Source organism: Thalassophryne amazonica, chromosome 10 (assembly GCF_902500255.1).
Source record: "Thalassophryne amazonica chromosome 10, fThaAma1.1, whole genome shotgun sequence".
Taxonomy (NCBI): domain Eukaryota; kingdom Metazoa; phylum Chordata; class Actinopteri; order Batrachoidiformes; family Batrachoididae; genus Thalassophryne; species Thalassophryne amazonica.
This window is the reverse complement of record NC_047112.1, coordinates 99,416,867-99,529,262: the sequence shown is the minus strand read 5'-3', so window position 1 is coordinate 99,529,262 and position 112,396 is coordinate 99,416,867. Positions and strand designations below refer to the sequence as shown.

At 40.5% G+C, this 112,396-nt stretch overlaps 2 protein-coding genes across 3 annotated transcripts; both read left to right on the top strand.

Annotated features, from left to right (window-relative positions):
* The first annotated feature begins 9,074 nt into the window (after positions 1-9,074).
* On the top strand, positions 9,075-58,438 carry jade3 (jade family PHD finger 3). Of its 2 annotated transcripts, none has more exons than XM_034180612.1 (12): positions 9,075-9,267; positions 16,498-16,564; positions 16,676-16,735; positions 16,821-16,903; positions 16,978-17,135; positions 19,745-19,923; positions 20,005-20,216; positions 26,668-26,835; positions 26,940-27,056; positions 38,374-38,832; positions 48,670-48,792; positions 56,744-56,884. In XM_034180612.1, the coding sequence occupies exons 3-12, from the start codon at positions 16,687-16,689 to the stop codon at positions 56,798-56,800; spliced, it is 1,605 nt and encodes a 534-aa protein (XP_034036503.1). In that variant the 5' UTR covers positions 9,075-9,267; positions 16,498-16,564; positions 16,676-16,686; the 3' UTR covers positions 56,801-56,884. The 2 variants fall into 2 exon arrangements, with proteins under 2 accessions (XP_034036503.1, XP_034036502.1); XM_034180611.1 differs by having other exon boundaries at positions 9,076-9,267; positions 48,670-48,787; positions 56,744-58,438.
* Positions 58,439-65,187: 6,749 nt separating this feature from the next.
* LOC117519277 (radial spoke head protein 4 homolog A-like) lies at positions 65,188-94,713 on the top strand. Its single transcript, XM_034180610.1, has 9 exons — positions 65,188-65,263; positions 67,882-67,954; positions 67,985-68,054; positions 74,584-74,806; positions 87,661-87,948; positions 92,305-92,745; positions 92,842-92,971; positions 94,265-94,382; positions 94,466-94,713. Exons 2-9 carry the CDS (start codon positions 67,927-67,929, stop codon positions 94,683-94,685), a joined length of 1,518 nt encoding a protein of 505 aa, XP_034036501.1. The 5' UTR covers positions 65,188-65,263; positions 67,882-67,926; the 3' UTR covers positions 94,686-94,713.
* The last annotated feature ends 17,683 nt before the right edge of the window (positions 94,714-112,396 follow it).

Sequence of the window (112,396 nt, the reverse complement as noted above, 5' to 3'; positions counted from 1 at the left end):
GGCCTGACACGCATGTCCTGTGAGCGGTGCACCGCAGCACTATATGACAAGCCAACATTGCATCAAATACACCACTTTCAGTCATGTATCAGCAGAAATACGCTGTAACAAACGCCATTTAGTCAGTTATCACGGCGGTTATCACAGTTATCACAGTCAGTTATCACAGTTATCATAATATCAAATGACAAGCATCTATTTTAGCGGTTATATAAAACAAATAATGAATGTTTTTACATTCTTTCAATGGTACGAATATTTCATGAGATGAACTTTAGAATGTTCCATTCAACGAACCATTGAACTCATAAACATTCATTATTTGTTAATTATTTAGCAAGTTTTTTTATATGAAATTATGTCATGTATATTTGAGAATCCCACTCAAAGTAAATATACCTTCTGCTAGGGCTGGGCGATCAAACAGTCTCAAACTGGAATTGTTATCATATTTATGTCAGTTTCAGTGATAAACCTGCACAGCTTTCTTTCATAGCTCGCCAGTCAGTCTGCAGTTGTCTTCCTTATTTGAGTACACTCCCATTTCCCACTGCAAATATACCTCTACAAACGAGATGTTTACCGCCCTGCCAAAATAATTTGTGATTGTAGTCACAGCACTTATTTAATTATTTTAACAAGTTACAAGGCAGGCTAACTTGTACTGCTTTAAGGTAGGTAAATATTTTTGTATAGGTAAATGTTATTATTCTCTATTTTGTTAATTCTAAAGTTCAAATAAACCCTCTGGTTTCTTCTGGCGTAGGTCACTGTACTCTTCAAACTGGGAGTATTATCAATTTATACAACCCCTGGCAATAATTATGGAATCACTGGCCTCGGATGATGTTCATTCAGTTGTTTAATTTTGTAGAAAAAAGCAGATCATAGACATGATACAAAACTAAAGTCATTTCAAATGGCAACTCTCTGGCTTTAAGAAACACTATAAGAAAATCAGGAAAAATAATTGTGGCAGTCAGTAATGGTTACTTTTTTAGACCAAGCAGAAGGAAAAAATATGGAATCACTCAATTCAGAGGAATAAATTATGGAATCACCCTGTAAATTTTCATCCCCAAAACTAACACCTGCATCAAATCAGATCTGCTCATTAGTCTGCATCTAAAAAGGAGTGATCACACCTTGGAGAGCTGTTGCACCAAGTGGACTGACATGAATCATGGCTCCAACACGAGAGATGTCAATTGAAACAAAGGAGAGGATTATCAAACTCTTAAAAGAGGGTAAATCATCACGCAATGTTGCAAAAGATGTTGGTTGTTCACAGTCAGCTGTGTCTAAACTCTGGACCAAATACAAACAACATGGGAAGGTTGTTAAAGGCAAACATACTGGTAGACCAAGGAAGACATCAAAGCGTCAAGACAGAAAACTTAAAGCAATATGTAATATAAAATCAAATATCTGCTAAATCTGCAATAAGGATCAGATACGGATCAAACTTAGTCTGTTCATTAGTGCCAGTTTACACCTCACAGTCACAAATGAGAGTGATTGAGGAACTTTTTATTGAGATATAACGCAAAATATACACCAAATGGGCTTTTCAATATTAAATTCAAATATCCACAAAATCCACAATCCGATCAGATCTGGATCAAACTTTGTCAGGTGATAGTGAGTGCCAGTCTGCACCACACTTTCAATATGAGAGTGATTAGGGCATGTTTGACTAAAGTATAATATAAAATACACATAAAATGGGGGGTTTCAATGTTAAATTTAAAGCATCATAAAATCTGTAAGCCAGATCAGATCCGGATAAAACTGTAAGTCGACAAAAGATACCACCCTATATAACACAATCAAATATGAAAGAAATTTGATTTTTTTTTTTTGACAGTTACAAATTTTTGAAAAATTATTTATGTTAAAGGATAGGGATTTTTCCAATTTTCTAAGAATTTTCCTGATTTTGACCTATGACCTTGAAAACTGAATCAGTTCTTGCCTATCAAGATTTGAATCCTCTGTAAAACTTCATAATATATGAAAAATTGTGGGCTACATGCAAACAAACAGTGGTGAAAACATAACCTCTGCCCAACTTCACTGGCGGAGGGAAGAACTGAACAGAGGAGCTTGGCACCAGTGATCACTTGAGTTTTTCAATAACAGAAACAAAGAAAGAAGTAGGGTTATGAGATAGAAATGGCTAGAATCAAAACACCTATCACCATTAATCTGTAGTTTCAAATAAAATCAGATCTTATAGACTTTACATACTCAGTCCATTTGGTCCAGATCTGATAAAATTTGTCTTTTGCACTTCCAAGGACAGTGATAACTTTTCCATAGTGTAAATCTCATGTATAATATCTGTCCATTCCTCAATGGTTGGGGCTTCTGCTTTTAGCCATTTTCTTGTTATGGCTTTTTACTTGCAGCCATAAGTGTATTCAGTTTGTCCAGTTTTTCTCCCTAATTAATCCTAACAGCTCTTCATGCCTCCAGACGACACACACACACACATGTGTGTGTGTGTGTGTGTGTGTTAGAAGAATTAGCAGTGTCAGTTAGCTCCTTCAAATGGTCGTCCGCCAGCAAAACAAACTGCTATATTAAGATAAACACCGCCCCCGGTATTGTGAGCATACGCGGTGGTCAGGCGTGCAATAGCACATTTCACATAGCACCAAAATCGCACGCTAAAAAGGAACTATTGCACAGTCAGTGAAACATGATGACAAATGGTGTGAATTAGCCATGTCACATGACATACAAGCCACCAATCAAATGACAAGGATCCACTCAGCCGTTACATAAAATCTGCTATTTTACTTTCTTTGAATCCCCAAATCACTAGGGCATGCGTAATATTAATGTGGAGGAGAGACACATAAGTGTAATATGCAAGATCATTACGTTTTGACCTATTCGATAAGAGAACCGAATGCCCTCCGAGCCGACTCTGCCAGGAGTTGAATCCCAGGTTCTCAAATCAGAAATTCATCAAGTGTAAATCCCAAATATTTATACCCACTCATATGTTCCAGTGTTACATGCCAAAAGTTATTTTTTGTATGCTTCTTGGTATATCTTTTTTCCTGAAATGAATAATCTGTTTTACTTTGATTTATTGATAACCTCCATCTATGACACCAAGTCTTTATGAATTTAACACATCTATCTACACCATAAATGGCTTTTGCATGTGGCTCTATATGTGTGTTTGTGTCCAAAACAAAGGTGGCACTCTCGGCGTAGTGGCTTTTTGTGTGTGTAAGCTGCTGCCACCTCACTTGATGGGGAAAAACTTCAGGACACACCTCTGATCCATGAGACCAATTAACTGCGCAACAAGCTATATTATTCTAGATATTTGTCATAAAATGCTGACAAAGGAGCCATTCAGCAATGCTAATGTTAAGCATTGCTAGTAACACGTTAACCGTGATACTAGCAGCTTCTAAAAGATGACGCCATTTTCAAGACACTTGAAAGCTTAAGTTGATCATGAATCACTGCTTTAAGGCACTCGCCTTTAAACCTTTGTCTGGTCATCAGCCACACTTTGGAGGAAGTGAGAACTGCTAAATAAGCCTGAGCTCAAAAAAGCTGATGGTGTGGAGGAAATTACAAATGGAATGCAAAAGTCATCATCACCACTTTGAGATATACGATGTCTGTTAGAAAACTATCCGACCTTTTTTTTTTTTTTCAAAACTATGGATTTGAATCGTGCGCTTGCATCAGCCAAGCTTGAACCTTTGTGCGCATGCGTGAGTTTTTTCACGCCTGTCGGTTGCTTCATTTGCCTGTGGGCAGGCTTTGAGTGAGCACTGGTCCACCCCCCTTGTCGGATTTTCATTGTCAGGGAAATAGCTGAGCGATTGGAGCAGCACTGAATCAATTTTTTCCAGAAACTGTGAGACACAGCCAGGTGGAAACCATTCAGAAGATTCAGATGGCTTTCAGTGAAGATCTTATGAGCATTACAACTGGATTAAAGACGGCACACAGCAGCTGAGGGCGCACCGCGCTCCGAGCGGCCATCGACGGGCTGAAACGACCAGATCATTTCCAAAGTGAAGGCTGTGTTGATCCGGGACGTCGTCTGACTACCAGAGAAATTGCAGAAGAGGTGTACATCAGCACTTTTGCGGCACATTCCACTGTTACAGGAGATTTTGTAATGAAAGACGTGCGGAGGAATTCGCGAGTCGGGATGGAGCCGCAATGGCGCACAACAAAAAGCACGTCCGTGTTGGAAGTCTCACAGGACAAGATGTGACATTCCCAGCTGTTACACAATTTCTCGGATACTCACTCAACTGAAAAGCCACCGAAAGCCATCTGAATCTTCCGAATGGTTTCCAACACGGACGTGCTTTTTGTTGTGCACCATTGCAGCTCCGTCCCGACGCGCGAATTCCTCTGCACGTCTTTCATTACAAAATCTCCTGTAACAGTGGAATGTGCCGCAAAAGTGCTGATGTACACCTCTTCTGCAATTTCTCTGGTAGTCAGACGACGTCCCGGATCAACACAGTGTTCACTTTGGAAATGATCTGGTCGTTTCAGCCTGTCGATGGCCGCTTGGAGCGCGGCGCGCCCTCCGCCGCTGTGGGCTGTCTTTAATCTGGTTGTAATGCTCCTTAATCTGTGTGACGCCCAGAGTATCCTCACCGAAAGCCGTCTGAATCTTCCGAGTGGTTTCCACCTGGCTGTCTCTCACAGTTTCTGGAAAGATTTGATTCAGCGCTGCTCCAATCACTCAGCCATTTCCCTGACAATGAAAATCCGATGAGGGGGGTGGACCAGTGCTCACTCAAAGCCTGCCCACAGGTGAATGACGCAACCGACAGGAGTGAAAAAACTCACGCATGCGCACGAAGGTTCAAGCTTGGCTGATGCAAGCGCACGATTCAAATCCATATAGTTTTTAAAAAAAATAAAAAGGTTGGATAGTTTTCTAACAGACCTCGTATATGTACAGACAGAAAGGCACATCTTGAAATGGTCGTGACTTTGCATTTCATTTGGAATTTCCTCAGACCATCAGCTTTCTTGACCTTAGCCTTATTTAGCAGTTCTCGCTTCCTCCAAAATAACAATATGCTTAAGTCAGAAATACATGTGACGAATACCCGTCTTGGTTCATGTTTTCTCTCCAACTCAACTTCTCAATCACGTGCTTGTCTAAAAGAAAAAAAGAGGTAATCAAAAATAGATGGCATGTGATTTCCTGAATAGAAATCAGCAAATTTCATGCTTCCATTTTTGGAATACAAACTCTTTCCTACATTCAAGAATAGCATTACTTAAACAACTACCATTGGTATTTTCTGTAATTTCCTGTGTGCCTATTTAATAATTGCTTACTAAAGTTGCTGTAGATTATTGGTTTGTAAAAGAATCTTATTGAATGTCTTTTCCAAAATGTATTTTATGTGATTATAAATTTCAGTCAAAAATAAGTTGTGTTTGCTTAGATCTACCACTCTAAATCGGAAAAAGTTGGGGCGATATGGGAAAATGCAGACATACACAGGGGTGGTGGCCAAGTGGTTAGTGCTAGAGATGGGCGGATCGATCCTAATATCGATACCAACGCTGGTATTGATATTGAATGATCCTCATGTAAAAAGATCGATACTCAAGCTTTTTTCTCTCCCACACGCACTGACTGCTGCGCACGCAGATTCATCAAAGTCTACTCTCTGTAAGAACAGCGCTGCTCTGTGTCACAACACGGAGCAGCGCACCCTTGTATTGTGGTTTGTCAGCCCTCTACCTCAGGAGATTTTGCTTTAAGTTGTGTTGAGTGATATTTTTTAAACAAAAATGTTGATTGCGATAATAAAGTATTTTGTTGTCACGTACAATGATTGGCGAAATTCTATCCTAGGTCTTTTGGATCCTTTGGCTCTATGAAGCGTAAATATGAAAAAGTATCTGTATCGATATCTGCAATACTAGGCCTATATTTACTTGGTATCGGATCAATACCAAAATTCCCGGTATCACCCACCTCTAGTTAGTGCACTTGGCTTCAGTGGGGAAGCTTCCCAGTTCAAACCCTGCCCCTGCCTCATTTCTCCGTATAATGTGGAGTTGCATCAAGAAGGGCATCCAGCATAAAAGTTGTGCCAAATCAACATGCAGATCCACCTCAGATCTACTTTGGCGACCCTGAGTGCAAACAAGGGAACAGCTGAAGGGACTTACTATATATAATGTGGGTGTGATTTAGAAGTGGAGTTGGAGAGAAAACGTGAACCACCGTGGGTATTCATCAAATGTATTTATGAAGTATGATGTTGCTTTGGAGGAAGTGAGAACTGCTTTATCCTCCTGAGAACCAGAAAAATAAGTGTTGCAGTTTTTGCTTATGTATTTATTTATTTATTATATTAAATAGTTGTCTTGGATGAAAACAACATAAACTATCAGAATTTTTTTAAATGGAATGTCTTTTGCAGTGGACAACAGGATCTAGTGCTAACACAATAATTATTTTGAAATAAAGTTATGAAACTTCAGAGGGACAAGGGTGTGTGGGGTGGGGGGGGGGGTTGATTTCCACAGCAAGGGGCAAGAGTTACAAAGTGTTTAAATGCAAAAATGTGGTGATTTGAACACCCTGTTGTGTTGTGCAAGGTTTGGTGTTCTTAGGTACATGGGTTTCAATATGTGATTACTACTTGAAAATATTTGTGATGTTAGAAAAGAAGCCCACATTCTACCAAAGAAGCTAATTATACTCTGCAATTGGCACAGCATACAGTTGCAGTCGGATGTTTACATACACTCATTATGGGCATAAATATCATGGTAATTTTGGGCTTTTATTGATGTCTTTGAAGTGTTCTTTTGCTGGGGTGGAATGATTGGGTCCACAAGTATGAATTTATTTTGGCTCTTTTCTAATCCACACAGGGTCAAAATTATACATACATGCTCAAATATATACATACACCCCCACTAATATTTGGTTAACTGTCTCTTAGCAAGCTGCACCTCGACCAGACACTTTTGGTAGCCATCAACAAGCTTCTGGCATAATTCTGGGTGGATATTTAACCACTCTTCTAGTCAGAATTGAAGTTCATTTGAACTGGTTGGTTTTCTGGCACAGGCCGCGCATTTAAATGTAGTCCACAAATTTTCAAGAGGTAGGGTTGAGGTTGGGGATTTGGGGAAGGCCATTCCAGAAGCTTACTGTTACCCTGCTTTATTTAACCCAAAACCAGTTTTGATGTGTGTTTGTGATCATTGTCCTATTGGAACACTCAACTGTGGCTAAGTTTCAACCATCTAGCTGTTGATTTGTGCACTTTGTGCAATGCAGTGTTACCCCTGGCAGTAAAACAACTCCAGAGCACTATGCTACTACCACCATGCTTGACAGGTGGTACAGTGTTCTTAGGTTTCAAAGCCTCACCATTACTTCTCTAAATATACCTGTTGTCATTTTGGCCAAATATCTCATTCTTTGTCTCATCTGACCATAAAACTTGTCTCCAGAAGGCATTTAGCTTGTCCATGTGGACAGCTGCAAATTTCAGTCTAGCTTGAGGGTATGGATTTTGGTGCAGGTGCTTCTTGTTTGGGACCCTCTCAGTCCATGGCGATGTAAAACTTGCTTCACTGTGGACAGTGATGCAGCTGTTCCAGCAATTTCCAGCTCATGGCAGGCCTGAGCCTTGGTGGTTCCTGGGTTATTCATGAACATCCTATCTAACTTCCTCTCGTATGAGGGTGACAGTTTGGTCTTCTTCCAGACCTCGGCAGAGTGGTGAGACAACTGGCACAAATCTACAGTTCTCCTTCTTAGATCTTCAAATAGTTCCTTGAACTTTCCCATTGTTCTGGGTATTGATCACTCCATTGATTTCTGTCAAACACATCCTTTTTATGCTGGCAAAGAGTGAATGTATGTATATTTTTGAGCCTGTATGTATAATCTTGACCCCGTGTAAATTAGAGAAGATTCAAAAAAAAAAAAAAAAAAAAAAAGAAAGAAAGAAAGAAAAATCTGACTTGTGTGCCCAATTTTTGTTTTATAAAGTCATTAATGATGTATAATGTACAATTATCCCAATCTGGCAAAAGAACATCATTAAAAGCTTAAAATTACCATGACATTCAAGCCCATGATGAGTGCATGAAAATTCAGTAAGGTATATCTTATATATTATATTCCAGTTCTAAGGTGGAACTATGCTAGTATACTGAGGTATATCTAAAAAGGAAGAGTAAAATAGAAGAGTAGAAAAGAGTAGAATAGAGCCAGTTAGGTGCCTGGTCTTGAGAACTAGGGATACTTCGGACCACAACTCTACACAGGATTCATCGCTGAGTGAATGGGTCTACAACATTTTCTGTCGGTAATTGTGTTAAGACTATAACACATTCAGCTTTAAATTTGTAAAAATCTGACAGAAGCAGGTGAGAACCAGTGAACTTCCAATTTGTGCCATGTTGGTATCTTTTACACTGCAATAAGACCGTAACATAAAACAGCAACAGACATATGCTGAATGCATGGTGATAAATGCTGACATCTAGTGGTGAGCTTGTGGCACTAAAAGCAGGGTCCTGGGAGCCACTGTTGTAAACAACCACAAAACATATTGAAATGCTTTGAAAAACATGCATTTTCATATACATTATTTCTTTCATAAACAGAATAATTGTATGTGAATAAGGGCATGTGAAACCGCAGTGCAAATTATCCATCCACAAACATAAATTGTAAAGTTGCATCTTTTTCACAAGTGCAAGCAAGAATATTTTAGGTAATTGTAAACTTAATTACAAAATTGAAATTCAAATATTTTTATTTTTTCTTAAAAGTATTAAGAATGAAAATTGATTAAAATGAAATTTTAAGCAATGATGCAGCAGCCAATAAAAGATTGTAGGCTAATTGGCATCCTTTGCAGAGAAACAAGCAACAGTCTTGTAATTTTGACACTTATTGACGTTTGTTAATAGCCGCCACATCAAAGCACACGTTTTTATTATTGGTGGTTCAGGTAGGTGCCGGTGAATAAACCGAGCGCACCCAGCCTGAGAGAAGCGGGCGGGGTTTAGGAGTCGGCGGGACGCGCGGTACAATAGAGCCGTTGTGCGGCTCTGCAGCTCACCCTGCTGCCCAAATCCCTGGATACAAAAAGAAAAATACATTTAATCCACATTTGGAACCACGGCGCCTGGCTTCAAATGCTTATCAGGAAAATTAGTTTTGGACGATATCTAGCTCAAGTAAAAGCGCCGACGCAGCGAAGACTGAAGGTAAGACGAGAGAAATGTGAACAATAATGCTAGTGTGTGTGGCAGGATTTACCTCGATGGTGGATCCAGGCCACGGGGCCTGCTGCCTTCCCTGCCCCACCGGACTCTTTCACCTAACACAGCGTTAGTTTATTGTTTTGGGTGTGTTATTATATCCTCCACGGAATTATAAGACCGAATAAGATGGTAAAATACTCGGCTAGGTGGCGTCTTTTGTGTGTTGGCGGTGCTGATTTGCCGTCAGGCTGCGCTGCGGCCAGCTAAAGGCCCGGAGAGGACGTGTGTTTGGCGCCAAGCCTCCAGCACAGGGTACTCATTGTGACACCGGGTTCTAAAGGCTCAGCGCCCTGCTCAGCAACGTTAGCACGCTCTCCTTCCTCCGTTTGCTGAGGACATGTGGAAGGAAACGCAAACAAGCCTGGTGGGGACTTTTTTTTCTTGCCAGGCCATATGAAAAAAGGGCAATTTAAATCTTCAGATCAGATTAAGTCGTACTTCAGCAGGGCCCTCGGAGTGCATGCCTCTGCCAAGGCACAGCAGCGAGTCAGGATGAAGAGCCAGAGGGTATACAGTGGTCCCCCTCATTAGTGACCCCTCTCATGAGAGGCCAACCCTCATATATGGCCACATTTCTGTTGCAACAACTGTCTTTCTATTGATGTCACTTCTCAAGAGAGTCTGCTCAAACATGATCAGCAGCTCACTCAAAAGGATGAAAATCCCCTCAACAGTGGCCATTCCGTGTAAATTTCCAACCACGTTTTCCCACAGAAGTCGCATTAAAACTCCTGCAAATGTGAGCCTGTGAGATTACTCGAGTAAACAAAACAACAACAACAAAAAAAAATGGGTCATGTTAGCAAAACATCCGCATCTGGGAAAAGAAAAGCTGAAAGTCATGTTTGAAAGAGAGAGAAGAAGGTTCCCAAAAGTTAGCTGCAGATCAACAACATTCCTACAAATGCTGAAGATGCACTACAGGAAGAAACTCCTGCGTCATGTCCTGATGGTAATGCATGACATTTCCAAGGCATCATATGTTGCTAGGCAAGTTAAAGGACATGTCGCGTGTGTTTTAACATCCCAGTTAGCAACAACATCAAGGTACTAATGATTGAAAATCTCTCTGCGCATAACGATCTCAACGCTTTAAACAAAACGTGCCTGGAGCCACAGCTGAAGCAGTATGTGTCTGCATCTCTGAGTTCCAGGACTTGGTGCTGGGATGGAGCTCATAGTGCCTGATTCCTGGAGAAACTGCAAAGAGAAGCTGTGGAGATCTATGTGCACATCGGTGGGTCCACCTGCTCCGGTTCCTCATACAGAACAAAAGAGGGATCATCTCCTCATCATCAGAATCCACACTGTCTGTCGACACGCTGCGCGCTCCGTCTTGCTCCAATTAAAAAAAAAAAAAAAAAACTGGTGCACTGTGGTCACTGCTCAGTGCAAAAGGGATGAAAGGGGAACAAAACAAAACCGAAGCTGTTACAGGACTCGGGTGCTACAGACCTCTGTCCCATAGCTGAGTCCTGGAACACAGAGATGCAGATACACACTGTTCCAGCAGTGGCTCCAGGTGCTTTTTTTTAAGCATCGATATCAATGTTAGCTTCGGTTTTGTTTTGTTCCTCTTTCATCCCTTTTGCACTCTTGATTTGCAGGCTGTTCGGTGATGAAGCTCGTTCGCTCACCTTTTCTCAACGATTTGTAGCTTTTTTTTCTTTCTTTTTTTTTACTTTTTCCCTTCGTTCAGGAATCGTCGTATGCTGTGTGACCAGGCCTTAACATAATAATGAGAAATATGTTAGCAATTTATATATTTATTGAATCACCACCACCAACTCTACCCCTGACAAATTATTTCAACAGACCAGAAGTTCCTTGATTTATGTCCAAATGTTATGAAATGAATATCACTGGAAAGAGAACATCCTCAGCTTTAAAATGACACAGCGATTGGTCTTCTCCAAGAAATTACATCTGACGTTCATAAAAATTAACCAGAGCATTACAAGTCCACCCTTCTTGATACACCAGTATATGAAATGTGACCAAATACATAAGCATTTGCTGTTTCGCAGTTGTAATCTTGTGCTCCATGACTTATGCGAGAGGTTGGTGTCAGTGGCGTTCCGGTTTAGGGCCCAATGTAAACACACCTCGTGAAGTATGGACAGCATCAGGGCTCAGCAGAAGTTCATCACAGGTGCTACACCTTTTCTAGATAACGCTCTCAATTTGGGAGAATGTGTCATCATCATAATCACTCGTGAACTCGCTGAATCATTACCATCCACATCCTCGCTAGCCATTGTTTTTTATGGTTTTGAAACGCTGGAACTCTGCTGTCGCCACAGTGCATCTTTGGAAGTGCAGGGTGTCGCCAGGGGGATTATGGGAAATGTTAAATCAGTGAATACCAAACGGCAAATGTCAACTCTCCCCACTCGAGTGCATGCAGAGTAGGGCTGCCTCGAGTAGTCATGACTACGTGAAACCGTCAACAACTAATTTAGTAGTCGATGATTCATTTGCTTTGAACCTTGAACCAATGAAGCAGTTCTTCAATCCGCTGCTTCGTTGGATCTTTGCTTTGCGTCTCTTCAGAAGCGGCAACTCCGCTTCTTATCCCCTCTCAAAGCCATTAAAATGTGTCAATTGTGAGTCACTTTTGTGCGGATTAAAGTGACTAACTGGGACTCCTGTCTTGTTTTGAAAGAACCAAAAGTCGTCCTCATTGCGCTGTTCCAAACGCGGCCCCGCCGAGTCACGTTAGAAAAATAGAGTCCGCTCGGAATTAATAACTTCAAAGCGAATCGCTGTTTAAATCAAATGACACCTCTTTCCAAATGTTGTAATACAAACAATAAACTGCAATTGATCAATTTTTTTTTTTTTTTTTTTCTCCAAAAATGAGACGTCCTGGTTGACGTGCAGCAGCCCTAGACTGTATGGTTCTATGTCCAAAGATCAAGGATCCACCATGTCGAATTTATTTATGTCCGGAGATCAAGGATCCAGTGACGAGTTTCATATTTATTTACTTTAAGACTCCATAAAATGTTGTTGATGTAGAAAACCTATAAAGCCTACTTGTAGCACAAGTAGGCTAGGAGGTATCGATAAGGGAATTGATAAGTCGTCGGATTGATAAGCGGAATCGATAATAGTATCAATAAAATGCGATAAGCTGCAATTTACGTATGATTCAACTAGTCGACTAATCGCAGAAATAATTGACTGTTAAAATAGTCATTTGTGCCAGCTGTAATGCAGAGCTTTTTATTTCTTCATTCTGCTGCAAGCAGGGGCTTTTAATTTTTACACGACAGAGATGTGGTAACAATAACTAAACTGACTAAACTAATTGAACAAAAACACAATAAACCATTAACACTAACAATACTGTTAGACTTGCATGAACCACAATACCAACATTTTAAACCTCAAACTCCCATGGTGCATTGCAGCACAATGTCCATTGTTCACTGGTTAGCTAAAATGGCTAATTTCTCCAAAAACATTAGTCTTATCAACTTTCCATTTTCACAGCATTGATCTGTGACCCAAAATACATAAGCATTCCAAACACCAAATGTCAGCTGTCCCCAGTTGCGTGCACAGTTTTTTTTTTTTTTTTTTTTTTTTTTTTTTTTTTTTTCTGCATTCTGCTGGAAGCAGGTGCTTTTAATTGTTACACAACCACAAAAGAGACCTCAGGCAGAAGACATAAAAAAGCAATACTGTTTTCAGTTATGGCAATGACAACATGACTTTAAACTGACTAAACCAATTGACTACTACTACTGCAACTACAAAACAATAAATCAATAACCCTAACAACACTGATAACTTACATGAACCCCAATAACATTTAAATTCCCAAATCCACAAACTCTCATGGTGCATTGCAGCACATTGTCCATTGTTTACTGGTTAGCTTCAATTGCTAATTTCTTAATATTTGTCCTATCAACTTTCTGTTTTAGCAGAGTGTATCCTTGACCCAAAATACATAAGCATACCAAATGGCAAATGTCATCTCTCCCCAGTTTTTGTGTGATCAAAGCCATACACACACAGAGGCCACTTGGCTATTATAATATAGATTATTATAATGGTTTAACACCTAGAGCAAGTACTGCCTTCTGTAGCCTTTTAGAGTCACTTACTTTTCTTTTACCCCAATCCGTGGCAATATTTTCTATTTTTCATTTTCTGGAGTGGTCCGGGTCCGATTTTGTATATTTATTGCATATTACAACAAAAATATGGGGCTGATAAATCATACACTTGACCTATCAATTTTACTGCCCTGGAAACTGTGGCAATAAAATCAGGGTGATACAAAAAAAAAGACATTGAAAATACCAGGCTTTGTATGGCCCCCATTTCTCAGTCCCACCAATGACACGCCCCCATTTTGTGTTACCCTGTGCAGGGTCCTGATACAGGATCCAGATCATTTCATTCAACCAAGATGTCTGATCAAGGTGAGAGAGTTGTAGCGTCCCTAGCAGGGAGAAGTCTACAACTTGAGTGTCATACTGAAGTTGTGAGATATCAAGAAGTTAGTGAAGAGGACACTCATGACTTTTATAGAGAGACATAAGAACATTCCATAATTTACATATCTACATGATTTACCTGTTATTCGTTCTACATTAACTCTTTAACTATTTTGGTGATTTTATAGATCAAACCTGCTGTGTTATGCTATTTATTATGAACACAAGTGTTGAATGAATGCTGTTGCTGTCGTGAGTAAATGAGTTATTAAATCAATCAATCAATCAATTTTTTTATATAGCGCCAAATCACAACAAACAGTTGCCCCAAGGTGCTTTATATTGTAAGGCAAGGCCATACAATAATTATGTAAAACCCCAACGGTCAAAACGACCCCCTGTGAGCAAGCACTTGGCTACAGTGGGAAGGAAAAACTCCCTTTTAACAGGAAGAAACCTCCAGCAGAACCAGGCTCAGGGAGGGGCAGTCTTCTTGGAGTTGATGATAATTATATGGTTCTTGTTCTTTATTTTTGTTGTAACATGTGAGAAAAATCTTACATGTCTATGTATCATGCGCCGATGTATCTGTATCTTTCCAAGTCCACAGGACGAGGGCTGATGCGTGATACATAAACAAACATGTGATAAGGTATGCGTATTTGCTGGAACAATGCAGAGATTAAACTTCTCCATTGCTACAATGGAATTCTGTCAGTTGGCCTGCCAAAAGACAGTACTGATGCAAAATCAAGGCTAGTTGCAAGACATAAAATTTACGCTGTCTCTGGGATACGTGTGCACCGTGTCCAAATATCAGTTTTTAGAATGTCTGTTTTGTTTTTCTCCTGGCAGCGAGTTTCATTTCAATTTTGTTAAACTAAAGTTACACATTCTGTATTTTAAAATCATTAAGCTATTGCAGTGATGACTGCTCTAAGTAGAACCAATACAGATGGACTTGATATGCCATTCATTCTGTGTCCCAAGGACACAATTTAGTTTTGTATTTGTGTGTTTTTTTGTATTGAGGGACAGCATTCAATCAAACCAGATGAGAAATGGGAAATGAATAGTAATTAATTTGAGTGGAGATTTTAAATAGGGTAAAGCAAAGTGTGTACAGCCACCCCCAGTATGCCCAGTGTCTTCCTCTGCCATATCCAAAGGCTCCCCCCCATGCCCTCTAGGAATCAAGTGGCAGATTGGTAATTCTGTGGGTGGCAGCAGGTTGATGCACACAGAAGGAATTGTACGAGGTCTATTAGATAAGAAACTGACACATATTTTTTTTTAACTATATGGATTTGAATGACGTGCGATTACACCAATCATGCTTGAACCCTCGTGCGCATGCGTGAGTTTTTTCACACGTGTCGGCGACGTCATTTCCCTGTGGGCAGGCCTTGAGTGAGATGTGGTCCCGCCGTCTCAGCTGAATTCCTTTGTTTCACACGCTGCTCGAGACGGCGCGCGTTGCTTTATCAAAATTTTTTCCTAGTGGACACTATTCGAGAAATTAAGCTGGTTTTCGGTGAAAAGTTTAACGGCTGATGAGAGATTATGGGGTGTTTCTGTCGGTGTAAGGACTTCCCACGGAGCGGGACGTTGTGCAGCGCCTCCAGGCGCCGTCGTCGGCCTGTTTCCACCTGAAAACATCCTAATTTAAGGCTTAATTCACCCAGGATGTCGTGAGAGAACAGAGAAGATTCAGAAGAGGCCGGCATGAGGACTTTATGCGGACATTCCACTGTTTAAGGACATTTTTTAATGAAAGACGTGAGCGCAAATTCGCTAAGTCGTTTCCGTGACGACTCGGCGAATCTATGTGCGCCGCGACAGGAAAACCATTTGTATAATTCAGGCAGCGTTTGATGGCTTTCAACAAGTGAGTAACTGAGAAATTGTTTAACAGCTTGGGCATGTTCCAACTTGCCCGTTAAGGTTTCCAACGGAGGTGTTTTTCCTGTCGCGACCCCCCGCGGTCGGGTCCGGCCCGACATGTGACTCTGCCCGCACGTTCTTTCATTACAAAATGTCCATTAACAATGGAATGTCCGAATAAACTCCTCATGCCGACTTCTTCTGAAAGTTCTCTGACGACTTCCTGGGTCAACAGAGCCTGAAATGTGGAAGTTTTCAACTTGAAACGGCAAGACGCTGCCGCCTCGAAGCGCAGATCGCCGTCAGGCGCCGTGGGCCATCCTTACAGCGACACTACCAGACCAAAATCTCTCATCAGCCATTAAAATTTTTACTGAAAACCAGCTGAATTTATCGAATGGTGTCCACTCAGTTGTGCCTTACAGTTTTGAAAAAAATTTCATCAAACAAAGCAGCAGTCTCTGAGCCATTCCTAAACAATGAAAAAATCGACGAGAGGGTGGGCCACTCCTCACTCAAAGACTGCCCACAGGCGAATGACGTAACCGACAGGTGTGAAAAAACTCTCGCATGCCCACGAGGGTTCAAGCATGTCTGATGTAATCACACGTGATTCAAATCCATATGGTTTTTGAAAAAAATAATAAGGTCGGATACTTTTCTAATAGATCTCGTATATGGTCTGGACCACCCGCAGAACTGGATTTAGATTAAATTGTAGCAAAGATACTGTACTCTTGCTCAAGGTCAGATGGACACACACATACGGGTGTAACTCTGATTTGATTTCTTGAACCTGAATGTGTGTTTGACAGGCCTGTTTTTCCTTTTGCAGGTGTGAATCAGTGTTTTGTTTTTTAGCCGAGGAATCCACTAGCATGCGAGCCCATTTGAAATTTATGGTCAGTAACGGTGGAGACTGTTTTATTTTGCTGCTGTATATTACCAGACGTTTGACTTTTTGCACAGTCAAATGTTATAATTTGTTTTAAAGTGTGTCTGGTTTCCTGCAGGATGTAACAGGATGAAACGTCTGAAATCCTCAAGTAGCAGCGACAGTTCCGACAATGAGAGTGAGTCATCGAGTTAATAGATTCCATTCAGCTAAATTCAGATGTCATTGATTCTCTGTAATTCACATGAACTCTTTGCATTTAGGTCCCTCAACCTCCTTTTGCTCCTCCAACAAACATGGCAGTAAACCTGGGACCCCTGCCTCGAACCCAAAGAAACCAGCTGAAGTGAGTGCGGTGCTTCCAGAAGGTTGCTGTGTTTAGAGTTCTAAAATGAACAGTTGTGATGGTTTCATCCACAGGTGTTCAGAAAAGACCTGATCAGTGCCATGAAATTGCCTGACTCCCACCATGTCTGCCCTGAGGACTACTACCTATTGGCAGACACCTGGAAGCAGGAGTGGGAGAAGGGTGTCCAGGTTCCCGCAAGTCCAGACACAATTCCAGAGCCATCAGTCAGGTATGGCTGCCTGCTGAAAGCGACTCTAAATGTGCTACTGAACCCTAACTATATTGACCAAATTAGTCCACAGCACTTACATTGGTTTTATGTACTGTAGTAAAGCCTTGCAGGGCTCGACATAGCCATTGCCCACTGGTCCGGCGCCAGCTCGGGCCACTACAAAAATACACAAAATTCTGTTTATTTTTCCATATTTTGCGGCGGCATAGTCGAATTTCTTCACACCTCGGTGTCATCAAACTTCGCAGAGTCCACCATGTTTGTTTTGGTCTTGCACCACGCTTCGGGTTGGGTATCGTTAAGAAATGATTCGATCATTTTGCTTAATGATTCCCTTATTGGTCCTTCAGAGCGGCCGTTGTTTTTGAGGGTGTTTGTCAGGAAAATGATCATTCCTCTATGTTGATTGCAGACCCTGCAGCGGGACTGTAATCAACAGCTTCTGCAGAGTGACGGAACTTTGAAGCGTGAACCAATGAAGCAATGCTTCGATCCGCTGGCTCATTGGAGTTTAATCTTAATTTTTCCCCCTAAAACCCTAAAGATCATATGCCTGAGTAATATATACCCTTTTATGTTAAACCAACCTGTTATGGTCTTCTGAAACAGTTGGAACTGAAACCGTTTTATAATTTAAAAACGGGACCGATGCTAGCCTGTTAGCATGTCTCTGGCATTTTCAATGTTAAAGTTAGCATTAGCTGTTCGCGTTTCGGCACGTTTGTGTACATTTTGTTTTCTTTATAATTAATGGCTCGTTTGTTGTCGTAAGAGTCAAATGTATTAAAAATTGTAATTTTTTTATTTATTTGTATTTATATATTAATAATAGCAACAACAACAGCAATAATAGTAATAATAACTCTTCAGAAGCGGCAAGTCCGCTTCTTAACTCCTCTCAAAGCCATTAAAATGTCATTCGTGACTGTGGGTCACTTTCTTGAAGATTAAAGTCACTAAGTGGGATCTTGTCTTGTTGCAGTCAAGAAACGAGAATCGTCCTCTGTTCCATTGGCTGCGTGGCTCTCTGCCGAGACGGAGTCCGGTCGGAATTAATAACTTCAAAATGAATTGCTGCTTTAAATAAAATGACACCTCTTTCCAAAAGCTGTAATACAGACAAACTACAGTAGACTAAAATGATTTTTTCCTCCCAAAATGAGACGTCCTGCATTCTTCGTGAATTACATCTTGACGTGAAGCACAGCCAGCTGCAAGAGCTCAGCTCAGATGTATGGAAAGACATTCATGGCAATAATGTCTGAGAGGAAATGCTTTTGATAATAACTACAGACTTTGTTTATTTCTATTTATGTTCAGAGATCAAGGAGCCACCATGTAGAGTTTATTAAGGTCCAGAGTTTAAGGATCCAGTGAGCAATTTCATATTTATTTACTTTAAGACTCAATAAAATGTTGTTGACATAGAAAACTTTAGTACGCAGAAAATTCACAAGTGGTATCGATAAGGGAATAGATATGGAATCGGATCGATAAGCGGAATTGATAATGATATTGATAAAATCTTATCTATACCCATCCCTAACCATGGTCCATGCTCCCACAGAATCTCGCGCATATTGAAATGCATGTTGTCAATGCGTGGAGCGTGCATTCGCCCGTTTCTATCACCGATCTTCGACAATGTTCGATAGAATCTTTAAATGCATGGGAAGCTGCAGGAAACGAAAATGAACAAGACGCAAATCTAACAGAACGCTTTGAAATTGGAATTGAAATATGTTTAAACTACAACAACCAGGAAAGAGTTTTGCTAAAGGAATTGGCCAGAAGAGGAAGCTTAGTGATGATGAGTTAAGGGAGAGAGACAAGCTATATGAAAGAAACGAGAGGAAGAGAGGTTTTGTCCCGACCTGGCCACGGAAATGGCCGTGCCCAGGTCATGACCAAGAGAAGAATGAGGTTTTCTGCCGAATCTGCAGGGCCTATCTGTCATATGCTTGGTCCTGGTAGATCCTGGCTGTTTTGAAGCTAGTTCAAAAATCTAACCAGCTTGCCTTTGTGGAAACCCCACGGTGACAACTTTAGCAAAGGAGCCAAGCATAATTTCAATTTTTAGATCTATAACACCAAGGCATACTTTTTAGTTTTGATATGGACCTACATCTGTATTTTACATTTGACTGTGAGTTAGCCAACTCTGAGGGTTGCTTAAAATGCCCTCTACATTTTTATGGGAGTCACTTTGTTTTTACACTTGAGAATGCCCTCTGATAAATTTTTATATATATATATATATATATATATATATATATATATATATATATATATATATATATATATATATATATATTTTTTTTTTTACTTCATGGTCCATAGACTATTTTATGTTTTGTTTTGTTTTTTCTCTGGATTGGTTTATATTATATAGGCAGTTTTATTTGCAGGATTTCAGGAATATGGAATATCATGAACTCTCGCGTGCAAAACCATGGGTCAGTGCTCCTACACTGTGGGTCACTAACTTCTAAATTCTACGGGCTCTGTGGGCCAGTGGGGCAAATTGGTTTATGTCAAGCCTTGCCTCGGTACACAGTGCAAGATGTTTTGCAGTATAGCTCTCATCTTTTGATATCTCTGCTTAGAATTATTGCAGAGAAGCCCAAGGAGGTACTTTACACCCATCAGAAGAAGTACATCCAGTACTCGACTGAGCCAGGTGATATCAACATCAGAGAGCTGGCAGAGGCCATGTGTCGCTATGACCTGGACGACATGGACCTTTACTGGCTACAAGCTCTCAACAGAGAACTCGGGAAGATGGGTAAGGGGCATTACCTCAAAACATAACACTACTGTGCTGTTTGACAGATTCTTATTCTCCCCCCTTCGATCTGTTTTGTAGGGGAGGAGCCACTAGGTGAGCTGACAATGGAACGTGCTATGGAGGCTCTGGAGAGGCAGTGCCATGAAAACATGAACCATGCCATTGAGACTGTGGAAGGTCTGGGTATTGAATATGACGAGGATGTCATATGTGATGTGTGCCGCTCCCCTGACAGTGAAGAAGGGAATGATATGGTGTTCTGTGACAAGTGCAACATTTGTGTGCATCAGGTAGGCATCGCACACCTCGATTACACAGGCCCCATTTCGGCTTCTCATAGTTAGTCTGTTAATCAGTTATACGACCTGATTGAACATGTAGATAAATGTTCAGTATTATGAGATCTGGACAGGTGTGCATGTATACAAGTATTAAACGTGACAGTTTTTCCTCAGTAAATATGTTTGTAAAGGTGCTATTGACATGGGATTTTCACTAGGTGTCTGACAACCCAAATAATCCACATGTACAAAGGAATCAAAACAAATAAGTACAGAAATTAACGTGTGCCAAAAAATGGAATGACACGGGGGGGGGGGGGGGGAAGTATTTAGCATGCTTACTGAAATGTGTTTAATTCTTTGTACGAAAGCCTTTGTTGGTAATGGCAGCTTCAGTACGCCTCCTGTATGGAGAAACTAGCTGCGTGCATTGCTCAGATGTGATTTTGGTCAATTCTTCCATACAGTCTTCAAATCGTGAAGGTTCTGTGGACCTCTTCTATGAACGCTGATCTTCAGGTCTTTCCGTAGAATTTCTTTTGTAATACTTTTTCTTCGTTTTCAGGCTACAAAAGAAAAAAAAAAAAAGTCACAAAACTAGACAGGGTCTTCTTATCATTATTCTGCATTTGCTTTTAAATATAATAGTATTCAGGGATGAAAAATCTCCCCTTTTGGCAGATTTCCACTTTTTGCCAGTTGCCTTGGTCATTTTTGAGATCAGTGATCAGTAGCGTTCATTACTGAATTCAGTGTTTTTACACCAGGCACCTTGGGCAGCTATTTCTATGAGGGGTCCTCAGGGTTTTTGAGCTGTGATTACGCTCATAATTCTCTTTTTTTTTTCCCCATGCTAAACCTTAATGTGCAAATGTCTGAGTAATACTTACCTTTTTATGTTAAACTCACCTGTCAATGGTCTTCTGAAACAGTTCATAGATGTATTTTATAACTTAAAAATGGGAGCGATGCTAACATGCTTAGCATGTCTGTGGCATTTCCAATGTTAAAGTTAGCATTAGAGTCAAATGCATTACAAATTGTGATATTCATTTATTTCTATTTATGCATTGTAATCATAACAATAAAAACAGACAATATAAAGTTCATTCAAAAAGGGAGTGGGAAGAAGTCTAATCTTAATGAATAATATAAATTTATTGAATCATAGGGATGTGAATCTTACAACTTACAATTCAATTCGATTCCGATTTTTGGGGTGACGATTCGATTCAGAATTGATTTTCGATTCAGAGAGCTCTGAGAAATAGTTATATTACTTAAAAAATGTTTATGTTTAAGAAAATGCAGCTTTACAAGGTTAATCAAGTGATTCTAAAGATGTGAATTTACTTATCTGCTTTGCTCGTTCAGAGTTGGCTGGCAGTTTAGCGAATTGATGGAGTGTGCGCTGGTCAGTAGTCAGCAGATACCGCTGCTCTGCTTCTTTTACCGCCGGGTGATGGCATAGCATGTGGGCTTGCGGATTCGAAGTGTTTTCGAAGTACTTGACTTTCATTTTGCACACTGCATAAGTCATGTCAAGCTCCTTCTTATGCAGGAAATAATAAAATCCAGAATGTGCCCAAATGTTTGCCTTAACTTGGATGTGTGTTTTATATACTAATTGTGCAGTTAGTATTGCCACGGTTTTAATTATGATTTTAACTTTTGATGTGTGCTTTTATGTACCATTTGTACAAACTTTTTATCACACAATAAATATTATGAATACCACCCCTTCCGTGCTTCCTTAAAAGTACTACTGTTAACAGTAATAATAGCAGCAACAGCAATAATAATAATCATGCTACAGTACAATTTTAGAAAAAGACAAAGATAAATAACTGTTTCCTGTGAACACCAAGTGACTCATCCCTGTATCCTGTGGAAACACATTCTTTATCTTTTGTTTTACACTGCTGAATGTTTGGACACTGCTTTAATTCACAGTCTCACCCCACAAAATGAAATGCAGAATCTTTTCTTGTTTGCACAGATTTTATTAATTTTAAAGTTTTTTCCCTCTTAATTGATATCTCTCCTTTCAATCCCTGAACAGTTTGTGCATGCTTTTTAGCAGTGGTGTCAAAAGTACACACATTTGTTACTTAAGTAGAAGTATAGATACTCCAGTTTAAAAACACTCTGGTAAAAGTTGAAGTATCAACTTGACTTACTCAAGTAAAAGTGAAAAAGTATGTGCTCCAAAACCTACTTAAAGTATAAAAGTATAAAGTAACCTTTAAAAAAAAAAAGGTATATGCCACTATATGAATTGAAAGCTTAATTTAAAAACTGATTCATTCTACATGTGACCCAAAACCCAAAATTACCCCCCAACACCACCTGCACGAAAATGTTTCAATTCTACAAGCTCTGAAATGCAATCTGGGACTATTCCAGACAATAAACTGCAGTGAGTGCAACATCCATTTAGTGAAGGGAAAAAAAAAAACAAAAAAACACAACTTTCCTTATTCAGATTCATTCCAGTAGTATTCTGCTCTTACTAGGATGTAGCAGTTTTCTAGTTTGGCAGATAGTTCTGGAGGAAATCACTGAAGAAATTAACACAATGAAAATATGGTTTGACCGAAACAAACTCATTAAATAAGACAGGGAGGAAGTGGAGGTGTAAGAGTCACTAGGTGTTCACAGGAAACACTTGTTTATTTATGTATGTATTTATTTACGTATGTTCATTGTTAGTTGCTTTTATATTTTCTGTTGTGTTTCTATTCAGGTTCTTTTTGCCTGTTTCTCTAGAATTGTATATAATAATCATTAGATTATTAATATATAAACAAAAATAAATGTAAGAAATATTACAATTTGAAAACAAATGTACTCGAACGTGATGACAGCTGCACCTGCTTAATGCTAAGTTTTAACATTGAAAATACCATAGACATGCTAACGCGTTAGCATCGCTCCCGTTTTTAAGTTATAAAATACATCCATCAACGGTTTCAGAAGACCATAACAGGTCAGTTTAACATAGAAAAGGTAAATAATACTCACAGAAGTATGCTCTTTAGGGTTTTAGCGGGGGAAAATTAAGCGAAAGAAAGAATAAACGAAGCAATGGTCGAAGCATTGCTTCAATCTGCGAACCACTGCTTCGATTGGTTCACGGTTCAAAGCAAAGCCGCGCTGCAGAAAAGTTGATTACAGGCGCACATGACGTGAAATATATATATAAACATTAAACTGAAGCCAAAAGTAACGAGGCTTTGTTTTAAAAATGTAAGGAATAGAAAGTACAGATACTTGTGTGAAAATGTAATGAGTAGAAGTCAGAAGTAGGCAGAAAAATAAGTAATGGAGTAAAGTATAGATACCTAAAAAGTGTACTTAAGTACAGTAACGAAGTATTTGTACTTCGTTACTTGACACCTCTGCTTTTTAGTAAAAGGGTATTTTTTGCTTTGTACAAGATCTGTGCTGTTTGGAATTTTATTATGTCTGTTAATTTGAATATTTTTGACTTTAAGAAGAGTGAGTATGGTCTTGATAGCCGACATTATGAATGACCCATATTACCCTTTTTTGAAGAATAGTTAGTGATTTATTTATTTTCTCACCAAAATGGGTGCCGCATTCACTGCATTTTTTTTTTGTCTGGAATAGCCCCAGATTGCATTTCAGAGCATCTAGAATTCAAAAATTCATAAATCTCTCCCCCCCAATAATTTCGTGTTTCATCTTTTTTTTTTTTTTTTTTTTCCACCACTTTCATCCCTGAGTATTGACACACACAAATCCATGGAAATTAACTATGTAATTACTATCCAGTGATAAAAGGTTTCTGGAAAGCCTGGTTATTACTTACATGGTGAATGTTTTCCGGGTTATTTTTGATAACATGTCAGAATCCATTCATGTTCCATGCCCAGTTGGTGGCGGTAATGCACCATGTTGGTTTGCAAGCTGCTAATAAACTCAAAAGAAGGGGGGTTATGTTTGTTTTGCCGACCGTGAGATTCAGGTGTTTATTAAATTGTATTTTTGGGGACTGCGTGGTGGTTCTCTGTTTACTTTGTTGTGGACATTAATAATTATGAGCTACGTATTTTTTCCACTAATCATACATTAATTGAAACTAACGGGTGAAGCTACCAACAGCTTCTAAAAGTGTTAACGCTGTTAGCATACATCTTGAAATCTGACAAGAGTTTCACTCAGTGTGTTTACTGCAACAGAGGTGTCTCATCCATGAGGATGTTTGCACTCTATGAGCACTGTGCTCTAGTTGGGAGTATTTTATGACAAACACCTGGAATAATTTGGCTTGTTTTGTGGTGAAACAGAAACTGAAGGATAAATGGTAAATGGACTGCATTTATATAGCACTTTTCCATCTGCATCAGGCGCTCAAAGCGCTTTACACATCAATACCTCACATTCACCCCAACGTCAGACTGCTGCCATGGAAGTTGCCAACTACACACTGGGAGCAACTAGGGGATTAAGGACCTTGCCCAAGGGCCCTTAGTGATTTCCCGGTCAAGCTGGGTTTTGAACCGAGGATCCTCTGGTTCAAGCCCAACGCTTAATCACTAGACCATCACCTCTCCCAATAACTGTTACGTGCCGGCACATGTCCACACAGCAGCCAATGACAGACGCCGTTACAGATTTTACTATGAATTCCGCACCATGCTGAAACTACAAAACAAATTGAAACGTTGTCATCAGAAAATGGGGCTGGGTCGAACAAAAGGACTAGAACAGCGACCTGACTTTTTTTAAAATCATCATCGTTTATACAGTAAAGCTAGCACTCCGGTAAGTCTTTAAGCTTATGTTTCAAAATCTGTCTGGGAAGAATTTACTTCAAATTGTCTCCATGCGAACTCTTGTCTGCTAAATCTGCATTTTATGGTTTTTCTGGAGACAGGCTTTCTGAAGATTTGGGGTGAAAAAAAAAATCAGAAACATAATGGCAGATTTAACAATTTTGAAAAGAGAGTTTGTGATGACTGCGTGAAGAACAAGTTTAGATGGCAGTGGTTAGAGGAAAAACACAAGAATGCCCCCCCATGTCAGGAAAACACACCAGGGAGGTGAGGAGATCTTTATTTTATTACCACTTGCATTATGCATAAGACAACAAATGTTGGAATTAATTTACTTTTTATCTAAATTATAATAGCCAAGTGGCCTGTGTGTGTGGCTTTGATCACGCAGAAACCAGGGAGAGTTGCCATTTGGTATGCTTATGTATTTTGGATCAAGGATGAATGTTGCGAAAATGGAAAGTTGATTGTACAAATATTTTTGGAGAAAGCAATTTTAGCGAACCATTAAACAATGGATGCTCTGCAATGCACCATGGGAGCTGAGGGTTTTGGGGTTTTAAATGTTGTGGTTCACTTTAGATTAACAGTGTTGTTAGTGTTATTGATTTGTGTTTTTGTAGCTGAATTGGTTTAGTCAGTTTAGTAAAGTTTATGTTGCCAGTACCATGAGTGAAAACTAGTGTGTTTGATGTCTTCCACTACAATCTTTTTCTGCCTGTCTGAAATTAAAGCACCTGCTTGTGGCAGAATGTGGGAAAGATGAAATACTGTGTGTGTGTCTGTGTAGCTTCAAGCACAGAGAGACTGTGGCGAGCTGATATTTGCCATTTGGTATGCTTATGTATTTTGGTTAAAGATGAACGCTGCCATTTTTATCTACATGGTCTTAGTAAGTCCCTTCGGTTGCTCCCTTGTTTGCACTCGGGGTCGAACACAGCCCCATACGACCATCCATGAAAATTCTACTTAAGCTCCCAATTTTCTATAGGAATACAAACTTTCCTACGGGCACTGCACTACTTAAAGGAAACACTCTTAATGCAAATGAAGGTCTCAGCCTCATTGTGTGTTGGTACATCTGCTTAGACAGTTGTCCACTCTCACCACAACTGATTCATTCTTTTTTTATTATTATTATTATTTATTTTTTTTGTTAAATTTTTTTTTTTTACAAGCATATGCATGCTTAAATCAACAACTTGGTAAAACCATTTAAATGTTTGAGCACTAAATAAACCTGCTGTGTCTGTTTTTAAAGTTGTTTCTGTAATGCTTAGTATATTTGTGGAGTGTGTTGAGATAAGAAGAGTTTGAAGCTGGTCTTGATTCACAGCTGAGGCAAACTGACATTTTAATGCTTCTTTCTGTTAAACTTTAGAGATGGCGGCTCTGAGAACATAACTTATAAAACAAAGCTGTGCTGACATCACAATGCTTCACTCCGTGTTCACCCTGTTTAGTAGGTGAAATGTTTCTATGCAAAGGAACAATAGTAACTGATTATGGCAACTTGTTTATGGTTCATGGAGTACTTTACACATTCAAATTTCCTGATGTGCTCTGGTAGCAGTACTGTGGATTAGATTGGCACGTCTTTTAAGTCGTGTTCAGTCACAGAATGTCTAGATGCTGCTAAGATGCTGCTTTTTACACAGGCTTGCTATGGAATTGTGAAAGTTCCTACTGGAAACTGGCTGTGTAGAACATGTGTCCTTGGCATTGACCCGCAGTGCCTCCTGTGTCCCAAAAAAGGCGGTGCCATGAAGGCAACACGTGCAGGCACCAAGTGGGCGCATGTAAGCTGTGCACTGTGGATACCAGAGGTACATAATTATAAACTTTCTTTTTTCCTTTTAAAAATCATACAGTTTTATAGTAATGGTGCTAGTACTCTAGTGTCATACTGTACTCTTGTATGGTGCTGTAGGTGAGCATTGCTTGTCCTGAGAGGATGGAACCCATTACCAAAGTGTCCCACATCCCACCAAGCCGATGGTCTCTCATTTGCAGTCTGTGTAAAGTAAAGACTGGTGCATGCATACAGGTGAGTTGCGCTTTTTTTTTTTTTTTTTTTAATCTCTGCACATTTATATCTATGAATAATTTGATTGGAACTCACTGAATGAGTACAATTTATTGCAACACATGAGTATGCTTGTTTGTGTATCTTTTGTGGTGGTTCTATGCTGAAACATTATTGAGGTAGTACTGTTTTTGGTGGAACAAGATGACTAGTGACTCCTGTTGAATTGGTACTGTTTTTAGTCTACAATATAAGTATTATATAATTATACTGTAGACTAAAGGTGCAGGCATTTCATGTTTTGATATTTGCATCCTCCCTGATTTGACCCAAAAAAACAATGGTCAAGGTCAGTGTCCTCTGAACTCAAGAGAGAGGGTTGTGAAATGAACTTTTATCCAAAATATCTCATCTCTGATGGTTTGGTGTTGTGTAATCGCCCAGCACAAGCCATGGTTGGAGTCTGTTTTCGTAGCTTCTGCATGGCAGCAGTGAGAGCTAATAGCTTATTTGGCCCCATGTTCCACGAGGTGCTAACACGCCTGTCACACCTTGACAATTTAGCCAGCGTATGCCAACATATGAAAGAGTCGAATATGCTGGTTTACATGGGTAGTTTTTGTAGGTTAACATCATGTTGAAGCATGCTGGCATGTGGTGTAGTACAGCGAGTTTGTCAAAACATTTTGGGTATGCACACTATTTTCTACGTATGCCAACATATGACTCATATGTACATCCCGCATACGTGGGCCGTAAGTTATGCGATTGCTGACACGTTACTTGTAAATTACTCAAGTCAAAATACGTTCATTAATGCTGTCCATTGATTGGCTCAGCAGCTGAAAGCTGCAGTCATACAAACAGTTCAGACTGTTATAAATATTCAAACCATTGTGAATAAATATAAACTCTTAATCTTACCTGTTACAGTGGCTTGCAAAAATATTCAGCCCCGTGGTATTTCACACATTTTAATTTATGACATTTCAAATGCAAAAAGTAAACCAGGCTTCTCAGTATAAAAATTTCTAAAATTATCTTCCTTAACCTCAAACTGAAACTAAATCTCTACAACCTGACATAAATTAATTAAAAATATAAAAGCCAAGATGTTGGGTTGCATAAGTAATGGGCCCCTTTGGTATAATACCTATAAATAATCAGTTTTATTGCCAGTTTTCTTCAGACAAGTCAGGGGATGGATACACGAACATTTCCAAGTCACTGAATATGTCTTGAACTTTATTTACATCAGTTATGAAGAAATACAAACAGTATGGTACTCTATGGTAAATCTGTGTGGAGTACACAGTTCTGAAAAACTGACTGTGCAAGAAGGAGAAGAGTGAGGAAAGACACCTAGACAACCCAGAAGAAGTTATAGGCTTCTGTGGCTGTGATTGGAGAAATTGTGCACAGTGCAAGTTTTGGATTTTTATCCCCAGTTATACAGCTTCATGTTGAAGTGGAGCAGAGGAGGATTTTCTTAAAAAGACCTGAAAGTTTACCTTCAATTTGCCAGAAGGTACATCTGAGATGCAAGCCTGGATTTAATGTTTTAGTGAAAGAAGACCCTCCTCTGTACCACTTCATCATGAAGCTGTATAACTGGAGATACAAAACACAGAATTTGCACTGTGCACAATTTCTTCAGCGACAGAAGCCTAAAACTTTTTCTGGGTTGTCTAGGTGTTTTGGCGGCTTTCCTCACTGTTCTCCTTACTGCACACTCAGTTTTTGAGAACTGTCTACTCCACACAGATTTACCAGAGTGCCATATTGTTTGTATTTCTTCATAACTGACGTAAATAAAGTTCAAGACATATTCAGTGACTTGGAAATGTTTATGTATCCATCTCCTGACTTGTCTGAAGAAAACTGACAAACTGATTATTTACAGGTATTATACCAAAGGGGCTGATTACTTATGCAACCCTTATAACAAGTTGTAGAGATTTACTTTCAGTTTGAGTCGAAGGAAGATAATTTTAGAAAGTTTTATATTGAGAAGCCTGGTTTACTTTTTGTATTTGAAATGCCATATACAAATTAAAATGTGTGAAATACCAAGGGGCGGAATACTTTTGCAAGCCACTGTACATCGTTTCAGTCGGATTCCATCACAGCCTGATGAAAACTCATCCACATAAAGCATCCTGATTTTGGAAAATGGCTTCTGAAAATACTTTAGTTCCTTGCGGTGGCTGAGGAAATGTAGCATTTTAAAAGAAGTCCCTTTGTTTTGTTTTTGTGTTTTTTTTGTTTTTTGTTTTTTTTTTTGCTCTGTGCGTTTCTCAGCCTGAACCAGAGAATGCTGACTCTTTGTACCACAACAAGACAATTAACTTATTTTAAAAGTTGAAAGAGTCACAGCACCTCATTCATTCACAGCAGTACTTACCACAGACAGCCGATTTTTCAGCATTCTGCACGTGATGAAAATAAATCCACCAAGACAAAAATAAAACAAGTTAAATTAAAAAATGTTAATTTCTCTGTTTGGCCTCTGTGTGGAGTAGAGAGGCTGCACAAAAGCATAAATGTGCTTGATAACATGCTTGTCATCATCTAAGTGCTCCACCAGTTTTGTTGATAGACCCAGTAAAACCTGAATAATGATTAATAATTTTTGCCGGGCTTTTTTCTGAATTATTATTATTAATTAATTAATGTGTGGAGTGCTGCTCTAAATGGGATGTTTTCTCTTCTCTCTGCTGGGAGCAATTACAATGTGAAACAAAACAATGACTTTCCCTTTGGTTGTGCCTTCCCCCACCAACTGTCTGGACTTTTCCACATGCAGTGTTAAATGATAAATGCAGTGTTCACAGATCCACATATTTGGATGTGAATGTGCACTGTCTTTGATGCCCGCATGAAAGTCTGTCTGCCTGTTTTGACACTTCAGGCTGGTGGGGGAAAAAAGTCTTCCCCTTTGTCATTGGTTGAAACAGGACAAACCACCAACCCCACATAGGTGCAGATTTCATTCAGATTGAGAAGGGGGGGGGGAAGCCTCCAAGTGCCCAATACTGCTGCCAAGTGGATGACAGAAGGAAGCGTCAAGCCTGTAACATTCAACACAGGAAGGACCTTTTGATGAAATGGAATTGTTTTCTGAGTGGCGCAAATTTAATTTCTGTGGAATTTTATGGCATGTAAATAGTTGTACAAAAAGCACCTGAAGCATTTCCTGCATTTTAATGTAAATAATTGTGTATATAATTTTGTTTATATACAAATTTATACATGTTTTTGGAATTTACAGTTTGTGTTTGCATTCTGTTATAAAAATGGTTTTGTGTGAATTTAGATTCATTGTGTTAATGCGGTATGTCAGAATAAAACAAACTGTAAAGTTACACAGGTGAAGTTGTGCTGAAAACAAATGACACTAAACAAGGCGCAGTAAACAGTTTTTCAAGGTAAATTATGAAGGTAAAGCCAAAAGTAGTAAAAAAAAAAAAAAAAAAAAAGCCCAGTTGTACCCTGGACTCCAGAGGGTTAAAGTCCAAAACAAGTTCTGAACCAAGCTTCAGATTTGTATATGTTTGGTTTCACTTTGCAATTTTGTGTTTTAAATGGGAGAACTTTCCATGGTATACTGATGTTCTGGTGTCATACATGTAGGCTTCATCTCCCTGAACTTGACATTGATTGCGTTGTATGCACGCGAGCATCTGATATTGGCTTGTTGTCAGTTTGGCAGATGATTTCATTTGAACTGGGGCTGTTGGTTTGAATGGAGAAACATGAATGAACTGATTCTTTTTGTTGTAACTACACTATTATTGGTATGGTATTTGTGACAGCACTTGTCATCAAGTTTAAAATTTTTCAACTTGTGCTACCCTCTGCAGCTACATGGACAAAACAGATGTTTTATCTATAAGGTGAAGAAAAATGGACAGCAGTGTACCCAGTTTTAATCATGTACAACCCCAATTCCAATGAAGTTGGGACGTTGTGTGAAATGTGTTTAAAAAAAAACAACAAAAAAAAACCCAGAATACAATGATTTGCAAATCCTCTTCAACCTATATTCAATTGAATAACCACAAAGACAAGATATTTAATGTTCACACTGATAGACTTTATTGTTTGTGAAAATATTTGCTCATTTTGAAATGGATGCCTGCAACACGTTTCAAAAAAGCTGGGACAGTGACAACATGAGACTGGCAAAGTTGATGAGTGCTCAAAGAACACCTGTTTAGAACATTCCACAGGTGAACAGGTTAATTGGAAACAGGCGAATGTCATGATTGGGTATAAAAGGAGCATCCCCCAAAGCCTCAGCCATTCACAAGCAAATATGGGGTGAGGATCACCACATTGTGATCAACTGCGTGGAAAAGATAGAACGTTTCTCAACGATCAGTTGCAAGGAATTTGGGGATTCCATCATCTACAGTCCATAATATAATCAGAAGATTCAGAGAATCTGGAGAACTTTCTACACGTAAACAGCAAGGCCAAAAACCAACATTGAGTGCCCGTGACCTTTGATCCCTCAGGCGGCACTGCATTAAAAACTGACATCATTGTGTAAAGGATCTTACTGTGTGGGCTCAGGAACACTTCAGAAAACCATTGTCAGTTAACACAGTTCGTCACCACATCTACAAGTGCAAACTAAAACTCTACCATGCAACGCTAAAGCCATACATCAACAACATCCAGAAATGCCTCCGCCTTCTCTGGGCCCGACCTCATTTGAAATGGACAGACGCAAAGTGGAAATGTGTGCTGTGGTCTGATGAGTCCACATTTCAAATTGTTTTTGGAAATCATGGATGTCGTGTCCTCCAGACAAGAGGAAAAAGACCGTCCAGATTGTTACCAGTGCAAAATTCAAAAGCCAGCATCTGTGATGGTATGGGAGTGTGTTAGTGCCCATGGCATGGGCAGCGTACACATCTGTGATGACATCATCAAAGCTGAAAGGTACATCCAGGTTTTGGAGCAACACATGCTGCCATCCAAGCAACGTCTTTTTCAGGGACGTCCCTGCTTATTTCAGCAAGACAGTGCCAAGCCACATTCTGCACATGTTACAACAGCGTGGCTTCGTAGTAAAAGAGTGCGGGTACTAGATTGGCCTGCCTGCAGTCCAGATCTGTTGTCCATTAAAAATGTGTGGTGGATTAAGAAGCTCAACTCAAGCTTTATTGTCATATGCACAGTTAAGAAACACGTTACCCTGCACAATGAAATTCTTACTTTGCCACCGTACACTGAATGACAAAAAGAAAGAAAAGCAATATTAATAAAATAAATCTCAGCATAAAATATGTACATGAAAAATAAACAAGCAATGCACATAAATGTGCTGCGCACTACATTCGCTAATTATAAACCTGTGCAAAGTATTCTGTGCAGTGGAATAAAATGATCATAATCAGGAAATCTCACTATATCAATAGTGCTCATTCTGTAAAGTTGGGGGGGGCTCTCAGAACAACTGTTAAACAGTCTGATTTCCATGGGGGGAAAAAGAGTTCTTGAATCTGGTGGTCCTGTATCTCCAGCCTGATGGGAGAAGTGAGAACAGTACATGCTGGGTGCGCAAAATATGACAACGGAGACCCCGGACTGTTGAACAACTGAAGTCGTACATCAAGCAAGAATGGTTCAGCAATTAGTGTCCTCCGTTCCCAAATGTTTGAGTGTTGTTAGAAGGAAAGGTAATGTAACACAGTGGTAAACATACCACTGTCCCAGCTTTTTTGAAACGTGTTGCAGCCATCCATTTCAAAATGAGCAAACATTTGCACAAAAACAACAAAGTTTATCAGTTTGAACATTAAATATCTTGTCTTTGTGGCGTATGCAATTGAATATAGGTTGAACAGTATTTGCAAATCATTGTATTCTGTTTTGAATGGGATGAAAATCTGGGATTTTCATCCCATTCTCCAAAATTTCTGGGATGAAAATCAACACCTCCAAATCCGAGGCCATGGTTCTCGACCGGAAAAAGGTGCTTTGCCCTCTTCAGGTCGGTGGAGTGTCCTTGCCTCAAGTGGAGGAGTTTAAGTATCTCGGGGTCTTGTTCACGAGTGAGGGACGGATGGAGCGTGAGATCGATAGACGGATCGGTGCAGCATCTGCAGTGATGCGGTCGCTGTATCGGACCGTCGTGGTGAAGAGCGAGCTGAGTAGGGGGGCAAAGCTCTCGATTTACCGATCGATCTACGTTCCGATCCTCACCTGTGGTCATGAGATTTGGCTCATGACCGAAAGGAGATCGCGAGTACAAGCGGCCGAGATGAGTTTCCTCCGCAGGGTGGCTGGGCGCTCCCTTAGAGATAGGGTGAGGAGCTCGGTCACTCGGGAGGAGCTCGGAGTCGAGCCGCTGCTCCTTCACGTCGAAAGGACTCAGTTGAGGTGGCTCGGGCATCTTTTCCAGATGCCCTGTGGACGCCTCGCTGGAGAGGTGTTCCGGACACGTCCCACTGGGAGGAGGCCCCGGGGAAGACCCAGGACACGCTGGAGGGACTACATCTCTCGGCTGGCTTGGGAACGCCTTGGGGTTCCCCCAGAGGAGCTGGAGGTGGTGTGTGTGTGGATCGGGAGGTCTGGGCGGCTTTGCTTGAGCTGCTGCCCCCGCGACCCGACTCCGGATAAAGTGGAAGAAAATGGATGGATGGATGTATTCTGTTTTATTTACATTTTACACAACATCCAAATTTCATTGAATTCGGGTTGTAAATTAGATAATTGCCAGTTTCTTTTGTTAGTTATTCTTTTGTCTACTATTTAATTCTCGACAGTAGCCTGCCTGAACTATCCAAAAACAGTCTAATCTATCGTTTCAACAATGTAAACAGCCAGGCCATAGTTCAGATTTATCCTTGTTGAGACCATCTCTTTTATTTGGACCAGATTTTGGTTCTTTCATCTGGGCTGTTGTCAAAGGAAGTCTTTTACACATTCTGTTTTGGATCAGGCCAAACCATTGTCTGTACCGTGCCAGTAGTCAATCAATCAATCAATCAATTTTTTTTATATAGCGCCAAATCACAACAAACAGTTGCCCCAAGGCGCTTTATATTGTAAGGCAAGGCCATACAATAATTATGTAAAACCCCAACGGTCAAAACGACCCCCTGTGAGCAAGCACTTGGCTACAGTGGGAAGGAAAAACTCCCTTTTAACAGGAAGAAACCTCCAGCAGAACCAGGCTCAGGGAGGGGCAGTCTTCTGCTGGGACTGGTTGGGGCTGAGGGAGAGTAGTAGTAGTGAAAGTAGACTGACTGATAAGGTGGCTGGACAGGTCCCCCCGCCTCATTTCTGCAAATATGTCATTCCACACTCTAAAATCTTCCCTTTCCACCCTATGTTTTATTGACCTTCCCCCAGCAGAATGTAGCATCTCTATCCAAAAACAGTCATTTCCTTCTTTAACATATGCTGTGTGAATGGCTGCCTACAGAAGTGCTACAGTTGTGTCACTCTGTTGTAAAACCCTGAAGACCTTCAACTTAAAAGCGTGCTTCAAAGATGCTGCTGCTCAGGGAGGTGGGGAAAAAAGAGATTAATGATGGGCACAGAATTAGGGAGCCACAGAAGCAACAGATAAAGCTAGATCCTGGAATTAATAACTTCAAAGCAAATGGCCATTTTAAATCAAATGACAACCTCTTTCCAAATGTTGTAATACAGACAACAAACTAACACCTATCTTGGGCAGTTTTGCCCATTCCTCTTTGCAGTAACTCTCAAGCTCATCAGCTTGGTTGGGAAGCACTGGTGCACAGTAATTTTCAGATCTTTCCAGAGATGTTCAGTTGGATTCAGGTCTGGGTTCTGGCTGGACCACTTAAAGACTTTCACAAGATTTGTTCTGAAGCAACTCTTTTGATATCTTGGCTGTGTGCTTAGTGTCATTATCCTGCTGAATGATGAACCATTGCACCAGTCTGAGGTCAAGAGCGCTCTGGAGTAGGTTTTCATCTAGAATGTCTCTCTACATTGCTGTATTCATCTTTCCCTCATTCCTTACTAGTCTCCAAGTTCCTGCAGCATGATGCTGCCACCACCATGCTTCACTGTAGGGATGGTGCCTGGTTTCCTCCAAACATGATGCCTGGCATTCACACCAAAGAGTTCAATCTTTGTCTCATCAGAGTAGAGAATTTTGTTTCTCACGGTCTGAGAATCCTTCAGGTGCCTTTTACTAAGGAATGGCTTCCATCTGGCCACTCTACCGTACAGGCCTGATTGATGGATTGCTATAGAGATGGTTGTCCTTCTGGAAGGTTCTCTTGTCTCCACAGAGGAATGCTGGAGCTCTGACAGAGTGACCATCGGGTTCTTGGTCACCTCCCTGACTAAAATCTTGGTGGGACTGGTGTGCCAGTAGATTTTCCTGCTTAGTCCAGTACAGGCATTCAAATGAACAGTCGGGGAAATTAGTACAATTCCACAATAATCATTTAATGTCCTTCTCAAAATCAGCAGTTTCACAGATAAAGTTAACTATTTACAGCTATATTAGGCCTCATTTATACTTTGGAAAGGAACAGCATCAAATACAACAAAACGCTCAAGTTCCTGAGCAAGGAACATTTCACCATTTGACACCAATTACACACACAGTACATCATACTGAACTGCACTGCCATTATCTTCAGCCAAACAGATCCTGGGGTTCTCAATGGCACCCCCTTAACAGAATAGAAGATATCACCAAATTTAGACTCTTTCAAAATATAAAACAATGGAACATTGTGTACATACTACAATGTTCACACCACCTTCCAAAAAAAAAAGAGAGGGAGAGAGGTTGTGTGTGAGTGAATGAGTTTGGGGGTTTCTAAGATGAGTGGGGGACTGAGTGATCATATGTAAAGAGAAAGAGAGAGGTGTGTGTGAGAGAGGCCAAAATCGAGAGGAACGACTCACCTTGAACATAAATTATACATTACTTTTTCTCCCTTGTCTTGTGGTTGATTAAATATTTTATTCTGTTGAAATAATGTCTTTTAACTCAAATTTGTATGTGAAATGCAATTTTAAAAAAGGACCTAAATTAGAAAAATGATCTGTGGGAGCATGCCCACCACACACACACACACACAATTTGCCACTCACTCTCCTGTAACTGGGTTTACCGAAGACTTGTCACAGAGTAGTGTAATATATGAAGTAAATTCTACATCATTCTACAGTAAATGTCCAAAATGAAGACATTTAGTTTCACATATTGAGTGAGAATGCTGTCATTCGCTGTGTATTAACAAACATTTGAGTGGTTTTGATAAAATTACAGTAAAGGAGGGAGGCCATGATTTCAGTTATCCCGAAGGAGGGGAGAAATGGAGAACATTGTGAATCATACAGACCTATCTCTATCCTAAATGTGCACTATAAAATATTTACCTCGTTATTTCCAAAAGGTTCGGAATGTTTATACCCGATTTGATGGATGAGCTCTGACTGGTCATCAAAGGAAGGCAGACTCATTATAACATAAGGTGCACCTTGCATATAATAGACCAGATTCAAAAACAGGACTTGAGCGCTGTTAGCCTTGATGCAGAAAAGGCCTTTGACTGCGGCAATTGGGAATTTTTATATCAGGTGTTGGCAAGATTAGGATTTAATACACAATTAATACAGTGTATCAGAACATTGTATCAGGAACCTACAGCCAGAATCAAAATCAATGGTCATCTAACTGTTAAATTCACTTTAAAACGTGGAACACGTCAAGGTGTTGTCTTGGTCCAACATTATTTGCAATATTTATTGAACCCCTGGCACAGGCAATCAGACAGAACAAACATTTAAAAGGTATCAACATAGGACAACAGGAACACATCGTTGGGCTTTTTTCAGATGACATCGTTGTATATCTCCAGGACTCTGACAGTACTTTTCCTCAATTAATGACAACTTTGGACTATATTCAGGATATAAATTAAATGTAACAAAGACACAATGTCACTAAACTATTCCCCCAACCCAGAAATTACTGTAAAATATAGAATTAAATGGAACGCTAAAACAATAACGTACCTTGGGGTAGTAATAGCAAAAAAAAAATTTACCGTCTTCAAAATTAACTACAGCTAGATCAATGATAAAACCCAGAAAGACTTTAGATGATGGTCTGCTTTTAACATGGATTTGGGCACACAAATTGAGGTGATGTATATCATACTAAGATTGTTATACCTTTTTCAAGCCATTCCACACCAGATCCCAGAAACACAATATAAGTCCTGGTACAAATGGATTTCTAGATTTGTCTGGGTCAGCAAAAGACCAAGAATTGGGTACAAAAAACTGCAATTAAGTAAAGAAGAGGATTTATCTTTGGTAAACCTGAGGGAATATTTTTATGTAGCTCAAGTGAGATCTCTGGTTTACATATGTATGAAAAGATATAATTATTCCAGAAGACTAGTTTGTGTAAAATATTGTTGCTTGTAAAAAGGTGATTACTAAGAACTGATACAAACCGGACTCTCCATGGCTCAAACAATGGAAAGAAATATTTTTAATGGAGATGACCTTCACCCTGAGGTGTAGAGGAGACACAGTGTCGGACACAGAAACGGATAGACACTGATAAATCAGCTGTTGCTCCATGCCGTGCAAATGCTCTAAAGCAAATGCTTACATAACTGTCATTTGAAACTTTCTGTACATGACAAAAATATAAATTTAACACATCACTTTACCAACTCGGCAAGATGCTGTCTTTCTTCCAAAGTCATTGATATCAGTGAGTGAAACCCTGATGTTTCAGGGTCAGTCCACAGCTATGCCGTGCATCAACTTGGGTGGGGGTGGCGGGTGGTGTTCCATTGCGTGTGTTCTTCCACATCAAATTCCTTTTGTGAAAGACTGCATAAAAATAAACATTTTTACAGTCATTGAAAGGGTTGCTTTTAAAAAAAAAAAAAAACAAGCATCTCTACCCGTGTTCTGTCAGTTAAAATTGAGGCACTTTCTGTAGTAATGTCTGGCACAAACTGTGCGGTCAGTCTGCTGAAAGCAGATGAGGAGACACACCATGTGACATTCTCCAGCCTCTAGTATTGGCTGTGAGTCAAACACGCTCTAGAGTAGTGATGCATTTTACAGATTAGAGTTTGTACTTTCCGGAATGAAGTGTCTGTGACATTCCGTCGCTGGTTTATTAATAGAAACATGACGAAAAACAGAGTTTGATGCACCAATATGTTCAAGGCCGCCAGATGGCTAAATCACAGGTTATGTTTCCAGGTCCATCTTAGTCTCTCTATTGAAAATGATCAATAATGCTTGAATGTATGGTCTGTTTTTTCCCCCTTTATTTTCTTTTTCACTCTGCTCACAGTGCTCTGTGAAGAACTGCACCACTCCATTCCATGTGACGTGTGCGTTTGAGCACACTTTGGAGATGAAGACCATCTTGGATGAAGGAGATGAAGTCAAGTTTAAGTCTTACTGCCTCAAGCACAGCAATTCCAAAACATGCGAAGCAGGCCTAAGTCCAGCTCGCTCTAAAGCACCTGATGAGGCAGGGAAAGTGGGACAGCGAGCACAGAGACTGCAGGAGCTGGAGGAGGAGTTCTACACTCTAATCCAGCTGGAGGAGCTGGCCCAAGCCCTGGTTCTCTCCAAGCGCCTGGTGGACTTCATCTATCAGTACTGGAAGCTGAAGCGGAAAAGTAACTTTAACAAAGCACTGGTGCCCCCTAAAGAGGAGGAGGAGAACATCATGCTGGAGCCTCAGGAGGACAGCATCCACACACGCATGAGGATGTTCATGCACTTGCGGCAAGATTTGGAGAGGGTGGGTTCTGTCGTGCATGTATCTCCAGCACGTCGCTAGCTTGCACCCCGCCAGTCTTCATGAATTGTACATAAATCTGAAAACTTCATTGGTCACTCAGTAAACTTTAGATTTCTATCCAATTTAATTCAGACATGTCTCACCCCTCTTCTTACACAAAATGTTTATTTGCCAATTAGCTGTCAAACAGTTGCACTGCTGTCAATGAGTCCAAGTCGGATTAACATTTGTCCGCTCGATACTGGCGAGTGAATGGCGCTATCAGACCTGTGCTTCATCTCCCTCTCTTGCCCGACGTGACAAGTTCATTTTCAGCCACATTTAGAATTAAATCTGCTTAAAAAGCATCGTATTTCTGTGATGCTCATGGGGCAGCAGAAAAGTTTTTCTGATTACAGTTTGTTCATGTAAATGGGGAATCTTCTTCACAGACTAAAGTTAATTATGGAGTTCCACAAGGTTCTGTGCTAGGACCAATTTTATTCACTTTATACATGCTTCCCTTGGGCAGTATTATTAGACGGTATTGCTTAAATTTTCATTGTTACGCAGATGATACCCAGCTTTATCTATCCATGAAGCCAGAGGATACGCACCAATTAGCTAAACTGCAGGATTGTCTTACAGACATAAAGACATGGATGACCTCTAATTTCCTGCTTTTAAACTCAGATAAAACTGAAGTTATTGTACTTGGCCCCACAAATCTTAGAAGCATGGTGTCTAACCAGATCGTTACTCTGGATGGCATTTCCCTGATCTCTAGTAATACTGTGAGAAATCTTGGAGTTATTTTTGATCAGGATATGTCATTCAAAGCGCATATTAAACAAATATGTAGGACTGCCTTTTTGCATTTACGCAATATCTCTAAAATCAGAAAGGTCTTGTCTCAGAGTGATGCTGAAAAACTAATTCATGCATTTGTTTCCTCTAGGCTGGACTATTGTAATTCATTATTATCAGGTTGTCCTAAAAGTTCCCTAAAAAGCCTTCAGTTGGTTCAGAATGCTGCAGCTAGAGTACTGACGGGGACTAGCAGGAGAGAGCATATCTCACCCGTGTTGGCCTCCCTTCATTGGCTTCCTGTTAATGCTAGAATAGAATTTAAAATTCTTCTTCTTATAAGGTTTTGAATAATCAGGTCCCATCTTATCTTAGGGACCTCGTAGTACCATATTACCCCATTAGAGCGCTTCGCTCTCAGACTGCGGGCTTACTTGTAGTTCCTAGGGTTTGTAAGAGTAGAATGGGAGGCAGAGCCTTCAGCTTTCAGGCTCCTCTCCTGTGGAACCAGCTCCCAATTCAGATCAGGGAGACAGATACCCTCTCTACTTTTAAGATTAGGCTTAAAACTTTCCTTTTCGCTAAGGCTTATAGTTAGGGCTGGATCGGGTGACCCTGGACCATCCCTTGGTTATGTTGCTTTAGACGTAGACTGTGTTTCATAATTATTGTATGGCCTTGCCTTGCAATGTGGAGCGCCTTGGGGCAACTGTTTGTTGTGATTTGGCGCTATACAAGAAAAAAGTTGATTGATTGATTGATTTGGGGTTCACGTTTATGTTCTGAGTTGGGGAGGAACAAGAGAATAAGTGTTAAATTTCTCTCTGTCTCACAGCAAAGTGGTAATGTGAGTTTTACAAACATATTGTAATAATACAGCAACAGGCTACTGTTGGCTGTAGCCAACACAAAATACAGCAGTCTCTTGCTGTGCATGCCAAACACTCCCAAAACGCACTCTTGTCACGGTTCTCTACCCTGCAAGGCATTCTCAGACACCTCAAAACACACACAATCCCGTTGATCATATAGTAATATGACCAATTTTACAGCATGGAGTTGAAAAGCTACAAAGGTGCTCAAGTGATCTGCAATTCATGGAAGAAAACTGCACCTAACATTTGTTTAGAGGTTGGTTGTATAAAGAAGTGGAGCTCGTTGAGGGACAAATTGCTCCAGAAAAGGGGGGGAAATGTTCAGGAACCATAGACTGTGTATATATACTAAGAACAGTGATGGTGTAGGCGGAAAGAAAATCCTTCTTTGTTCTTCATGTCGCGTCCCCTAATATTCTTGCACAAAATTGCATTACGACACCCACCAACGTGATGGGGAACTTTGAAAGGGTGACGACCATGTTGACAACATTGCATGGCCGTCGAGTTGCGGAATTGTAGAGGCATAAATGAGGCTCGGCAAGCATTTATTTATTTATTTCAAATTTGTGGCCCGGCTATTAAATGAAGCGGGCTCACTCTTCAAGTCCAGGCATTAATCAAGGAAATGCGGTATATTTAAAAAAAAAAAAAAAAACTTTGAAAAACAAGAAACCAGAAAGGAGTTGCTTTCTTTGTGAGATACTAGGAAAAAAATGCATACATGAATGCAAAATGCACATGGGTATGAATTAAATATACTTGTGATGTTTTAATGTAAGATGTGGACATCAATAATTTGTAAATGTTAAGGCAAAACGAGCATAGTGAGGTTGTTTGGGTTGAAATAAGGTACAAAAGTAAATGTAAAACATGAGAAGTTCTCACCCATTTTCATATTGTAAAAGTAGCTCTCAGCGGAACAAAAGTTGGAGACCGCTGATCTACATCTCCTTTCCAGCAGGGTATATAATATACAGTATTGTTTAGAATAATAGTAGTGCTATGTGACTAAAAAGATTAATCCAGGTTTTGAGTATATTTCTTATTACATGGTAAACAAGGTACCAGTAGATTCAGTAGAGTCTCACAAATCCAACAAGACCAAGCATTCATGATATGCACACTCTTAAGGCTATGAAATTGGGCTATTAGTAAAAAAAAGTAGAAAAGGGGGTGTTCACAATAATAGTAGTGTGGCATTCAGTCAGCGAGTTCGTCAATTTTGTGGAACAAACAGGTGTGAATCAGGTGTTTCCTATGTAAGGATGAAGCCAGCACCTGTTGAACATGGTTTTCTCTTTGAACGCTTGAGGAAAATGGGACGTTCAAGACATTGTTCAGAAGAACAGCGTAGTTTGATTAAAAAGTTGATTGGAGAGGGGAAAACTTATATGCAGGTGCAAAAAATTATAGGCTGTTCATCTACAGTGATCTCCAGTGCTTTAAAATGGACACAAAAAAAACAGATGTGTGGAAGAAAATGGAAAACAACCATCAAAATGGATAGAAAAATAACCAGAATGGCAAAGGCTCACCCATTGATCAGCTCCAGGATGATCAAAGACAGTCTGGAGTTACCTGTAAGTGCTGTGACAGTTAGAAGACGCCTGTGTGAAGCTAATTTATTTGCAAGAATCCCCCGCAAAGTCCCTCTGTTAAATAAAAGACGTGCAGAAGAGGTTACAATTTGCCAAAGAACACATCAACTGGCCTAAAGAGAAATGGAGGAATATTTTGTGGACTGATGAGAGTAAAATTGTTCTTTTTGGGTCCAAGGGCTGCAGACAGTTTGTGAGACGACCCCCAAACTCTGAATTCAAGCCACAGTTCACAGTGAAGACAGTGAAGCATGGTGGTGCAAGCATCATGATATGGGCATGTTTCTCCTACTGTGGTGTTGGGCCTATATATCACATACCAGGTATCATGGATCAGTTTGGATATGTTAGAATACTTGAAGAGATCATGTTGCCTTATGCTGAAGAGGAAATGCCCTTGAAATGGGTGTTTCAACAAGACAATGACCCCAAGCACACTAGTAAACGAGCAAAATCTTGGTTCCAAACCATCAGAATGAATGCCTCGCAGATGTGAAGAAATCATGAAAAACTGTGGTTATACAACTAAATACTAGTGTGGTGATTCACAGGATTGCTAAAAAAAAAAAGCAGTTTGAACATAATAGTTTTGAGTTTGTAGCGTCAACAGCAGATGCTACTATTATTGTGAACACCCCCTTTTCTACTTTTTTTTTTTTTTTTTTTACTAATAGCCCAATTTCATAGCCTTGAGAGTGTTGTCACGTGCCCATGGCTCAGAGGACAGTGACAAGGAGACACAAACGAGAGGATTAGGAAAATATAAGTATTTATTTACAATAGTTTAAGTCAGTAAGTTAAAAGCTGTGCAAAAAGGTGCTCTGTTACCGGTCGGCGCAGCGAGACGTCCTAGAGAGAGGGAGAGAACAAAATGAATTAGTTGGGCCCACTTAAATAAGAGACAGGGACACCGGGCCCAGGTGCCCCTGATTATGGGTTTGTCCCGCTACAGGACAGCGGGGGCCGTCACCCCCCCCCCCCCCCCCCCCAAAAAAAGGGAAGTCCACCTAAGGACTTTCCAAACCAATTGCAAAACAGCACAATTTTGTTTTGTTTTATTAGTACTACATTATTTTTTTTGTTGTTGTTGCACCAAAATTACAATATTATTTACAGCTTCCCTATATTCAGCCATATCTTTTTTTCTTTACAAACTACTTTAAAATCTGATAGGACTAAGTTTTTTTTTTTTTCTCTTATTTTCCATTGTCAAACAAGAGAAGTTCTACCATTTACAAGGAACCAAATTAGACTTAGCTATACAAGGCTAAAGATGACACCAATTGGTAAGGTCACAAGCTTAGCACACGTCCTCTGCTGCACCTCCAGAGTTCCGGCACCTGAAACTGGGGAGAGGCAGAAGAGAGACAGCCACAAAAGTTAAGGCAACTTTCCCTTTTTTTTTTTTTTTTTTTTTCTTCTTTAAACTGGCGCACGTGACAAAGCATCAGCTAACAAGTTATCAGAACCTTTAATATGACGAATGTCTAAAGTGAACGCCTGTAAAAACAGATCCCATCGAATTAGACGTTGATTTGGACTTTTCAGAGTGTTTAAGAACGTGAGTGGATTATGGTCTGTATAAATGATCAAAGGACCATCACCGCAAGTCACATAAATCTCAAAATGTTGAAGGGCCAAGATAAGCGCGAGAGTTTCCTTCTCATTTGTCCAATAATTTAATTGATAAGAGTTAAACTTTTTAGAAAAGTAACAGACTGGTTTGTCAACTCCATCGTGCTCTTGGAGCAAAACAGCATCAGCTCCAACTTGACTAGCATCTACATGAATTTTAAATGGCCGATCCATTATGGGAGCAACAAGGACTGGCTCAACGCATAACAGCGACTTGACATTCTTGAAATCGGTCTGACAAACGGTAGACCACTGACAACCAACAGTACTTCTCAACAAATTTGTAAGCGGAGCAACAACTGTTGAAAAATTTGGACAAAAACTTCTATAATAGCCAACCAACCCTAAGAAACGCATCAACTCCTTTTTAGTAGTCGGAGGCGGATAATCCAAGATTGCTTGTACTTTTGCATCAACTGGTCGCACTTCCCCCTGCCCCACTACACGCCCCAAATAAGTTGCCCAAGCGAACTCACACTTTGCCAGATTGACTGAGGCGCGCAGAGGAAAGGCGATCAAATAAGGCACGGATACGCTGGACGTGGTCATTCCAAGTGTCACTAAACACTAGTACCGTACGTCGTCAAGATAGACCGCACAACCTTCCAGACCAGATGTTACCATGTTCATTAACCTCTGAAACGTTGCTGGTGCATTTCGCAGGCCAAAACTCATCACAGTGTATTCAAATAAACCAAATTGAGTAACGAAAGCGGAAATCTCTCTTGCACGGGCAGACTTCCCAACCTGGCAATATCCCTTTAGTAAATCAAATTTGCTCACAAATTTAGCAGAACCAATTTGGTCAATGCTATCTTCTATTCATGGTAACGGATACGAATCTGGTTTTGTCACTTTATTTACTTTTCGACAGTACAAAAACGTGGCCATTTGTCTGACTTATCCACCAGCATGCTCGGAGAGGCCCAACTGGAGGATGAGGGGACAGCTATGCCGTTGTCCAGCATATACTGGACCTCAGCCTCCATTACCTTACGTTTCTGAGGAGCACACCTATAGAACCACTGTTTGATTGGAATGCGCTCACCAACATCTATGTCATGCTCTATCAGGTGTGTTCGTGAAGGTGTATCTCTGAACAACTCTGGATAGGAGTCGATCACTTCTGTCAGTTCAGCACGTTGCTCCGGATACAAGTGACTGAACAGCGACTGAAACTTACTCAAGGTCTCAGAGTTCTTAAGTCGTCCACACATGAGTCATCAGGCCACTTCACATCCACCTCCTCCTGGGCAGGAGCCTGCTGACCTGAGGGAAAGGAGTGGACAGTGAGAGCCGCAAAAGCGACACTACTCTGCGGAGCCGCATCACCGCGAGAATAGTATGGCTTGAGTAGATTGACATGACATAATCGCTACACCTTTCTGCGATTAGGTGTAGCGATCATGTAATTATCCGAATCCCTGCTCTCAACAACATAAGGGCCAGAGAACTTAGCCTGGAACAGTGAATTAGTTAAAGGGGTCAAGGCCAAGACCAGCTCCCCTGGGCAGAACTCTCGACATTCAGTTTTACGATCAAATACTTTCTTTATTTTCCCCTGTGCAGCCTTCAAGTGTTCCTGTGCTTTTTCTACAGCCACATACAAACGATGGCGAAAACCATTAACATACTCAATCACATTTTTAGGGGGATCAGAGTCCACCACCAAACCATCCTTTAGTATGGCCAGTGGACCCCGCACTGCATGTCCAAACACCAAATCATTTGGACTGAATCCAGTGCTCTCTTGCACCACCTCCCAAGCTGACAACATAAGCCATGGCAACCCTTCCTCCCAGTCACCCCTCAATTCTGTACAGTAAGCTCTTAACAAGGACTTCAAAGTCTGGTGAAACCTCTCTAGTGCCCCCTGGCTCTGCGCATGATAGGCGGACGCAACATTGTGTTTTACCCTCAACTGTTTCAAAACCCAGGCAAAGACACGGGACATAAATTTGTGCCCTGGTCAGACTGTGCAACACGTGGGATGCCAAAAATTGACATGAAATTAGACAAAGCTTTAATGAGTGACCGAGCTGTAATTTTACGTAATGGATATGCAGCAGGATATCGCATTGCTTGGCACATCACTGTTAACAAATAGGAGGAGCCAGATTTTGAGGGAGGATGCGGACCCACACAATCTATGATAATGTGATCAAAAGGCTTGCTTATGGCTGGAATGGGACACAGGGGTGCAGGCTTAAGTATTTGGTTTGGCTTTGCAGTTAACTGACAAACGTGACAAGTTTTAATGTATTTTGACACATCACGTTTTAACCTAGGCCAGGAAAAAAAAAAAGCCATGGGCTGTCACAGTATGCATATAATGAATGCTTGGTCTTGTTGGATTTGTGAGACTCTACTGAATCTACTGGTACCTTGTTTCCCATGTAACAATAAGAAAGATACTCAAAACCTGGATTAATCTTTTTAGTCACATAGCACTACTATTATTCTGAACACTACTGTATGTGTGAATTTGTTGTTATTGTTATTACTATTGTTATAATGGTAATATTTAATGACTCATAAATTAGGACATTTTATTTCTTTCAGAAAAATACTTAGTCACCATTACAGTCAGTATTTAAAAAAAAAAAAAAAAACACGCCTAAATCGTCATTGTATAATCAGATACGCGCACACACCAGACAAAAGTAAAAGTCCCAATGCTTTTGTATGGTTTTCCATGTAATAAACACCGTATATACCAGGTTTTGTGCAACAGATTTTCGTCCACATTGGACAAAACGTGCCATTCCATTGCAATGTATTCCCATTTAAAAACTTCTTGCATCTACCGGACAGAGCAGTCTGGATGTGCCCAGTAACAAGAGGTACAAAATGAAGTTCACCTCTGTGCTAGCAGAATACAAAATATATAAAGTACAGCAGGAGAGCCCCTGCCCTGCAAGTTTTCCACGTCTACGTACTCAAGTCACACCTGTTTTTTTTAAAAAGTTGTGTCTTCCAGCTCTTGATTGGCTGAGCACATCTGATAGTTAATTGCCTGGGAGTGAAACATGGAGAGTTAGAAAACATGCAGGGCAGGGGCCCTCCAGGACCAGGGTTGGGCATACCTGCGTTACATACATATAGTATAGATTTTGTCCATTTTATACATATAGCAGATTTCAGTTGTAACGGACAAAATTCACTGGTCCACCTGAATCCATTTTGTGAGTTTTACTCTGTAATACGAGGAAAAAGTAACCAAAACGGCTCAGAAGCACAAACAAGTCATTTATTTATTTATTTATTTTACAGTTTTCTGCCAGCTATAAACAGACAATTAGTAATTAGACATCTAGTACTCAAGAACAACTCTTGAAAATGTCATGCATCCAGCATGAATAGGTCAAAAGTAATGACTTATTGAACTTAGCATCTTTTCTGTGCCACTCATTTTTACAGTAAAATCAGGGTCAAGCTGCATTTGTAAAGCCCCAATATCTCAAAACTCAGTAAGGACATAAGACTGAAATTTTGTATATTGTTTACTTGGAAAAATATTATCTTGTGAAAGTTTAGAAAACTAATCGGAGATTGTCAGCCTGAAAAATTTTCTGAAACCTGGTCATTTGAGGTGCATTTACCGTTACCTAGCAAGTTCAGGCTAACAGGCTAATTTTGGTATAGGTATTTGGTTAACTTGTATTTTTTGTGGACTGGGCTGCAGGTTTTCGGAATGGGTGGCTTTGATGTGGGTATTAAACATTACGACTGACATATTGTCTCAGCAACTGTGGCACCATCAGTGGAGTTAATGTCACCAAGGTTTCAGTAGTTGCTAATTGGTGTGAACATACAATTTAAATAATCAAATTTCTCTCAGTGGAAATACTGGACCACAGACTTCTTAGATGGACTGCAACAGAAAGCAAGCCATGTTGTCTATATTTGTAATTAAGTTGTCTGAAGACAAGATCAAGTCCATAGCAACTAGCACTCACACATTAGCCTAGCAGAGACTGTTTAAAGCGATGCCTGTGTGCATGCGCACACTGGAGGTTGTCGCTTGGATTTATCACACATGGGAAAGGTGCTTTTTTTTTTTTTTTAAATGGAATGCAATTCAAAAAAAATTCTTTATTACATTGTTTTTCTAACTGTTACAATTTGTATTTCAATCAATCAATTTTATTTATATAGCGCCAAATCACAACAAACAGTTGCCCCAAGGCACTTTATATTGTAAGGCAAGGCCATACAATAATTACGTAAAAACCCCAACGGTCAAATCGACCCCCTGTGAGTAAGCACTTGGCGACAGTGGGAAGGAAAAACTCCCTTTTAACAGGAAGAAACCTCCAGCAGAACCAGGCTCAGGGAGGGGCAAACTTCTGCTGGGACTGGTTGGGGCTGAGGGAGAGAACCAGGAAAAAGACATGCTGTGGAGGGGAGCAGAGATCAATCACTAATGATTAAATGCAGAGTGGTGCATACAGAGCAAAAAGAGAAAGAAACACTCAGTGCATCATGGGAACCCCCCAGCAGTCTAAGTCTATAGCAGCATAACGAAGGGATGGTTCAGGGTCACCTGATCCAGCCCTAGCTATAAGCTTTAGCAAAAAGGAAAGTTTTAAGCCTAATCTTAAAAGTAGAGAGGGTGTCTGTCTCCCTGATCCGAATTGGGAGCTGGTTCCACAGGAGAGGAGCCTGAGAGCTGAAGGCTCTGCCTCCCATTCTACTCTTACAAACCCTAGGAACTACAAGTAAGCCTGCGGTCTGAGAGCGAAGCGCTCTATTGGGGTGATATGGTACTATGAGGTCCCTAAGGTAAGATGGGACCTGATTATTCAAAACCTTATAAGTAAGAAGAAGAATTTTAAATTCTATTCTACAATTATTTGAAGTCAAAACTAATTCCCCAGTCCCATATCATGTTTTTAGTGCAGCACAAACCCCATATTTGCTTTGTATGTGTTTTGCAGGTGAGGAATTTGTGTTACATGGTGAGTCGGAGAGAGAAGCTGAAGCTGCTGCAGAGTAAAGCTCAGGAGCAGATGTTCAATTTGCATGTGAAGCTAATGAACCAGGAAGTGTCTGTCGGTGAGGTATCATTTATGATGATCTGTCATTGGAAGCACAGTACAAATATTCCAGCATTAAGTACCCAAAAGGTTGTTGGGTTCAGCTGTTACATTTAGAATCTGTTCATGTTAACGTATAATATTGAGTCCAAAATGCTCTAACTACCTTTTGAATCATTGGGCTAAAACATTAAAACAAGCAGGAAACTGGTGTGGCTCAGGCAACTATTGTGTGAATTGTTAAAAATCTCATACATGCCCAAAGACTTGGATGTTGGGCTGAGCACTAAACATCCTCGGCTGTCTGACGTTTGATCTCCACTCCAAGGTATAAATGTATGTGCCAGTCACTGCCAAGAGAAAACTTATCTGGAGTAAACAGAGGGCTACCAAATGATGTAGGCCATCAGTAACCATCAAAAACTGCAGACAGATTCCAGATCATTATTTAATTCTGTGATGTACACAGTTTTGCGTGTTTTATTGGCTTACTGTAAAGGGTATATACAACCCCTGGCAAAAATTATGGAATCACCAGCCTCGGAGGATGTTCATTCAGTTGTTTAATTTTGTAGAAAAAAAGCAGATCACAGACATAACAAAAAACTAAAGTCATTTCAAATGGCAACTTTCTGGCTTTAAGAAACACTATAAGAAATCAGGGAAAAAAAATTGTGGCAGTCAGTAACAGTTACTTTTTTAGACCAAGCAGAGGAAAAAAAATATGGAATCACTCAATTCTGAGGAAAAAATTATGGAATCATGAAAAACAAAAGAACACTCCAACACATCACTAGTATTTTGTTGCATCACCTCTGGCTTTTATAACAGCTTGCAGTCTGAGGCATGGACGTAATGAGTGACAAACAGTACTCTTCATCAATCTGGCTCCAACTTTCTCTGATTGCTGTTGCCAGATCAGCTTTGCAGGTTGGAGCCTTGTCATGGACCATTTTCTTCAACTTCCACCAAAGATTTTCAATTGGATTAAGATCCGGACTATTTGCAGGCCATGACATTAACCCTTTGTGTCTTTTTGCAAGGAATGTTTTCACAGTTTTTGCTCTATGGCAAGATGCATTATCATCTTGAAAAATGATTTCATCATCCCCAAACATCCTTTCAATTGATGAGATAAGAAAAGTGTCCAAAATATCAACGTAAACTTGTGCATTTATTGATGATGTAATGACAGCCATCTCCCCAGTTCCTTTACCTGACATGCAGCCCCATATCATCAATGACTGTGGAAATTTACATGTTCTGTTCAGGCAGTCATCTTTATAAATCTCATTGGAACGGCACCAAACAAAAGTTCCAGCATCATCACCTTGCCCAATGCAGATTCGAGATTCATCACTGAATATGACTTTCATCCAGTCATCCACAGTCCACGATTGCTTTTCCTTAGCCCATTGTAACCTTGTTTTTTTCTGTTTAGGTGTTAATGATGGCTTTCGTTTAGCTTTTCTGTATGTAAATCCCATTTCCTTTAGGCCGTTTCTTACAGTTCGGTCACAGACATTGACTCCAGTTTCCTCCCATTCGTTCCTCATTTGTTTTGTTGTGCATTTTTGAGACATATTGCTTTAAGTTTTCTGTATTGACGCTTTGTCTTCCTTGGTCTACCAGTATGTTTGCCTTTAACAACCTTCCCATGTTTGTATTTGGTCCAGAGTTTAGACACAGCTGACTGTGAACAACCAACATCTTTTGCAACATTGCGTGATGATTTACCCTCTTTTAAGAGTTTGATAATCCTCTCCTTTTGTTTCAATTGATATCTCTCGTGTTGGAGCCATGATTCATGTCAGTCCACTTGGTGCAACAGCTCTCCAAGGTGTGATCACTCCTTTTTAGATGCAGACTAATGAGCAGATGTGATTTGATGCAGGTGTTTTGGGGATGAAAATTTACAGGGTGATTCCATAATTTATTCCTCAGAATTGAGTGAGTCCATATTTTTTTCCCTCTGCTTGGTCTAAAAAAGTAACCGTTACTGACTGCCACAGTTTTTTTTTTCCTGATTTCTTATAGTGTTTCTTAAAGCCAGATAATTGCTATTTGAAATGACTTTAGTTTTGTGTCATGTCTGTGTTCTGCTTTTTTTCTACAAAATTAAACAACTGAATGAACATCCTCAGAGGCCAATGATTCCATAATTTTTGCCAGGGGTTGTACTAGGGATACTCCGATCAGGTATTATGTTGCCGATACTGATCAGCCTGGAGTACGGATCACCAATACTGATTGTACTGACTGGCTGTAAATTTTTCCATTTAGCTATGCTACTGGCTACATGACCCAGAAAAAAGTAACCATAAAATTGCCTTAATTTAGGCCGAAACAGGTTTTTACTTACTTCTTCAAAGGAAAGCATACAAAAACCTTGCAGGCACAATGTGACAGCTATTCGGTCAAAAGGACAACTGAAAAACACCTAAATTTACCTGCCATCACTAACGCAATCTGTAACAGATTGAAAACATTAAGGCTGTAAAAAGTGCAGAAAGTCAAATGAATAAAATGAATAAATCAAATAGTCAAGTAAAAAGGGATATATTCAAAGTCAAATGCAGATTGCATTCAAATAAACTATCATAAGTTACTAAATCACAAATACCTGAGCATACAGCTTACAGTTTTGTGGGCATTGTCAAATTAAAAAAAACACAAGTGTTTACCTCTTTCTTTACGTCCCGGTAGCACGTAGCGGGGCTCCAAGTTAGAGACCAGTCGGCAGAACCTGGTGTCTTCCACCACTGAGAGGCTGGTCATCTAACCCGATGAATTCAGTTATTGTTCAAGTTATTTGCTTAGTCTTCTGAGTGTCATACTCATACGGGCGAGTGTTGCTAAGCTGCGTTAACTGCCCGTTGCTGCTCTGACAAGTGTTTGGTCTTTAAATGTCTGATTAAATTAGTTATTTACCGTACTTCCTGCACAAGGTATTTTTTTTCTTTACGTGTTGCGGGATGCAAACTTTACATCGCTCTAACTTACTGTATAAAAGTTCCACATGACAGACATGTTTGTTGGGGTCTGCCGCCGCGTGCCTGCGCAGTGTGACGGAAACAGGTGGGGGGGCAGACAAAACACTGCACACAGGATCTCTACAGGCTGCAAAGTATGAGCTACATGATATCAGTTTTTGTGATTGCGAATGAAAGGTATTGATCAACATACGCCAATCACATAATTTTTCGTGGGAACTGGTTGGCAAACCCACCACACTGTTTTACAGCCTTGTGTCCTAGATGGCAACCACCCAAACAGACAACAGGTCCATTACCATTTTTTTGAAAGTAGCCATCTGTTGCAGCCAGGTGATACATCCCCTTGGCTTTTTTTTTTTTTTTAAAGGCATTAAGTACTGTCGTGGCTGTATGTTAGATCATGCACAGACAAACATGCCACCTGGCATAAAATGTCATAGCTAACATTTCCTCATGATGTAAGTGGTACCCCTCATCTGAGTCTCCCTAAATAACACTTTACAGTGCTGTGAAAAAGTGTTTGCCCCCTTGGCCCTTTACGTTAGATTTTTAGATCGAAGAAATTGTGCAAAGTGCAGGTTTTGAGTGTTGTATCACCAGTTAGACAGCTTCATAATGAGATTTGATGTTTTGTTGAAAGAAAATTATTCTCTGTGCAACTCCACTATGAAGGCAGGAGTGGTGATACAAAATGCAAAACTTGCACTATGCACAATCTCTTCAATCACAGCCACAGAAATCTATAACTTCTTCAGGGTTGTCCTGGTGTCTTGGTGGCTTTCCTCACGCTTCACCTTCTTATACAGTCACTCAGTTTTTGAGAACTATCTACTCCACACAGATTTATCATAGAGTACTATACTGTTTATATTTCTTCATAATTCATGTAAATAATGTCCAAGACATAGTCAGTGTCTTGGTAATGTTCACGTATCCATCCCCTGAGTTGTCCAAAGAAAACTGTATATAAAAGTGATGGTTTACATGTGCTATACTAAAGGGGGCGCTTACTTATTCCAGGGCTGTGAAAACTCCGCGGGATTCCGCGGATTTCATCATGGGCGGGGTGGGTGTGGGGGGGTGTTAGTGTTGTACTCTTTAATCGTGATCGTTACTGAGATTTTAAAATGCTTATCGCAAAGCGTTCTTTTTTTTTTACGACATCATGCGAGCTTTATAAGTCCGCGGACACTGATCTGTATGTTACAGATACAAAACAGTTTCCTCGGATCCGCGGAGTTTCGAGGAGAAAAAATGCCACTCAAAGCCTGACTGTTACGACAGTTGTCGTAAAGCGGGACTGGTTGGTTGCTGCGGTGACACTGTGTGGCTCCTGTGTGAAGCTTAGCTAAACGTAGCATGTGGACATCGCAAACTTTTAGAACTTTCAAGTTTTTAAAAGAAGAATTTTGCAGCATGTCTGTGTCACGGAGCGACATAAGACAGAGCGAAGATGTCGAGAAAGAGGGTTTGAAAAAGTCTGACAAGGACAAGAATCCGTGGAATGGTTGCTGGCTTCATGAACACACCTGAAAGATAAACGGGAAAAGCGAACTGGTAATTTTTTTTTCTCTCTCTGGAAAATAAACATTGTGCTATTCAAACAGAATTTCAGAAAAGATTATGTGCCTCTTTCTTTCATTAATCAAGACTTTTTCATTGAAAAAAAAAAGACATTGTGGCTTTGAATGAAATTAGGCTACAATGAATTTACACAACAATGTCAATTAGTTTTTATTAATGTAGACTTTTTTCATGGGGAAAAAAAGACACTGTGGCTTTGAGTGGATTTACAGGAATTTACACAAGAATGTGTTTTGTTTTGTTTTTTTTACTGTAAGGTATGTTATTGATACTTTACCATGATTTTTAAAATATTCTACAAGCTTTAGCTGTGGTTTTTTACATGATTTAACAGTCTTCATAAGTTTCATGTAGTTTAATTGTTCTGAGTTAATGCATAATTTGGTTTACAATTAAAAGGAAAATTATTCCAGGTCTTACTTCCACGTCATATTCTGTTATTCCAACATGATCATTGATGGTTCTAATGAAACGTTGAATCTAGGATAATTTAAATATGCACTAATTTTGAGATTTGTTCTTCCAGGAGATGTTGAAAATGTATCAGTAGATGAAAATTTAATTTGGTTTCTGTGGCCCCACAAGCAGTGGTGGGCACAGATAACCAAAAAATTAACTTCGATAACAGATAATCAGATAACTGAAAAGTTATCTTCGATAAAGATAAAACAGTAAACCACCCAAAAATGTATCGTAAGTTACAGATAACCGATAACAGATAAATTCCAATACTATCTCTGGCACATTTACAACTACTAATAAAACAAATTTAATAGCTTCTAGTAATATTAAAAGTAACAACAGATATATCAACTTATTGTTCAATATAAAAAGATGAACACTCGTTTTGCTGGCCTTGATATGTTGCGCTTTATAAAATTGTTCATGGACTGGCACCTTCCTACCTGGCGGACTTGGTTAAGCCCTACATACCTGCGAGGCCGCAGGGCTTCTGTGTTCCGAGGATGAACAAAAAGTCTATGGGGTATAGAGCCTTCTCCTACCGTGGTCCAGCTCTTTGGAACGCTCTACCTGCTGTTATTCGGCAGTCTGACACGGTGGAGATTTTTAAATCAAGACTGAAGACCCACTTTTTTAGATTGTCTTATCATTAATTTTTTTAATCTTTGTGTTTGCTTTGTAATTTCTTTTCATTCTACTGTGTTTTATCTTTTTACTGTGCTTTTCTTGCTTTTAATTTTGATTTTAGATTAATTTGTGTTGTGAATTATGTGAAGCGCCTTGGGGTGACTTTGTCGTGATTTGGCGCTATATAAAGAGCCAACCGATTCAACTACAGAAATTTTTGAAGCCACATAGTTTTGAAGAGTACATGGACTTTGTTTCAAAGCCTAATTCCACAGTTCCAGGGTGGGAACATTTTGGACCGAAGTCAAATCAGCGGGGAGAACCCAACGTGAACGAGCCAGTATGTTGACTTTACAGCCCCAATTCCAATGAAGTTGGGACGTTGTGTACATTGTAAATAAAAACAGAATACAATGATTTGCAAATCCTCTTCAACCTATATTCAATTGAATACACCACAGAGACAAGATATTTAATGTTCAAACTGATAAATTTTATTGTTTTTGTGCAAATATTTGCTCATTTTGAAATGGATGCCTGTAACACGTTTCAAAAAAGCTGGGACAGTGGTATGTTTACCACTGTGTTACATCACCTTTCCTTCTAACGACACTCAATAAGCGTTTGATAGCAATCTGGATGGTCTCTTTCCTCTTTTGTCTGGAGGACACAACGTCCATGATTTCCAAAAACAATTTGAAATGTGGACTCATCAGGCCACAGCACACTTTTCCACTTTGCGTCTGTCCATTTCAAATGAACTCGGGCCCAGAGAAGGTGGTGGCGTTTCTGGATGTTGTTGATGTATGGCTTTCACTTTGCATGGTAGAGTTTTAACTTGCACTTGTAGGTGTAGCGACGAACTGTGTTAACTGACAATGGTTTTCTGAAGTGTTCCTGAGCCCACATGGTAAGCTCCTTTACACAATGATGTTGGTTTTTAATGCAGTGCCGCCTGAGGGATCAAAGGTCACGGGCATTCAATGTTGGTTTTTGGCTTTGCCGCTTACGTGTAGAAAGTTCTCCAGATTCTCTGAATCTTCTCATTATATTATGGACTGTAGATGATGGAATCTCTAAATTACTTGCAATTGAACATTGAGAAACATTGTTCTTAAAATGTTGGAATATTTTTTTTTTCCCCGCAGTTGTTCACAAAGTGGTGATCCTCGCCCCATCTTTGCTTGTGAATGGCTGAGACTTTTGAGGATGCTCCTTTTATACCCAATCATGACACTCACGATTAGTGTCCTCAGTTCCTAAACGCTTGAGTGTTGTTAGAAGGAAAGGTGATGTAACACAGTGGTAAATATACCACTGTCCCAGCTTTTTTGAAATGTGTTGCAGGCATCCATTTCAAAATGAGCAAATATTTGCACAAAAACAATGTTTATCATTTTGAACATTAAATATCTTGTCTTTGTGGTGTATTCAATTGAATATAGGTTGAAGAGGATTGCAAAACATTGTATTCTGTTTTTATTTACATTTTACGCAACGCCCCAACTTCATTGGAGTTGGGGTTGCATTTTAAACCAGTGACAATGAAAACTAGAAATGCAACCAACCTGAAAATGCAGCTTAAACATCACCATCCCATCCAGTTTTCCCAGTTGGGAACAAAAACTGCAGACTGATGTGGCAAGCCCCCCCCCCCCCCCCCCCCCCCAAACCATATTATTATGCTATATCATATCAGTAGCATAAAATCATCTTAAAATATTGTCAGCAATAATACTGCAATATTATTGTGATATGATATTCTTAGGCAATATATCATCCAGTAAAATTTGCTATTAGGCTTACTTCTCAGGACAGAGCCCAGAAAGTCTGGAAAGTCGGTCTGTAGGGGTCAGTGCCTGCCAAAAATAGTCCCAAGGAAAGAGAACTGGTGACTGGCACACGGGCAGCCAAGGCTCTCTGATGTACGTGGGGAGCAAACACTTGCTCGTGTGGGCCAGTTCAACAGAAGAACTACTGTAGCTCACATTACTGAAACAGTTGATGTTGATTCTGATAGAAAGGTGTCAGAACACATGGTGCCTCAACAGGCTGTTTTGCTGGCAAAGGAGTGACTTGCACAATAAGCCAGGTGGTCACAGTGTTACTATGGCTGATTGGTGTAGATGATGGCATATTTGTTTTTCCACTTAGAAAATGTAACATTACAAAAAGATTTTGTCAAGCTGAGAAGTATTCGTATGTGTTGTACTATACTGCTGATATATTTATAATTGAAACTCCTTGTTCAATCATACCTGCAATGTCAACATGTTTTTTCCCCCTTTTTTTTTTTTTTTAACAAGGTCTTCCTCCTTCATTTCCAGTGGAGAGTACGCTGTGTCATCCACCTCCAAGGATAACTCTAAAGCTGAAAATGCCAAAATCCTCAGGGCGTGGAACAGGAACTTCCAGTACAAAGTCTGTTAATGGTCCGCTCTGCCCGGACAATAGTGGGAATGTTGCTGGTCACGATCGTGAGGGACTTGGTCAGGGAAAACCTCAGCTACATGGCCGAGGCAAGAGAGATGAGCACTCTAACGGCCTGCTGTCTTCCTCAAGTCACTCAAGTAACCTGCCGTTGCCCGTTAAACCAACAGGAAAACCTTTAGCTCTGCATGCTGCCCTCCATGGCCACTCATCGAGTAGTAATGGCAAACATGACCCAGACAGAGCAAATGCTGCCAGAACTAACGGTGTCTTTGAAAAGTTGGTGATACAGAAAGATAATTCTTGCCAGACACCCAGTCATCAGGATGGTCCTAAAGAGGGTTTAGGGAAGGGTGCATTCCGCAAGGCTGCCATGGAACACTTTGGTAGATCCTTCAAAGAGGCAACCATTAGTTTGGTGCGGACGACGGAGGACCTGTGGCTCTCTGACAAACTGAGCCGTAAGGACTCGGCCAAAGAGAAACTATGGGCTAAGCCTGTGACAGAAAACAAAGCTCGAAGCAGGCGTTCATACCAGGAAAGTGACGGGTACTGCCCTGACGTGGAGCTGAGTGACTCTGAGCCAGAAGCCAAAGGAAGGCACCGGCGGCAACTCAGGCTCCCGCCACCAGGTGCACCCAGAAGTGACTGTCGCAAAGGAACAAGCCAAGAGAAGCAGTCTCTCGGTTCCAGAGCCCCAATGCACAGGTGATGGCTGTCTGCTGCCTCTGTTTGCTATCACTGTCATCCCCCATCTGAAGACATCATCAGGGATCAGACCAAGCTGTGGTGCTAACTCTGCCATGCACACGGGGCACCACAGTACGGAGTCCGGAGAGGATTCTCTGTTGCCATGTGTCATTGTGCAGCTTCAACATGGTTTGAGACAATTAATTCTGCTCTGTTTTCTGGGATTGTCAAGCCTTTCTTTTTATTTGTACTGAACACAGATTTATCAGTCCCCTACACCCACACACACACACACACACACTTCAAATTAGCCTTTGCCTGAAACTGTTGTACATTTGATTGAATGTATGCCAACATCACAAATGTTCCACTGTTCTTAAATGAAACTTGAGATGCCTGCTTTGTCTGAGACCATAAATTAAAACTGATGTAGCAGACAGAAATTTGATATCTTGTATATTATGTTATAGGTGACAAACTGCTGAGTCATGACTTAAATGAGTTGTTACTTCTGTCAATACAATTTGACACTTCAGATTCTTTAGCTTTGCAGGCAAAGAGATACCAAACAAAAAGGAAGACTACCGGCTGTCTCCAAACAAATATGTGTACAAGCAAAGATCATTGTGTTCTCCATTTGTCCTCCAGTCATGTAGTTAAATGTAAATGTGGCTACATGACATTTTCTGGATCTGGAATTTTTGGTTTTTGTAGTCATCACTACATAACTGGTTTCACAATCATCCCATAATTGGCCTTTATTATTGCCAAAATTGAACTTGAAATGCCTTTTTATTTTTATTAAGTTTCTTTTTCTTTTAAATGTCTGACATTCGGTGTACTTGATGACAATAAATTACATGGCATAACTGGTTTCCACACGATTGTGACAATTTTTTGTGTGTTTAAGGGTTGTGAAATCCATCTTCTACCGCTTAGTCCAATTAAGGGTCGCGGGGGGCTGGAGCCTATCCCAGCAGTCATAGAGCGCAAGGCGGGGTACACCCAGGACAGGACGCTAGTCTGTCGCAGGGCCACAAACAGACACACCCACACACACCTAAGGACAATTTTAAAGATTCCAATCCACCTAACCTGCATGTCTTTGGATGTGGGAGGAAGCCGGAGCACCCGGAGGAAACCCACGCAAACACGGGGAGAACATGCAAACTCCACACAGAAAGGCCACGGGAATTGAACCCACAACCTTCTCGCTGTGAGGCAACAGTGCTAACCACTAAGCTGCCGGGATGTGAAATCTTAAATTGAAATTTTATGGTCTCGGAGATCAATGTATATTCTCAAAGGGGGGTTTAGTTACCTGTCTCTGCAAGGAGATTGGTGTTTCTAAAGCCAAAATACTCAAATTGATTCAGTAAGACGGACGCTATTTGATGTTTCTGCGCATGTGTGGCTTAGTTCTGCTTGCTCACCTGATCTGTCACACGCTTCACATTGGTTTAAAAAGAATAAAATCGACTGTCTCATTGTATTAGCCCCATTAAGGTCAAGGCTAAAGCTAGCTATAGAATGTCTGAAAATACAGTTGCAGATGTTTCAGAAGAATTTAGATGGCAAGATCAAGTCAGTTTTATTTATATAGCGCCAAATCACAACAGTTGCCCCAAGGCGCTTTATATTGTAAGGTAAGGCCATACAATATGGAAAAACCCCAACGGTCAAAACGACCCCCCTGTGATCAAGCACTTGGCGACAGTGGGAAGGAAGAAACCTCCAGCAGAACCTGGCTCAGGGAGGGGCAGTCTTCTGCTGGGACTGGTTGGGGCTGAGGAGAGAATCAGGAAAAAGACATGCTGTGGAAGAGAGCAGAGATCAATCACTATTGATTAAATGCAGAGTGGTGCATACAGAGCAAAAAGAAACAGTGCATCATGGGAACCTCCCAGCAGTCTAAGTCTATAGCAGCATAACTAAGGGATGGTTCAGGGTCACCTGATCCAGCCCTAACTATAAGCTTTAGCAAAAAGGAAAGTTTTAAGCCTAATCTTAAAAGTAGAGAGGGTGTCTCTCCCTGATCTGAATTGGGAGCTGGTTCCAGAGAAGAGGAGCCTGAAAGCTGAAGGCTCTGCCTCCCATTCTACTCTTGCAAACCCTAGGAACTACAAGTAAGCCTGCAGTCTGAGAGCGAAGCGCTCTATTGGGGTGATATGGTACTATGAGGTCCATAAGATAAGATGGGACCTGATTATTCAAAACTTTATAAGAAGAAGAAATTTAAATTCTATTCTAGAATTAGCAGGAAGCCAATGAAGAGAGGCCAATATGGGTGAGATATATGCTCTCTCCTTCTAGTCCCTGTCAGTACTCTAGCTGCAGCATTTTGAATTAACTGAAGGCTTTTCAGGGAACTTTTAGGACAACCTGATAATAATGAATTACAATAGTCCAGCCTAGAGGAAATAAATGCATGAATTAGTTTTTCAGCATCACTCTGAGACAAGACCTTCTAATTTTAGAGATATTGCGCAAATGCAAAAAAGCAGTCCTACATATTTGTTTAATATGCGCATTGAATGACATATCCTGATCAAAAATGACTCCAAGATTTCTCACAGTATTACTAGAGGTCAGGGTAATGCCATCCAGAGTAAGGATCTGGTTAGACACCATGTTTCTAAGATTTGTGGGGCCAAGTACAATAACTTCAGTTTTATCTGAGTTTAAAAGCAGGAAATTAGAGGTCATCCATGTCTTTATGTCTGTAAGACAATCCTGCAGTTTAGCTAATTGGTGTGTGCCCTCTGGCTTCATGGATAGATAAAGCTGGGTATCATCTGCATAACAATGAAAATTTAAGCAATGCTGTCTAATAATACTGCCTAAGGGAAACATGTATAAAGTGAATAAAATTGGTCCTAGCACAGAACCTTGTGGAACTCCATAATTAACCTTAGTCTGTGAAGAAGATTCCCTATTTACATTAACAAATTGTAATCTATTAGATAAATATGCTTCAAACCACCGCAGTGCAGTGCCTTTAATACCTATGGCATGCTCTAATCTCTGTAATAAAATTTTATGGTCAACAGTATCAAAAGCAGCACTGAGGTCTAACAGAACAAGCACAGAGATGAGTCCACTGTCTGAGGCCATAAGAAGATCATTTGTAACCTTCACTAATGCTGTTTCTGTACTATGATGAATTCTAAAACCTGACTGAAACTCTTCAAATAGACCATTCCTCTGCAGATGATCAGTTAGCTATTTTACAACTACTCTTTCAAGAATTTTTGAGAGAAAAGGAAGGTTGGAGATTGGCCTATAATTAGCTAAGATAGCTGGGTCAAGTGATGGCTTTTTAAGTAATGATTTAATTACTGCCACCTTAAAAGCTTGTGGTACATAGCCAACTAATAAAGATAGATTGATCATATTTAAGATCGAAGCATTAATTAATGGTAGGGCTTCCTTGAGCAGCCTGGTAGGAATGGGGTCTAATAGACATGTTGATGGTTTGGATGAAGTAACTAATGAAAATAACTCAGACAGAACAATCGGAGAGAAAGAGTCTAACCAAATACCGGCATCACTGAAAGCAGCCAAAGATAACGATATGTCTTTGGGATGGTTATGAGTAATTTCTTCTCTAATAGCTAAAATTTTATTAGCAAAGAAAGTCATGAAGTCATTACTAGTTAAAGTTAAAGGAATACTCGGCTCAATAGAGCTCTGACTCTTTGTCAGCCTGGCTACAGTGCTGAAAAGAAACCTGGGGTTGTTCTTATTTTCTTCAATTAGTGATGAGTAGTAAGATGTCCTAGCTTTATGGAGGGCTTTTTTATAGAGCAACAGACTCTTTTTCCAGGCTAAGTGAAGATCTTCTAAATTAGTGAGACGCCATTTCCTCTCCAACTTACGGGTTATCTGCTTTAAGCTGCGAGTTTGTGAGTTATACCACGGAGTCAGGCACTTCTGATTTAAAGCTCTCTTTTTCAGAGGAGCTACAGCATCCAAAGTTGTCTTCAATGAGGATGTAAAACTATTGACGAGGTACTCTATCTCACTCACAGAGTTTAGGTAGCTACTCTGCACTGTGTTGGTATATGGCATTGGAGAACATAAAGAATGAATCCTTAAACCTAGTTACAGCGCTTTCTGAAAGACTTCTAGTGTAATGAAACTTATTCCCCACTGCTGGGTAGTCCATCAGACTAAATGTAAATGTTATTAAGAAATAATCAGAAGTGAGTTTTCAGGGAATACTGTTAAGTCTTCAATTTCCATACCATAAGTCAGAACAAGATCTAAGATATGATTAAAGTGGTGGGTGGACTCATTTACATTTTGAGTGAAGCCAATTGAGTCTAATAATAGATTAAATGCAGTGTTGAGGCTGTCATTCTCAGCATCTGTGTGGATGTTAAAATCGCCCACTATAATTATCTTATCTGAGCTAAGCACTAAGTCAGACAAAAGGTCTGAAAATTCACAGAGAAACTCACAGTAACGACCAGGTGGACGATAGATAATAACAAATAAAACTGGTTTTTGGGACTTCCAATTTGGATGGACAAGACTAAGAGTCAAGCTTTCAAATGAATTAAAGCTCTGTCTGGGTTTTGGATTAATTAATAAGCTGGAATGGAAGATTGCTGCTAATCCTCCACCTCAGCCCGTGCTACGAGCATTCTGACAGTTAGTGTGACTCGGGGGTGTTGACTCATTTAAACTAACATATTCATCCTGCTGTAACCAGGTTTCTGTAAGGCAGAATAAATCAATATGTTGATCAATTATTATATCATTTACTAACAGGGACATAGAAGAGAGAGATCTAATGTTTAATAGACCACATTTAACTGTTTTAGTCTGTGGTGCAGTTGAAGGTGCTATATTATTTTTTCTTTTTGAATTTTTATGCTTAAATAGATTTTTACTGGTTATTGGTGGTCTGGGAGCAGGCACCGTCTCTACAGGGATGGGGTAATGAGGGGATGGCAGGGGGAGAGAAGCTGCAGAGAGGTGTGTAAGACTACAACTCTGCTTCCTGGTCCCAACCCTGGATAGTCACGGTTTGGAGGATTTAAGAAAATTGGCCAGATTTCTAGAAATGAGAGCTGCTCCATCCAAAGTGGGATGGATGCCGTTTCTCCTAACAAGACCAGGTTTTCCCCAGAAGCTTTACCAATTATCTATGAAGCCCACCTCATTTTTTGGGTGGGCCCACCTCAAGATGGGAAATGTCACTTTAAAAAAAGGACATGGGCAGAGGTAAGTATAAGTTGATAGAAGATTAAAACAACTCTGATACTTTCATCAACAGGTGTCAGTCGTTTGGGCATCACCCAAACATGCATGCTGGCCCATTTTAAAATGTGTGTGGATGTGAGTAATACAGACAGTAATAATGAAAACTGTCCAAATGTAGTAAAAATGGGGCTTTTCCAGCTTGGTTCCATGGTCCTTCATTGTGTGTCTGTCAGATATAGTGGCGTGTAAAGCAGTGGGATTGTAGTTCAGCACATCCAAATCTCAGACTGGTTTGCCACTGGATTATGATGACTTTGACCTCCTTTTGGCTGAAAGTTGCTGGAAACTTGTGTTCACACAGCAAGCAAAACTTTGAATTTACCATTCTTTGTTCCATCCCCAGTGGTGATGATTGGGAACTTTGTGTAGTGATACCAATAAGATTGCGGAACCATACGGGTGTAACAAACTTCTTTTACAGGCAAACTGGACTCATGAGCAATGTAAGGAATTTTGGGAGTTTGCTGTGGATCCTTTGATCCTACTCATTGAATGTAGCTGTTTTGGTATCTGATGAGGATGTGCCTTGGACACCTGTTTTTACAGATTCATTCAACTGGGAATAGATCTCAAACTCAAGTCTCACCTGGGCAGCACAGTGGGTTAGTGGTTAGCACTGGTGCCTTGCAGGAAGAAGGTCATGGGCCTTTCTGTGTGGAGTTTGTATGTTCTCCCTGTCTGTGTGGGTTTCCTCCCACAATCAAAAACATGCTTATTTAGGGTCTGCTCCTTTCACTGCCCCTGACCAAGGCAGGGTCTCCACATTTGGAGTTCGTCCCCAGGTGCCGTACTGTGGCTGCCCACTGCTCCTAGTGGTTGGATTGTGTCGAACTGCAATTAAGATGGGTCTCCTGTGGAACCAGCTCCCAATTCAGATCAGGGAGACAGACACCCTCTCTACTTTTAAGATTAGGCTTAAAACTTTCCTTTTTGCTAAAGCTTATAGTTAGGGCTGGATCAGGTGACCCTGAACCATCCCTTAGTTATGCTGCTATAGACTTAGACTGCTGGGGGGTTCCCATGATGCACTGAGTGTTTCTTTCTCTTTTTGCTCTGTATGCACCACTCTGCATTTAATCATTAGTGATCGATCTCTGCTCCCCTCCACAGCATGTCTTTTTCCTGGTTCTCTCCCTCAGCCCCAACCAGTCCCAGCAGAAGACTGCCCCTCCCTGAGCCTGGTTCTGCTGGAGGTTTCTTCCTGTTAAAAGGGAGTTTTTCCTTCCCACTGTAGCCAAGTGCTTGCTCACAGGGGGTCGTTTTGACCGTTGGGGTTTTACATAATTATTGTATGGCCTTGCCTTACAATATAAAGCGCCTTGGGGCAACTGTTTGTTGTGATTTGGCGCTATATAAAAAAATTGATTGATTGATCCAGGTCCACTGGTTAATTTCAGAGGTCATGTGATCACTCCTGTACATCTGGTTGCCTGTGAACACGAAACCAAGCTCACAGTTTCATCCTGGGTCAGAAATGTGAGAAAATTTTCATTCTAACATAAACTTATCTGCTGTTTCAGTTTCTGTCAAGACCAGGTGAGTTATAAGTCCCGCCTCATTTTCACCTTGTGACATCACAAAGCTTTTCCATTGCACCTACAGAGCAGGACAATTCTAGCATAACGTGGCCATAAAAAAAATTCAGAAATAATCAAATTTCTAAGTATAAGGAGTTTGAGATGAATTGTGTGTTATTACATGATTGTCTTCATGTGAAACCAAAGCTATTTTGTCCTCATAGTTTTCAAGTGAAAGGATTTTTTTTTAATGTAAGGAAGCATATTTTGTCATAGTGGTCATATCAAAGTGATGAAAGGATATTAGTACATCGAAGGTACTGTGCTTGCTCTAAGCATGATACTATTAAACCATCTGAATAACAAAAGAGACAAATTTCCTCATTGTACTTGGTACGAGGACTGATTGCTCTCCTGTCACTCACAATTCCACGCCCATCTCAATCGAAGCCACGCCCTCCCACGCCAGAACGGGGCCAAAAGTTTGAAACAAAAAATATCTGAAGGTGAAAAAAAAAACGAAGTATGAATGAAAATAAATTATTTTATCGAAATAATTACAGAGCTGAATCAAAAATGTATTTAAACTGAAACTTTAAACTTTTTAAATGATTATAAAATTCAAGAACAAACATCGAATTTTCAGTTTCAAAATTTATTTTTTCAATCTTTTTTTATTTTCAGATTACAAAACTTTTGGCCTGGATTTAGCTCCATATATCTGTACCCAAGACAAAACAAATGTCAGAAAAGAGTCTGTTTCTATAAGTAGTTTGTCACTAATGTAACAGCGGTTTGCCAAGAAATCCAAAATTATGGCAGAGGGGCGCGTGGATCTAAAATACCCATAATGCATCAGGTGTTCTGCAGCTTTCTGTTTTGAGGTGGAGAGACAAAAATATCAACCAATTTTGGCAGGTAAGTTTATCACAGATTATGTTTTTCCGAAAAAATTTTTTTTTTAAAAACCGATCCAAATCCAAGCTAATGGTGATCTATTAAAATTGACTACAGGCGTTAACAGGCGTAGAAAATACACTGGTTGTGTCTCAGTTTGGGGGCCGTATCCTGGAAGACCTGGCCTTCCGAGACCGTGGAGGGTGAACCAAACTTTGTGAGAGTCCAGCTCTGCCGATAGCGTCATTAGCTTATCCTGGCTCTACCCCTTGTTGCACCCTGCTCAGCGTGCCGGGCTCGTTGGAGCGACAACACACAGAATGTGTCTCTTCCCAGATAGATCTCGTTCAGTGCAGCTTCTTGTTCTGAGTTTAACACCAAGTTAACACCCAAGTCTTTCATCCCCAACTGTAAATGGTAATCAAACCATTCCAATCATATCTTTCTGAACTCTTCCGCATAAACTCCATCGTGTCAATGTTTACAATGGTGCTTGATCTTTAACAGGTGAAGTTGCCCATAAACTACTTTCTTAAATATTTATTACGGCCACTCTTAAAACTTCAGTTATCTTCATAATTTTCATAATTTTATTACTGGTAAATTTTAGAATTAATTTAGATAAGATATACTTGTTGCTTAGCAACCTTGACAGCAGCGCAGCACTACCGCACTCTCACGAGCGCCACTAGCTTAACTTATGGCACCTAAAATTGGATGCGCTCATTTTGTCCGAACAACTGTCCAGTTTCTGGGTATTCTGTGTTAGTACGCGCCCGCGGCCGACGTGCTTGATGAATTCCTGCGCAGAAAGTAGTTCCCAGATAATTGTGATATATTCCTGTGAGATCATGAGTATATACTCATCTAAATGAATTCTAAAATTTACCAGTAATACAATTATAAAGATAACTGAAGTTTTAATAGTGGCTGTAATAAATATTTAAGAAACTTAAAGTTTATGAGCAACTTCACGTGTTATTGTTCAAGCACATTGTAAACATTGACACGATGGAGTTTGATGCGGAAGAGGTCAGAAAGATACGATTGGAATGTTTTGATTACCATTTACAGTTGGCGATGAAAGACTTGGGTGTTAACTTCGTGTTGAAGTCAGTACAAAAGCTGCACTGAAAGAGATTTATCTGGGAAGAGACACACTCTGTGTGTTGTCGCTCCAACGAGAGCGGCACGCTGAGCAGGGTGGCGAAAGTCGTCTGGCAAGCTCAATCTGTGGGCACAAGCTATATCCCACAATGCCCAAATAGCAGAGATGTCGGTCCAATGACAGCGGCACTCTGAGCAGGGTGGCACTCTACAAGCTAGCGTAATGGGCTGAAGTAACATGCAGTGTAATCATTTTCAGAACCGTACACATGGAGCCTGAAATTGTCCCCCTTGTTGTTACTCTCAAACTTAACTAACCATTTTGTGTTGAGTGGGACAAATCACATAATGGCATGGGATTGTTTGAGTCAGACGTACACCTGTGTATCCTTCGTTTTCAGGAGGAAAGAAGGCTGCATTCGTCGACCACGTCAGCAAAGGATGCAACCCCTGACAGCCAGGGACTGCATTAAAAGCTGTAATCATACTGGCGCAACTCTGCTGCCACGTCGAAGGATCTTAGGAGTGTTTGTGCAATTTACAGTGTTTCTTCTGTTTTTTGAAGAAATTATTACTATTTATTTGCAATCCAAAATGGTGTCTGAACATGTGGAAATCTGCATGCATGAGCAGAAGTTATTGGGAGTACGGTGTTGGAAAAAGTATGGTGGTGGAAAAAGTGGGGTGAAATGGGCTTGATGGTAGATGAGGAGGGGTTTGTTTGAAAAATTTGTGATCAGGTGACTCACCATCTGTGGTCCAGTGACCCTTAATCTGTTTACAGTAGAGTCAAAGCATTTTGTGCGTCCAACTCTGCATCTTGTCTTGCTGCACTTCTTAACAGGATTCAATCCCAGTTCCTTGCCACTCAACAAGTGGAGCAGTCTGGTTTCACACCCGAGAAGTCAACTATTGACTGCATCCTAACTCTGCAAGTACTAATTGAATGCAAGGATGACTGTTGGCAGTGCTTCATGATTTGGTTGACTGCACTGCTCTCTGGAACATCATGAGAGTTTGCAGTATCGCCAACACGTTACTGGCTACCGTAGACAGCTTATACATAACTTCTATGAGTGCTGGTTGGAGAGGGGCAGAATCTCTCATTGTTTTCCAGTAAATACAAGCGTTCATTCAGGAGGTGTTCTGGCGGCTACACTATTTAACATTTGCATAGAGTGAGTGTTTGGTATGGCTGTGCAGACCAGCGGTTTAGTAGGTGCGTTTGTTGGTGAGGTAACTTTATAGACCTTGACTTCATAAGGAATGGATGATCCTCATGAAATTAGTCTATGCCCCTGATTGTAACACTTTAGAAGCTGAGGGCAGAATTGGTGTGTCTGGGTATGCAATTGCCTGCCGTCCCCTCCAAGTGGGGCTGTAGACTCTCATTCATTTCATGCTATAGAATCCTGGGATAAGCAGCAGTGGGCATCATGGTCAATATAGAACTTTGTTGTTCCTGTTTACACATTAGTCTCTATAGGTTCTGACACATTTCACTTAATTTTGTTTTAGCATTTTATCTTTAGCGTGCCACTTACTCAGAATCACAAGGCTTCTGCTTGCACCCCTGGATGTGTCTGCTAAAAGCTGAAGAAATGGATTCTCCAGATGGAAACCAGTTCAGCAGCCAGCACAGTGATGCAGTATCTTCTTTCAAAGCAAACATGCTGACAAACAGCGCTAAAAGCAACCTCAATCTGTAAGTAACCTTTGCACATCTACTGCAGTCCTGCTCCTCAGAATTATTGACATGTAAGTACAGAATTTAAAACATGTTCAGACATGAATGCAAATATACTGATTTTATAACCAGTATATTATATTATTAATCAGTACTGTCAAGTGAATGCAAAAATTAATCGAATTAATTACTAGCTTTGCAATTAATTCATCTAAATTCACATGCATCATTTATTTAAACTATCACCCATCAAATCGCAAGGCACATAAAAACATTATGGAAATGTAAAAAGAATGAACCAAAAAACATTTCACTCATATTAAAAGCAATTACAGAAATATTTTAATGTCTAAAAATAAACTGTGCAATCTATGAACTTTGCAAAAATGGTGCATCATGAACATACTGATAATGATTTGTTGGTGCACTACAGAATGTATTTTCAAAAGCTTTGTCACTTCAGCTAAGGTTGGTGTTGTGTGTGATGTAGCCATTTTTACTTTGCGATCCGTAATCCTGAGCTACTGAGAATGTGTTTGTGTGTGTGTGTGTGTGTGTGGGGGGGGGGGGCGTTTGAGGGTGCGGCTTTTTTCTGTTACATATGTCACAGAGGTGTTAAACAAGCTGTGTCAGTTATAAATTATCCTTAAATCAATCAATCAATCAATCAATTTTTTTATATAGCGCCAAATCACAACAAACAGTTGCCCCAAGGCGCTTTATATTGTAAGGCAAGGCCATACAATAATTATGTAAAACCCCAAACCCCAGCTGTCAAACACTTGGTGGTCATTATGACTTGACATTTGACTTGGGACTTGCTGATTCATTACTTGAGAAGAGACTTGATGGTGACTTCCTCCCACCTCTGCTAAAAACTGTGGGACCTTGGAAATGTTGAAATTAAATATCAAACACATGAAAATGTAAAAGGTAGCTAAAAGTGATTTGGCACAGTATGACCTCTTTAATAATTGTTTTTTTGGATCATAGATCATTTAATGATAAAATCTGCCTAATGAACATTAAAATCTGGATTAAATGTAATGAATTAAGCATTTTTACACAGTTTTGAACCTGTCAGAGGTCCATGTGGTATTGTTTAACATTTATTAAAATCTAACAAGCATTTCACTGCTAAATGTCAGATCATGCAAATGCCCCCCCCCCAGTGTTTGAGACATATCGTTGACAGTTAGAAAGCACTTCACCTACATGTGTCACTGAGCAGTGGGAAACATTAAAGAGGGTGTTTTGCTGCTCATGTCAGACAATAACAAGCTAATCCGTACACTGTGGATGTGCTGATAACCCATTATAAACAAAAACGTCTGATGCTTGCTGATGTTTACATCATTCAAAAAGGTGTCCAAGGCAAGCACCAGTTATTACTCCCAAATACATTCTTTATTTACTCACTAAGCAACTATACATAACAATTATATATAATAATATATTAAGTAAGTATGTCCCTTAGGGTACTATCTCACTGGGCTGCAACAGCTTGCAAACGGCATTTGCAAGGTATTTCACAATACATTCGCTAGGTGGTGCTTCTCCTTACATGAGTTGCATGGTATCACTTGGGCGTCACCTAAATTTTAACAGTTCGAAGTAGACGAGGTGACTGGCTCAAGAACCGGGGAGAACATCTATACACAGGAGGATGTTGTGTGCATTTGTGTGTGACTGTGCCACCCAAGAGCTCTTCGATGGCGTGGACTGCTGGACATTACATATTTTATCCTCCAGCTGCCCATCGCACGCCATCTGTGCATGACTGCAGCAGTCAAAGACCTCATCCTGAACTTGGCGATCGTGTGCTATTCATGCGTGACGCTGCCAGCCAGGACCTCTTTGATGGCGTGGACTACTGGGCATTACATATTTCATCCTGCAGGAAATCATTCTACAATTGAGTGCCCTGTTCACAGTTTACTTCCTGTTTTTTTTCCTCAGTGGAGCCAGGCTAGGCTTTGTTATTGTTATTTTATTATTAATTTTATTTTATTAGTATTTACAGGACTGTTCCTTCCTGGATACAGTCAGGAATTTCCACAGTGTCTGTTCAGATGGATAATAGCAAGATAATAGCAGCTGAGCACTTTGTGCGTCATTTGTACCACTTCAGTGAGATACCAACTGCGAATTTGTTGCTCATGCCCGTCTCCAACTACTCCTTAACATTCGTGGCCCAGCAAGATAATAGCCTTACAGCGTTTGCCTTGTTTCACTCTGGGTCAACACAGCAGATCAGAGGTGGATCTGCATGTTGATGTGCCACAAGTTTTCCACCAGATGCCCTACCTGACATAATTCCACATTACACTGAGAATGGGCAGGGATGGCCTTGAACCAGGAACCTTCCACACTGGAAACATGTAGGGATTGAAACCATTACATTTTGGACTGCATTTTAATAAAGGATTTTTTTTTTCTTGTTTAGAAGATAAGACATTTTGGGTGTTGACTTTAGTGTATACACTCCGAGTGTCACTGTAATAGTTGTTTTATGCTTACCACATGTACAGTATCTGTACATGTCTGGCTGTCTGAGTGGTGTCCAAAAAATGAGGTGGGCTTCATAGATAATTGGCAAAGCTTCTGGGGAAAACCTGGTCTTGTTAGGAGAGACGGCATCCATCCCACTTTGGATGGAGCAGCTCTCATTTCTAGAAATCTGGCCAATTTTCTTAAATCCTCCAAACCGTGACTATCCAGGGTTGGGACCAGGAAGCAGAGTTGTAGTCTTACACACCTCTCTGCAGCTTCTCTCCCCCTGCCATCCCCTCATTACCCCATCCCCGTAGAGACGGTGCCTGCTCCCAGACTACCAATAACCAGCAAAAATCTATTTAAGCATAAAAATTCAAAAAGAAAAAATAATATAGCACCTTCAACTGCACCACAGACTAAAACAGTTAAATGTGGTCTATTAAACATTAGGTCTCTCTCTTCTAAGTCCCTGTTGGTAAATGATATAATAATTGATCAACATATTGATTTATTCTGCCTAACAGAAACCTGGTTACAGCAGGATGAATATGTTAGTTTAAATGAGTCAACACCCCCGAGTCACACTAACTGTCAGAATGCTCGTAGCACGGGCCGGGGTGGAGGATTAGCAGCAATCTTCCATTCCAGCTTATTAATTAATCCAAAACCCAGACAGAGCTTTAATTCATTTGAAAGCTTGTCTCTTAGTCTTGTCCATCCAAATTGGAAGTCCCAAAAACCAGTTTTATTTGTTATTATCTATCGTCCACCTGGTCGTTACTGTGAGTTTCTCTGTGAATTTTCAGACCTTTTGTCTGACTTAGTGCTTAGCTCAGATAAGATAATTATAGTGGGCGATTTTAACATCCACACAGATGCTGAGAATGACAGCCTCAACACTGCATTTAATCTATTATTAGACTCTATTGGCTTTGCTCAAAAAGTAAATGAGTCCACCCACCACTTTAATCATATCTTAGATCTTGTTCTGACTTATGGTATGGAAATAGAAGACTTAACAGTATTCCCTGAAACTCCCTTCTGTCTGATCATTTCTTAATAACATTTACATTTACTCTGATGGACTACCCAGCAGTGGGGAATAAGTTTCATTACACTAGAAGTCTTTCAGAAAGCGTTGTAACTAGGTTTAAGGATATGATTCCTTCTTTATGTTCTCTAATGCCATATACCAACACAGTGCAGAGTAGCTACCTAAACTCTGTAAGGGAGATAGAGTATCTCGTCAATAGTTTTACATCCTCATTGAAGACAACTTTGGATGCTGTAGCTCCTCTGAAAAGAGAGCTTTAAATCAGAAGTGTCTGACTCCGTGGTATAACTCACAAACTCGTAGCTTAAAGCAGATAACCCGTAAATTGGAGAGGAAATGGCGTCTCACTAATTTAGAAGATCTTCACTTAGCCTGGAAAAAGAGTCTGTTGCTCTATAAAAAAGCCCTCCATAAAGCTAGGACATCTTTCTACTCATCACTAATTGAAGAAAATAAGAACAACCCCAGGTTTCTTTTCAGCACTGTAGCCAGGCTGACAAAGAGTCAGAGCTCTATTGAGCTGAGTATTCCATTAACTTTAACTAGTAATGACTTCATGACTTTCTTTGCTAACAAAATTTTAACTATTAGAGAAAAAATTACTCATAACCATCCCAAAGACGTATCGTTATCTTTGGCTGCTTTCAGTGATGCCGGTATTTGGTTAGACTCTTTCTCTCCGATTGTTCTGTCTGAGTTATTCTCATTAGTTACTTCATCCAAACCATCAACATGTTTATTAGACCCCATTCCTACCAGGCTGCTCAAGGAAGCCCTACCATTATTTAATGCTTCGATCTTAAATATGATCAATCTATCTTTGTTAGTTGGCTATGTACCACAGGCTTTTAAGGTGGCAGTAATTAAACCATTACTTAAAAAGCCATCACTTGACCCAGCTATCTTAGCTAATTATAGGCCAATCTCCAACCTTCCTTTTCTCTCAAAAATTCTTGAAAGGGTAGTTGTAAAACAGCTAACTGATCATCTGCAGAGGAATGGTCTATTTGAAGAGTTTCAGTCAGGTTTTAGAATTCATCATAGTACAGAAACAGCATTAGTGAAGGTTACAAATGATCTTCTTATGGCCTCGGACAGTGGACTCATCTCTGTGCTTGTTCTGTTAGACCTCAGTGCTGCTTTTGATACTGTTGACCATAAAATTTTATTACAGAGATTAGAGCATGCCATAGGTATTAAAGGCACTGCGCTGCGGTGGTTTGAATCATATTTGTCTAATAGATTACAATTTGTTCATGTAAATGGGGAATCTTCTTCACAGACTAAAGTTAATTATGGAGTTCCACAAGGTTCTGTGCTAGGACCAATTTTATTTACTTTATACATGCTTCCCTTAGGCAGTATTATTAGACGGTATTGCTTAAATTTTCATTGTTACGCAGATGATACCCAGCTTTATCTATCCATGAAGCCAGAGGACACACACCAATTAGCTAAACTGCAGGATTGTCTTACAGACATAAAGACATGGATGACCTCTAATTTCCTGCTTTTAAACTCAGATAAAACTGAAGTTATTGTACTTGGCCCCACAAATCTTAGAAACATGGTGTCTAACCAGATCCTTACTCTGGATGGCATTACCCTGACCTCTAGTAATACTGTGAGAAATCTTGGAGTCATTTTTGATCAGGATATGTCATTCAAAGCGCATATTAAACAAATATGTAGGACTGCTTTTTTGCATTTACGCAATATCTCTAAAATCAGAAAGGTCTTGTCTCAGAGTGATGCTGAAAAACTAATTCATGCATTTATTTCCTCTAGGCTGGACTATTGTAATTCATTATTATCAGGTTGTCCTAAAAGTTCCCTAAAAAGCCTTCAGTTAATTCAAAATGCTGCAGCTAGAGTACTGACGGGGACTAGAAGGAGAGAGCATATCTCACCCATATTGGCCTCTCTTCATTGGCTTCCTGTTAATTCTAGAATAGAATTTAAAATTCTTCTTCTTACTTATAAGGTTTTGAATAATCAGGTCCCATCTTATCTTAGGGACCTCGTAGTACCATATCACCCCAATAGAGCGCTTCGCTCTCAGACTGCAGGCTTACTTGTGGTTCCTGGGGTTTGTAAGAGTAGAATGGGAGGCAGAGCCTTCAGCTTTCAGGCTCCTCTCCTGTGGAACCAGCTCCCAATTCAGATCAGGGAGACAGACACCCTCTCTACTTTTAAGATTAGGCTTAAAACTTTCCTTTTTGCTAAAGCTTATAGTTAGGGCTGGATCAGGTGACCCTGAACCATCCCTTAGTTATGCTGCTATAGACGTAGACTGCTGGGGGGTTCCCATGATGCACTGTTTCTTTCTCTTTTTGCTCTGTATGCACCACTCTGCATTTAATCATTAGTGATCGATCTCTGCTCCCCTCCACAGCATGTCTTTTTCTTGGTTCTCTCCCTCAGCCCCAACCAGTCCCAGCAGAAGACTGCCCCTCCCTGAGCCTGGTTCTGCTGGAGGTTTCTTCCTGTTAAAAGGGAGTTTTTCCTTCCCACTGTAGCCAAGTGCTTGCTCACAGGGGGTCGTTTTGACCGTTGGGGTTTTACATAATTATTGTATGGCCTTGCCTTACAATATAAAGCGCCTTGGGGCAACTGTTTGTTGTGATTTGGCGCTATATAAAAAAATTGATTGATTGATCTGTCCCTTTAAATAGTAAGTCCATTTGGCTATTGACCTTTTTTGCACTTGTGGTTGCCACAGCAAATCTGAGGTGGATATGTATGTTGAATTGGCACCGGTTTTTACGCCGGTTGCCCTTCCTGACACAACTCTACATTACATGGAGAAATGTGGCAGGGATGGGGTTTGAACCAGGAACCTTCCACACTGAAACCAAGGGCACTAACCACTTGCCTACCACCCCCAAAGAAAATACATAAAGCATAAATATATTAGCCATTATTCACTCATCAGCTGTCTGTTTCTTTGAAATGACATCCACTGCCCAGTACATGTTGCTCTTTGTGATGTTTCAGCTATGATCACCTGACATGTGTGCTGATGAAGGTGCTGGATGAGTGTCCAGAAAATGCTGTGGATGTGATTGAGGATGTGAGCCTCGAGGTGAAGCGAAGTTTATTTAATGACAGTCACCAAAACTTCCAAGAGTTTCCACAGTCAACTGATGCTGAGCTTTTGGCTGAAAAGCAGCGCTTGCTGTATTCTCAGGGAGAGGATGATGACAGAGAGGAGAAACTGGTACTGAAAACATTTACAGCAGCCATTGCACACACGCACTTTTTCACCTCCACCAGACAGGTCATGTTTTCACCTGATAACTCAAAATTGTTTGTCACATATTTCATAGAACATGGTGGAGCAGCGTGGAAAAGAACACATTAAGTTGAAACCCAGGGATGTAGGTCAGGGGGAGGTGTTGCTTGTTCTTACACTGGTGGGTGGTGGCCTGCTGTCTCTTTGGGGTTCTGGATTCTGTCCAGCATTGGGGTTGGGGGTTTCTTTCCTGTGTCTCATGTTCATAGGGTAGCTTCACTCCCACATGTGACAGGGTTGCGTGTACTATGGGTCATTTTCTAGGGAGAATTTCATTCTGTGGCATTACTGCCTGTTTTTACTGTGCACATGACAATAAAAAAAACTCTTAACTTATTTACTTGGGTGGCAGGTCTGCTGTCAGTGCGGGGTAATGGCTCTGTCTCACCTACAGTGAGGAAAATAAGTATTTGAACACCCTGCGATTTTGCAAGTTCTCCCACTTAGAAATCATGGAGGGGTCTGAAATTTTCATCTTAGGTGCACGTCCACTGTAAGAGACATAATCTAAAAAAAATCCGGGAATCACAATGTATGATTTTTTTTAAATAATTTGTATGTTACTGCTGCAAATAAGTATTTCAACACCTTTGAAAATCAATGTTAATATTTGGTACAGTAGCCTTTGTTTGCAGTTACAGAGGTCAAACATTTCCTGTAGTTTTTCACCAGGTTTGCACACACTGCAACAGGGATTTTGGTCCACTCCTCCATACAGATCTTCTCCAAATCTTTCAGGTTTGGAGTTTCTGCTCCCTGCAAAGATTTTCTATTGAGTTCGGGTCTGGAGACTGGCCAGGCCACTCCAGGACCTTGAAATGCTTCTTATGGAGCCCCTCCTTAGTTGCCCTTGCAGTATGTTTGGGGTCATTGTCATGCTGGAAGACCCAGCCATGACCATGGGATGGTTTTCTTGGGGTTGTTCTCATCCTCTAAACATGGTAAGTGGAGTTGGCTCCAAAAAGCTCTATTCTGGTCTCATCTGACCACATGACCTTCTCCCATGCCTCCTCTGGATCATTCAGATGGTCACTGGTGAACTTCAAACGGGCCTGGACATGTGCTGACTTGAGCAGGGGGACCTTGCTGCCCTGCAGGATTTTAAACCATGACAGCATCATGTGTTACTAATGTAATCTTTGTGACTGTGGTCCCAGCTCTCTTTAGGTTATTAACCAGGTCCTCCTGTGTAGTTCTGAGCTTTCTCAGAATCATCCTTTCCCAGTGGTGGGCACAGTTCCGATAACCGATAATTATCGAAGATAATGTTTTCATTATCGGATTATCTTTTTAGATAACTTTAAAAACCATTATCAGACTAATTATCTTGCTATAAATTTTTGTCCGACACTTTTTAGAGCAATAACGTGGTAAATAAAGCTGAACAGCTACAAACATTTATAAAATTTTAAATCAGTTGAGCACCTACCTTGTAAATGTTTGGTAGCTGATGTGTATCCTCTGCAGGCAAAGGAGAATTGGTTCCCCCCCCCAAAAAAACTAATTTCTTTTAACCCCATACTAATACGAGGGCAATATCACCCAAGTCATCCAGAGGCATACATTTTTAACTTATGGTTCAACTTTTAACCAAACTAATATCGGACAAGTTATTTAAATTAACGTCATGTGTGAAGTTTTATAAAGTGAAAATATCAGATATATGTTTTAGTTTTAAAGTAATGTGCTAATTTTTAAGGTTTTAGTGTGGATATATGCTGTGCCCAGGTGCATTATGGGTGATAGGATACTCTCAGTACGTTCACGACATGAGAAATGCATTTGAAACACTCTGGTCAGGCTCTACGGACAACAGCATTAAACTCTAGTGCCTAAAACTCTCATAAATATATTCTCTGGGTTTATAGACGTTATTGTGTCTGCGTTTATTAAATTCCACGCATTTTAAATGTAGCACTCACGGATTATCTGGAATTTTTGTTTTGGCAAGTTTTCGAGGTCTCTACTGCCATGTACTGGCCAGTAGTGTTCAAGGCAGTATTGGCCCTGAAGCTGGGCTGATATATTTTCAATCACTGTACTCGGCTACAGCTCAAGGTGTACCACAGAACTGCACGTTGTGAGAGTTCGGAGCGCACGATTTATGTTCTCACACACATTGTACATTCAAAAACCACACATTGGACTTGTGTTTCCAGAAGCAAAACGTAAACACAAGCTTTTTTTTCAAACTTAATTTACAAAAACTCTCGATGGGGGTATGGAACCCGGGAGAGGTCACTTAAAGTGATATTTTTTCTGGCCATGATCATTTGTGTGCACGTTTTCCTTTAATTGAGCCCACAAATTAATAAAACGTGCTCTCAAATTAATAAAACATGCGCACGTTTTCCTGGCTGTAATACTTTGTGTGCATGTTTTCCTTTAATTTAGCCCTCGAATTAATAAAACGTGCGCATGTTTTCCTTTTGTTCAAATGAACTTCATAATATGACCTAAATTGTCATCCTCACGACGGAAAGACGCTTCGCCCTCAGCATCCTTTTTAATGTGCTTAAACTCCAGATGATGTCATGCTGGGTAGCTGGAGTTCTCTGTATGTCCTTGTGCACCCAAACCATGATGATACACTCTGACCAGATCCATTTCTAATGGGGAAATGTATTACACTGTCTCCTGGCTTGTTGGCTATTAGCCAACATTTATGTGTCAAGACAATATTGGGTGCATGTTTTACAAATTGTGTCCACGTTTAAGTAGATCGTGCCCTTGTTTTACTCAAACGATGCTTAAAACATGCGTACAATATAATAAAACATGCGCACAATATAATAAAATGAGCGCACATTCTCTCCACATGCAAAACATTTTGCGATGACACTTCCAGTGCTCTGTAAAAATGCCTGTTTTTACAAATAAAAAAAATTTAATATTTTACAAAAGCACATTTATCTGTAAACACCAACACACGACACGTCACATTAACGTGTTGGTTTACATAATGAATGACTCAACCAATCACTGTTTAGCAGAGGCACATTTTACCCAGAATCCTTTGCGATCTGTCTGTGTTTGTTACAAAACTTCAGAATTAGTGCATTATTCAACATTAAAAGATATATGTTTTAACTTTGTACAAATGACAGAATTGTTTGGGTCTGTTGTCGCTTTTGATGCTACCAGGAGCGATCGTGGTGTTAAAACTCAAATTCAGCTTGTTAGTAGTTGCAAATGTACCAGAGACAATACTGGAATTTATCGGTTATTGGTTATCTGTAACTTCGGACACATTTTTGGGTGGTTTATCATTTTATCTTTATCAAAGATAACTTTTCAGTTATCTGATTATCTGTTATCAAAGTTAATTTTTTGGTTATCTGTGCCCACCACTGTCCTTACCCCACAAAGTGAGATCTTGCATGGAATCCCAGACCGAGGGACATTGACAGTCATCTTGTGTTTCTTCCACTTTCTAATAAATAATCATAACAGTTGTTGTCTTCTACCAAGCTGCTTGCCTGTTGGCCTGTAGTCCGTCCCAGCCTTGTGCAGGTCTACAATTTTGTCCTTGGTGTCCTTAGACAGCTCTTTGGTCTTGGCTATGGTGGACAGGTTGGAGTGTGATTGATTGAGTATGTGAACAGGTGTCTTTTATACAGGTAACAAGTTCAAACAGGTGCAGTTAATACAGGTAAAGAGTGCAGAATAAGAGGGCTTCTTAAAGAAAAATTAACAGGTCTGTGTGAGCCAGAATTCTTGCTGGTTGGTAGGGGATCAAATACTTATTTGCAGCAGTAACATACAAATAAAATAAATTATTAAAAAATCATACATTGTAAACTGAACATGTCACGTGGCTTCCAACTGAGCGCTCCCACCGACCCCCACCCTTTTTGTTTATTTATTTTTCATTTATTTATTTATTTAATATTTTTTTATTTTATAATAAAAAAATAATAATAATAACTCTAATAAGGGTTCTTCACCTTGGTCACACCAGCCTACTCAACACCAAGGACTGGCCATGTTACGTGGCTCCCAGCCAGGTGCTCCCATTACCCCCCCCCTTTTTTTTTTTCCCTATTAAGTACCTCGTTTGTAGTAGCACTTGTCTACTGTATACCAAGAACAACGTTCCTGCTTATGTTGGTCTGATTTATGACACCTCATCATGCTTATTCAGCTGGCAACTGAGTTCTGGACCTCTCTGTCTGCAAGCCATTGGACAAGGTCTACAGGGCAAGTTGCGCCACAGGAGACATGCGGCTTACAGCCCCAGCGGCTATCACGGTTTCTTATCGTTAACATCCTCTTCAACATGTTAAATATTGATTAACTTTCAATCCAGGGAGAATGAGTAGTTACACAGGGAAGTATATGCATGGAGTAGTGCATGGAAGAAGTATGCAGCTGCAGTTCGAGTCAGCTGCTTTTTGGGTAGTGGTAAGAAGGTCTGTTCTTTGGATGTTATGGGTAGGGTTGGGAGGGGGGGGAGAGGGTTCTGTTTCTTACAGCAAGCACACATGCAGGTCTATCTATTTCTTCTTATCTTCTGTGTGTCAGTACATGCATGTGCATATGTGTATGTATATGCATATATATAGTTTTTCTTCCTTTCCTTTACTCACTTAAATGGTAATGGCTAGACAAGTTAATTTGGTGAGCTGGAATGTCAGGGGTCTGAACCATGTAGTTAAGAGGAAAAAGGTGCTAACCCATCTGAAACAATTAAAGGCAGAAATTGTGTTTCTGCAGGAAACTCACCTGCAGTCATCTGAGCACTCTAAGTTATTTTCCAAATGGACAGGGCAGTGTTTTCATTCTACCTTCCAGGCTAGGGCAAGGGGGGTGGCCATTCTCATGTCTAGGGATGTACTGTTTGAACCAACTCACATCATAGCTGACAGAGATGGCAGGTTCTTAATTGTCTCTGGGAAACTCTTTGATACCAGTGTTGTCCTAGTTAACATTTATGCTCCAAATGTGGATGATGTTACCTTCTTTGAAAAAACTTTTTCCAAGTTTCCAGAGTTAGACTCACGCTACCTAATCATGGGCGGGGACTTCAATTGCTGGATGGACCCAGTACTAGATCACTCCTCTTCCAAGCCAGCTATGAGGACTAAGTCAGCCTCGTACATAGAATCGTTTTTGTCAGAGGGCGGAATCTCTGATGTTTGGCGCCATCTTCATCCTGATGATAGGGCATATTCCTTTTTCTCCCCCGTGCACAATACATTTACCAGGATAGATCATTTTTTTGTGGATGACAAAATTGCTCCCCAAGTCAGCTCATGTGACTATCAGAGTATAGTCATCTCCGACCATGCTCCTCTGACAATGTTAATGAATTTCCCCGGAATCCCAAACCCCTCAAGACATTGGCGATTTAATTCTACACTACTCTCAGATGATAGTTTTATCAAGTTTATAGAGGAACAGATCTCTCTATTTCTTGAAACTAATAATACTCCTGGCATATCTGCACTCTCAGTCTGGGAAGCACTCAAAGCCTATTTGAGAGGCCAAATTATCTCATATACAGCAAACTTCAAAAGAAAATCCCGGAAAGACCAATCAGACCTCCTATCTGAAATCCACAACACTGACAAGGAGTACGCAAAATACCAAACTCCTGAGCTTTATAACAAAAAGACTGAACTCAAAACCAGATTTGACCTCTTGACAACCTACCAAACACAAAACATTCTCCTGAAAACCAATTGCACACTGTATGAACACGGAGAGAAATCGGGGAAACTACTCGCTAACTTGCTAAGTGGACGCAGAGCCAAACAACACATATCGGCCATCCGCTCTGAAAATGGGGAAATGACTTCCAACCCCAATGAGATCAACACTACGTTTAGAAATTTTTATTCCAGTCTATATTCCTCTGAATTTGACGGAGATGAGGCTAGTATTAGTACTTTTCTTGACTCACTACCTATTCCCTTTGTTCCCGTAGACCTCATGGAGAAGCTAGAGGCTCCTATATCACAAGCAGAAATAACCCAAGCCATCTCTCGGATGCAGTCTGGGAAGACACCGGGTCCTGACGGTTTTCCCGCTGAATTTTTCAAACAGTTTTCCAAACCCCTCTCATCGCAATTTGCAACGGTCCTACATGAGTCACACCAACGTGGCTCACTTCCACCATCAGTAGCTGAGGCTTTCATATCATTTATTGCAAAGAAAGGAAAAGACACAACTGACTGTGCCTCCTATCATCCTCCTTAATACGGATGCCAAAATTTTTGCGAAAGTCCTAGCTCTCAGATTGGAAGAGGCCCTCCCTCATATAATAGCCACCAATCAGACCGGCTTTATTAAAAGCCGCCATGCTTTTTTTAATATCAGACGTCTTCTTGACGTGCTATATACGTCCTCTCAAGATAAAATTCCGGAATGCATTGTTTCTATTGATGCGGAGAAAGCATTCGACCGTGTCGAGTGGAAATATTTGTTTTCAGCACTACGCAGATTTGGCTTCGGCCCCATGTTTATAGGCTGGATTAAGTTGCTCTATGCCGCACCTAAGGCAACTGTACGGACGAATGGCATAACATCCCAACCGTTCGTACTAAGCCGTGGAACACGACAGGGTTGTCCGTTGAGCCCGATCCTATTTGATTTAGCGATAGAGCCACTTGCAGTCGCGCTTAGAAACAGCACTAACATCCCAGGCATCAATAGGGGTGGCGTGGAGCATAAAGTCTCTCTTTACGCTGATGACCTCTTGTTGTATATCTCTGACCCAATTAACTGTCTGACCGCGGCGTTATCTCTGTTTGAAGAATTTGGACGTATGTCCGGCTACAAAATTAACATCCACAAGACAAAGCTTTTTCCATTAAATGATGAGGCCCTGGTGGCTGATTACAGCAGCACCCCCCTTAAAATTGAGAAACGGCAGTTTACTTATTTAGGATTAGAGATCACCCATAAATTTAAGGACTTATTCCGCAAAAATTTCCTAACTCTCCACAATCAGGTGAGAACGTCTCTGCAACAATGGTCACCCCTCTCATTGAGACTAGCCGGTCGTATAAATTCCGTAAAAATGAACATACTGCCTAAGTTTACATACCTATTCCAATCTCTACCTATTTTTGTTCCCAAATCCTTTTTTACCTTGTTGGATTCGACTATTTCTTCATACATCTGGCAGAATAAGAAACCCAGAGTAAGCAAAGCTGTCCTCCAACGTTTGAAGATTGACGGCGGCATGGGATTACCAAATATGCGCTCCTACTATTGGGCAGCGAATATTCGCTCTCTCGCCTTTTGGTATAAATACAACCTTCGATCGGATGTCCCAGAATGGCTAACAGTTGAGCTGAACTCAGTTCAAAACATGTCACTCTCTGCATTGCTTGGCGCCCCAACTAACTACCCAATACCCAAACAAATAAAGAATCCAGTAGTGCGCTCCGCATTGAAGGTGTGGACTCAGTTTAGGAGGGCATTCAGTCTTGCTGAAATTTCCATGCTCAGCCCTGTTGCATTCAATCCCCTTTTTGCCCCGTCTCAGTATGATACCTCCTTTACGGACTGGCATAAAAAGGGCATCATCTCACACTCACATTTATTCAAGGGCAACAGTTTTTCTTCTTTCGACGAACTCTCTGAGAAATTCCACTTGCCCAAAACGCACTTTTTTCGTTACTTACAGGTCAGAGATTTTATGCTACGTACCCTGCCATGCTTCCCCAACAAACCAGGCGCTAATCCAATTGACACATTTCTCTCCTTTAATCCAGCCTTGAAGGGCGCACTCTCTAAACTATACCGGAACATTATCGCACTCTCGAATTTGACACTAGACAAGACCAGAAAGGCGTGGCAACAGGACCTAGGAGACACGATATCCACCGACTGTTGGGACTTGATCCTAAACTCGATTCATAAATCGTCACTGTGTGCAAGACACTGCCTAATCCAATTCAAAGTGGTCCATAGAGCTCACAGATCAAAAGCGGAATTAGCTAGCATATATCCCGATGTTACCCCTACCTGTGTGAAATGTAATTTGGGCGATGCCACACTCTTCCACATGTATTGGTTATGCCCCCATTTACAAACCTTTTGGAGTGAGATTTTTCGTGCTCTTTCAAATATCCTGAAACGTGAACTCCACCCAAATCCTATGATGGCCTTATTTGGTACCTTTGGGCCTGACGACCCCCGTCTGACTTCGGTGGAGCACCACATGGTCTCCTTCTCTCTCCTGTTGGCCAGGCGGGCCATTTTGCTTAAGTGGAGGGAGGCGACCTCGCCCACACATACTCAATGGCTGAGGGAAATTATGCACTGTCTTGCTCTAGAAAAGATGCGCTTCTCACTGAAAGGCACTGAGGGCAAATTCTATAATACTTGGGGATCCTTCCTAACTTACTTTCATGATTCGTACGCGTTGTAAAATACGTTTGCGGAGTAGGCCCCTGACATCCAAGTAGCTCAATATTTGAAGAACGACAAGCCTGCTGACTGATGTGTGTGCCTTAGCTGTATTTCTTTGGGGGGGGGAGCAGGTTCAACGTCCTACCTCTATCCTAATAAGATTAAGTGGAGTCGTCATACGCTCCTACATAGGTGTTTGCATAACACTTGGAAGGGTAGAGCACTTAACTGTTATGTTTCGGACGCGGTCGGAGCACCGACCCAGCGTTTGAAGGACCCAGCATAAAATAAGCAGAGCACGGTTCAAAGGATAACAGAATTTAATAAACATAACAGTGAGTGATGCTAAACAACTAAACAGTCCGCGGTCTGGTGAGGTGAAAACACGGCACGCTCTCAGCAGCGCAAACGGTCCGGAGCCACAGCAGTTTGGACCCAGGGACCCCGCCGACACCCCCCAGGTGGCCGCGACAAACCGAGTCTGTGAAGAAAGAAAACATGAGGTGAGTCCAACTCCACACAGAGAGACACAACTCAAAGGTGCACGCAATCAGCAAACACTTCCTGGCTTAAATCTATACATCAGCTTCTTACCCTGCAGGCATGGAACAACTCAGTTCAAATCTCCACTGCAGCAGAAGCTGATTAGACAATTAGCATAACGTGACAGCTCACTAACACAAGGTGTGAGGGACACCTAATCCACTGTCATTACTTCATAAAAGTCACCAAAACCAAATTACCTCAGGAAGTGTGCTGAAGAGCGTGAGACCTCACCCAATCCTCCTTCACAGACTGGGCGGTCTCTGCGTCCGTGATGGTGCGATTGTTCTCCTGACGTCGATCTCACACGTCTGCTCACAAGGTCGAGTCTCTGGCAATCACACACTGTGCATTCAAGGTTTAAATGCAGCAATCTCTGATTAAGACAAAATACACCACAGCTGTGAGTCCTGATGACCTGCACGTGATAACAAGCCTCAGGTGTTCAGGGTGAGGTCCTGATGCTCAGCCACTCAGTCCTGAATACATACCACCTGGTGGGAGAAACAGAAAACAAAAACCAAGCCAGCCAAACACCCCAGCCCACAACACTTAACTGTACTTTCCATACCGGTACCTGCCTAATACTGGGAAGATGTGTTCGGTTGTTGCTATTATTGTTTTTATATTTGTACTATTCAATTCCAAGGTGCATTTGCTGTGTGTGTGTTTTTTTGTTTTTTTTTTCTTCTCCATGTGTGTGGGTACATGTATACGAGGTCTGTCAATAAAGTATAGGTCCTTTTTATTTTTTTCAAAAACTATATGGATTTCATTCATATGTTTTTACGTCAGACATGCTTGAACCCTCGTGCGCATGCGTGAGTTTTTCCACGCTTGTCGGTGACGTCATTCGCCTGTGAGCACTCCTTGTGGGAGGAGTCGTCCAGCCCCTCGTCGGAATTCCTTTGTCTGAGAAGTTGCTGAAAGATTGGCGCTTTGTTTGATCAAAATTTTTTCTAAACCTGTGAGACACATCGAAGTGGACACAGTTCGAAAAATTAAGCTGGTTTTCGGTGAAAATTTTAATGGCTGATGAGAGATTTTAAGGTGATACTGTCGCTTTAAGGACTTCCCACGAGCGAGACGTCGTGCAGCACCCCCAGGCGCCGTCGTCAGCCTGTTTCAAGCTGAAAACCTCCACATTTCAGGCTCTATTGATCCAGGACGTCGTGAGAGAACAGAGAAGTTTCAGAAGAAGTCGGTTTCAGCATTTTATCCGGATATTCCACTGTTAAAGAAGATTTTTTTAATGAAAGACGTGCGGGCGGATTGCAGCGTCGGCTCGCAGCCGCCGCGACGCTCTGCCACAGGAAAAACACCTCCGTTGGAAGCCTTAAGGACAAGTTGGAACATGTCCAGCTGTTCAAAAATTTCTCATATACTCACTCCACTGAAAGCCATCAAAAGCCGCCTGGATTTTACAAATCGTTATCAACACGGAGGTGTTTTTCCTGTGCCGCCGCACCGCGTCGGCTGCGTCCCGACGCGCGGACCCGTCCGCACGTCTTTCATTAAAAAAATCTCCTTTAACAGTGGAATATCCGGATAAAATGCTGAAACCGACTTCTTCTGAAACTTCTCTGTTCTCTCATGACGTCCTGGATCAATAGAGCCTGAAATGTGGAGGTTTTCAGCTTCAACAGGCTGACGACGGCGGCTGAGAGCGCTGAGCGACGTCTCGCACCGTGGGAAGTCCTTAAAGCGACAGTATCACCTCAAAATCTCTCATCAGCCGTTAAAATTTTCACTGAAAACCAGCTTAATTTTTCGAACCGTGTCCACTTCGATGTGTCTCACAGGTTTAGAACAAATTTTGATCAAACAAAGCGCCAGTCTCTCAGCAACTTCTCAGACAAAGGAATTCCGACGAGGGGCTGGACGACTCCTCCCACAAGGAGTGCTCACAGGCGAATGACGTCACCGACAGGCGTGGAAAAACTCACACATGCGCACGAGGGTTCAAGCATGTCTGACATAAAAACATATGAATGAAATCCATATAGTTTTTGAAAAAAATAAAAAGGACCTATACTTTATTGACAGCCCTCGTATACATCAATCAATCAATTTCAATCAATTTTATTTATATAGCGCCAAATCACAACAAACAGTTGCCCCAAGGCGCTTTATATTGTAAGGCAAAAGCCATACAATAATTACGTAAAAACCCCAACGGTCAAAACGACCCCCTGTGAGCAAGCACTTGGCGACAGTGGGAAGGAAAAACTCCCTTTTAACAGGAAGAAACCTCCAGCAGAACCAGGCTCAGGGAGGGGCAGTCTTCTGCTGGGACTGGTTGGGGCTGAGGGAATATATGAGGGTATACGTGTATGTATATGTATGTATATATGTGGGTGCATGTATGTATACATGTGAATACATTCGCGTTGGAAATTTAATAAAAAGATTTTGAAAGAAAAAAAATCATACATTGTGATTTCCAGATTTTTTTTATTTTTTTTATTTTTAGACTATGTCTCTCACAGTTTTCATGCACCTAAGATGAAAATTTCAGACCCCTCCATGATTTCTAAGTGGGAGAACTTGTAAAATCGCAGGGTGTTCAAATACTTATTTTCCTCACTGTATGTCCTCTATGGTGTTTGCTGTGGTTATGGGGCCCTGCTTGGCCAGGGGGGCTGCAGCTTAGTTTGGGTTCCATGTGACACAGATGGAACTCCTCACATTTGCAGTTGCAAGATAAAGTATGTGAACCCTTGAGCTATTACACATCTGAATGTTTGAATGACATAAAAAAAACAAAAAAAACAAAATGATGTCCTTTAAACTCACAGTGAAATCTAATCTCTTCAACATGAAAAATTCTGTTTAAATGTGAAAGCAGAAATGAAGGGGTGCATAAGTAATTTCACCCTTTAGTGCAGGGGTAGGCAACCTGTTCCAGAAAGAGCCATGAGGGTGCAGGTTTTCTTTGCAGCCACTGACTCCACCAGGTGATTTTAGTTAATCAGTGAAATCACCTGGTGGAGTCAGTGGCTGCAAAGAAAACCTGCACCCTCATGGCTCTTTCTGGAACAGATTGCCTACCCCTGCTTTAGTATAACGAAATAAAGAAATAACTAAATAATTCCTTTTACAGCCAGTTTTCTTTAGACAAATCAGGGGATGGATACATGACATTTGTAGTTGGATTTCATTTAATTCAATTATTAAGAAATATAAACAGTATGGTACTGTATGATAAATCTGTCTGGAGGAGGCAGTTCTTAAAATCTTAGTGACAGTGGAAGAAGGAGACTGGTGAGCAAAGCCACCAAGACAGACAACACTGACGAAATTATAGGCTTCCGCGGCTGCAGCTTTTATGATAGAACAAGCAACTTGGACATTTAAATATTTATTTATATTTTGTTAAAATATTATATAAATAATATCATATTTTTGTAGTTATATAGTTTTGTCTGCCTTTTGCTGGTTTTTAACTGGCTTTTGGGCTGGAAACCATCACCTGTATCTGGCAACACTGATGATGATCATGCTTGAGCACTGCTAGCAAAACATGGACAAATTTGTGAGGGAAAAAAATTAAGATGCATGCCACCGCAAAGATGATTTGCATTTTGTATATTTTGTTTTGTTCAATACAAAGTTGTGGCTTTGTATAAATTATAACCCCAAATTAGTTGGGTTAAAGTGGAAAATCACTCACTCACTCATATTCAACAGCTTATAACAAAATCATCCCATTTCCAGCCAGTCAACCATTGTAAATTAAGAGAATGGATGAATATTTATAAGTCACTAACTATGGAAATGGAATACTGGAAGTGTTTGGTTTTGACATTGTTGAACCTGTAACATATAGCAAACATTTTTCTGTGCATTAAGAATATTATGTCTATAATCAGGATACACTTCCTCCTAATGTGAGTGAGATGAGTTACTACCTGGAACGGGCCGGCGTGGGCCTTGGCAAAGAAGAGATGCAGAGGATCACCCTGGCACTTCATCAGCTGGTAGAGTCTAAGATGCTGTACACCTGTCGACTGTGGGGAAAGATTCTTGGCACAGAAAGCAGCTACATTATCGCTGAGGCAGAATACACAGAGGAGCAAGGGGCATGGAAATCAGATGACACCGATGATGATGAGCAAGAGGAAAAGACTGAGGAGAATAAGGTGGAGAAGCAGCAGAAAGTGGGAGAAGTCAACATACAAAACTCGAGCAACACTCATTTCATAATATTCTTTTGTCCAACTCTGGCTGTGTGGTTGCATGTACATGCTGAACTCATGGGCATAGAGTTGTGTTCACATGATAGCGGTCACACAGGAGGCCTGGTTAGCACTGACACTGTTGAAGTCGCTGAGTACAACCCCTGGCAAAAATTATGGAATCACCGGCCTCAGAGGATGTTCATTCAGTTGTTTAATTTTGTAGAAAAAAAGCAGATCACAGACATGACACAAAACTAAAGTCATTTCAAATGGCAACTTTCTGGCACACTATAAGAAATCAAGAAAAAAAGATTGTAGCAGTCAGTAACGGTTACTTTTTTAGACAAAGCAGAGGAAAAAAAAATGGAATCACTCAATTCTGAGGAAAAAATTATGGAATCACCCTGTAAATTTTCATCCCCCAAATTAACACCTGCATCATATCAGATCTGCTTGTTAGTCTGCATCTAAAAAGGAGTGAACACACCTTGGAGAGCTGTTGCACCAAGTGGACTGACATGAATCATGGCTCCAACACGAGAGATGTCAATTGAAACAAAGGAGAGGATTATCAAACTCTTAAAAGAGAGTAAATCATCACGCAATGTTGCAAAAGATGTTGGTTGTTCACAGTCAGCTGTGTCTAAACTCTGGACCAAATACAAACAACACGGGAAGGTTGTTAAAGGCAAACATACTGGTAGACCAAGGAAGACATCAAAGCGTCAAGACAGAAAACTTAAAGCAATATGTCTCAAAAATCGAAAAATGTACAACAAAACAAATGAGGAATGAATGGGAGGAGACTGGAGTCAACGTCTGTGACCGAACTGTAAGAAACCGCCTAAAGGAAATGGGATTTACATACAGAAAAGCTAAACGAAAGGCATCATTAACACCTAAACAGAAAAAAACAAGGTTACAATGGGCTAAGGAAAAGCAATTGTGGACTGTGGATGACTGGATGAAAGTCATATTAAGTGATGAATCTCGAATCTGCATTGGGCAAGGTGATGATCAATCAATCAATCAATCAATTTTTTTTATATAGCGCCAAATCACAACAAACAGTTGCCCCAAGGCGCTTTATATTGTAAGGCAAGGCCATACAATAATTATGTAAAACCCCAACGGTCAAAACGACCCCCTGTGAGCAAGCACTTGGCTACAGTGGGAAGGAAAAACTCCCTTTTAACAGGAAGAAACCTCCAGCAGAACCAGGCTCAGGGAGGGGCAGTCTTCTGCTGGGACTGGTTGGGGCTGAGGGAGAGAACCAGGAAAAAGACATGCTGTGGAGGGGAGCAGAGATCGATCACTAATGATTAAATGCAGAGTGGTGCATACAGAGCAAAAAGAGAAAGAAACAGTGCATCATGGGAACCCCCCAGCAGTCTACGTCTATAGCAGCATAACTAAGGGATGGTTCAGGGTCACCTGATCCAGCCCTAACTATAAGCTTTAGCAAAAAGGAAAGTTTTAAGCCTAATCTTAAAAGTAGAGAGGGTGTCTGTCTCCCTGATCTGAATTGGGAGCTGGTTCCACAGGAGAGGAGCCTGAAAGCTGAAGGCTCTGCCTCCCATTCTACTCTTACAAACCCTAGGAACTACAAGTAAGCCTGCAGTCTGAGAGCGAAGCGCTCTATTGGGGTGATATGGTACTACGAGGTCCCTAAGATAAGATGGGACCTGATTATTCAAAACCTTATAAGTAAGAAGAATTTTAAATTCTATTCTAGAATTAACAGGAAGCCAATGAAGAGAGGCCAATATGGGTGAGATATGCTCTCTCCTTCTAGTCCCCGTCAGTACTCTAGCTGCAGCATTTTGAATTAACTGAAGGCTTTTTAGGGAACTTTTAGGACAACCTGATAATAATGAATTACAATAGTCCAGCCTAGAGGAAATAAATGCATGAATTAGTTTTTCAGCATCACTCTGAGACAAGACCTTTCTGATTTTAGAGATATTGCGTAAATGCAAAAAAGCAGTCCTACATATTTGTTTAATATGCGCTTTGAATGAATGATGATGCTGGAACTTTTGTTTGGTGCCTTTCCAATGAGATTTATAAAGATGACTGCCTGAAGAGAACATGTAAATTTCCACAGTCATTGATGATATGAGGCTGCATGTCAGGTAAAGGCACTGGGGAGATGGCTGTCATTACATCATCAATAAATGCACAAGTTTATGTTGATATTTTGGACAATTGAAAGGATGTTTGGGGATGATGAAATCATTTTTCAAGATGATAATGCATCTTGCCATAGAGCAAAAACTGCAAAAACATTCCTTGCAAAAAGACACATAGGGTCAATGTCATGGCATAGGGTCAATGTCAATGAGCAGATCTGATTTGATGCAGGTGTTAATTTGGCGGATGAAAATTTACAGGGTGATTCCATAATTTTTTCCTCAGAATTGAGTGATTCCATATTTTTTTCCTCTGCTTGGTCTAAAAAAGTAACCGTTACTGACTGCCGCAATCTTTTTTTCTTGATTTCTTATAGTGTTTCTTAAAGCCAGAAAGTTGCCATTTGAAATGACTTTAGTTTTGTGTCATGTCTGTGATCTGCTTTTTTTCTACAAAATTAAACACCTGAATGAACATCCTCTGAGGCTGGTGATTCCATAATTTTTGCCAGGGGTTGTAGAAACAGGCTTTTGTTGGTTGGGATTTTCTGGATGACTGCTTGTAGTTGGTCAGAGAACGTGCCTCATCACTATCCACTTACAGTCTCAGCAGTTCGTTGTTGATCACTGCTGACTTTTGTGCATTGCCCATGTCCTGCAGGTCCATTGATAGTCCGGTGATCATAATCATTACATTCCAGCATCCTGCTTTTCATGTACTTGCGTTTTACCGTTCACTTGCCAGGCTTTTCGGAGCCCTAAGCCTCATGCACCCAGTAAGGCAAGTGAACTGTGGTGGAATCCTCGTTGAATAGTACACTCCATCTTTCACCTCATGAAATATTAGTTCCATTGAAAGAATGGAAAAACATTAATTATTTGCTTTATATAATAGCGAAAATAGATCCTTGTCATTTGATAGTTTATTAATTTAGAAACAGCAGAAAAGGGACTTACATTTTGGTGCTCCTCACTGGTGCTTAACAATCCAACACAAACTTTAAATACGAGTCCAAAATTGTTCTCAGTAGTCCGTGATGCCATGCACTGACTTCATGTAAAGGCTGCCGTCTGCTTTCCTCACTCCAGTGAAAAATTGCGTGAGAAATTTGTCCAGCTTTTCATCCTAACTTCATCCTCTTCATGCCTCCACACGGCTTGTGGCGTGGAGGATTTGTTTTTTTGTGTGTGTGTGTTAAAAGAATTAGCAGCGTCAGTTAGCTCCTTCAAATTGTTGTCCTCCAGGAAAATGAACTCCGCCATGTGTAGCAAAGTGCCGCCCCCTGTAATGTGAGAATGGGGCGTGCAATAGCACATTTCATATAGGACCAAAATTACACGCAAAAAAGAACTGTTGCATGGTAACACAATGAAATACGGTATAAATAATCCATGTCACATGACATACAAACCACCAATCAAAATGACAAGGATCTACTCAGCAGTTATATATAACATAACATAGCTGAAGCTGTCCAGTGAGGCACGATAACCTGTCCCACTTTCGAAGTGACCCCTTTGCACTTCACTCTACGCCAGTAGAGCGTGGCTGTACAAAATTCAGAATTGGTGTGCGTTCAAATATTCCTGCAGTGGAGTTTGGAGTACTGAGGTTTATCACCAGCAACTGTCATTTCATGCTGTGTAGTTGCTTTGTAGTGGTGCTGGAATATCCTCTTTGAGGTACAGGCATAAGCAAGGGTAATATGGAAGACAAGCTTTTGACCATGCAGTAGGTTCCCCCTCTCCATGTTACTAATGTAATCCAAGGGAAGAGTTAGAGCCATCACGAGTTGCCAAATTGATGTTGAAGTCAGCGAAGCTGCTTTAGGTACTCCAGCTCTGAATATCTCCTTGGGGTTTGCTCTCAAAGAATTTACCAAGCTCTGGTATGAACACAAGCAGCATAGGATTAGTTTCAGGGTTTCCTCCTCCTAGATGAGCTGCCAATCAAGCTGAATGAGCCCCATTTGCCCAAAGAGGCACTAGAGACTCACCTTTCGCGTCTTCTGCTTCAGTTGAAACAGTTCTGCCACGAGAAGTTGGACTATAAATTCAGAGGCTATAATATGCACATCATAGGATCATTTCAAGATGCAGTGAGCAATTAGTCTCACTGCCTTTGATAGCCCTTAGGAACATCCAGCTCAGAATTTTTTTTTATGACCGACTTTTTTTTGTCTTGTGATGACTTTGATTTTAGACTGATCTGCTTCCCAAATCAACCTATAAGCCCCCACTGGTGGTGCCAAATGAGGCTTTCGGAAGCGGTGGCAACAAGTTTGTTTACTATGTGTGCAAAGAGCCTGGATTTCCCTGGGTTAAGCTCCCTCCAGTCACTCCAGCACAGATTTGTGCAGCTCGCCAGATCCACAAGTTCTTCACAGGAAGACTGGATGCTCGAGTTATCAGCTACCCACCTTTCCCTGGGAATGAAACCAACTACCTTCGAGCACAGATTGCCTGGATCTCAGCCGGCACACAGGTGTGCCCTCAGGGGTTCTACCAGATGATTGAAGGGGAAGAAGATGAGGAACCTCATGAGGACTATGAAGTGAACCCTGACTTTGAGAGTATTCCAACTGCTGAAATGGTTCAAAGTATGTCAAACTGGGTGCATCATGTTAGCCACATCTTGTCACAGGTATGACTCTGAGCAAGGCTGACACATGCAGAAAGTCTTCATATGGTGCTTGTGAACACACTGTACCACTGTAATGTTTAATATGGATGTTTTCAGGGCCGTTGTACCTGGGTTAATGTTTTAAAGCCAGGAGAGGTCAATGATTCTTTAGATGAAGAGGATGAGAAACAGGAAGATGAGGAAGAAGTAGGACCTCCTCTGCTCACTCCTCTCTCCCAAGATGCAAGTTAGTTACTCTTATCGCTGATGTTGGGTGTTTTCCTGTCAATCCAGTGGAAACTAGAACATGCTGTCAGAGTGTTCAACACCCACACCTTACATATTTGACACTGATTACTGCAGAATACAGTATTTTCTGGAGTATAAGTCACGTTAAAAAATGTCTTGATGAGGAAAAGCGTATATATGTATATGTAAGTCGCACCAGACTATAAGTTGCTCTTTTGTTCTGTATTTTTCTGTGTGCATGCATGCGTGTGTATGGCTTTGATCACGCAGAAACTGAGGAGAGCTGACATTTGCCTTTTGGTATGCTTATGTATTTTGGGTCAAGGATGGAGAAGCTATGGATGTTAGCTAATGTGGCTAACTACATTCTGGACTAACACGCCATTCCAGCAGGGTGCGGTAGATCATCTTTATATTAAAAGTGTGAGTGCGTGCATGCTTTTATTTAATCAGTTCAATGTAAGTACATAATATAATTGTAAATATGTTGAAAATACATGGATGACACAAGAAAGTGAAAACACTTAATTCCATTGTGGTCCATTTAAAATCAAATGACAAAATAGAAGTAATAATAAAATGAAATAATAATAATAATAATAATATGTATATGATAAGAACATAAACAACTTATAAATACATTAAGACAGTAAATTAACATTAAAATTTATATAATGAACAGGAAATAAGAAGGTTGAGTTTTTCTTGTAAAAATTGTTGAGGTCTAAAGTCTAAGGTTCTAAAAACATTCTAGACTCACACGCTATTCCAACTCATTATGGAAACTTTGCATAATTTATTACCACCCGTGAAAAATGTCAGCTACCTATTTGATAAATACTACCCAATCTAGAGCCCGTGGATCCCCACGGACAACATGTCTGTCTGTCTGTCTATCTATCTATCTGTGTGTAATGAATTATACATGTATTGTTATTTACATTAATTATTAAGATCCTACTGTCTTACGTACAATTTGTACATGTTCAATAAAGCTCCTGTATCAATTAATCAATCAATCATAAATGATATTTGCGTTTGAACCATGTCTGCAGGAGGACATGCGTGCATGTCCTCCCTCACCACATTCATAAACCTCCTCTTTGGCCTCCTTCTCCTCCAGCCTAGTGGCCGTGGCTCCTTCCTCAGCATTGACTGAATTATTTGTTGAATTAATTGTTGAAAACCTGGCATCAGGGAATGATCATTGTAAGACTTTAAAATACACTGAGGTATATGTCTTTATGGCCTTAGTACAACAAAGTTATTTTTTGATATGTGTTCTTCTCAGACTTGTATAACACCACACCTTGGAGCTCCAGGCTGTCATCCAGCCTGAGTCCTCAGCATGCCTTTGCTGTGCTGCGCTCTAACTTGTGGCCAGGAGCATTTGCATACGCTGATGGAAAGTAAGGCTACTGTCAGTATGCCTTTGTACGAGTTGTGTCAGCACCCTGAATGCAGCATTACAGTCAGCAATCTGCTCCCTTAGGAAGTTTGAGAACATCTACATTGGATGGGGTGTGAAGAATGTAGGTGAAGGCTACAGCCCTCCGGTTCCCTCACCGCCTCAGGAAAGCTACCTCAGTGAGCCTGGGGTCACCGAGGCCCAGGACCCCAGTGTGGAGGAAGAGCAGGCTCTGAAAGAAGCCTTAGAGGAGAAAGATGCACAGGAGACAGAAGAGTCCGACGAGGATGAGTACGATAACTGAGCAGCAACACAGTCATGTCTTACAGTCCCTTAATCATTATTTGATTGTAATGGAAATGCAGTTAAAATCAAAAGGTCCGAAGAAGTAATGTAAGACAAAAAAAGAGTTGACACAAAATGCAGTAAAATCATCATCATCATCATCAAAAAAAAAAAAGCAGTAAAATCATCAAAAAGAAAAAAAAAAAAACAATCTGTATCAGCTCCTGTTTTTTTGTGCACCTGTCCCAGTGTGTATTGGGCAAGTTCGGTCGCAGCTTATCAGTCACCTAGCGCATATATGACATTTACATGTTCGAGTTCTGCTGTCACATTTCAGTGTTAATTTTACAATGTTTCTTCTGTCAATGTATCTTCAATAAATTAAAAATTAAATTAGAAATGACTTTCGAGTTTCCTTTAGCTTCATGTGACAAAAAATAATGTGACGAAAAATAATCTGACTACCAGAGTAAACAGTGACACAAAAATACAGGTGCATCTCACAAAATTTGAATATCATGAAAAAGCTCATTATTTTTGTTGGGTATTTCAGAGAGTGAAAAGCTTACATGTCCTAGTTTCAGTACACAGACACAAAAATGTTTCAATCATATTTTTTTAAATTTTGATAATTACACTCAACAGCTCCATAAAAATAGAAACTACATGTTACTCCTTTTGAGTTTAATCAAGGCTCCACATCATTCTTGGGTTTTAACAGACATTTATTTTGGCCAACATGCCTTCACATGCCCTTAATAATGCCTCCATAATGCTGTCAGACCTAACACAGAGAGATAGAAAAACATAAATTAGCTCACAAAAATACAGACAACTTACACAAAATACAAGAACAATTCACGTAAGCAGATGAATAAAGCAGTACCACAGAAAAAAACAAAAATTATCTCATTGGCCGCATTTACTCAAAGAATTAAGGTGACTTCATACAGCATCCTCAACACAAGACACCCCTCTTCTTGAAGTGTTTTTATCCAAACGAATGAACTACAAGTATAGTTACATGAATTTACTTGAAATGATTACTTATTTATTCTTGAACCTTTTAAATGAAACAATACTATGTATTTATTGTCTTTTACAAGAGTATTAAAATAATGAATTAAATATATGGCAGTTGCCTTTGAAGGCAGCTACAATGCATATCTCAAAATATTTGAATGTTTTTTTTTCAAGTCACTATTTATGCAGTATGAATACCGTGAACCTCTCAAATCTGGTTCAGTAAACACAACCACACTCATGTGGAAGACTGCTGAAGTAACAGTTGTCCAGAAGACACTCACGGACACTTTCTACAAGAAGGTTAAGCCACAGATGGTCATTGCTGAAAGTAATATTAACTTTTTCATGATATTCTATTTTTTTTAGATGCACCTGTAATTGTTTGATGCTGCTGTTGCTTGACTTCATCGCAGCTTTTGATTACAGTTAATTAAAGTATTTTGTTGGAGAGAATTGAGAATTATTTTGGTATTTTTGAATGGGTGCTTTAATGGCTGAGATCATACTTCCTGGGCTAACTGCAGTGTGTTAACGCAACATCAAAATTCTCAACTATGGAATATGAGATACCTCAGGGTTTTGCTCTGGGTCCACTATTCTTTTTTGTTGTAGTTCTTGGTCAAATTATACAGAGCCATGGGATTATATTTTATTGCTGCTCCAGTGATCTTTGGTTGTATATGCTGCAGATGTGGCATGACTAGTCATCATCATGCGGTGGGAAGCACATCTGCAGCCATTCCAAAGTTGATTACTTACTTTATTTACATTGTAGTGCCTTGGTAAATGGTTGCATCGTCAATCCTTCTAATGGTTTAGAAGATGTATCATTCATTATATGTTTATTACAGCTGTGACACCACACTTACAAGCGCCGCACGCCTCTGTGACGTGGCCATCTGAATGAGGTGTTACAGCCATGATAACGTAATATTACAGGTACATCTTCTAACTCATGAAGTGGACTGACAATGGATTAATATCATGCTCATTATGGACATAACATCGCGTTCAGCTGTGCGTACTGCTCAGCCGCTCAGAGACGTGCTGACCCGCAGTGACACACAGTGTTTTCGGTTTGATTGCGCAATGTTCACATCTAGTTCACAAAATGAATGCGTGTCACAGACACTGCACATTACAATATTTCCTTTGCGCACCCCGAACAGGATGCATGGGGGGTGCGGTCCGGGACATGCTGGCAGGATTAGATGTGCCTGCCCATAGCGAATTTCCCTTGAATGCGATCAAACTGTTTCAAATGCTGTTTTGACGCTGTGAGAATATTTAGAACACAATGAGATTGCAGTTAGAGTCCACCTCGACTGCCGTATGATATTTTTCCACCTCGACTGCACCTAGAGTGTTTTGAACATGAGCTAAGCATTTGGGCCGGCCACACAAATTTGCCCAACTGTTTGGAATGCACGCAGAATGCTACTGAAGTGTTTCCATTGCGGTTTGACTTTGCCTGAATGGAGGTCGAATTTTCATTCATATGGCATTCGGCATTGTGTAGACACAATGAATGTGAAAAAAGTTTTTTTTTTAGACTTTTGCAAGTTTATTTTAAAAAATTACATGTACAAGTATTCACAGCCTTTGTTATGAAGCTCAAAATTGAGCTCAGGTGCATCCTGTTTCCACTGATCATCTTTGAGATGTTTCTACAGCTTAATTGGAGTCCACCTGGGATAAATACATTTCATTGGATATGATTTGGAAAGACATACACCTGTCTACATATAAGGTCCCACAGTTGACAGTGCATGTCAGAGCACAAACCAAGCATGTCAAAGTCAAAGGAATTGTCTGTAGACCTCTGAGGCAGGATTGTCTCAAGGAACAAATCTGGGGAAGGGTAGAGAAACATTTATGCTCCTTTGAAGGTCCCAATAAACACAGTGGCCTCTGTCATCCGGAAATGGAAGAAGTTTGGATTCACCAGGTCTCTTCCTAGAGCTGGCCACCCATCTAAACCGAGCGATTGAGGGAGAACAGCCTTAATCAGGGAGGTGACCAAGAACCCAATGGTCACTCTGTCAGAGCTCCAGCGTTCTTCTGTGGAGAGAGAACCTTCCAGAAAGACAACCATCTCTGCAACAATCCACCAATCAGGCCTGTTAAAAACCACCAAAAGGCAGACAAAACTATATAACTACAAAAATGTTATATTATTTATATAATATTTGAACAAAATATAAATACTGTACACATATATATGCACTCATAACAGCAAATACAAAAAAAGGACAAGAAGACGAGCAAAAAGTTTTGTAGATTGATCAATACAACAAAACATCCAAACATAGCAAAACAATCAGCAGTACAGCACAGATTAAACAGAAGAACAGAAACAAAAACAATTTACCTAATTTATCGTACTATAATAAGCAATTTTGTTATTTTTATAAGATCTATTCAGGCCAGTCAAAGTGCCACATAATTTAATACTATCAGGGAAGTTATTCCAGATTTTTTTTTTCCCAGATTCTTTTTTACAGTAGTACAATACTTTAAGCAGTCAAATACTGAAATTCCTCTCAGATGATAACAGGACTCCCTCATTTTAAACAATTCCTGGACATGTTGAGGTAAGAGTTCATTTTTAACTTTATACATGAACTGTATCGTAAAATAATCAAGTTCCAAAATTTCAAAATGTGCAAACAAGCAAGCAGTGGATTGGTTGGGTCCCGATATGGTTTTTATAACTCTTATAGCTTTCTTTTGTAACAGAACTATTGGATTCATATTTGTTTTATATGTATTTTCCCATACCTCAATGCAGTAAGTCATATATGGAACATGTCAGTTAGAACATACTACCCAACAGATACTATACTACACAGTGAAGGAAGTGAGCAAGCAGTTGGGATACAAGTCTGATGTGCTACGCTACCACACCACTTTATGTGCCCTTACCTTGATATTTAAAGATGAGGGATGCCCATGTGTGCCCCAAAATTTGTATTTTCAATGGCAGACTTTTTTATAAACGGCTCCTAATGTGTATTGGTACAGTGCTGCTGCACCTTGGATGCCATTGCTGTTTTCATGTATGCCTGCTATCTTCTTTAAATTTTTCTTAGAAGTTCTTTGTTAAACAGACTCCAGCTGCATCATGGGATAGTGTCATGTGGTCTGTTTGAGCACTATGGAGGAACTGGATCATTTTAGTACCTTTCAACAATGCCTAAATGCTTTTTGTTGAGTATTCTGATGGAGCCATTTGTCGCCATCTGCAGTCACGTGTGAAGGGAGTGGTAAGATGGCGTCCCCGCGGCTTCACAGCGCCTTTCGGGCTGTTCTCGACGGGCAAGTTCTCCTGAATGCGCTGATCGGCGGGTCCGTCATCTCCGTGCTCAGAGGACACTTGCCATTTCCTGATGATCCGTCCCAATGCTGACCCTCCCGATCAGACCGTGCACTCAGCGGATCGTACATGTGGATTATTTATGGGAAGCTGGTTACGGATAATCGATACGGAAACCCCACCCAAATCATCCCGGTCCGCAGGTGGAGCGGTAGGAACGCCCAGCCCCCCAACTTTATTACATCATACAGCTAATGGATAGACTATTTTATCATGCTTTGAGAGGTGGCGGGATTTTTAGTTTTTAGCCGTCAGATTTTGTGCTTAGTAGAGGTTGTTCAGATGGTTTGCTGACAGCATTTTTTACTGTGTCCCAGTGAACATGTAATTCTGAATGTGTCCAGAAAATAATCAACAATAATCAGTGTCCTTTACCTTAAATATAGTGGTGGTTCTAACCCCCATTTTAACTTTGGGGGACAAGGCAGGGCCTTATAGGGACATGAAGTAGAATACTGTTTAAACTCATGCTGTTATATATGTACAATCAGGTATGTAAATATTTTGGACAGTGACAGACATAGTTTTTGTAATTTAGCATCTCTCTTCCGTGCTTGTGTTGTCAGCATTTAGCTTTAATTCAAGGGGTTTCACAAAAAATAATACATTAACCATTTACAAATTACAACTAATATTCCTTTCTGTAATTACTTATGGTTCTCTGAAAAAGGAGGTATTAAAGGAGTTTTTTTTTAATAATACAAATCACTTTTACAGTTATTTTCTTTAGATAAGTCAGAAGAGACTTTCAAATATTAAGACAAAAACCACCATATCTATCCGCCTCTTGACTCCCATGATTTAACATAAGGCTTTTTGATCCTGACCTTACTGTTAAACCAATTTTTGTTAAGGCAGCTAAGTGAGTGTTTATTCATTCATTTTCCTATTTATGTGTTTGATTCCTTTTAACTGGTTTACCAGTTCATATTTTTGATGTAGTTGTATCAGTGCTGATTCTACCGGTCTATCTGTGCGCTCACCAAGACAAATTCCAATCAACTTTCATGATTGGCAATAAAGTATTGAATGGGATGGACACATGAAAATTTCCAAGTCACTGAGTATGTCTTGGACTTCATTTACAGCAATCATTAATAAATACAAACAGTATTGGAACTGTATGGTAAATCTGGCAGGAGAAAGCAAGGAGATGAGTGAGGGAAGCCATCAAGACCCCAATGACAACTTTAAAGTATAGGATTTTGTGGCTGTGAGTGTGGAAATTATGCATAGCCAACATTTGTCTATTGTGTCATCAGTTATACACTTTCATGGTGTGGTGGCACAATTGTTTTATTTCCACTTGTGGTAGTGTACAGATGCAAAATTACATAAATTGTGTTCATTGTCCAAAACTCATGGACTTGACTATGTTTGCTTTGAGAGTGCTGATGTAGAAAGGACAAAATCACCCAGAGAACGATGATTTACCCAGACTGACTTCAAATATGAATAAATTAAGTGCTTTTATTTGTTTTTGTTTTTTTTTTTTTGGGGGGGGGGGGGGGGGGGATTCTTGTTGCATTTTGTAAATGAGGACATGCCTCCATCCTGAAAACAGTTCATGTATTTGGAGCGGGTGTGCCATCTAGTGTTAAAGAGATGAAACTTCAGCCACTGACCCAACAATAAATAAATGTTTAATTCTTTCTGGAGCCTGACCAATTTATCGGCTGGCCGATATTATTGGCCGATATAAACCCTTTTCAGAGTACTCACTATCGGCTGAAATTTTGCTGACAGAACGGCGATAATTTCTCATAAACAGAACAGTTACTGAAATCATGTTTGTGTTGGCAATGTAAAATGTCCTTGCACCGTTTGTCCAGTAGATGGAGCTCTGACTCCATTCAACTGAGAGCTGCTTACACCCCTGCTTAAATGTGTTCATCACCGGCCCCCGTAGTTCGCCGTCACACTGCACTGATCACCTGACAAAAGCATACAAGTAAGTTTATAAGGATGTTGTTTGTAATAACTTTGCGATTACATTCACCCCACATGTCTCCTGTTTCAGTTCAACTCAGTTTGATTAACTCAGTTTATGTAGTAATGTGTCAAATGTGCTTCATTGTGTCAGTCACGCTTTTTATTAAGCCCACGTTGTGTAGACCTTATTTCTAGCACGAAAAACTTTCATTTACTGCTAAGAGGTTGAACACTCAGATTCACTGGTCGTCCGGAAGGGTTCTGGGAATTACTACCATTCGCCATTAACCCTCTGGGGCCGATGCCGTCGTATACGATGGCTGGGACCAAGCTTACTAAATTGTAAATAACTTTTTAATGATATGAGATAGAAACTTACTTTTTTTGCTGAAAAGTTAACTCCGCGGACTTTCGATCCACTGTCGCCCATCTTGGTACTCCTCATAGACGATGTGTGATGATGATAATGTGCGTGTCCAATTGGAATTGGTTCTCCGTCACATGGTTTTTCAAAATCCAGTCAGAGGGCAGATTTATCTCGCGTGATATGGCAAAGATCGTTTTCAGGAGTGATAGCTTACTAGTTGGCCTGTTTGAATAGCCCCCTAACTGCTCCAATTGCATTTTGCATTTTTGAACTGAAAATTCTTCTCTGTTATAAAGGAATATAATCAATATGAGGACAATATGAGGATATGAGGAATATAATCAATATGAGGACAAAGCTTCAGCTTTTAGCTCATACCTTTTTTGTTAAGGGGCCAAAAAAGAACATTTATTAATTAAAAAAAAAAAATCGGCTGATTTATCGGCTATCAGCAAATCAGCCGATTTATCGATTATCTGCATTTTTTCATCCAAATATCGTTATTGGCATCGGCCTCAAAAAATCATTATCGGTCGGGCTTCTAATTCTTTCACCAAAACATCAACTCTAGGCTAGCATCTTAGTTGTACCTTTTGGCAAATTGTAGCTGTAGTTTTGAGATCTGCAAAGTAAATGTATCTGTTTTTGTTGTTATTGTTGCAGTATATAGCCCATTCAGAAACACTTCCATTATAACTTTTACACTTAAGTTTACATCATGATATTACCGTTACCGTGAAGGGATTCAATTTATACCGCAATATGATTTAGGTCATATCGCCCAGCCCAGATACAGGTAAGGAGCAGTGAACCTCCTATTTTGGGCCAAGGGGGCATCTTTTAACCTGCACAATGGTCATACCATAAAAGAAGACAGACAAGCCAATTCAAGTTGACTGTGAAGACTTGTTAGTTGCAGGATCCTGGTGACCAATAAAGGTGCTGTTGCTTGTAGATTTTGTTGTTTTGATAGTGTATTGAGGAAGGGGCCACGTGGAAGATGAAGCTTACTGTCACTGTCATCACGGGGCCTCTCCCATGAGGCCGCCACTGTACAAATAGTCTTTGTTTACCACTGTAACGCAGCACCTGACTCTGATGAACGCAGTTCTGTGCAGGGATATCCATGCATATTTGGACATTAACATTTTTGACATCTAAGCTGAAAAGAAATGATGAACAACATGCCTGTGCAGACAATCAGATTTAATTTAAAAATACAATCTCAAATCAGGAAAAAAATTGGGATATGCGTAAAAGGCAAATAAAAACTCAGCAGCGATTCTGACATTTACGTTGAGTTTTATTTCACAGCAGACTCTATGATTCCAACACATTTCATATTATTTTCTGGTCACTTAATTCAATTTGTTAATACGAGGTCTCTTAGATAATAAACCGACCCTTTTTTTTTTTTAACTATATGGATTTGAATGACATGCGATTACACCAATCATGCTTGAACCCTCGTGCGCATGCGTGAGTTTTTTCACGCGTGTCGGTGACGTCATTTCCCTGTGGGCAGGCCTTGAGTGAGATGTGGTCCGCCCTCTCGGCTGAATTCCTTTGTTTCACACGCTGCTCGAGACGGCGCGCGTTGCTTTATCAAAATTTTTCTGGACCTGTGAGGAATATCCGAGTGGACACTATTCGAGAAATTAAGCTGGTTTTCTATGAAAAGTTTAACGGCTGATGAGAGATTATGGGGTGTTTCTGTCGGTGTAAGGACTTCCCACGGAGCGGGACGTCCTGCAGCGCTTCCAGGCGCCGTCGTCGGCCTGTTTAGAGCTGAAAACATCCTAATTTAAGGCTTAATTCACCCAGGACATCGTGAGAGAACAGAGAAGATTCAGAAGAGGCCGGCATGAGGAATTTATGCGGACATTCCACTGTTTAAAGACATTTTTTTAATGAAAGACGTACGCGCAAATTCGCCGAGTCGTTTCCGTGATGACTCGGCAAATCTGTGTGCGCCGCGACAGGAAAAACACCTCCGTGTTGAAAACCATTGTAGAATTCAGGCGGCTTATAATGGCTTCAACAAGTGAGTAACTGAGAAATTGTTTAACAGCTTGGGCATGTTCCACTTGCCCGGTTAAGATTTCCAACGGAGGTGTTTTTCCTGCCGCGAACCCCCCGCGGTCGGGTCCGGCCCGACATGCGACTCTGCCCGCACGTTCTTTCATTACAAAATGACCGTTAACAATGGAATGTCCGAATTAAACTCCTCATGCCGACTTCTTCTGAAAGTTCTCTGTTCTCTGACGACTTACTGCGTCAACAGAGCCTGAAATGTGGAAGTTTTCAACTTGAAACGGCGAGACGCTGCCGCCATCGAAGCGCAGATCGCCGTCAGGCGCCGTGGACCGTCCTTAAAGCGACACTACCAGACCAAAATCTCTCATCAGCCGTTAAAATTTTTTACCGAAAACCAGCTGAATTTATTGAATGGTGTCCACTCAGTTGTGCCTTACAGTTTTGAAAAATTTTTTATCAAACAAAGCAACAGTCTCTGAGCCATTCCTAAACAATGAAAAAAATCGACGAGCGGGTGGACGACTCCTCACTCAAAGACTGCCCACAGGCGAATGACGTAACCGACAGGCGTGAAAAAACTCTCGCATGCCCACGAGGGTTCAAGCATGTCTGATGTAATCACACGTGATTCAAATCCATATGGTTTTTGAAAAATAATAAGGTCGGATACTTTTCTAATAGACCTCGTAGACACCCATTCCTGCATTTTGGGCCTGCAACACATCCCAAATAAAAGTTGGGATGTTAAAGCATTTACCACTTGGTAATGTTGCCATTCCTTCTCCCAGCACTTAAAATACATTTTTTGGCACTGAAGATACAAGAAATGAAGCATTTCAAGTATTTGTTCCATTCTTCCTGCAAACACACCTGAAGGTGTGCAACAGTACGAAGTCCTTGCATTCTTTGTTTTACAATTTTCCACACATTCTCTATTGGGGAAGACTGTAGGCAGGCCACTCCCGTATCTGTACCTTCTACTTCTGCAGCCCTGCCTTGTAATGTGTGCAGAATTTGGTTTTGCGTTGTAATGTTGGAAAATCCTTGGATGTTCCTGGAAAAGACATATGTTGGTCTAAAATGCCAGTGCATGTTTCTGTATTAATGCTGCCATCACAGAAGTGTAAATTGCATTTGCCAAGGGCACTGACACAACCCCATACCATGACAAATGCTTCCTTTTAGACTTGTAACAGATAACAGTCTGAATGGTCCTTAAGGTCTTTGGTCCAGCACACTCTGTTATTTCTTCCAAAAAAAAAAAAAAAAAAATCTCAATACTGTTTGCATTTTCTATCCTGTCCCAAGTTTTTCTCATTTGGGTTGTAGGTGGATGAATAGTCCAGGACTTACAGCACTATTTCTGTGCATGTTCCCCTTTTTTTTAGGAAACCAGAAGTAATTGGACAATGCTGCTGCTGAGCCTCAGCAGACACTGTGCGCTAGGGTTATGACTACAAAACTTTTTTCAAAACTTTCATTTTCCTGATGTTGCATTTGATGAACCTTTACCCATAGATGCTTTTTTGAAGTTTATTTCATTGGATCTTGAAAAAACCTCCCACCTAGCGCCACATCACTTTTAAAAATTTTACACAATACGATTTTAAAAAATAACGTAACAAGAAAAGAATTAACAAGTATCAAGAAATAACAAAAATATACAAATAAATATTGCTAAAATATTAATAAACAATAATTAAAGAAATAAAAAATAAAGGTAAAATAGATCAAATTGAACACGCCACTCAACAAAGTCTGCTGCCAAACTGGTGTCTAAACACTCTTTGTCAACCAGAAAAGTGCCACAGGTGCTTCAAAGTCTGGCTGAAGATGGAGTTAGTGTCCCAACACCATCACAGTCTGGAGTCTGGCGTTGAACAATCAGAGATGCAGAAAAGTTAAGAACCGCCTCATGGAACTGATCTCTGAAGAGAAATTTTGTTTGCAGTTTGATGGTAAGAAAATTAACAATAAAGATACCAAGTTGTGTGCTTGAAAAATGACAGAAGAACATTACAACTTCATTTTGGCTTGTGACAGTGGAACTGCTGCAGACATCTATATACCACTACAGGACCTGCTTGATGAGTACAATGCATGGAACAGTATTCAGATGATCATCTCTGACACAACAGCAGTCAATACTGGTCGCAAAAATGGTTTGTAGCCAGGCTTCAGAGAACATTTCGAGACAAGGATTCGATGAACCTCAATACATCGGCTGCCAACACCACATTCTTGATCTTGTTCTGCGACATGTGTTGACTTCTTTTTTCCTATACGGTCACGTCACCTAACATTAACTACAGTTTATTGATGAGATTTTGGAACAGTATGATGATTTGCAAAATGCATACTGGCATAGAAGTGATACCAGAGTATGAGAACCTTGGCTGGAGATGATTTTAAATTCCTTTTTGAGCTTTGTGAAAGCATACAAGTTTTACAAAACAGAGGAAAAATGGCCTTGCATCAAATGGCACAAGCTGCCATCACTTCACAGTGCCAGGTGGAACTCACGAGGAATTTTTTTACACTTATTGCATTATTCCTTCTTCCAAATTGGTGAAACTGAGGGTAACTTGCGATTTCATTGCAACTACATGGTCGCGGGCCTGGTTTTCTAACCAACACTATTCAGAGACTTATGAAGACCTGCTGTCAGCAATATCCAAACTTAAGTGTCCCAAAGCTGTGAAATGCTTCTCTACTCACTGGAAAAAGAACCATCAGTGCTTGATGTGCCTCGCTCCAGCATAGTAGCTGAGAGAGCTGTAAAGTTGATGGAGGAGGTTCGTTCTACTTGCAGAACAGACAAATATCTTAACTCATTGAGTGCCAGCCATTTTCAAAGTTCAGAACATCCCAGTGCCAGGATTTCTTCAGCATTTGAGTGTTTTTTCAAGACATAGAAAATTGAGTTCTATGTCCATGTCAACAACAAACATACCACAAGCAAAGAAAAGAGAAGAAAAGAAATTGGCTTGATGACGCGTCGTTGGCGCGGGGTTTACTATCGCAAAAGACGCGTTTTAGAGTCAATGGCATCGTGTGAGTTAACAACAAATTTATTAACACTAATACACAAATCTGAAGCACTATTAAAAACACTACAAATGCTATATGTACTCATTTTCATGTATTCCTCATGTGTATTATATATAAAACTGACATGTTATAATAAAAAGTGTTTGAGCCGCTAGGTGTTTTAATGTGAAATATGAAACTGTCTTAGGTGCAGGAGGTTTTTTCAAGTCGGGCAAAACCAAAGACATTTTTGTGAGTTTTAGGTAAAAGTTCATCATTTATAACCCCAGGCTAATAAATTTGAGATTTGTCATAACCCTACTGTGCGCGCACAACTCGAGTATCTTGCAGTTTAAAGCGGACAGTCTGCACCTTGAGCTCACATCCAGTATTTGCTGTAAACTGCTTTATGCTGTGATAGAGAATATAAAATATAAATGGACCGATTGTAACTGTGTATCTGAGTTTAAGAGTCAGTCACTTGGTGTGTGCAGGAGTTGGAGGTGGGTGTGTCCTCGTGATGGTGTCTAGAATGAGTCTGGGAGACCTGCCCATGGACAGCTGGATGTCTCAGCTGCCACGTGCTCTGTGGGACATCCCGCTCTACCAGCTAACCATCCCAGGTAGGGTTTGACATGGCAACAGCACAACAACACTTGGTTCACAAATAATTATTCTACAAATAATAATTCAACTCAAACAATCTGAGGAAACTGACTGGCTTAAATGCCATGAGTTTGGATACTCAACTTCTTCAAGTATGCAAATTACTTTAATGAAGTACAATAAAATTGGTTGGTTTGGGTTAAATAAACTTAATAATATAGCCATTATTGTCATTGTACATATATACAACAAAATTTGTCCTCTGCATTTAACCCGTCCTACTTACAGTTAGACAGAATCCAACCACTAGGAGTAGTGAGCAGCCACAGTCCGGCGCCCGGGGTCCAACTCCAGATGTAGAGACGCTGCCTTGGTCAGGGGCAGAGAAAGGAGCAGACCCTAAATAACATGTTTTTGACTGTGGGGGGAACTGGAGGAAACCGACACAGAGACGGGGAGTAAACCCCACACAGAAAGGGCGGGAAGCGATCACTAAGCCACCATGTCACTGGATGTGTCATACTGAATAGTTTGAGGTACTTTGCAATAATTTATAAAATCACTGCAATTGATTTGAAATATTTAATGCAATTTTTTTTAGAAAAAAAAAGAAAACATATCTTTTTCTCACAGGGACTTGCTTTTCAGTTTTGACAAATTGGTCTTTCAAGCCAGATTTTTTTTATTAACTCTCCAAACACTCTCCTTTTGTTTAATCTTAAGGTATACAGTCTATGATCATACCCTTTGCCTCAGTAAATAATAAACAGCCAAAAATATATCAAAAAAGGAAACGGCAAAACAAGAAATAACATTTAATAATAAGTCTTTAAAAAGTAGTTTTAAAGAGGAAAAACAGGTTGTGTTAAAAACAAAGTAGAATGACACTCTAGTTTGTTTAATTCTAGTCCAAAATAAATTCAAAGTTGTGCACCCAATTCTTGTTTTTTAAAGTCACTAATGAGGTATGCTGTACAAAAAAAAAGTTCAAAGACATCATTAAAAGCCCAAAATGACCACGATATTCATGTCCATGATGAGTAAATGTAAATATCAAACCACAACTGTGAAACCTTTAGACAGTAAAACACACATAAATGCCACATAGGAGAGAGAAAAAGATAGATTTAAGTTAGTGCTAATTAAATTAGATAACTTTAATATTTATCATTTTATATTATTTGTGGAATTGCTGTGAATAAATGCAAAATGCTTCAAATGAATGCCTCCTTAGGTCATATACGTTATTGTAACATAAATGATTCAGTACATTTTATTCACATAATTATTAATGCTTGATTTTTTGAATTCACTGAAATGAAGTTTCTTTAAATCATTTGAGTTTAATTAACTAATGCATCATAAAGACAACTTGAGCACTGTGCTCGTAGAACACAAACCTCCACCAACCCTAGTTTCCAATTCCACAAATTTTTACCTTGGAAAATTTTTAAGGAGGACGAGGTCTGTGATAAAAGTAACGGACCTTATTATTTTTTTCAAAAACCATATGGATTTGAATCACGTGTGATTACATCAGACATGCTTGAACCCTCGTGGGCATGCAAGAGTTTTTTCACACCTGTCGGTTACGTCATTCGCCTGTGGGCAGTCTTTGAGTGAGGAGTGGCCCACCCTCTCGTTTTTTCATTGTTTAGGAATGGCTCAGAGACTGTTGCTTTTTTGATAAAATTTTTTCAAAAACTGTAAGGCACAACTGAGTGGACACCATTCGATAAATTCAGCTGGTTTTCAGTAAAAATTTTAATGGCTGATGAGAGATTTTGGTCTGGTAGTGTCGCTTTAAGGACAGCCCACGGCGCCTGACGCCGATCTGCACTTCGAGGCGGCAGCATCTCGCCGTTTCAAGTTGAAAACTTCCACATTTCAGGCTCTGTTGACCCAGGAAGTCGTCAGAGAACTTTCAGAAGAAGTCGGCATGAGGAGTTTATTCGGACATTCCATTGTTAACGGACATTTTGTAATGAAAGAACGTGCGGGCAGAGTCGCATGTCGGGCCGGACCCGACCGCGGGGGTCGCGACAGGAAAAACACCTCTGTTGGAAACCTTAACGGGCAAGTTGGAACATGCCCAAGCTGTTAAACAATTTCTCAGTTACTCACTTGTTGAAAGCCATCAAAAGCCGCCTGAATTTTACAAATGGTTTTCAACACGGAGGTGTTTTTCCTGTCGCGGCGCACACAGATTCGCCGAGTCGTCACGGAAACGAGTCGGCGAATTTGCACGCACGTCTTTCATTACAAAATGTCCTTAAACAGTGGAATGTCCGCATAAAGTCCTCATGCCGGCCTCTTCTGAATCTTCTCTGTTCTCTCACGACGTCCTGGGTGAATTAAGCCTTAAATTACAATGTTTTCAGGTCGAAACAGGCCGACGATGGCGCCTGGAAGCGCTGAGCGACGTCCCCCTCCGTGGGAAGTCCTTACAGCGACAGAAACACCCCATAATCTCATCATCAGCCGTTAAACTTTTCACCGAAAACCAGCTTAATTTCTCGAATAGTGTCACTCGGATATCCCTCACACGTCCAGAAAAAATGTTGATAAAGCAACGCGCGCCGTCCGTAGCGGCTATTCAGACAAAGAGATTCCGACGGGCGGGTGGAGCACTCCTCACTCAAGGCCTGCCCACAGGCGAATGACGTCACCGACACGCGTGAAAAAACTCACGCATGCGCACGAGGGTTCAAGCTTGTCTGACGTAAAAACATATGAATCAAATCCATTTATTTTTTGAAAAAAATAAAAAGGACCGCTTTTTTCATCACAGACCTCTTATAATACAAATTACAATAGGGTCCTTGTAGGACGTTGCCTACTCGGGCCCTAAATATAGATCAAAAGGGCTTTTCAATGTTAAAAAGAATCAAATATCTGCTAAATCCACAATTCAGATCAGATGTGGATCAAGTCTATTCATTGAGAGTGTTAGTTTGCACCTCATTGTCACAAATGAGAGTGATTGCAGCACTTCTGATTGAGATATAATGCAAAATGTACATCAAATAGGCTTTTCAATATTAAATTCAAACATCTACAAAATCCACAATCAGGATCAAACTTTGTGAGGCGATACTGAGTGTCAGTCTGCACCTCACTTTCAAATATGAGCGTGATTGGGGCATGTTTGATTAAGATATGATGTAAAATATACATTAAATGGGGTTTTCAATGTTAAATTTAAATGGCCACAAAATCTGTCATTTGGATCAGATCCGGATCAAACTTTGTCAGTCGATAAAGTATACTATCCTACATAATGCTCTCAAATGAAATTTGATATTTCTTAACATACTTATGATTTTTTGAAAATTAGATAGGGATTTTACCTGACTTTGCTCTTTGACCTATGATCTTGAAAATCGAATCAGTTCTTGCCTATCAGGATATGATTCCTTAGTAAAAATTTCATAATGATATATGAAAAATTGTGGGTTACAGGCTGTTCAAAAACAAACAGAGGTGAAAACATAACCTCGAACTTTGTTGGCAGAGTTAATTCATCTTGGTGTTAAGAATCAGAAATGTCTAATGATCACTTGCGTTTCTTTTCTTGGAACAGGCAGCCACAACGCAATAACCTACTGTTTGGACATGAACGACAGATCCCCTGTTGATCTGACGCAGCCTGACATGCTTCAGAAGCTCGACAAATACATGAAGCCTCTTATTCGGCCCTTTGTTTATAAGTGGGCAGTAACACAGGTAACATACTGAGGAAAACCACCAACACAGCAGCAAAAACATGCCCGTATATTTGGTTTGGTATGTGAGGTGTTGATTTGGCCTTTTTCCTGTTTTTCTTTTTGTGCCAGCAACATACTCACCATGTGCACAGTTTACTGGTTAACCTGGTTAGGATCCAACCTCACTGTCTGTGTCATATCAGCTCAAATTCTAGTGATGATGCAGTTCTGTCCAAGTGAAAGGATGTGTTAGGGTTCGGTCCTGTCAGGTGGTTTTTGTCCCCGTGTCCTTCTATGTCTCTGATCACATGCCTTTTCCCCTGTGGTCTGTGAGAGGTGTTGTCTGTCTGTCTGTCTGTCTGTCATGCGTGAATCTGTGTCTGTGTTTTTTGTATGTTAGTGGGCATCTCCTTTCTGTGTCCAGTGTGTGTGTGTGTGTGTACGTTTGTGAAAGTGAGTGTGAATTCGGTGTGCGTGTGGACATGTGTGTTTCTCTGGGCTCGTCTGTGGGTTAGTGTGGGAGTGAGTGTACCAGTGTGTGGTCTTTTCTGTCAGGTGCACCTGTGTTCCTCCTGCCCCGTGTGTGTGTGTGTGTGTGTGTGTGTGTGTGTGTGTGTGTGTGTGTGTGTGTGTGTGTGTGTGTGTGTGTGTGTGTGTGTGTGTGTGTGTGTGTGTGTGTGTGTGTGGTGTCCTGGCTGTCAGTGTCAGGTATGGATGATCCTTTCTGCTGTCGTGCTTCAGGTCCATGTCAAATGTTTGTCTGGTTGGGTGTGTGTGTGTGTGTGTGTGTGTGTGTGTGTGTGTGTGTGTGTGTGTGTGTTTCATTCTGCACCTGTTACGTTCGTGTGACTAGTGTCGTATGTGGGCATGCCTCCTGTGGTCATTCTTGCCCGTCTGGAAGAGTTAGAGCCATCACGAGTTGCCAAATTGATGTTGAAGTCAGCGAAGCTGCTTTAGGTACTCCAGCTCTGAATATCTCCTTGGGGTTTGCTCTCAAAGAATTTACCAAGCTCGGTATGAACACAAGCAGCATAGGATTAGTTTCAGGGTTTCCTCCTCCTAGATGAGCTGCCAATCAAGCTGAATGAGCCCCATTTGCCCAAAGAGGCACTAGAGACTCACCTTTCGCGTCTTCTGCTTCAGTTGAAACAGTTCTGCCACGAGAAGTTGGACTATATTCAGAGGCTATAATATGCACATCATAGGATCATTTCAAGATGCAGTGAGCAATTAGTCTCACTGCCTTTGATAGCCCTTAGGAACATCCAGCTCAGAATTTTTTTTTATGACCGACTTTTTTTGTCTTGTGATGACTTTGATTTTAGACTGATCTGCTTCCCAAATCAACCTATAAGCCCCCACTGGTGGTGCCAAATGAGGCTTTCGGAAGCGGTGGCAACAAGTTTGTTTACTATGTGTGCAAAGAGCCTGGATTTCCGTGGGTTAAGCTCCCTCCAGTCACTCCAGCACAGATTTGTGCAGCTCGCCAGATCCACAAGTTCTTCACAGGAAGACTGGATGCTCGAGTTATCAGCTACCCACCTTTCCCTGGGAATGAAACCAACTACCTTCGAGCACAGATTGCCTGGATCTCAGCCGGCACACAGGTGTGCCCTCAGGGGTTCTACCAGATGATTGAAGGGGAAGAA

Bases quoted from the DNA above. Each gene is read 5' to 3' on its own strand.
- jade3 (XM_034180611.1), top strand. From the start codon at position 16,687: ATGAAACGTCTGAAATCCTCAAGTAGCAGCGACAGTTCCGACAATGAG. The intron at 16,736-16,820 runs GTGAGTCATCGA...CTTTGCATTTAG, and splicing joins CGACAGTTCCGACAATGAGA to GTCCCTCAACCTCCTTTTGC. The intron at 16,904-16,977 runs GTGAGTGCGGTG...TTTCATCCACAG, and splicing joins ACCCAAAGAAACCAGCTGAA to GTGTTCAGAAAAGACCTGAT.
- LOC117519277 (XM_034180610.1), top strand. From the start codon at position 67,927: ATGTGTCTGCTAAAAGCTGAAGAAATGG. The intron at 67,955-67,984 runs ATTCTCCAGATG...AGTTCAGCAGCC, and splicing joins GCTAAAAGCTGAAGAAATGG to AGCACAGTGATGCAGTATCT. The intron at 74,807-87,660 runs GTACTGAAAACA...GTCTATAATCAG, and splicing joins ATGACAGAGAGGAGAAACTG to GATACACTTCCTCCTAATGT.